Source organism: Falco peregrinus, chromosome 4 (genome assembly GCF_023634155.1).
Source record: "Falco peregrinus isolate bFalPer1 chromosome 4, bFalPer1.pri, whole genome shotgun sequence".
NCBI classification, from domain to species: domain Eukaryota; kingdom Metazoa; phylum Chordata; class Aves; order Falconiformes; family Falconidae; genus Falco; species Falco peregrinus.
The window spans coordinates 75195019-75339197 of NC_073724.1; the positions used below are offsets into that span (position 1 = coordinate 75195019).

At 38.1% G+C, this 144179-nt stretch overlaps 1 protein-coding gene across 10 annotated transcripts; it reads left to right on the plus strand.

Moving 5' to 3' along the window:
- The first annotated feature begins 13789 nt into the window (after positions 1-13789).
- Positions 13790-88294, plus strand: RBM26 (RNA binding motif protein 26). 10 transcript variants are annotated; one of them, XR_008747079.1, is made up of 24 exons: positions 13790-14284; positions 27212-27330; positions 27878-28014; positions 28901-28989; positions 30043-30281; positions 31895-32155; positions 34762-35001; positions 36478-36645; positions 36993-37133; positions 38142-38253; positions 39035-39194; positions 40514-40678; positions 44765-44896; positions 46470-46541; positions 49696-49824; positions 52014-52088; positions 52721-52891; positions 58927-59031; positions 61480-61689; positions 63704-63790; positions 67134-67247; positions 71784-74619; positions 74980-75075; positions 76438-88294. XR_008747079.1 is itself a non-coding variant. In XM_027781011.2 (22 exons), exons 1-22 carry the CDS (start codon positions 14214-14216, stop codon positions 71871-71873), a joined length of 3087 nt encoding a protein of 1028 aa, XP_027636812.1. In that variant the 5' UTR covers positions 13790-14213; the 3' UTR covers positions 71874-88294. The 10 variants fall into 10 exon arrangements, 7 of the variants coding, with proteins under 7 accessions (XP_027636812.1, XP_027636813.1, XP_013151428.1 ...); XR_008747078.1 differs by having other exon boundaries at positions 71784-75075; XR_008747077.1 differs by having other exon boundaries at positions 74980-88294.
- Positions 88295-144179: the final 55885 nt, after the last annotated feature.

Genomic DNA, 144179 nt, shown 5'->3' on the forward strand with positions numbered 1-144179 from the left:
CCCATGCTAAAACTGCAGTTTGCAGTCAAATACCTTTTCCAATTGCCTTTTTTTTTTTTTTTTTCCTCCTTCCCTCAACCATCTCAGGTGAAGCGTGAGCTTTTTCAGAAGTGCAATTTCTCAGTGTCTGCAGCTGCTTGGAACAACTCCTTGCTGCGTCTGGGATTCACCCAGCACCAGCGAGCGCTAGGGTTGCCAGCTGACGTGAACAGAAAAGTGGGACTTTGCCTCTTACAGAAAGAGTAGTGGGTCCAAAAGCTCAAAATTGTGAGTCTTGTGACCTTGCTGGGGTGTCTGCTCAGCCTTGCACAAACAAAGCTTCAACAAGTGCAAACTGCCAATGCTGGAGTGGTATGTTTCTCCAGAGAGAGATGTTCTCCCAAGGGCAAGTGCATGCTTCCTGCCTGGGGTCATCACGGTGCATCTCAGAAATATTTCCTATACTCAGAGCAGTGTTCAGAGCTTTGAAAGACGGACAGCAGAGTCTGCTACACACCTGGGCTCCTTGTTCTTCTTGCCTGCTTGGATTTCCACAGTTAGCTCTCTCTCCAACTTTACCTTCTTCCTGCCTGGCTGCCCATCGCTCCCCTCTTCACAACCAGGGTTTCTCTTTCTGGTTTCTCATGAAGACCTTAGCAACCTTTCTGTTCAATAGTATTGTTAGGCATGTAAAGCCACAATGAACTTGAACCAGTTCTGCTCTTTATAAAAGCTAGCTCATCTTATCCTGTCTCCCTGGACAAGCTCTTCAGGTGTTTGTTTTCTGGAGTGACTGGAGGCACCTGCGGTGGAAATGTAGAAGTTAACAGGTGGCAAGGACCTACCTGCCCAATGGCTACCTTAGGACAGGGAGAAAGGGGATGCACCCTGGTGACAGAGTCCAGAGATGGAGTAGTCACAGAACTCCTCCATCTTTGTCATTTTTCCTTAACTCCAACATTCCAACACCAACTTTGTTCTTCACGTAATGCCTGGGTGAAAGGTGGTAGTTGGCACTGTCTTTTAGACCGCAATGTCCAGAACATCATAGGGAAACTCCAAGAAGCAAAGCAGAGCAGGATAGTGCAACCCAGGAGGTTGCAGACACGTCCAGCTCACTTCCCACTCTTCCTGGGATGCTTAAGACAGTCGGCAGAGCAAAGAAAGCTGTCCTTCTTCCTGCTTGAGCCGGTCTTGTGGTCTCTTTGGCTCTGAATGTGTGAAGCTAAGTCAGGAGAAGGTAAAACCCAAAGCTGTTTTGTGATGTTTTATGGGAAGAAAGGAAGGAACGGAAGGAGGGAGAAAGGAAGGAAAAGGAAGGTGGGAGAGATAGAGGGAGAAAGAAAGAGTGAGCAGCACTCCCTGTAAGCTCTCTTGGAGTGGTGGTAGGAAAGCATTTCCAGGACTGCAATGCCTCCACCTCACACAATGTATATTTGCAAAGATGAGTGTCTGAAGAAGGATGTATTGGATGGCTAAAAAGTGAGATAGGGGAGGGAGGACACACAATTTTATCATTGCATCTGCCATTGGCATTTTGCAAGGGTTTCTGGGCACCATATAACCTGGCTTTTTCGATTCCGCCTTCGCAACTGTCCCTTGGCATGTATTGTGCTTCAAAGCAAAGCATCGCACCATTCTGCTGCAAGAGCAAGACAACATCACTGTCGGGACCCAGACACAAGTGTGGACATTCTTGTCACTCAACAGCTGAGCGCAGGGGCTAATGGGAAGGCAGAGGGGATCAAGGGATGATTGGGGCCTGCCACTGTACAGGATCTCTGTTCCCTAATAGCCTGTGTGTGCTGTCATTAACAGCTGCCCTTTTGAGGAAGACAAGGCCTTGAAAGGACTTGAAATGAACAGGTTCACAGATGCCATCTAGGAGGACGCAGATATTTTTGGTAACTCCTATCGTAACTTGATGTAGGTATATGTAGGGGAAAACATGGTTTAAGTATGACCACAGCTTTTGCAAGTGATTGAGGGTTGCCACTGACAGTGAAAAAGCAGCCGAGCCCTCTTGCGTGTGACACCAGTGAGAGTCAAGCTCTGCTCTTTGCATACAAGCTACTTTACAGGGTGGTGACTGACGGTCCAAGTGACTTTGGACTTCTGGAAGTTCTGCTGCTCTCTTGACAGTGTAGACAAACCAAAGTGCATGCCAAAAAGCAGTCACAGGCACCTGTAGCTTCTCAGGAGAAGCTTCTGGCTGAGGTGGGAAAAGCTGCTCTTTGCCCTCTGTCCTGGTTTCAGCTGGGGTAGAGTTAATTTTCTTCTTAGTAGCTGGTGCAGGGCTGTGGCTTGGATTTGGTGTGAGAATAATGTTGATAGGACACTGATGTTTTTAGTTATTGCTGGGTAATGTTTATACTAACAAGGACTTTTCAGTTCCTTGGGTCCTGCCAGCGAGAGGGCTGGGGGAGGATGGGGAGTTGGGAGGGGACAGCGCCAGGACAGCTGACCCCAACTAGCCAAAGGCATATCCCATACCATATGATGTCATGCTGTGTATATAAACCGGGGGAAGAAGAAGGAAGGTGGGAGCATTATGGTGTTTGTCTTCCCGAGTAACGGTTACACGTGATGGAGCCCTGCTCTCCTGGGGATGGCTGAACACCTGCCTGCTGATGGAAAACAGTGAATTAATTCCTTGTTTTGCTTTGCTTGCATGTGCAGCTTTTGCTTTACCTATTAAATTGTTCTTATCTCAACCCTTGAGTTTTACATTCCTTTCTGATCCTCCTCCCCATCCCTCTGGGTGAGGGGGAGTGAGTGAGCGGCTGCGTGGTGCTTGGTTGCCGGCCGGGGTTAAACCACAACACTCTTAAGAGCTTCACAAGCCCAAATGTACGCTGACATTTGTCCTGCCTCCTGCTACAGTAGCAACCAGGGTCCTGCAGCTTGAGGGGCTTCCCGTCACATTACTGGTGATAGTGGCCTGGGATGGAGAAGCGTTATTTAATGACAATTAAAGTGACCGTGTAAAAATTGTTTTGTGTGCTGCCTGGCAGTTTATTTTGAAGCCTTTTCAAAGGACAGCTAGAATGGATGCTGTGTTAGAATGGGACAGACTTGGTTCCTGTCACTGCTGTGCTTGCTCCTGCCACAAGTGGAGTGGCTGACCCAGCTGCAGTCAGTGGGGTCATCTCCTTTTCAGAGGGAACAAGTCACAAAACAGAAAATGGAGAAAATAATGTTAATGGCTGAGTATTTTGTTTATCAGAAGAACCTAGAGCTGAACTCCACCCCATGAACGCCTTAGCTATGTATCCTTGAAACCTGTAACTGAAAACATGTAAACTGTAAGCTGGTGAAATGTGGCTTTTTTATGTCAGGAAGAGATGGAGTGTAAATTAGTAATAGAAATTAGTGAAGCAAGCATAATTTAGTCTGCCCATCACCTAAAATTGTACCATTGGTTCTATATCACTAATATTTTATATTGTTCTATGGGTTGAAAGACTATAATTTCTGGGTTAGAGTATAATAGACTATAGACTATTTCAGTTTTAAGAGACCTGCAATAATCATCTAGTACAACTGCCTGACCACTTCAGGGCTGACCAAGAGTTAAAGCATGTTGTTAAGAGCATTGCCCAAATGCCTCTTAAACACTGACAGGCTTGTGGCATCGACCACCTCTCTAGGAAGCCTGTTTCAGTGTTTAACCACCCTGTTGGTAAAGAAATGCTTCCCAATGTCCAGTCTGAACCCCTTCTGGTGCAGCTTTAAACCATATCCTTTCACTAGAACGAACACATCCTTTCACTGGAATGAACACATCCTTTCACTGGATACCCAGGAGAAGAGCTCTGCACCTCCCTCCCCACTCCGCCTCCTCAGGGAAGCTGCAGAGAGCAATGAGGTCGCCCCTGGGCCTCCTTTTCTCCAAACTAGATGAGCCCAAAGTCCTTAGCCACTTGCCATGGGACATGTCTTCCAGCCCTTCACCAGCTTTGTTGCTCTCCTCTAGAAGCATCCAAGGACCTTCACATCCTTCTTATATTGTGGGGCCCAGAAATGCACATAGGACTCATGGTGAGGCCACACCAGCGCTGAACACAGCAGGATAATCACCTCTCTGACCGGCTGGTTGTGCTGTGTTTGATGCACCCCAGGATGCGGGTTGCCCCCTTGGCTGCCAGGGCACGCTGCTGACTCGCACTGAGCCTGCTGTCGACCAGCCCCCACAGACCCCTTTCTGCAGGGCTGCTCTCTAGCCACCTCCCCCCCAGTTTATACTTGTACCCAGCGGTACTCCATCCCAGGTGGAGAATCCAGTATTCGTTCTTGTTAAATTTCATTCCACTGATGATTGTTCAATGTTCCAATCTATCCAAATACCTCTACAAGGCCTCTTGTTCCTTGAAAGAGTCAACAGCACCTCCCACTTCAGTATCATCATCAGACTACTGGAGGTGCATTCAACTCCTGCATCTAGATCATTGATAAAAGTATTGAACATTACTGGCCCTAGAACTGAGCCCTAAGGAACAGCACTGGTGACTAGTCACCAGCCAGAGGTAAACCCATTCACTGCAACCCTTTGTAAGTAAGAAGTTGAATTGTTAATCATGGCCATCACTGTGAGACTCCATGATGCCTGGACTTGGGCCACTGACAATCTGTAGAGAAAAATGACTTCTGGAACAGGATCTGTTAATCTACAGATAACCATAGACTGGTGGAGTTAGCATCTGTAGTCTAGTGACACTGCATGATGCTATGCAAAGAGGGAAGGACCAGGGCTTGGTCTGTTGCAACCCATTGTGCTTCTGGGATGTTGTGTCTCCAACACATCTTCAATGACAATGACTTCTGTGCTGGCTGCTAGAATATGCACTGCCATGTTCCATTCTGTGTTGAATTTGATAATGTTTGTGGCTATCTCTCTGGCCTGTTTTCTCTCTAGTGACAAATTACAGAATTACTGCCTGGGAGCTCAGCACAGTATCCAGTACTTCTCAAATGGGGACTGCTACTGGTGGGTCCTCTATCAAAGGATTTTACTGTGAGCACTGTATTGTGGGCATCTCAAAATGCCCACTTCTGCCCACCAGAAAACTGTCCATCTTACTGAGATTTAACAACTTATTCTCCATCTAGTAGCTAACAAAAATGTTCTTTGGTTACAGGGCATACCTTCACCCTTACAGTTCTTAACAGGCATTTACAAATCCTTTTCCCTGCTGTGGGGTTCTATGTGCGTTGTGTCTGTTTGGTTCTCTTTCTTTTTTTCTTTCCTGTTTCTTCTTTTTCGGTAATTGTTTAATTTTAAAATTTGGGAATTCTCAACTAAACTCAAATCACTACGGCAGTAGGGCTATCCTAGGGATGAATATGCTAAATGAAAAGACTCCTGTGGGCTGCAGTTTCATTGGCTTCAACACAACTATGCTAAGGTATAAACTTTTGGATTTGTGAATGTGACCATTCTGCAGTATCAGCACAGGAATATGTGCTCAAAATACAATACATCCAGTAGGATATCCAGAATACAGTATAAGTAATATTCTCCTTATATTATTTCAATGCCAACCACAATAATTCTGTTTGTGGAGTTTTCCTGAGTTAATGCCTTTAGGACCTGAAGTTCAAACCTAGTCAATAGGATCTATAAGATTAATTTAAAATACAAATAAACATCATTAATGATCTGGCCACCCACAAGAATTCTTCGAAAAACACTGACTTGAGGAAAAGATTTGAAGGAACACGTATGGTACTATTCAAAAGACAGCTGTTGGCATGAACAAGAGATAAGAAAAAAGCTGGTTTCATTTAAATCTAACACAAAATCTACTTACATTTTTGTGAGGCCACAACTCGCTGGTTAAGCTTCCATTCATTTACTGGGGTATAATTTATCTCACAGGGAGTAGCAAAAAGACCAATTTGAAGAGTAAGTGCAGTATTTAACTATGCTTATACAAGAGGACGAGATCAAGATCATAATGCCATACATCCCTTGCAAATGTCCACTTTTGGAAAGAGTAATCCATACATGATCTTGGGTCCTGCTCTCACATATAAGCCAGTTTTGACAAAACAAAAGGCATAAAAGTGAAACCAAAACGTAAGAGTGGTTTTCAGTACTTGCAGAGCCATCACACAGATGATACATACTAATTTTATTCAGGGAATTCTTAAAAAAGCTTTACACAAGTCCTGCTACAGGAAAGCAGCGTGACCCTCCAATATCAACAGATTAAGTAGTAGAAATTATCAGGTGCAACAAGGCACTTTCTGATGACTTTCTCTACAAAGTCAGAACATCTAAGTTGTATGAAAAATTGTAACAACTGAGAAGTACAAGAAATTATGAGAGGTGAGATATGAGAGATTCTAACAATTTCTGTTAAAAAGTTGGAGAGAATTTATGTATCCTTTGTGTATATCTAAAAATTACTCAGTAAATACATAAGCTGAAGTTAGAATATAAATATAACAACATGCTTACAGACGCGTTCTAATATTAGACTGATGTGAATCAAGTTTTTCTACTGTATTTGGATTCTGATAAGCTTCACCTTCCTCAGTGGCTGCTGAAGAAAATTTATAAAAATACCCTGTAAAAGGTGTTAAAAATCTTTAAATACTATACCAGCCATTCATAAAATTACAAACAGATTTTTTTGCCTGATACAGATTGATGAAAGTACACCGTTCTTAATTTTCTCTTAATTAAATTTTATTTTAAAATCTTTTAAAAAATATGAGAAAAAAATCAATTACATCTCCTCTAAAAACAGATGAAGTGATTTTCCCCTGTGAAATAGTTTTCACTACAGAATGACCTGTAGTGAAAGCAAGAAGAAACAATGTCTGTGCTCCCTCTTCTGGCTCTGGAGCAACAGTGACCTAAGCAAATCCCAACCATACTGACATCAGGGCTGAGGCTTGTGAGCAACAAACAAAAACGTAAAGCACCATACTGATTCAGCTTCCTTAAAGAGAAAATTAGAAGTTGATTCAAATGGAAATTTGAATATAAAATATAAAAATATTTTATTTCCAAACTTCCTGAATATTTTTCCAAAATCTGACAGTTGAAAAATATAAAAACTCCTTGCACAATGGATGACAGCCCTCGTTCACTATTTGTAATACTGCAGTAATTTTTAATAATCCAATCAGTTATAGAAATCATGATCTCTGTGGCGGGCAATCTGAAAACTTCAAAATAATAGTTTACCTAATAAAATTTTCACAAAGAAAATTTAAATAACCTTTTCAATGCTAAAATTAGATCCTTTTTAATTATTTAATTGTAAACCCAGTAACTCCCCCAACACAAACAGTAACAGAAATAAAAAGAAGATAGCCTCATCCTCTTAGGAGCAATTTACTTGTGTATTTCTGTAGGAAGAACTTGTCCAACCAAGACTTCATAGCTTCACCTTATGTGATTCTGTATACAGTAGTCTATTGCAAAGAACAGGTAGTGTAAACAATTCAACTTTCACCTCAGATATGACAGACAGTATCCTTTAAAATTCTTTGACAGCATTTCTAATACATTTAACGCGAAGCTCTTACATCTGTAGTACGAAGCCATCCTTGCTGGATTAGTCATGTGTCTTGCCAGGGCAGCCTTTAATGAAGGCTGGGATTCAGTTTTAACTGGAAAGACTATTCATTTATAGTTAAAACTAAATTAATGGTTTCAAGACAAACAGATAAAGTACATTCTGCCACTTGTGATTATTATTTTCATTTACTACAAGTTTGATTAGATAGCTGAGCCATCTCAGAGGCAAAGGAGGTTCATACCATGGCTCAGGAATGCCTTACCTCCACAGCGTGGTGCATCCTGCACAATCACTGGTTCAGAAAAATAATTTTTCTCTACACTTGTTCAATTTAATGGGAAGATGGGATGGGCATAAGGGGTAGCAGGAAGGGCAAAATCAAGATTCTGCTCGTTTCTTCCTATGGTTTGTGTTTGACTGACATCTGAAATGGAAAGAATACTGTGTTTTCTATTTCTGCATAGGATTTGCATAGCAAAATACGCTAGACAGCACTGACTCAAAATTTGCTACTCCAGGAGTCAACAGTCCACGTGTTGTGCAATGTGGCCCAAAACTGCAGGAGACTGCCAAAAATGGGGCAGAGCATTAGCTGGTGTATGAGACGCACCACCAACAGGAGTTTGGAAATAACATTTGGGATGGACCTACTTAATTACTAGGAAGCCAGCCTCCCTTCCCTAGCAGTAAATCCCACACAGAGAGCACGTGCTTCTCAACACGAAAGCTGAGACCACAGTGCTGTCATCAACATCACAGCTGCCTCCAGCCTCGCCCAGGCTCATGGAGCTGCTGTGTTCCTGCAAGGCATGGTGGCCTCACAGCTGCCTCCATCACAGCAGTTTGCCTGAGGGAACTGGGGAACACGGGCGGATGCCTATCCCATGTGCAGGCACAAATCCAGGTGTGGCTCTGTCCCGTAATCATTTGCTCACACAGACCAGAATGACACAGTTGGTACTTGCTGACTGCACTAAGAAGATTTCTGGAAGATGAAGCTCTGCTGGTTGGTGTCGTAGGGGCAGAGTTATGAACTATGTCTTTCCTTTCCTGCTCCACCGCATTTTGGGAAGAAGAGGGGGTATTAATTACACCCTGGGCCCTTTCTCAGTCATCCTTCCCATAGACGCAAGCAGGGGTTAAGCTTAATTTTGCTGCCATTGTTAAAGTGAAGCAATCCTGTCCATGCATTAGTACATGCTAATGAGGTTCCACAACACGTACATCTTGTATTACAAAACTGACCCATTTAATCTTTTGAAACACAAGGCCATTTAGAGATAGATAATATAGACTTAGCATAGTGTGACTTCAGAAGCGTGATGTATGTTGTTACATATCGACTACTGGTAATGCCTCTATATTTAAACAATAATAAACCCCACAGAGTTTGTAGATAGGACTTTTGACTGCAACAACTTGTTCTGCCCTTGGCTTTCAAGAAAACCTGTTAAACAACTGTTATGTCAGTTCAGATAAGCAATGCTCAATTCTATGACTTGCAATCTCAGGCTAAATGCTACATGCACCAAATACAAATACTTCAAACACCTCTGGCTTTGGGACACTGCCAAAAGCCTTTCATAGAATCATGGGATAGAAAAGGTTGGAAGGGACCTCTGGAGGTCATCTGGCCCGATCCCCCTGCTCAAGTAGGGCCACACAGAGCACTTTTCTCCAGCTGTATCACATATCTTCTTCCTGCAGCAGCAGAAAACAGGAGAGATACACAATCCCATAGCTTAGGTCTGTTGTATAGAATGACAATGGTCATGGAAAGTGATCTAATGTCCATAGCTTATTTAATGAATAAGGTTTTGTGGTTTCAAGATTAGAGAAAGACATTGAGATCTCAAAGACCATCTGCTTTGAGAGGTTTTAGAGGTCCCAGTTTTTAAGTAGCAATGGCTTATTTTGATTCAATTCCTATGCAGGAGTCAACAGTAAAAAAGCAAAGGAGTAGATTTTCATATAAACATTGATCTTTTTGAAGCACAGTCATGTAAGAGTACTACAAAGCTGACCTGCTGCTCTGTTGAAGCACTAGTAGGTGTATTTATGAAGAAAGGTAGAAGTGCCTCAGCTCTCAGACGCTCAGGAATTGACAGACATTTGCTGTTTGTGAAGGGCAGAAAGGGAAGTCTTCAGGTGGGGATCCATTCTGTGACATTATCCTCAAAACTCATATTGATGCTGAGATGAAACTCACTATAGAGCAGACAAGGAGTATCAGGAGGAATATCATTTGACCCTTCTACACAGAGCAAAGACAGTACATATACAGATGTACAGATGTACATCTACACATATCTAAATAGGAACTAAAACCAAAACCCAAAACTCAATGAAAGTACAAAGGAAAAATCTGAACAACATACAAAAAAGGATTTTTTTTCCATCAAGCCATCCTGCTGCCATCCAGCTTCATCAGCCCTGCTGTTTTAGCCCATGTGTTGATGCTAGGGGGCGTGGTACGCTGCACGGATTGTGGAACCCCTGATCTCCAGACCACCCAGTCAGATACATCTGAGGACTGTACTGCTTAAATGCTTTTTCTGAGAGACACGAGGGGCCCCAAGTCTGGAACTGGTGGATTTCATCTCTATGCAAAACCAGAATCAAATTTAACACTAGCAGAAAACCCGCAATCAGAGATGAATGTTTAAATCCAATTGCAAATGCAGTTGTGTTTTCCTAAATATAAAGATAAAGCATTAGAAGGATTGGAAAAATTCATAATGCCATAGACCATTCTGCAGCTTCCAAAAAATTAATCTCACTTAAAACAAACAAAAAAACCCCAAAACCAGCCAAAAAAAAGAACCTCTTTTCTCTACGACATAAACATTGACTGATGAAAGTAGGATAGGTTTGGCAAAAAGATGGATGTGCCCCAAAGTTATCTTCTACAACTAGTTTTTGTATTAAAAAATTAAAGGGAGTTAAAAAGAGATCTATGGACATTTAACAAAATGTGAGTTTTCAAAGGAAAATATTTAACACTTAAAAATTGCAGCTTTACATATTAACAAAGATTGTTTATGAGCACAAGTCCAATGGCTTTAGAGAGGAGTCAGCAGAAATAAAATCTCAGAAATCTCAGGAAGGATTGGTATCTCTGTCTTGGCTGGCAACATTCAGCTCTCACGTGAACAGGTGAAACAATAAAAATGTGAATAAATACAAGCCATTATTTTTAGATGTCAAAGGTCACTAAATTGAGTTGATAAGACAACCATAAACCAAGCGCACACCAAACCTATGAACTTTGGGAGTTACTATATGAAAGCACCTGTACTACTCCGAAGAACTTAGCAAACTTTTTGTAAGCCAAAAGGGCTGTTAGGAATCTGTAAATCTGATGCATGAATAAATAAGGGAATTAGATTTTTATTTCTTTATTAACATAACAATTTATTTATATTTTAAGACTACTGATGCTAAAATGCACTTTTTATATTAATCCACAGAATATATATGTCTATTCTTGTATTTTTGAGATTTATATTATTTAGTTCCTATTAAATGTTTGGTGTTCATAGATCACATACACGATACAGAATATCACTATCATTTAGCAGCAGGAGCTGTTTTTTTAAATGAAGGTGTTAAATTGTTGAAATCTAAGAAGAGCATGCTCAATTCTTCTTTTGCTGCTATGCAATCTTTTAAAACATTTGGGTTTTTTCTTACTATCTTCTTCAAGGCTTTAATTGTACAGGTAAGGATAAAAATCAGCATGTATTTTATTTTCCCTTTCCCAGTTCATGAATTTTACACTGAACAGCTACAAGGGAAATAGGAATTTATTTGTCTCACAGAAATATGACATTGTAGAAGTTAATAATTACTTTGACCCTTTGCACAGATTCTCCATTATGTTGCATTAAATGAAATATGATCTTCAGGATTTTTTTCAGTTAAAGTACTGATTTCATGTGTGACTGAATTTTGATTTAAGTAAAGACTATTCCTTATTTTGTGTTTTTTAAATTGTTATTAAGAACCTAAAGATGTTGTGTCTTAAATAAAAATAATCTTCTGTATAACAGCACCTTTATATTTCAGAGGAAATGATTTCTTCAGAACTAATAAAAAAATTTACTTTCTACTCCTCTAATTCCTGCTGTGAAATTAAATGAAAATCTCCTGAAAGATGATACAGACCGCTTCAGTCACTACTGAAAATACAGAATCTAAATATTTATAAGGCCTTAAGATTTCAAGTCTGCAAACTCTAGAACTGGGTATGTCAGCATTTATTTATTTACTTTAGTTACTCTGAATATCAGCATAGAAGTGTGACAACAGCATACTTCTATCAACAGTAACGTTCAAATATTACTGCATATAGACAAGTGCATAAAATGTATTTGTGAAATCCTTTTCCTGATCACAGATTTCATTTACTTACAGTGCTGTGCTTCTGAATGGCTGGAAAGCATTGTAGAAAATGAAAAGTCAAACACAGAATTTGCTACCATTATTATATCCATGCATTTTAGGTGGGGAAAGCTTTAGAGGCTGTGTTGTCTTGCTGGCCATTGTATACTCAAGGATCAAAAGTAGTTAAAAAGATGAGAGTGAAGTGGACCAACACAGTGCTTGCCTGAATTGTTTCCACTTTTTTGCAAAGGATTAAGGGCTAGATCCAAAAACAAATTTAGATTCTTATCACAATGCCTAATTTCTATGTGTCTGTCCCTTCAAAGACCCATGAGAATCCCAAGCTTAGTGACCCTTTTTACATGTTCAGGGAGGGTTAAGTTACCAGTTGGTGACTGTGAGCCAAGGATGTTTTGGATGGCTATGGAACAGTCTCCAGAGAATTTCAGGCTCTGGTGATTTTGCTATTCACTCTCCACTATGCAAGGAAACTGAAGTATATCTTGTAATTGGGAAGTCCTCACTGAAGTACCTACTAAGCTAGGAATTTATTTGGTTGGCTTGCTACACCCTCCAGTTTTCAACAAACTTTCAGGGATGATAATCAAGCCACAGATAATTGCGTGCAGGCAGCCTTAGCCTCCTCCAGCTCTTATTTAGCTGTTTCAGATACTGTATTTCTTGACTGTCTCTCTGCTCAAGTCAAGTGCTTCTTGGTGGCACAGAAGATTGCAAATAACCCTTGCTCAAAATAACAATTGCCAATGACCCTTGCTCCATTACAGATGCAGCAAAGTAAAGCTGAGATTTTTCAAACAGCAGTAAGTACTAGTGGTGGGTTCCCATGGAAAAGATGAAGCTCGGACAGACCTTGAAGGCATTCCCATGCTGGGAAAAGAGGCAGACATCCTACCTCATACCCAAACACATCTTCTCACCTTCACCCCAGTTCTCTAAGCCTCCTTCTGCTGTATCCCGACTCTGCATGACAAACGTAGGAGCTCAGGACGCTCATGAATCAGGAGGTCAGCCAGGACCATGGTTGCTGGCTAATATAAATTAATCACCTGAAGTTCCTCTCTGAGAAAACCAGGCAGGCAGTTGGAGAGTCATCCACTCTTCCCCAAGAAAGGCAGGGTGAACCATTTCCTTGAAATACTCGCCTTTGTTGATCGACTGTGCAAAACCCCTCACTTGGGAGCTCAGGTAAGACACCGGTCTTTCACAAACCCACCAAACCAACTGAGGTACATCCACTGTGGACATTTTCCTTCAGCACTGAGTTAATCTAGAGTACTGGCAAAAGCAGTGGCATATGTTAACTTTTCATGGGAAGGCCCCGCACTGGTGGGCACCAGGTTTTTGGGGGCCAGCCCTGGCACCCCCACTGTCTCTGGGCTCCGCTCCTTGCTGGGCCTGATCCTGCCAGGGAACCACCGCGTGTGGGCTGGTGCCCACCGCAGCGCCCCATACCGCCCCTACTTCCAGAGTACACAGGCCAGCTCCCAAGTCTTCGGCGAAATTTTTTACTCCGATCTTTTTTTAAATAAACTATATTTATTTTTATTTTGGCAAACACTTGTGTGAGTTTGAGCCACGCGGGAGGGAGCACTCGCTGTGTCTCCCTTTACGCTTCTCCAGGGCGCGTTTCTTTATTATGACTGCCCGGGAGGCCGGGGGAACGCTGTTCCCTCTCGGGAGAACGGCGGGCGGGCGAGCACACCGGCAGGCGATATCCTCTGGCTGCCGGCCGGGCCCGAACGGCGGCCCCTACCGCCCGTGCCTCAGCACCGCCGCCCTCCCCTGCCGGCCCCGCCCGGCCCCGCCTCCCGGCAGCCCCCGCGCGCCTCCTGTCCTCGCGAGACTCCTAAATCTCGCGACAGCGGGGCGCCGCCATTTTACCTGCTTGCTAGCTTGCTCCGTCTGGCTCTGCGGCTGAGGGGAAGGGGGGTGGTGCGTTTCAGAGCTGCGCTCGGGGCCCGCCGCTTGTGGGGCCCGTCGCCCCCGCTGCCCTCCGCCCGCCGCTGAGGTGGGGGGGGGGGAACTGTGGAGCGGCCGGACCGCGCTCCTGGCCAAGGAGCGGCGAGAGCGGGGCCCGCAGGGAGCAGCCGTTGCTCGGCTGGGTCCGCCCCCTTCGTGGCGCTGGGCCTCCGGCCCTGCCAGGCGGTCTCTGCCGAACCGGGAGGCGGCCGCGGTCTCGGCGGGTGGGGGGAGGTGCGGCGGGAGCCGGGGTCCCGGCCGGCGGGGCGGCGCGGACCCCGCCGCCGTTGTTGCTGCTGCTGCCGGGGAGGCGGGGGGCCCGGGCCGCTCTGAATGGTGGTTAAAATGATCATAGAAAACTTCGAGGCGCTGAAATCCTGGCTCAGCAAAACCTTGGAGCCCATGTGAGTAGCCGCGACCCTTCCTCTTTCTCCCGCCCCCTACAAAATAAACCTTCCCCTGGAAAAGACGGGGATCCTCAGGGGAGGGACTGCGCTGCCGGAGAGGCCCGTGAGGGCATCCCGGGAGATGCCCTCCCGGCGCCCTTCTCCCCCGGCCCGCTGTGAGGGAGCTGCGTCGTTCCCCCGTTTTCCCGGCGGCGTCCTCGGCTGGGAGGTAGGACCGTCTTTCTCCGGAGAATGCAGCTTCCCCCCCTAGCGACCGCCTTCGTCCTTCCCTTTGTAGCCCAGGGTAAGCGGGAGATAATGTGCCTGCGTGTGCAGCTCAGTGGTCCCCCCGCGCAGGCCAAGTTAATAATCACTGCCTGCCGCCTGTCCAGTGATGTTCTCTGAGAGAGCTCTGGTGCCATTGGTATGTTTTCCAGGATCCTGGGATCTTCCCAGTAGCGCTTTCCATAGACTCATCACACGTATTCTCGGTTGTTTAGAATATTTGATGCACTCTTGTTTCCCTCTCCCCAAATAAAAATTGCATCAGCAGAGCGGTTGGGAGTAGGAGCCCCAGAGAATAATTTGCCTATTTGTGAATACCTGCTTGGCCTCTAAGTATAACATTCATGTGAGTAATTGGGAGTCTTCTGCAAATAGTCAGTGTCTTCCTTCTCTGAATAATGTTTTAGTGGAACTGAGACGTGAACTTGGTTTTCAAGGTTTCCATCTTCTGGAAGTATGGTGTCTACAGACGTTTTAGAGCAAAGCGTGCACTTGTCATTCTGAAACTCCATTTTAACATGTCTGAATTAAATTGCCCGAGCTTGATTTGAGTCAGTAGAACTAGAACTTAAAAATTAATTGTAGCATTAACTTTGCTTCTGAGGTGTTTGGCCACAGTCAATTTTACTCCGCTATCAAATGCGGGGGGGGAGTCTGCTTTATGGCTTTGGTAGCCATTAGTTATGTATATGTATGTATGTGTATAGTTTGTATCACTTATGCTGAAATGACTTGAAACAGTTATAAAAAACTGGGACATTTTTAAGCGAAACTTGTTTGAGGGGGGTGTGCACGCTTTTTTCCATAGGGCCTAATCCAAACCACCCTGAAATAGATGAGTCTTAAACTTAATTTCAGTGGATTTTGAATTAGGCCTACAGCAAATGACAGAGTGCCTTTATATAAAAGGTTTGACCCTTAAGACTGTGGTAGGATTATTTTATTTGCAACAAGAAATGCATCTTCTTCTAAAGGTGTAGTTTTGGGAAGGTGAATTAATCTTTCTCTTGGGTCAATGTAAGGTAATAGTAGTATAACAGAGCACATTGATAAGGTAATATTATCTTATTTTTTATTTGGTAATAGAATACCAAAGCGCTTTGTGTTCTGTGGTAATAGATCCAGCTAGTCCTCCTGTGCAGAATGCTCCCTGTTATTCTCTGGATAGTTTTTTGCATGAGTATTCTGTTAATGGCAATCAGGAGTTCACTACCAGTATTTAGTAGTATTTAGTGTGCTTGTCAGGAAGCTTGGAACAGACAATATTTAACTTTGGAAAATCATTTCCAGAATACATGTTGGTAATTTGAAGTAAGTCATGCACACTTAAGTCTCAGTTGGTTAGCAGCTGAAGATTGATATATTCGCTTCAAACAGCTTGCAAGGACCATTTTTAAGTTGTGTGGAATCTGAAACTGGAAATCCACTAGTGGCATTTACAGGAGGGCTTCAGCTGACTTCAAAATCCCTTTATTAAGTAAATAGGTTAGGTTCTTTGGATTTTGCAGATCTGTATCGAAAACTAATTTTTACAGTTTTCCTGCTCTTTCTAGAGTATTATGAATCAGGAGCTGAAGTTTTAACTTTCACCAGTGAATAATAAAAGTTTCTGTTCATAATGTAAGAAGTATCAAAAGTTTGCCAGATACAATTTAGCTGGAGGTCAGTATGGTTCATAAGTCTTTCCTTTCAAGCTGGGTTCGTTAGTGATCTGTAGTAGTAACATCTTACACTGGTAGCAAACTCAGGTTATTCCATGTTTCTCTATTTGTTTCAATATTGAACTATGTTATCTGCTAGTGATAGTCAGCAGTTCAAGGGTGAAATCGGGATTTTCAGCTTTTGTGGTAAGTGCAATTTTCTGCTTTTTAGCACTAAAAGGACCAACATGTTTCTGTTAAATGTGGTGTGTGAGCAGTTCAAATGTAGTGGTTGTGCTGGAAAAATGTGTCATTGGGTAGGGAATTGCTGACCTGGAGGATGTTGAGTTCTCTGAATTTTTACCTTTGGGAGGAAATAAGCCAGCAGAGACAGTTAAATTAAGTTGTCATTCAGTTTTGCACAGTGCCCTGTGTAACTGCATTATTCCATTAAATGTTGGAATTGGTGGAGAAGTATTGTCATTTCCTAGCAGTCAGATACTCTTGGAGCTGCTTCTGATCTCAGCTATCTGAAATGTGTGCCTACAGCCATAGCTTCAGGATGTATGAAAGTTTTAGTGTGCAGTTACTTCTAAAGAAATAACTGCTTTTGGTGCAGTACTAGTACAATGGGGCCATAGGTGCTGGTTATCTGGAGGTGTTACCATAGTTTGAAGATAATTTTTGACTTGTCTTTTCCTTTCAATGAAACAAAAATACTTGGCATTTTTTTTTTTTTTATCTCTTAGCTCTTTCAGAAACCTTTAGCTGCAAAATAGGCAGCTGAATTTCCTGACTAGACTGAGAAAGACACCACTGTATTAGATCATTATGGAGGAGTTGTCTTGGTAGTTTTAAGGGGAGAAGTGCATTTAAGAAGACAAATAAATTCTATAGACTTATATAGGTCTATATTTATGTGCTAGTTATCTAGAGCTCAGTAATTAAAGATACTTTATTTTCGAAGTTGCCCATTTCCAAGTAGTTAGCAGGTTTTAATCAGGATGTATAGCTTGTTCCAAAGGCCATAACGTGTACTTCTGAAACAATGTTTTAGAGCTTGAAGATGGCAATATCCATAAAGATTGTTTGATTTTATCATGAAGTTTTATCTTTAAACTAATTTACAGCATGCTGACTTGTTAGTGTAATGAAACAAGTGTGTTGTGTAATTGTATGAACCAACATTAAGTTGTTGGATTGCTTTCACATGGTGCCCCTGGGAAATACAGTTCATAGACAAGAATGTTTGGAGGAGAGGGATGCTGGAGGACTTAAGTTTTGGAATTTTTTGTTTGTGGTAGGTTGTTGGGGTTTTTTGTTTGTTTGATTTGGACTACTCTAAGGCCTTTGGCAAAGCTTTGGTGATCCTCCATACAAACAGTCCTTATCTGAGTTTGGAATTGTTGCAGTGAGGCAGAAACTGCAAATGCTACCATGCTGGAGCATTTACGCTGTCCAGCTTTGCTTAAGAGGTGGTAGTTCTCTAGTAACTTTCTACTGTCCTCCAAAGAGAAGCTGCTTTTACGGTTTTGGAAATAACTCTTTAAGCAGCTCAGTTTCGTGCGCGGAGAATTACTAAATATGCACACAGAACCGTTAACGGATACAGCTATGTTAATGTAGTGCCAGTGTAAACAAAGTGGCAAGAGTATTTTTTTGTGTGCTGTGGTTCCTCTGTATTTGAGTAGAACTACTGTGTATGTTCAACTCCAGTCGACTCTGTAAAGGACATCTTTGCCTTTGTCTAAAAGGACATTTATCAACAGTTGTCTTCGTTGCTTGCAAACAGCAGTATGCATGGCTAAAAGTGTTACACACTTTCTTGTCCATGGCATGGCTCCTGTAAAGTGTTAGGAAATAATATTAAACTTGGACTATAACCTTATGTCTGTCACTTACTAGTTAGTAAATTAGTACTAACAAGGTCCTCACTGAGCCATATCTGTTGTGATGGATTCTTTTCTGCAAGTCCATTCCAGGTCCTGTATAAACTGTGTATGTAACCCTTGCTGGAATATCAGGATCTGGCTTGGCAGAGTTCCAAGTAGGGATGTCTTTGTCACTTTTTTTTCTTGAGTTTCTTTGAATCTCTACCTGTGGAAAAAAAAATAGCTCTTTTGTACTAATGCTGCACTTAATCATTTTGCCTTGTAAGAGATTGTAATGTTCTCCCTCTTGCCCTAATTCTTTACAGTGGAAAATTTCTTGTTTTTAATTACTTTGTGTAAAATAAATTTAATTAAAATCTGCTGCTGGCCCACTGAATTTTATTTACAGCTTCATTAAATCTCCCATATCTAATTTTTTCCACTTTGCTGCATTTATGTTTTCATGAAGGTTAGTTCATGTACTAAATCAGACTTGCAAGGAAGATGAAAAAATAATCTAAACCAATGTTTATGCAGTATTTAGGCATACCTCGTTAGTATGGCAAGATTTTTTTGCATTGGTTAACCCTGTAAGTGATCATGATGTTGTAACTACTTAAATCAGAGGGAATAAAATCCAAAATGCTTAAAGAATATTTTGAGTATATTTATCATGTGGATATTTTATGGCAGTCAAGTCAGTATGCTCTGGTGTTCAGTTAAGTCTTCACTGTTCTATTTTTGTTTGTCATACTTATAAACCTTTCTTTGTTAAATCTCATCATATACTGTTTGGCTGTTTGCATCTTTGCTCAATTGTTAATACTGTACTGGTTAGTTGCTTTTAGCCAGTTACTTAAGAAAGGTAGTGAATAAAAAAGGGCTTAACAGTGGTGTAGGGAATATTTTAATAAGCCAAAATACTGAAAGAATAGAAATAAACTAAAATCTAAAACTTTGGCATTCCTTTCCACATACATGTGGCATACTAGCCTACGAATAACACTCATCGGTCCACTGGGTTTTACTCCTTTCCCATGAAACTTCCTAAGAAGTTCAGAACAATAGATGTTTCTCTTAAATTTACATACTCTGTTAACACTTTACATTAAGCTATTTATAACTAAGGTAAATAAAACACAAATACAGGCCATTGGTATGTCACTGTCTTAACACTAAATGAAGTTAGTCTTCTCTGTTATGAAACTTGATAGTTTGTTCACCTGACTCATGGAGAGCTGTTGTACTTGAGAAACTGAAGTTCCTAACTTAAGTGCTGATACTGCTAAGCTTCTGTGTAAAACATACTCTTATAGAATTAAAATGTTGGTATTTCAAGCTGTAGTTGAAAGCAGAAAATAAAGAGACAATTATTCCTGTCACAGGAAACCTTTCTTGTTCTTGTGCTGAACATCAGCAGCAAAACTGAACAAACCCCTTGACTGTATCACAAGTCATATAGACATTATGATTTTTTTTTGCTTTCTGCATTGAATGTGTATTGGACAACCAGCAAGCTGACAGCTGTTTTGCCTTATTGAGAGCTGTCTTGAATTTAGAGGTGGCATTTTAAGCTGCCAGTTACTGGCTGCAGCTGTATGAACGTGTCAGATCTGGGTATCTTGATAATTTGAACTGTTGTAATGACATCAGTAACTTATATAACAGCACTGGAAGCTGTTGCATTCCTCCATGTATTTCTATTACTTTCATTAACTCTTTAACAGTAGTAAAAGTGAGTATTATAAGGGTGGTCCTTCTCATGTACACTAGTATCTCAAAATAGAAGTTGGATCTTGCTGAGTGAGTCTCATTCATTTTACTTATTGAACACTGTAGCTTTTTATAGGTCTGTTGTAGTTGTTTTAAGTAGCAACACAACAGAATGGTACAACTGCTTAAATTAGACTAGCTGCTCTGCCCAATACACAACGTACATACAAAGTATTTCTCTCAGCCTTCAAACATAACTATGTCCACCTTGGTTAATGTCAAGAACTGAGGACTATTCTAGAGAAATAAAAATATTAATCTTTAGGCAACAAAACTATTGAAATTTAGGTTGTAAAGTCTCAGGATCAGAGTACAAGTAACATGCACCTACGTGTTATTTCTTTACTTGTATGTCCTTTCCTTTACAAAAACCATTCACTGCGTGGAGAACTTCAGATATGCTTTTGTGGTTTCAGTGTATTGTGGTATCTTAAATCTGTTGAACTAGATTCAGCACTTGCAACACCTTTCTGGTCTGTACATTCATTTAAAAAAATGAAGGACACCCCCCGCCCCATGTAGTTTCTTTTACCATCTTAAAGTAGTGTGTGCATGCTAGCTGTGTCCAAAGTGAAGTATAGATTTGGGGTCTTGGCATCAGTTTGAAATAAAGGTGATGAAATATATCTGAAATGAACAAGTAGTGTTTTTTTGCAAGGAAGCTTCATAGGTTTCTTTTCTGTCCTGCTCTCCCTCCCTGAAGAATACTTTTTTCCCCTCTGAGTAACTGTTCATTTTGTGAAAACTGTCAGATGGGAATTGTTTTTTTTCTCTCACGCCCCCCCCCCCCAAGGTAAAAAGGTTAGGTACCCTATAGTTGAACACTACTTATGCAGATATTCCCAAAGGGCAATACACATGTTTTCTAAACATTTTCACCAGAGGGTAGACTTTGGAATACTGGATTATTTTTTTTTGTAGAAAAGTGTAAATCAAGCTATATTGCCAAAAATTTTAAAAAAAGCAAGTTAATTTTCTATGTAATGTTTGCGTTTTTGTCTAATAACTGTGAATTTAAGCTACAGTTTGTTTTGCTGTGCCAGTGAGATTTTTACTAAAGGATTGTCCTCTTGTTAAACTGGTGTCTGTATTGTACAGCACCATTGTACCAGGTCTGCACCAAATACTGTAGATCCTACTTCTTTAAAAATTTACCAGAAATAATTACTATTTTAAGGCTCCAGATCACAGTGGCTACTTTGCTTGTTAAGAACAGATTAAATGTTGAATTGCTGCATGAGGAACTTGGCACTAGAGATGTGGACTTTTCTGTGATGAAAGCATTTGGGTTTAGGTATTTCAGACCTTTCCTTAAGCTAATGAGTTCATACTTTAAAAGGCTTCAGCTTGGTATATGTGTAGGAAACCTAATTCTGTGCTTTGTCATGTTGGAAAACATTACTTGAGGAAGTCAGGCTGGAGTGCAATAGGCAATGTTAACCAGCTATTTAAAAATGTGATTTCTTCAGATACATGATCACCTTCACAACAATCATTCTTGAGTCTGCTTGCCGTTTGTTATTTCCTTGCATTTCTTCCTCCTTGTCTTGGTTGAAGAATTCAGCAGGTTTGTGGGGTTTTTCTGCTGTCGATGTGAGTATTCAAACAGGACTCCTAGTGGCCTTATATTCGGTACTTGGTTGGTGGAGAGTTCAGGGCCCTGTTGAGGAGACATGCCCAAAGTTCTCAGTTGATAGTGGAGTATTTAGTCCAACAGAGACTTTCAGATCTGCCATCCCTTTTGATACCTTTCATATTAAAATACTCAGCATATTTTGTCTTTCATTTGAATATGTATTTTTGTACTGGTGCTTAAACACATCCTTAGGCACTACCCTGGCAAAATAGGTTCTCGGCATACTGTATTCAAAGTTTGTGTTTATTCTCTCTCAAGGTTTGAAAGATACCTATTGTATGCTTCTATTCAGTATGTTTTAAAATGGTTCTTCTGAAGTATTTGTGTACAGAGGTATTTTGCTTGTTTAGCTTATCTGCCTTTTTAAATTACTTTTAGCTATTTTGGCAAAGTCTTTCTAAATCAGTATAAGCTCTGTTGTTAACAAGGGGATTTTTATGTACAGCTACACCAGTTAAGATTTTTTTTGTGAAAAAACTTTAATAGGTGTTCCACATTGACTGCATTTGTAAGTTATGATCAACATCAGGCATCAACCTTAAAAGTCAAACTGGGTTCTCAGAACATGCTTAGTACTTTTTATTTTAGAATATTTAAATCCGAGTACTGGAAATGGATAGATTGAATGATATTTAATGAATTGCAAAGTATTCAAGTAATAATAATAAAAAAGACTACAGAGAAGTGAGTCTTCTTCAGCCAAATTACTTTCCCCTTTCCCAAACGTTCCTTAAAGCTTAAACTTACTCTAACAACTTCAGCTTTCCTCTTCTGCTTTATTTGCTTTATTTGAAATGGTAAATAATGACGCCAAAACCAGATGAGATCAGAAACAAGATTTTGAACTTTCCTGTGAGGCTTGTTGCAATTGTGAGTTCTTGCTCCTGCAGTTGAAAAAAATACATGATTGAGTGTTCCTTTCCTTTTTGAAGCTTTTCTCTGGTGGTTAGCAGTTGGAGGTATCCAGATCATTCTCTGAAGAACATACAGAGCTCTAGCAAGAGGATTCTTCCATCTGTGCCTGTATATTAAAGCAGGATTACAGGAGCAATCTCCCTTGTTTAATACAAAGCAGTAGACACTGCATATTCTCTGACTGATATCAGAGTACGGATTCTGCAGAAAAAGCCTGACTAGATGTAAAAAACATTTAGCTTTACTAGGTAGGATCATATATTCAGAAAATGGGTGTAAAAAAGCATGCTGTGGTGTTTAATTGTAGCAGGCACTTGGATGAACTTGCTGCAGTGGAAGTGAGTTAAAATTCCTTGTGCCAACTGTTTTTTGTTTGTTAAAGAAAACCTGAAAAAAGAAAATGGGGGGAAATTTATTACTGCCTGCAACACATGACTACAAAAAGTCGAGAGGATGTAAATGGTGGGATTCAGAGCTGAGAAACGTTTTCCATGTTTCAATGCATGTGAACATTAGTCCAGTTTTAGCATAAGAATGAAGTTTAGACATAAACTTCTGTCACACTTTTAATGCACAGATTCCATTTATGCACAGGTCTGTGGTGTACCACACTGTATTCAAGTTGAGCTGAGGATTCAAGCCTGCATCTAACAATTGAAATTATGTATTGTTCAGTCAACACTAGAATTTAAATATAGATTTATTTTTAATTTTGAATGCAACTTAGATTATTTGAAATGTGTAGGTGGTATTCTGATTTTTCTCACTTTTCTGAATTGCCAGTTCAGGACCTTTTTCTATTAATCTTACAATCTGGTAGAATATAGCATGATATGTAGTATCATAAATCCTTGTGCTTCACAGTCTGTTTGCTGCTATTAGCATGGGTGCCTTTCCTGTTTTCTTTGAAGTGGCATCACTAATAAAGTCATGCTGATTATAAAAGCATAGAACAGAAGACAGAGGTGTAGAAAAACTGATAAAGCTAGCCTTATGGGGGAAAAATCCATGTAAGCACAAAGATACAGCAAGCATATTGCATATTATTCACACACAAAGGCTGCTATTCTGTAAGAAAATACTGTGAAACTACAGAACATAAGAACTTGTTTTTCAGAAAAACTCAAGGCCCCTATAATCCAAACCAGCAGATTTTCACTAAACCAAAGAATGGAGAATTTATACACAGCAATTTGGAATTCAGTTTGAGTGAAAAAGTAGATAGAAACTGCTTTGAAAAAAGCAGCGCTCTCCCAAATCGTTAATGGTAATATCCAGAACTCTTAATAGCTATAAATAACAGAATTTTTCATTAAAACCTCCTGTATTCACAGTTCTGTAAAGTTTAAATTCACTTTTTTCTTCGTGAGACCAGTTACTCTCTTCCACAACTTCAGGTTGCTGGCAGTTTAATTTTAGCAGCATCTTAACAAACAAAAAAAATCCCACCCAAAAATCCCAAAGCATTTTGTAATTCTGAAATGCAGTAAAACATCAGGCTATGATGTTAAAGCTGTCTAAAGTACTAGCTGCAGAAACAAGCATGGTCTTCGTAGTAGTGCGGAGAAAACATCATTTGTTTGTGATCAAGCCTTGAACAGCAGATATAAAAGAGGAGAATTCTGTTTCAAGCAGTACATGAAAAAAGAAGTCAACTTTCAGCTGCGTGAAGATCATTTGCAGTTTAATTTCAAAAAGTGAAATCACATAAAATCATACTGTCAGTTTACAAAAACATTTTCTCCGTCTCACTTTTCCACAAAATGCGTTGTGTTCATTATAGCTTAGTTAGCATCAGTTTGAAGTAATTAGTCTCCTAGTATTCTCAAAATACAGTATTTGTCGAATAACCAAAGTAAATACAGTTTTAACTTGAAAGCATGTAAGTTCTACCTGTTGTGTACAGGGGAATTTCTACAGTTACATATTGAATAATAGTAAGAGAGTTCACTATGATTGTTTTGCATTGTTCATATGTGGTTGTATTGCATACAGAGTGATAAATGCGAAGATGGTGCCACAGGAGAAATTGATTCTGTGTTTTGGAAACTAGAAGTACATTTATGTACACTTTTATTGAGGGTAGTTTCTTGAGAGTATCTTGGAGTTAGGTGGATGGATTCAAATTCTGAAGACATTCTGGGATAGACTATATTGTTAAGATTTCCAAAATCACTATGACAGGGAGGTGTGAAAGCACTAATTCATTTGTTAATTTTTAAACGTTTTTATTTCTTTGGGTTTTGGGGTTTTGTATGTTTTGGGGTTTTTTTGTTTGTTACATCTTTTGGAGTCTAGGTGGCTTTCCAGACAAGATTTTTCCATTTTCTGCCCTGCTTATGACAGAGTAGTCAATTAAACTGAATATGAGGGTGTTGTATAGTTACTACTGTAGGAGCTGGAGAATTCAAGTATGTTGCAGTAGCTAACAGCAGTGGGGTTTTACCTTCTAGACTGACTCTTGGGGTTTTTTTATTTTCTTTTACTTGGTTTTCCCCCACTAAATATTGAGTCCATGTGTTGTCATTTAAATCAGTTGTAGCAGATTTTGAACAGTGACAGCTGACTGTTTGTATTATTAGATGAGAACCAAATTTGTGGAAATTGATTTAAAAAATTCAGCTAGTAACTTTATTTTATTTTTGTGGAGAATAGAAAGGAGAAGAAAATAATTGAGGATTATCATATGAAAATTGTTCTGTCCCTCCCAATTGTTTTCCTGTTATGACTGTAGATAGATAATATGAAAATAGCACAGTGACTTTGAGGCACGATTCTGCTTGAAACTGGAGAGGACTGAAAATATCCTTTAGTGACACTGAAGTTGCATTAAGTGACAGTAAAAGAAAAAAATATCTTTGCAAATTCAGACATTGAGAAAACCCTCATTGCAGCCTATGATGAACACTCTTCAACATGTGGCTTTCAGATAATCTGCTTGGATGATGTGCTCAGGTGCTAGCAGCATAGAACAGACTGCAGACCTACCAGTCTTGCAGTCGGAGATGTTATGTGCCTGCTTCCAAGATGACTTGGTGCTTGGACAGCATTTTCTTCTGGATAAAGGATTGTTAAATCTGAACGAGGGCAAACCAGATGTGATAGTTAAAGGAAAACATTTCTGAAGCATTTTCAATTGGTGTGCAGTCTGTTTTTCAATTAATGGCATATATTTGCATTTTGTCAGTGCAGTGTGAAGGTTCTTCTGTAATGTAGACTGATTGTGAACTCCCATCTCCTCTATCTATAAATAATGCAGACTAACGCAGAATACTGTGTTGTGTCCCCTAGCTGCTCAAGTTGCTTTTACAGCATGAAATTCTGCTATTGCTGGCTTTCTGGAGGATGCCATGTTTCGTTTGATGCTAAGTTATGTTTGAAGCTGTGACCTTTTAACTTCAGGGCAGTTTGTGCTGGGCCCAGGCTATTCAGAAGATCTCCTGAGGATGGCTGCCAACAGATCTGCTTCGTTTGCTTAGTGGATATGTTTGCATAGAGGATGTTGCTTGCTGTGCAGGAGATAGTTTCTTTGGGGAGAAGAATTAGGTAGTGTGATATGGTGATGGATTTGGTTTCTTCTGTCCAGTGACTGAAATACATGTCATTTAAATGATCAACATTCGGATTCATCATAAAGCTTCAGAACTGAAATTTCATTTGTTTTTAATGTGGAAGAGATTGGGAGCTGCTGTTTGATACTCAGATTCAGTGCAACCCCATGACCACAGTTTAATTTTACTTATTTCTCAGCTGCTTTTGTTAGAGAGAATGTACAGTGAATTTTGCTTTCTTCTTGTAGTTCTTTAAAACAGTAGTATTAACTTTGATCACCACCCGAACAAGCTAGCTGTCCAGTGTCTTAACACATGACCAGTGCCCATGTGTTAAATCTTGCCTAGTTTTGTGGGGTCTGAGGTCTTTCTTTTGTCTATGCGAAATAATGGGATTAAATGGTTTAAGAAAATCTTGTTCTGCCTGAAAAAACAGCATCTCACCATTTCATTAGTTACTGACTTTGAATTAAGAAGTATGACATGTTTTCCTGCAGTATTCTCATTTGCTTTTGCAGGTTTTACTCTATTACGCTACTACAAAGCTCATTTTAGATTACTGTTTGTGAAACATTGTAATAAAATTGTATCAGTTACGTTGAATAATGTTCCACTTTAGTGTGGACATAGAGTTTACACAGTTCTTTGTTGATGTGCATGAGACCATCGGCATCTATGCTGAAGTGCTCAGTACTTAATTGTGGATTGAATTTAGATACCTAAAATGGATAGTGATCTCCTACATTTCCTTTCATTCAAAATTAAGTTTGTTCAGTTAATCTTGCTTTTTATCATGTTCATATGTAGGTAGTAGTTAGATCAGTTCTGTGTCGCTGTATTCATTTGTAATTAGGTAGACTGACTTTTTCCATGTTAATAGTCACTTAGTGTTACACTCGGAATTACTGATTTCATCATGGGAAAATTATGGGACTATTTGTTGTGTTTGTAATTTTTTTAAGGCTATTAGGCAGTTGAGGCGGTTTCTTTTTGAATAGTTTGTTCTAGTTTGCTATGAGGCGCTCTGTGCAATATTGTTTGGAAATATCCTAGGCAATTCTTTTCTGGAGAAGAAAGGTTATACTCGGCAATCTTACGAATCTGAACTGTGTCTTAAAAAATACCCCTCAGTGTTTTTCAGTTACTTGGGTAGGAAATGTTTTGGTCCCCTGTATGTATTGGTCATACCAGTTTCAGACATTAACTTCTGTATTTTAATTGTTTGGTTTTGGTTTTTTTTGTTTGGTTTTGTTTTTTTATTAATCTATTTGTAGATGTGATGCAGATCCATCTGCCCTAGCTAAATATGTTCTGGCATTGGTAAAGAAGGATAAAAGTGAAAAGGAACTGAAGGCATTGTGTGTTGATCAGCTGGATGTATTTCTTCAGAAAGGTATGGTCTTTCTAAAACAGTTAAGCTTGAGTGAAAAGTCTATCTTAATTCATGTAAACAATCTTTTACCACAGAATCGCGCATTTATCCCTCTAGCTTTGTTACTTTGAAGTTTGTAATCCAATTTTGCTAAAGTAATTTGTTCTAAAAAATGGGTGTATAGCACAATATGCATATATCAGGTATATGTTTTGTGTCGGTTGGTATTCCTGGAAGAAAATTATGCATGTTGAAGAGTTTATTGCCAGGATTAGAAGTACTAGAGCTCTGTACAGATATATTCCAGTAATATTTTCTCAGCTGTTTTATTAAGAGACATTAAATAATTCAAGAATTTAAAACCTTTGTGAAATGTCATTATTGACATGTTTCTTGACTCTGTAAATGTTCTTTTTAAATACAAAATTAGCATCAGAGTATTTAAAAAATACTCTTGGTTGTTTTAACTATTTGGTGAATGTTGGGTAGGTTTTTTTTTAATTACTTGTTTTTAAATGGGATAACTGACATTTTGAATGACGGATATTTGTACACTCTTTACTTTTAGAAACTCAGATATTTGTGGAAAAACTGTTTGATGCTGTGAATACAAAAAGCTATCTACCTCCACCAGAGCAGCCATCATCAGGAAGTCTAAAAGTAGAATTTTTTCAGCACCAAGAAAAAGAGACAAAAAAGGAAGAGGTAAGCATTGATTTTATTTTAAATGTGTGTCTTTTTTCCTCATTCCTATAGTTTGCTTATGTGATTCAACTTCATCATGTTAATTTTTTTTACTATCAATAGTCCCCAAACTTACACTACAGCATTAAAATGTCAGAAGATTTTTGCCTGGTATGTTGAGTACTGCTGCACAATTTTTCTAAATGTAAGTGGGTGCTTCAAAGCTAAACCAAAGCAGTTCTGACTCAGCAAATGTAAATAAAGTTATTGAGTAGTGTAGGAGTTGCAGTATCACCTACATTGGTTCTTTACTCAGGATTGCTGTTGTAATTATGCTGCTGTTGAATTCAGCATAAATCCAGCCTGCCATTCCAAATGGCAGTCCTCATTCCTCCAATGGCTTTACCCAGATAACATCCTTATTCCAACAGAAGTGTTTATATTGTTCTTTGAGGCAGAAGAGTAGATTTGTCCTTTTCAACAGCAGCCTAGGTTTGGCTGTGTGAAAGTGTTTAACTGTGATCTGAACCAGCTAATCTGCTGATTGAAGAAAAGACCTTATGTGTCAGTTGTTGAATATTCATGTCTTCCCAGATGTGTCACTGCACCGTAGTATGGATTTTTGTCTACCTGTAGACATAACAGATGTGTTTTCAGTGCAGCACTATAAGGATTGCTTATTCTGCTTTATTGTCTCCCAACCCATGCTTTGAATATTCCTAGAAATAGAAATCTAATATGTTATGAAGATTTTCTAATTGCATTAGATGCAAAAATGTTGTTTCAGTTTTCAGTGTTACTGCTGACTTTTCTCAGCCTTTTGAGTTGTTTGGTTTTATTTGATTGTGCAGACGTCTCCATTATAGTGTAGATGTGTTTTGATCTAATGTACATACTTTAAATTCAGATAGTTAAAGAGGAAGAGCGAGAGAAAAAGTTTTCTAGAAGACTAAATCACAGCCCTCCTCAGTCAAGTTCTCGCTACAGAGATACCAGGTAATACCATTTGTTTAACCTCTCGTATTGTATCAGTAGATGGATTTGGATTTTTGTGTGTTACTAGATTATTTTCTTTCTGTATGGTCACCTAAAAAGCCTAAAAATAAGACTTTTATTGCTTTTATGCATATGTAGTTAAATGGCAGCTGTGTAAGTGACAGTGTAAACAGTTGTGCACAGCTATCACATTTGAATTTCATGATTAATTTTTATGTTAGATCTGTGGTTTATATTAAAACACTCACTGCTTGGTATTGAGGTTGGATTGTGATGAGAGAGACAGGGAACTACTGGAGAAGGTCCAGCAGAGGGCTGTGGAGATGGTTAGGGGACTTGGAGCATCTCTGTTATGAGGAAAGGCTGAGAGAGCTGGGCCTGTTTAGCCTGGAGAAGACTGAGAGGAGGGGATCTTATCAAAGTCTATAAATATCTTAAGGGGGAGTGTCAAGGGGATGGGGCCAGGCTCTTTTCAGTACTGCCCAGTGACAGGACAAGGGGCAGTGGGCACAAACTGAAACACAAGAAGTTTCTTCTGAATATGGGGAAAAACTTCTTTACTTTGAGGGTGACCAGAGCACTGGAACAGGCTGCCCAGAGAGGCTGTTGGAGTCTCCTCTGGAGACATCAGAATCTGCCTCAATGCAACTCTGCAACCTGATTGAGGTGAACCTGTTTTAGCAGGGGGTTGGACTAGGTGATCTCCAGAGGTCCTTTCCAGCCCTGACTCTTCTGTGATTCTGTGAATTTTAATTTAGAAGCCTTCAGTAACTGTCACCTTTTTGTTGTTTCCAGCTTGGGGAAGGTGTGGTATTAGGCAGAAGCAGAATTTTATGTATGTTTTAAAATCTTATGCATGGTAAAATTAAACTATGTAAACCAAATAAAATAATTTTTCAGATATTCTGAGAAGAAAGCAAGGGCCATAGTTAGATTCCATTTGTAGCTTTTCTCTAATTTTCATTGCCATTTCTTAAGGTTTTTAATGGTAGTTCAAGTTTTAAATTATGGCTTCATAATTCTTGTAATTAACTTACAAAATTACATGTTTAGAAGCCGTGATGAAAGGAAAAAAGATGAACGTTCTCGGAAGAGAGATTATGACCGAAATCCTCCCAGAAGAGATTCTTATAGGGATCGATACAACAGAAGAAGAGGGAGGAGTCGGAGCTACAGCAGGAGTCGAAGTAGAAGTTGGAGCAAAGAGAGGTTGCGGGACCGAGATAGAGACCGGAGCAGAAGCCGGAGCAGAACACGAAGCAGAGGTACCAACAGTTGGTCTCTAAAATACGGTGAATGTTTCCTACAAAATTTAGACACTAAACTTAAACACTATGTTCAACATGTACCAAGATTTCCTCTATTGTTCTTGTTTCTTTGTTCAAATATAGCTTGCTTTTCTGTGGAAATAAGGGTTATGTGATTATGTTTTCAGTGCTTGTTTTGCCCTCTTTCCCACCATTCTTCTCTAATGCCTTTGACTGTCTTGGCCACTTCTAAGCAGTATTACAAGAGAGGCAGAAAAGTCAAGAGTTAATTGCATTTCATTACATTTTAGGAACTCAGAATCTGGTTTGGGAAGATACAGAAATTAATACCCATCTACAGAGGTAGAACTGGCAGAAATTACCTGTTTGGCAGCAAATGACTTGTCAAACAGAACAGTATAGTTGTGTTCTTTTTGTCTTGTCCCCTACTTGGTGTCATAGGGAGAAGCTGAAATTACTACGGTAAATATTTGCATTTGCACACATATCTGTAAGCCTTAAAACTTCAGTACAGTAGTTTGTCAAACTTCTTTAAAAACAAAGCTGTTTATTCATCTGAAAGGAATGCTTTTCCCCCCAGTAGTTGTTACTGATAAATTGGACAAGAGCATTGAGAGTCACTTTATATCTTTAGCCTGTCTTAGACAATGTAGAGGTAAAAGTAGTCTGGTTTAAGTCTCCTGTGTATTATTTTTTTTCCTGTAGAATGGGCCTAGTTAACTCAGCCTTAAAAGTAGGAATAGAGTTCCTGAAATTATGTTAGCAGATACTTTACAAACGACTTATGAACAAGCAAGTTGAACAGCATGCAGCAGTTTAACTGAAAGATTATACTGTGATTAAATCTTAAATTAAGGATTATTTTACATAAATTGCAGTGGAAATATAGAAAATATAGTGAAATCTTTATTTTTCTAAGCACATTAAGAAAAACCTGTCTTACCTACACTTACCTGCCTTCTTTTAAGACATTTTTATTAGTATTGCTTTAATGCGAGGTTATTTGAGTCTACCAACTTACTTCATAAAACAACACTTTTGTCTTAATCTGGATACTTACTGTTTATTTGATGGTGTTATTAGAAAATTCAGAGAATAGTTTGCATGTATTCATAATAAAACGTCATGTTAGTGCTGAATAACTAATACAATAACTTAAAGAATTAACTTTCCATCTGAAGTTCTTAAAATATATGCATCACTACAGAAGATGTACTCTGCAGTTAGGTAGGGTTTCTGCTTTGCTGTGGGTATAGCTGTTACTGAAATACCCCAGTGGCTGATTATGTACTTGTAAGATTATTATTTTTCTGATTAAACCTTTGGAATGTAGAATCATGGAATAGTTGAGGTTGGAAGAGACCTCTGACAGTCATGTAGTCCAGCATCCCTTCTCAAAGAGATAAACTGGAGCAGGTTGCTCAGGACCCTGTCTAGTTGGGTTATTATACATAGCTCCAACAGTAGAGACTCTACAGGCACTCTGGGCAACCTGTAGACTTTCCAGTTATGATTTTCATGTTTTGAGTTGATGTGGAATAAAGATACTTAACACAGGTTAATGGCTGCTTGTGGTGAAAATGTGCAGAAAGAATCATCCAATATAACTTTTTTTTTTTCCCTCCCAATATTAACAGAAAGGGATTTGGGAAAGCCAAAATATGATATGGATAGAACAGATCCATTAGAGAACAATTATACTCCAGTTTCTTCTGTGACAAATATTTCGTCCAGCCACTACCCTGTCCCTACGCTGAGCAGCACTATTACTGTTATTGCTCCTGCTCATCATGGAAATAACACTACTGAAAGCTGGTCAGAGTTCCATGAAGAGCAGCTGGACCACAACTCCTATGGAAGACCTCCGCTGCCAAAGAAGCGCTGTAGAGATTATGATGGTAAGTCTGTATTTTTTTTAATTGCTTCCAGCAGCTATGATCAGCCACTTTCTGAAAAGGTTGAGGTAGTTTTCCTTTCTTCTCCTGATCTCCTCTCTTACTGTTTTTTTCTTTCCACTACACAATTCTTGAATGCAAATTTTATCCCGCTTTTTATTGACTTTAGTATATTTAATATATATAATGATATATTAATATTTAATTCATAAATAAAAAGGATATTTTAATTTATATTTGCAATACAATGCATATAATTATATAATGATTAATATGCATGATATATGATTAAATGTGTATAATAATTATATTTGTTTCAAATAATGAATAGTTGATTAAATGAAATATATTTTATAATTGTATTTAAAGTTATTAAAAAATCTAATTTTACCCAGATTTTCTGTCTTGTTCAAGCCGAATACTGTATTTGATGGTTTCAACCATGATTAGCACCTTACTGACCTCATCTTTTTTTTTTATTACATCCTATCTAAGATAATTTTTAACTAGAAAGTTCTAGAACTGCAATTTCCCATGCTTATGTTAACTGATTTTTTTCTGTGTAGCTGTTGCTTAAAATTGGGTGGGGTTTTGTGCTTATTTGTGTCTTAAGGTTTCATTTTGCATGTCTTGTGCCAAAGTCCACACAAGAGGCTGCTGCAGTTGGCAGCGTCTTAGCTAAGTTCAGCCAGTCAACCTGTTAGCTTGGAAGAGATTAAATTTCCCCTGTAGTTTTTTTTTTTTTAGTTTTTTTGTTGTTGTTGTATACCACAGGGACAAGTTCAGGATGTAGGCCAGTTTACGTTCAGAACTCTGATTAGAATTTTTTTTTTTAAAGTAACGAGCTCTCAAGTGTTGGCAGACTTGTACTTGTGAGGAACAGATTTGCCAGTATACATCACAGCAATATTGTGGAGCAGGTAGAGTTGTAAAAGTGTAGTTTTGTTGTGGAATTATCTTCTGATGCAAGCTGAGCAGCAGAATGTTGTGTCATGCTCCCAACTGTACAGATCTCTTAGAAAGGAATGAAACGTGCAGGCTAGTATACTTCTGAAATAACATCTCCAGGCATGACACTGGGACTTTGTGCCTATAACAGTCTGTCTTCAATAGCAGCCTTATTTCCAGTTTCTGAGTATGAAGCAAGTTGTAGGGTGTTTGAAAATTGTGATACAGTTGTCCTCAAATGTTTACTTTTTGTTTGGGTTTTTTTCCCCTATGTTTCTGTGTGTTACTAAAATCTCTCGGTAGGTGTCTCTTCCATTTGCTTTTCTCATGGCTTTTTCGTGTCTTCCAAATTTATTAAGCTCACCTCTTCAATGGCAAGCTGGTTCCCACATATGGCTCTTCCTATCTGTACTTTCATGTTTTCTATTTGACCCTCTGCAGAACTTCTGGTTTTCCTTAATGTTACAATTTATATGTTCTGTAACTCTTCCTGAAGATAAGGTAAAGCAGACTGCTTTTCTGCATCATGTTTTGAGGAAGTGGACACTTAGCTTTCTTCCTGTTTTACTAGAGGATGTTTTGAACTTTTCCCCCATATTAATTGAATTTTATTGGTGGTTTTGTGGGATCTGTTGCTAAACAGGAAATTGTAGAATGGTTTGCATTGGAAGGGACCTTAAAAGATTCATCTAGTCCACCCCCCCTGCACTGAGGAAAATCTTCAACTAGATGAGGTTGCTCAGAGCCCTGTCCAGCCTGACCTTGAATGTTTCCAGGAATGAGGCATCTGCAGCCTCTCTGGGCAACTTGTTCCAGTGTTTCACCATCCTCACAGTAAAGAATTTCTTCCTTAAATCTAATCTGAATCTACCCTCATTCAGTTTAAAACAGTTACCTTTTGTCGTATTGCAGCAGGCCCCATCTTTCTTATAAAAGCCCCCCTTTAAGTACTGCAAGGCTGCAATAAAGTCTTCTGAGAGCCTTCTCTTCTCCAGGCTGAACAACCTCAATTCTCTCAGCTTTCCCTCATAGGTAGGAGAGGTATTCCAGCCTTCTGATCATGTTTTTGTGGCCCTCCTCTGGACCTACTTCAATGTTTTGCTTGCATGTAAAAGAAAATAATTGGATGTGTGTTCATTTTTATTTATATGTGTGTATTTTATATTTACATACGTATATATATATATAAGTAACAGAATTTTTGATCTTACATGATTGCATTAAACTGGAAGAATATTCTAATTCTTCCTGAAATAATTGCAAGAGACAGAAAAGAACTGAATTTTCTCATGTTAGAAGTTAATCTTATACATTCCAACTTTAATAGGGGTTTCTCAATCCTGGTATCTACACTTTTTACTTAGAAACACTGGGTTTGTTACTGTGATGACATCTAAATTTTATTCTTTGCTTTCACAGTTTGTTACGATTCAGTGCAGAATTAATTCTTCAAGAAAAAAGTCTTAACTCCTGTATTTATTCTGCTGGACTGTTAAAAATAGAGTTAAATGGTCAATTTAATTTTCTAATGTAAATTTCTGCTGGTATGTGAAGCTCTTAATATACCAACCGCTGCATTACCTGTAGAATGTCTCATATCTACTCTGAATCAAACTACAGCTGTTGAATACTAACAATTCTTTTTGGATTTGATGTTTCAGAAAAGGGTTTCTGTATGAGAGGAGACATGTGCCCTTTTGATCATGGAAGCGACCCAGTAGTGGTAGAAGATGTGAATCTTCCTGGCATTCTGCCTTTTCCAGCACAACCCCCTGTTGTTGAAGGACCACCTCCTCCTGGACTTCCTCCCCCTCCACCAATTCTGAGCCCTCCTCCTGTTAATCTTAGACCTCCAGTACCACCACCAGGCCCCTTACCACCTAGCCTTCCACCTGTAACAGGTAATTAAAAAAATAAATCTCATTTTTTAGTAGAAAAGCCTCAATGTTACTTGGGTTGTATACAGCGCAAAAAGCTGTTTTAAGACTGCCAGCTATATTTTAGAAAGTTGTAGTGTGCTCTACAATGACATAGCTTACCCCAGAATTACTCTTTTTTTTAATAGTAATTGTTGCAGAGTTGGTGGTTGTAAAATTTTCATGTTAAATGTGAATCTTGAACATGCAATAATATTTTAATTGTGTTTAAGCAAAAGTATGGCATGGCAAAACTCAATTCCTTCAGTTTTATAGAAGTTGTGCAACACTGCTGTTAGAGAAGAGGGGAAGATACTGGAAACAACAGATATTTGGCATTTAATTTGTAATAATAAAGTTAGAAAATTCATGACTACATCAAATTTACACCTGAAAATGTCACTTGTGATTAATTTTGAAAGTAAGCTTGTAAAGTAGCCAAGAAAGAAAAATCTCCAGCTTGTTCACTCTTTCATTGGAAAGTACTTTGGCTGAGGCACTACAAATGATATGAAGACTTGTGTTCCTGGCTCTCGTTTATAAAATAGCAGTTTAGTATTCAGTTCCCTTGTGTGGTTTAAGAACTGTTACGTTAGCTTTATGTGTGTATTTCTTTCTCTTTTTTTATTAAATTAGATGTCCCACTTAGTAAAATTATTCAAGAATAATATATATTTGATATTGCTTGGAAGTTTCTTAAACTGTTTTCACTTCCAGTTGATAGTATATTTGAGTAAGATCTGAATGGATTTATGTCACTTAGTATAGAGAATAACTGTATTGCTGGGGTGATGAGTTCTGCCAGACATAGGATTTCCAGATCTGTGTGGAAAGTTCAAATATCTTACTTTGTATCTTTTTCCAAAACATGGTTTGGCCAGTGATTACATTCAGGGTCAGGCTTGACTGTCCCTTTTGAAAGTGACATGTTACCTGTTGTAAACAAAAAAACCCAACAAAACAAAAAAAATATCAAACCATCCAACCAAATCCCTCAGTTTTAAGAAGGATTCCTTTGATTTTTCCACCAGAGTTGTAGATTGTTTCTTGGACGTTTGGAAACGCAATTTTGGTCAAGTTAGTTATTATCACAGAATCTTTTTCTTACAGACTATTTAAAAATAATCTTGTTTCTTTGAGAGGCATTTATAAAGCATTAAAGATCTGTTAGTGAAGATAAATACTGGGTTAGCAATTAAGTTGTCCATATAGAAAGAAGGTGTTTGGAGAAGTGTTAAACTATTCAAATGCTTTTCTCTGTAGTGTTAAGTTTGGAGTCATTTGCTGGTAGGGGTGGTTTCATATGAATGAATAGTACATTATCTTGTCTGTATACATACCTCTCACCCCTTTTATTTTAAATAGCCTTAAAAACATTTCAGATCCATTTCCATACGAGTTGAGTGTAATGTAATCTAGTGGATAATACATTAATGCAGTGTTTTCCTTTGTTTTTGACAGGACCACCCCCTCCACTTCCTCCATTGCAGCCTGCTGGCATGGATGCCCCCCCAAACTCAGCAACTAGCTCAGTTCCTACTGTTGTTACAACGGGTATTCATCACCAGCCGCCTCCTGCTCCACCCTCTCTTTTTACAGCAGGTGTAGTACTGAGGCTTTGCCCACAAGGTTTGCTAAATAGAATAACATTGATTCATATTATACTGTACTTTTTAGAGATTATAATTTCATAGTTTGGGAGAATAAGTTGGCATAATTTAGCCTGTGACAGTAATTTAACACTTTTATTTCTGATTTAGTTTAGGACAGAAATAAAATGTGAATGTAAAGCATGAATCTTGACTGTGAACTAATATTCTCATTGTGTTTAAGCAGAAATCTTGGCATGGCATTTTTTTAGGATAGTTGTTATACAACTCTTCATTGTAACTGTATCTTGTAATTAAATATTATATTTGAAACCTTAGGAGTTTCAACTGCAATTTATTTTAATTAGACAATTTCTTTCTTACCAGAAACGTATGACACAGATGGCTATAATCCAGAAGCTCCAAGTATAACAAATACTTCAAGACCTATGTATAGACATAGAGTACATGCCCAAAGACCAAATTTGATAGGACTCACATCAGGTGATATGGATCTACCACCCAGAGGTATGCTCTCAAAGCTACACTTGCTTAGTTTAGCTGGGTTTCTTACGTAATTCAGGTTGAGGCAGTTTTCAGGTTGATGTAATGCTGGAAAACATTACAATTTGTAAAATCTTTCGAAATTAAGGAAACTTTTAATTTATGCTCATAGTTGCTTTGTGTGTGCATTTTCACAGGTAAAATGAAATCTCTTGATGGAGCATTGCACAGTTTACACTTAGGTGTAATAACTGGTCACTTAGTATATCTTTTATACAGAAAAAAGTTAATGTTGCTGTAACAGAATCTTAGGATGATTTTTGCTGCAGAAAGGAGGAAGCCATTTTTATCTGGTGGCAGACAGTTACATATGAGTAATCTTAACTTCATAATTCCTGTGGCCCTGAGAAGCAGTAGCAGCAGCATACAAAATGAGAAGAGGAATAAACCAATTTTTTTATGTGGTTTTGTTTACATTTGTATGTATTTGTATTTAATCTTAATATGTTTCTGTTGGTGTATTTTCAGTGAGGAGTCCCTCAATATGATTCCTGTTCTTCAGCAAGAGCCACTCCTCTCCCACCCTATCCCTAAATCTTGCTCCTAGGTGTTAGTGCTCTGGAGTACTGTAACTTTCCTATCATGAGCATTTTTATGTGTGTGATCTAATAGTAGAATAGAGATGTTAAATAGTGTGAGCCTCAGAGTATTGTACGGGACATTGTGAATCAGTGAGTGTAGTCATCTTGAGGCAGATGCCTTCTGTCACACCTCTTTTGTTTTCCTTGTGTGATGTTACTGTGACAAAATGAAAGCTATTAGCTATTTTGATCTGTCACTATTGATCAGCATCTATTGATAGTAAAGGAGAAAAGTCTGTGACCAAGATTTGATTCTGTTGAAACAAGGATCATAGTAATTTCAAAATGAAACAATTGTGCTTTTCAATGCAAATTCAGCGTGAGCAGAATACCTTTTTACTATACACAGAAAATACAAAAAATATTGTGAAATCTTTTCATCTGTTTACAGAAAAACCTCCTAATAAAAATAGTATGAGAATAGTGGTAGATGCTGAATCCAGGAAAAGAACAATTGGTGCAGGGGATGGTGGAGTTCCTACAAAGAAGACTTGGTTTGACAAGTGAGTGATCATTAACACAAGGTTGGCTTAATAGTTGGAATTCTATGAAGCTCTTTCCTGTAATTTGAAATACACAGAAATCTATATAAACTGTAAGCAAGTTAAACTGTGAGTTGTACTAAAATCACACTATAGAGTGATCTGTATTTGACTATCTTCTCTTAAAGGCAGTACAGAGGTAGCCGAAGTTGCTTTGGATGATACCACGATCTACTCTTTGAGAGCTGGAATGATCTCAGCGAAGCTGCAGTGGGTTGTTTGTTAGAGATGACTGATTTTAGTTTTGAAATGTGAATTGTATCATCGCTATTTTGGTTTGAGTTGCCAAGTATTTAACTGACAGAAAATAGAGGGTGAAGCGCTTAGTGTCCAGATATACCTGGGGTGATAAAAGGTCAGAAGGGATTTTAAGAGATTACTAGGACTGAGAAGAGCCTTGAAGTAATAGTTGTTTGAAATGTTGGTGGGGATATTCTGTGGAATAGCAGAGAAATAGTTTTTGAAGATGTTGGAAATCAGGACTCACTGATACATGCAAATAATCGTGAATTACGGATTTACGTGCTGCAGTATGCTGGGAGTATCTGTGGGGAAGACTGCAGGTGTATGAACTTGTGTGCCTTGTGCTCTTCTACATTTTTTTTAAATAGCTTTTTTTTTTTTAAGTCCACAGATCTTTCTCTCAGTATCTCATACACACATGCTTCTGTGAAACTATGTAATTTCACATTGTCTTTGCTAGCTTGCTATGGATTTCTGGCTTGATTTTTATTTGTTGCAGGCAAAATTTTAACAGAACAAATAGTCCAGGTTTCCAGAAGAAGGTGCAGTTTGGGAGTGAAAATACAAAACTTGAATTGAGAAAAGTTCCCCCGGAACTTAACAATATCAGCAAACTTAATGAGCACTTCAGTAAGTTTGGAAATTTGGTCAACTTGCAGGTAAGAGTCAACAAAGAGAAGGCAGTATGCTTTGACTTAATGATAGAGGTAGTTACTGAAAGGAGAATGCCAGTTGTTTTTTTTAACTGGTTCCCTGAAACTGTTACTATTTTCCTGATTTGTTTCTTAAGCATGATCTCATTGTTTTTAATGAAATTGTCATTGAAGAAGCAGAAATAGAATGTTCTAGTCTTTTAGGTTTTGAACAAGTGTTTTCATCACAGGTAAGACTTTTAAGATACATTGTTTAAAACATTGAAAATTGATTGTAAGTCTTTTCCCTTCACCCCTTTTCATAAACCCTTTGTCTCTGAGATAAATTGTAAATACAGAAAACCTGTATTTCTCATCCAGAAAGCAACCCTGTGATATAATTGCGTTCTGTTCCCACAGTAGTGGTGGTTTGTCCCTTATAATAAGTGGTGTATCTGAGTGACCCACATATATAAACAGAAATAAGCAAACAGTTAAAGATACGAAGTAAATACCAAGAACTAGGACCTAATTTAGGTTGATGTTACATATTGCAGACTGTATGTGTTATGTCAGTATTTTATATCCAGTCTCTAAGCTACTTAGTGTGATCTTTCATCAGGCATCATTATCAACAAGTCTCAGATGTTAGCTTGTGATTTTATGTATGCTTTCTTGTTTTTACTGAGAGGTTGAAGAGGTGTAATAGAATGGTTTTGTGCATACAGATACTGTACAGAATAAAGCTCCTGTGCCTGTCTGAACATGGAGATAATTTAAATCCTTCTTAATTGCTCTTAAATATTTCTTAAGCCTTTCCATAGTTTACCTAAGAATATGGGTGTATTAGCAGGCAGTACGATTCAGTAAGGCAAGTAAAATTGTGTGTGGATGTATATAGAGGCAGGCTGATGTGCAGATAGATATTGCAAGCTATGCTTTTCTTCCCAAAGTTGTAATTTTGTCCTTTGAAAGAGTCTAAAATAGTGTGTTAATGCTCAAAGGAGGAAAACAAAAATTAACTTTGTTGTCTAGCTCTGATACTAGATAGGACACTTATTAACTGACCCATGGTTTTTTTTGTAGCAATTTTCTTCAGTGATTCTTCCTCTTGTCTTTCAAAGTACTCCTATTTACAATTAGAAATACTGTTTGACTGTTTATGGATTTTACCTCAGTTTGGTTCGTTGTTTTTTTTAACTGTTGTTAAAGTTAGTTAGCTTATTCTCAAGGTTGCTTCTTGACACCAGGCACTTTTAACAGAATCATGAATGATTTTACAATAATTGAGAGACAAATGAAGATCTTACATGTAGTAAGTTTTGTTCTTCTGTTTTAAATCTTAGGTTGCATATCAAGGTGATCCAGAAGGTGCCCTTATTCAGTTTGCCACACATGAGGAAGCAAAGAAAGCTATATCAAGTACAGAAGCAGTATTAAATAATCGTTTTATTAAAGTTTATTGGCATCGAGAAGGCAGTGCACCACAAATCCAAACTACTACACAGAAGGTAGAGGGTCTAAGTCTATTTTATCTAAAATGTTGTCAGATACAATCTTTTAAACATTTTTTACAAATGTTTACAGAAAGTGAACTAGGTACTTCCGAAATAATGAACACTTCATGTGAGTCTTTTCCAAAAGTTACTCTTTTAATTGTAGATTCTTTGACCTCAGATACAAAGTTCAGGAGTTGATTAGCAAGATAAGACTGAAGGTATTTAAAGAAAGCCCTTCTGTGACTTACAGAAAATTCCACTCTGTTGTCATCTCATGTGAAGCAAGAATTGATGCTTCTGTCTGCTGAGTAATATCTATTCTGCTTTAAATGGTATAGGCTTTTTCTTTGAGGAGAAGAAAGACAGCAGAGTTATTTTTCTTGTAAGATAATCTCTATTTTCTTCCAAAAGGTGCTTGTTTTATCTAGTCCTTTCCTTTCTCTTTCTGTTGAGCATGCATACTGCTATAGAAAGTACCAGTAGAATTTGTTCTACATAAAGGTACCTGTATGTATATACAGATATACATGCATATATATGTAGAGAGAGAGGACATGCAAACAATGTAAGAGGAGAGCTGCATTAGAGAGACTGATTTGTGGGAGTGGTTCAGGGACATTTTACATTTTTAAGTGGAGAGGAAGGTGCTGATGTCCCTGTCATACAATGACAGGATGCCTGGGAATGGTTCAGAGCTGCCTCAGGGGAGGTTCTGACAACATTAGCATTTTTTTACAGAGAGGGTGGTCACACACTGCTTGCTAGAGGTGGCTGCTGCCCCAAGCCTCGGAGTGTCTAAAGAGGCATGTGGATAATACCCTTTATAATATGTTTTAACTTCTGGTTAGCCCTGAAGTGATCAGGCAACATTGGACTAGATGGTCATAGTTGGTCCCTTCCAACTAAGCTGTTGTATTCCACATTTTTGGAAGGAATTGCGTGGAGCACCTATTGGTAGTTGTCATGTGCATAGTAGCACTGGCAACTTTCTAAGAATATGAAACAGCAACTACTGTTGTGCAGCTTAGATTTGTAACCTGTGGCAAGCCAAATCAGATTTGTTAGCAGGAGTAGTGGCTCTGCTCAAACATAAGCAGAAGCTTCGATTCTCCGAGGTCATCTGGGTTATTGAGTAGAGAGTTTTGTCAGTTAGCTCATGGTGTGGCAAGTCTTTCTAAATACTTGTGTATCCTGCTTTATTGGATTTGCTGTTGCTGTGGAACAACACAGTCTATGCTTAGAAAATCTGAAGCAGGCTCTGTAGAAGAAACACTTATTTATATATGCTGATATAATGAGTAAATGAGTTGTTAGAGGATTCTTTCAATTGCTGCTCTGTTTCACATTCCTACTTTGGATGGTGTATGTCATCATCATTCAGAAATAATGACCCAGTTTTCCATAGCAATCCTGCTATAGGGCGTTTTAACAGTTCTCCCTCCTCTTTTTCTTTTGTAAGAAATGCCCTGCTTTTTATCTACAAAAATGCAGTTTTAACGAAACCCATTTCACCATCTCCTCAATTGTCATCCTTTAGATTTGAGGTTTGAATTAAAATTTATAAATTTCCTTGATGCTTCATCTGAATTAGTGCTACTCAAAATGTGTTGTGGTTTAACCCCAGCTGGCACCTTAAGCACCATGCAGCCACTTGTGCACTCCCCCCATAGCAGGATGGGGGAGAGAATCGCAAGGGTAAAAGTGAGAAAACTCACAGGTTGAGATAAACACAGTTTAATAAGTAAAGCAAAAGCCACCTATGTGAGCAAAGCAAAACAAGGAATTGATTCACCACTTCCCATGGGCAGGCAGGTGTTCAGCCATCCCCAGGAAAGCAGGGATCCAGCACACCTAATGGTGACTTGGAAAGACAAACACCAACCATCACTCTGAATGTTTCCCCCTTCCTCCTTCTTCCCCCAGCTTTATATTGCTGATCATGACATCATATGGTATGGAATATCCCTTTACTCAGTTGGGGTCAGCTGTCCCAGCTGTGTTCCCTCCCAGCTTCTTGTGCACCTGCAGCCTGCTGGCTGGTGGGGTGTGTGAGGAAGAGACAAGGCCTTCCTGCTGTGTAAGTGGTGCTCAGCAATAACGTAAACATTCACCTGTTATCAACGCTTTTTCCAGCACAAATCCAAAACACAGCCCCTTACTAGCTACTATGAAGAAAATTAACTCTACCCCAGCCAAAACCAGCACAAAATGGTATTTATTTTCTAAGCTCAATTTACATCTCATCAGCCAGAAGAGGGCAGTGGAGTATGTCATTGCATTCATAGGAACATTGCCTCTCTTGAGAAGGATAGCTTGAACAGTTTCGGAGTATTAACTGTGTGTTTCCAAACAAGTATCTGTATATTTGTGATTTTGCAAAATATCAATTTTAAATAGCGTTAAGTTTTTAGTGATGTTACTAGCTTCCCAGCATACCACCTTCGGCAAGTTAACCTTGATGGTTAGAGAATGAATTCCCCTTGCTACCAGGTGACAGTATTAAGGGTTCCCACTTCACAAAGAACAGCTTTTCAGCCTGTGTGAGGAGACTGCAGTTTGAAGTCTGTTACAGGCAAAAGAGGGCACACAGTGCTAAGAAAAATTTAAACAGGAAGTTAAACTTTTAAGTGCAGCGCTTTCATGTTCTTCTATCCCAGAATTTAACAGTTATCAAATTGTTCAGTCTGTAAACAGGTATTTGTAATTCATAATCCTTTCAGGAACCTGAATTTTTTCTTCCCTTTTCATTGAAATCAGTATTTGATATCATATCTACAAGTAGTAGGGAAGCTCTTTTCTTACAGTACTTCACATACTATATGTATTTGAATTTTTATCAAGATTTCTGGTGTATTAATTAATTGCAGCTGAATGAATTTTACCTGTATTTATAATGGTTTCTGGCCAGTTTTTTTTTCTGTCAGGCACTAAAGACAGGCTTTTGGATTTTTTTCAACAAGAAATGAGTTGGCTTTTAAGTTGCCCCTTCACTAGTATCTGGTCCTGCAGAATTTCTTGAGCGTTGATGTTTCCTCAGCAGGATTACTTTGGAAATTTCTTACTGTGGAAATCCTGAAAGAAGTGGAAGTACTTAGTAAAAGTGGTGGGAGTCAACCATAATTAATCCACAAATAAAAGGCTTCTGCCAAGAATCAGAAATAATGTGTTCTCTGCATCTGTCTGTAGTAGAAAAAGCAAGAAGTACTGGGCTTTAAAGGCAGCAGAAGAGATTTACATTAGATATTAAAATTTTCTAATGCTGGGGGATGCTGAAACACTTTTGCCTAGAGAAGCGATAGGACCTCTTTCATTAGAAATTTGTAAGAACTACATAGGTAGATACTGTAAATGGTTTACGTATAGCTGACTTTGTCCTGGAGTGAGGGAATGGATTAGGTGACCTCTTGAGGGTCATAAATATGACAGGAAGCTTGCTTGGAAGCATGGTTTTTTGGTCTTAAATGTGTTTAATGTTTTTGTCAAAGAAAAAAAAAGCAACGTGCTAGCTGTCAGGGCATATCCATGGTAGGTTCAAAGATTAGCTTGCTCTTTTCTTTTTCCTCAGCCCCATGAGTGCATGTCTCCATATCCTTCCTTCTGTTTTCTCCAAGTTAAATACGTAGGAGATGAAAAGTGACATATTGCTGTAAAAAACAAGAGTCTCTATGGTACAAGTTTGTATTCTGCCTTTCCATAATCAAATGCTTGATGATGAAAGACTTCTGAAGGGAGTCAGAAGACTGGTTATCACATTTTATTCAGTTCTAAAAGGTTGAAATTAAGGTAGTCAGAGTAGACATGATTAATAGAAATAGATCAGAGTTGTTTGATCACTTCTGTGAGCTACAAGTGCAAAATAGATATTATTGCTGTATGCACTACATAGCCAGTATAACATCCTAAATATCATGAATTGTGTATTTTTGCCATCAAGTGAAAAAGTGAAAAAGCTTTTGAATGATAGAAGGGAAGTAATGTAAATCTAAATGCCATTACAGCAATTTCGTTGGGTATTTATTGAACTACATATGTAGCAACCTTCTGTTGTTAATATAATGATGTGCTTTTTTTTTTGGCGGTGTGGGGGGGTTGTTACAGGTTATACAACCCTTAGTTCAGCAACCTAGTTTACCAGTAGTGAAACAATCAGTCAAGGAGAGATTAGGTCCCGTACCTGCAAGTAATATTGAGCCTGCAGAAGCACAGAGTGCCAACACAGAAGTCACTCAGGTATGTTACGACTGTCAAAAAATCAGTTGGCATGTTTTTCTTTCTTGCATGTAATAGGTTACATAGTGTATGAATGCTCATACATTACAGTTACTCATGTAGTGCAAGTACACATTTACTACTTATATGTACATCTCATTTGATTGTGAATGGTGTTTTGACATTAAAATTTTCCTCAGTGCAATGAAAATTGGCTTTCTTACTGTTGTGTTTTAACCCCCACCAGTAACTAAGTACCTGAAGCCACTTGATCACTCCCCCGTCACCCAGAGGGACAGGGAGGAGAATCAGAAAGTTATGTAAAACTCGAGGGCTGAGATAAGAACAATTTAATAACTGAAATAAAATTTTAAAAAAAAACACCACCAATAATAATAATAGCACTTACAGTGAAAAGGAGGGAGAAGGGGAGAAGGAGTGCAGTCCAAAGGGAAGGGAGAAAAGAGAACCAGTGATGCACAGTACCACTGCTCACCACGGTATGGAATACCTCTTAGGCTAGTTCAGAACCAGCTGTTCTAGCTGTATCCCCTCCCAAGTTCCTGTGTCTCTCCGGCCCTCTTGCTGGCAAGGCCTCAGAAACTAAATATTCCTTGACTTAGTGTAAACATTACATAGCAACAGCTAAAAACATCAGTGTGTAATCAACATTGTTCTCACACCAAATCCAAAACACAGGGATGCACCAGCTACTAATAAGAAAATTAACTACCCCAGCTGAAACCAGGATGCTTACCCAAGCATGGTACTTAATTTTTAGTATCATAGTTTTTACTTAGGTTAAAGAAAACCCAAAACCAGCAGGCTCTGAAACTATTTCAGTATTGTTGTCTTAAAGTGCAGTGTTCAGATTTCAAAATAAAGTTGGGTTTTATCCAAAGAACTAAGAGCTGTCCTTTTTTTAGTACTTTATCTGTTAAGCGGTTAAAATCATTAGAGGCCAATGGTCAGCATCTAAATCTAAGGGTGTTTTCAGTATTTGTATGTAACCCTTGGTACAAGGAACAATGCAATCACAGTACCAATATGACTAATGATAGGATCTGGCATGTTAATCCCATTAGAAATAACCTTTAGTTTTTTATCATGTTAAAAGTATTTCATTATTAGCATTGTGCCACTACTTTGGTTTTATTTCTGAAAAGGAAGACTACCACACTTCCGAAAACATTTGTATTTTAAATTCAAACAAAAACTTTCTGCAATTGACACCTGCAAATAGCAGATTTTAAAAAAAAGAAGGTTAAGTGTATTTAAAAGGGCCTGTGTAAATGATCCTATGCCAGCTAGCATGTCATGGACTTCTTGCAAAAAATATAAAGCATAATCTTTGATTCCAAATTAATCTTTGTCTTATCCAATCTATTTATAGATGTATGGTAACTGTAAAATCAAGTATCTAAAATTCACTTTATCAGCTGCTTTAATATTATTTTCTTGTATTGTTTCTCAAAAGTCCATGGTTTTATCAGTTAAATGTGTTTTTTCTAAATTCCTAACATCTGAAATTACACAGGAAACAGTAAAATAATCATAAAGTATATTTGAACTGTATTTTGTTTTGTTTTTTTAGAATGTGACTAAATTATCTGTGAAGGATAGACTGGGTTTTGTGTCAAAGCCAGTTACTCCAACAACTGAAAAGGTAAGAGAATGTCTCATATTCTCTTTCTCTCACATTTAATTTTGATAGAATTAATAATATTATAAACCCCCTTGTGTCAATATTTTGTTTCAGAACTACAAATAGTTACTTGTTAAAGGTTAGTTTTATCAAGTATAATATATTGAAACTTAGCTTAGCAGATGGCTAAATTATTATAAGAATACAACCACATAAGACAGAAGCTGCTATTCTGTGTTTTTCATTTTAATGTAATAGGATCCATTTATTCAGTCATGAAAATAACTAGTTATGTTCCAGGATCCTGAGTTGTTAGAAGAATGCAGAAATAAGTCTTAAAAATAAATGAGTTTTGACACTACATGTGAATCTATGAAAAGTCTTCCTATAAAAACCTTTTTGGGCTTTTATGTCCCTTAAAGAGGTGATGCTGTAAATGTTTACTCTCTTACCTGGTCTGAAATCTGCAGTACTTGTGGAAAGATAAAAGTGGAAATCAATCTGTGTAGGAAGGACAAAGAGAGATGAGGTGGGAAAGGTGTGTCTGAATTGTAGTTGTGAGTTATGTATTTTGTCCAGTGGTTGCAATTTTCATGGAGTTGTTGATGTGCTTGCTTTAGTAGCAGAGTTCATGAATCCACGTCTATTTAGCACCTTAGAGGACAGGCTTCCTCAGTGTTTATAACATTCATTTGAGAATACTTTTGGCAGAAAGGCAACAAGTTTTACCTGGTAACAAGATTCCTCTGCCTAGGTACATATCTCTTCTGTTGGAAAATTTACGTGACCTGAAATGAATGAAGCATTCACTGCATTTCCCCCCTGCCCCCTTACAGTATGGTAGTTAATGCATTTAGTGGAATCAGACAAGTAAAATTCACTCTAAAGATACTATGGTGTACTTGGCATACAAAGGTAACAATACTTCATGTGGAGTTGTAATTGTAGAGGATGTCTCTTCAACTCATTTCAAGCCAAGCAGTCCACGTAAATGCATTGATCTTGGCTTCTTGCTTGCATTTTGTTGTTCAGTTGATCAGTTGCATTCGTGTTGCCCTAAATTAGTTGCAGATAAATTTCTTAATGTGTATTCCTGAACTATGTTTTACATAAATACTGTATACTTTAGAAATAGGAAGTCTGGTTCAGCTTGAGTGGAAATACTTTTTTTTTTTTTCGCATTCCGTAAGAGTTGAGTTATCCTGAAGCACTTTTCTACAAAGAGTGTATTCATGCTAAAATAGTTTTCCGCTTTGTTGTATTATAGTAGAGTTTGATTTTAATGGGCTGCTCGGGCTGATCAACAGGCTGGCTGTGAAGCAGCAGTTTCCTTTGGCAATTTTAGCAAGACTCTGAAACTTGGTTTGACCTGTTTTTACCTACTGCAGTCCCTTTACAAGGAAATACCTTGCTTAGTTTGCAAGTGATAATGCTCTATAACCATTAGACATTAAATGACTGACAGCTGTCAAAACCATAGAAGTCATGTCCTAGATTTTTGTTTGCTTCTGAGTGCAGGATTTGACAGAAACTTTACAGTAAGAGAGTATGTAGCTATGCTTCCCAAAGAGCAGGAGGAAAAGTAGATGAAACAGTCATTGTGAGGCTTTTTAAGATCTGTATAGGGATTTGCAATTTATGAAATTGTGAAGATATTCACACTGGTCCTTCTCTTGAATAGTACTAAGAGGTTTAGAAGACATCAGTGTGTTGCTTCTTGCTCTTCTGTATTAGTTGATGCAGATACATCTGCTTTGGCACCTGTCCTTATATTAAGAGATGAGGAAGCATGGTTCACTCTGCCTTGAAGACAGTTCAGGGCAGAAGGAGTGTATCAATATTTCTGTCTTTACGTGATCCTCGGTTTGTGATGTAGCCTGTCCTAAAGCTACTTTGTAATAGGAACTATATGACTGGGATGTGCATATATTAATGTGCTTTAAGGAAACTTTTAAAAACTTATAATCTCCTTTATAATGGCCTGCTTAGAGCATTTTAGATCACCTTTTAATATACCCCATAACATGCTTTGCTTTTTTTTGTTTTCCTCTCCTCTCTGCACTGCCTACTCTAGAAAATACTTTACTATGGGAAGAAATAGTGTAAATAGCACAGCAAAGTGAAAAGCTTTTATATGAAGCGTTCCTGTTGTAAATTATTCTGATCTCTGGTTTTTTTCCTTCTTTCTAATGTTTCTTGGCTGTCTCTTTATTCTTCTGTTGGTGGGCATTGTATCTTATTTTATGGAGTGCATGGTGACCAATAGACTCTGCATGCATCTTTTAATTTTCCACATATATATATATATATATAAAGTATTTTTAAACTCCTGAAAATTATACCAATGGCATAATTGCTGTGACTTGCTAACAAGGTAGACAAGATCATGCTTCTATTATCTCCAGCACTTAGCCATGGATTTTTCAACATTAACATGGCCAAGAAGTCCTTTAAAGAATGTGATAAGAAAACAGAGTAGTCCCAATCCTCAGGTATTATGGAGATGTACACAGTATACTTTAGAGAGATTGTGAAGCAGGCGACTGTGTTTTCAGTAAGTCATGGAGAAATTTCATACCTCATTACAAATGTAGGAAAGAGAACAGAGAGACATAGGAGTCTCTTCCTTTGCTGTATGATGTTGAAGACTTCCCTGTACTTGAGTTGCTGCTTGTTGATTGTGCAAGCTCTACTTTGCACAAATGGCATATGAAAACTGTTGTATCTATTTTGGACCTTAATCTCTAAAATCATGTTGAATTTTTGCTCGGAAAATTCATGCCGTCATGAAAAATCAGATTTTAAACTTCAAAATAAAAAAAGAAAAACTTTGGTTACTCTTGGTAAAATCTTAGTCTTATGTTTCCTTAACATACTCAAATACATCAAATTTTATATATTTGAAACTTGGAAGTACATGTGAAATCTCTATGGAATTCCATAGGGAAATATGGAATAATCTGGTGTTTATAATTCTTATATATCTGATGTGGTGCTGCCTCTTCAAAAATGGTTTCACTTCAGCAACTCCAAATATAATTGTTACACCAAATTTTTATATTTCATATCATCAAAACAGACAAAAGAAAATACATATATTTTTAAGCACTTGTGTTTTTTTTTAAAAAAAAACTGAAATTCACTGGCAAAAAAATAAAATGATTTCCTCCTATAGGTTTTATCCACTTCTACTGGCTTGACAAAAACTGTGTACAACCCTGCTGCTTTGAAGGCAGCACAGAAATCTTTGCCTGTTGTTTCCACTTCCGTGCTAGACTCTAATGAAGCACAGAAGAAAAAACAGGTAAATTAAATATGCTTCTTTATAAAATAGACCTAGATCGGGAACTTGTGACCACTAGAGATAGTGCACTATGTATATTCATCTCCAGAGCATAGATGAAACTAGCTATAAGATTAAATTCACCATAATTTCTCTTCAAAGGACAAGAAAATTCAGCATTGTTTTATTATTTTTTCAGTGTATATTCAGGCAGTGTGAGCAGGTTTAAAACACTCTGGAAGTTAAAAATGTGAAACACTTCTTCCTGGAAGCAGAACCTCTGTGTTGAGGTAGTAATGGTTTATTGTGAGCGAGAAGGGAGTATAGTATAGTCACTATTCATCTCTCTTAAGCTTTTATGGAACTGGCATTTATTATCATCAGTAATATCAGTGTATTTTATACTTGTGACCAAAATTGTTTCTTTACTTGAGAGAACTGAGAACTGTATGACTATGCGTTTTATTGTTTTCAAACTATAGTTGTCCTGCATATAGCATTAGGTTATCTATCTCTCTCTCTTTTTTAATGTTAGAGAGGAAATACAACAAAAATGCATTTGGCCTTGAATAGGTTGCTCAATTGTAGTTTAGCTTGCTTAGAATTTTCAGAAGAGCCCAGTAAAGCTCCTTTTCCAGTGTTATTCTTATCCTTAAGAAAGCTAAATAATAGAACAGTGTTTATCTTTCTGGTTTCAAACCACAGATTGAGAGGTCAATACTAAGTTAGGTTCAAACCTAAGTATTGAAAGTGGTGTAACCATTAAAGTAGGATTTTTAGCCAATTTGGTAAACTTCTGTAACTGATGTCTAATATAATTTGAAATAACAGTTTGTAGCTGCATGTCAGTTGTGGCATTGGTCCAGACTTCAAAGAAATCACTTCTAATCTTGGAATTTCATTTCATATTTGTCCCCTAAAACATGTTTTTCAGAAATACAGCCTTTACCTTTCAAGTTAAGATGCTAAATGCCTGTGAAATGGCAAAAAGCTTGTAATAAAATTGACTCATCATAAACAGCTGTAGGTTGTTTTTTTTTGAGAGAAGGACACTGAAGATGTGTGAAGGGATTGGCTCTTTTTTCATGTGCTGTTGTGCTCCTTCCTGTCTTCAGAGATTTTTATTACAATATACTAGTACTTGTGGAAAAACATGATTTTGTGGGACTCACTCCCTTCTTTCTTCCTGTCTCCCTAGTTTTGCTTAGCATTCACCCTTTTGTCTTATCTTCCCTTTCCCTTCAGAAAAATGCACACTGTATTGCAAAACTAACATTTCATGCAGTAGAATTTGTCAGTATTTCAGAAGACACAGAAAAACCTTATTACTATTTCTTTTTTATGGCTGTTGTACATTTACACTCTTTATATAAGATAATTCACTTGCAGTCTGATCCCAGTTGTTTGGTGATCTAGAGCTGCAAAATCATCTTCTACCTCTCAGCTTTTATCCCATTAAATAGCTTGATATCAAAGCTCCTTAATTGTTTTCTGCAAGTGTCCCAATGTTCAAGACTTACACATTCTGTATCTGAGAGCAAGAACCAATTGCTTTCTCTCAAGCAGCATGAGTAGGAGCAAAGCACAGCAGCTGTGGCATTTCCTCCTGCTTCTCCTTCTGAGTTCAATATGTCAGATTTTATCAGTTTCAATTCATTTTGATTTTCCCATTACAATGTCAAGATTCTCTTTTTAGCAGATTGAGCAATGGTACTTCTCACAAGTTATAGCAGTCAGACACAAGAGAGATGTGTTTCTTTGTGTAATGCTTTAATTTTAGAAAACAATATGTATTCTTTTTGCTTTAACTGTACTGGGGAATATGTTTTAATTGAGGGACTTAATTTAGACTGAATTCAATATACTGTCCTTGCACATTTAAACTCTTATGTGTTGTACCTCTTGCAGTACTGTATTATATTGCTTTCAGTGGAGTTGTGTAAGGGGTTACTGTGTACGTAAGTAGTAATGACGTCTTCCCAGCACAGATCTAACTAAGAGTAGTCATTAGATCCCTTACTAATTTGGAGGTGCATTGCTTTCCAAAACATAATCTGAAATACTGCCTGTTAGTACCTTCAGTTTCTGTTACTGATTTTTTCCTTGTTATTGTTAAGTTGCTACTGTATAGTTGTCAACTATAATTTAGTATTCTTCTGTCATTTTTTTCAAAATCTAGAAACTTTCTGTCATTTTTTTTATGCTTCTAGGAAGCATTACGACTTCAACAAGATGTAAGAAAAAAGAAGCAAGAAATCTTAGAGAAGCACATTGAAACACAAAAGGTAAAACATTAGCATTAAAGAAAGCAATTCAGTTGTAAAATCCCATTTCACTTTAAGACATTTTAGTATTTGTAAGTATGAGCTACAAAACTGGCCTGTAAAATAAGTAGTCTCTTAGAATGGTATTATCACATTATTTTAAGTTTAGAGTTTTAATCTAACTTGTCTTTGTCAGTTCACTTAAAACTACAAGCTTATGCAATTTTAAGTGCAGTTGTAGTTGAAATTGCCTAATTTGGGTGCAACACGCATGTGTTTTGGGAGAAGTGAAAGCTTGAGAGTTCTACTTGACAAGAGCCGGGGAGATTGATATAGAAAATGTATGTACTTAGGCTTTGGAGGAGAAAAAGGCCAAAACGTCATTTAAGTTGAATAAAAGTTTTGTAATTATTTGAGTATCTTTAGCAAATCTGTCCAAATGAAATGGAGATATCAGATGCATTAGCAAATCAATTAGAGATTCAGACAAAGGTTTTATTGTAATGTAAACTAATAAAAGCTCCGTATGTTGAGTTTGAAGTTCACAACAAAAGAAATGCAGTATTTTGTTTTTCCCTTAGTTGTAATGACTACTGGAAAACAGATCTGTAATAGTAGTTGCTAAACAAAAATTGGTTTTTTACATTGAACAGATGCTGATTTCAAAGCTGGAGAAGAATAAAGCTATGAAGTCAGAAGACAAAGCAGAAATCATGAAAACACTGGAAATTTTGACAAATAGCATTACCAAGTTAAAGGATGAATTAAAAGGTGTATCACCAGGAGGAGGGGTTCCTTTAAAAAGCCTGAAAACTAAGACTCAGGTACTCAAGTTTTGGTCAGCTTTTTAATAAGATGAATTCACATGCTTATGTCAGCAGAATAAAAATACATAGCCACATCAGCAGTATTTAGAACCGTAGTGGTTTAATTTTGAAGTTGTCTTTGAAGTGAGGTTGGTTTTGCCTTCTTTTTAAAGGAACATATTTAATTGTAAAAAAAAATGCTTTTGTCTGAAAGGTTTACCCATTGTTACACGGATATTGCATCATCTGGAAAATCAAAAAGCAAAACAAAAATCATAGGATTTTTATGTATAGTCTATTGCTTTCTTAAATTTTTAATAGAAATCATGAAAATAGCATTTCTCATGCAAATGGATTGTCATTATGCAACGCAGATATCTTCTGGTCAGGTTTAATACACAAAGTGCTTCATGAAATTAGTTTACTACTGTACTGATACGTAATTTTCTGGGGCTTTTTATGTCACTGAAATTTTTCAATATTTTAATTTTATAGATTGAAGATTGTACTGGTCACTTTTCCTTTGATCTAGCTTCCCATGTTTGGGTTGTACTTGTGAGAGGTGTTTCTCTGTTACCATTCTTGTTAGTATCAAGCTGTAACCAGTTTGCCAACTGCTTAAAGATGTAATTTATATTACCTTTTCAAAATGCAGTATTTTGTTTTTTATATAAAGTATTTGTTCCTAAACAGGTCACACGGTGATTAAAAATTAGGTGAGACTTTGAGAAATAATGTTTTAAGAAATTAATAAGTGTTCTAGATATGACAAGCTTTTCTTGCTTTATATCAAGTGAGGCAGTACATAATAATAGAAGAGCAGATTTTTGTACTGTGGATTTTCCAGACAAAAAGTCTTGATCTTTTCTGGCTGTTTTCATTCAGTTTTTAAATCTTCAGAATGCGTAGTCTTCTCTTCTAATGTTTGGGATTCTGTTTTAAAAAGATGGTGTAATGTTGCAACCTAGGTTTAATCTAGGTTTAACCTAGTTTAAACTAGGATCAATAGTTTTCAGTTTGAAGCAGCATTTCTACTGCTTTATTTTACACAGGAATACAGGCATTAAAAGTAACTGCAGTGTAAATTACAGTGATGTACAATGTTGAAAAGGAATATCAAGAAAAAATACTGGAATGATGTGTATGTACTCACTGTAGCTTCTTACATCATTACAACAGTCTGGAAAAAGTTGAAGCAGTGTATTTTCATCCTGAAAATGGGCATAGACTATAATTTCTGGAAGTTAGTTCATACCTGTTAAAACAACTTCAGTTGCAGTGGAATATTCTACTGTGTTTTAGAGGGACTAAGGGTAATAATCCCAGAATTCAGGTTTTTAATCTTTTTGGAGATAAGAGATTATTTTTGATGTGATCATGTTTTTGAGAGAGAGTGGACATTCTCTGGTGAAAAAATTGTTAGAGGTCTGAAGGAAGATACTTCTGTAGGGTGAATTTGAACCATAGAAGTCCTAGAAATTGGACTAATATTTTTAAAGCTGCATTTGTTTGTTAAAGCCTTGTGTTTTTGACAAATAATCTTCTGCTGATGGTGTACAGTGCTTCATAAATTTGAACAGGAAAAAATAGTTTATATCAGTTTGATCCAAGAGTAACAGTGGGTTGTGGTTTTTGTCACATGCAAGGAAATTAATCCAGACCTATAGAAATGAGGAAGCAAGTTGCGTTATGAAAACTTGGTAAATTCTTGACTAGAAAACGTCAGTGCAGCATTTTAACCCATGACAACTTATCCTGAGAGCAGTCCAGTAAATTCTTGGAGCGGACAAGAAAATAGTCCAGTAACACAAAATTGCTCAAAATTTTTGAGATTGGAAGGGGTCTCTGGGCATTGTTTTATTCCATCACCAGGCACCAGTAAGAAGAGTCTCTATATCTTCTTTACTCATCCATATTGAGTATTTATATACATGGATAAGATCTACCCCCAGCCACCTTCCTGAAGTTTAAACAGTCCCAGCTCTGTCAGTCTCTGCTTCTATAGTAGATGCTTCAGTCATCTCCCTAGACCCTGATGGTGGTGCTCTTCCTAATGCAGTCCAGGAGGCTGTCAGCCACCTTTGCCAGAGGGACACATTGCTGGCTCATATTCAGCTTTTTTTCTGCTACCAGGACCCGTCAGGTCCTCTTCATCTGGACAGCCCCCAACCTGTCCTGGTGGCTTGGGGTTATTCCTTCCCAGATGCAGGACTTGTCATTTTCCATTGTTGAAATGCAGAAGGTTCCCCTTGCCCCATTTCTCCAGCATATCAAGAGCCTTCTGAATGGAAACACAACCAGCTGGTGTACCAGCCACTCCTCCAAATTTTGTATTGTCTGCAAACTTGCTGAGGGCACACTTTGTCTTACCATCCAGGTCACTAACGAAGGTGTTAAACAGCAGTAACTGCTGAGCTACACCACTAGTGATGGATCTCCAGCTGGACTTCCTGCCACCGATCAGAAGCCTTTGAACCCAGAAGTTCAGCCATTTCTCAGTTTATCTCACTGTCTACCTATCTAGTCAGCACTTCACCCTTTTGGCTGTGAGGATGTTGTGGGCAACAGTATCAGCAACCTTACTGAGGTCAAGATGAACAACTTCCACTACTCTGCTCTTGTCCGCCAAGCCAGTCATCTCATTTTAGACAGTTGTTAAGGTCAAGCATGATTTCTCCTTCCCTGTCCCCAATCACCTGGTTCTTAATATGCTTGTAAATGGTTTCCAAGGTCATTTACTCCTTCCTCCTCCCAGGGATTGTAGTGAGACTGATCAGCATGCAGTTCCCCAGATCTCCTTGCCCTTCTTGAGGATCAGAGTGATACTTGCTTTTCTCAGTCCCAAGGAACCTCCCCAGATGCCATGAGCTTTGCAGTGACTTCAGCAAGCTCCTTTAGTATTTAAGGGTTCCATCCTGTTGGGTCCCAGGTTTTTGTGTATGTCCAGTTTGTTTAAATGTTTCCAAACTTGATTCTCTTCCAACAAGAGTAAGTCTTCTTGCTTTTCCACTAGTCTCAGGATCTGGAGTTGCTGAAGGGTGAGTCTTTCCAGTAAAGTCTGAGGAGTGGGAGTTACAGAGTACCTCAGCTGTTCCCATGTCCTCTATTGCCAGGTCCCCTTTCACATTCAGCTGTCAGCCCACATTTTTCACAGCATAGTGTTCCTCTTGCTGCTGACACATGTGCTGAAGCCCTTCCTGTTTCTTGCCCCCTTTGCCAGATTCAACTCTAGGTGGGCTTCGGCTTTCCAAACTGGTGCCTGCATGCTCAGTTAGTTTACATTCCTTCTGTAATCTGACCCTACTGCCACCTCCTATACATCTTAGTTTTGGATTTAAGTTTTGTTAGGATCTCCTTGCTCATCCAGGCAGGCATCCTGCCACCTTTGCTTTATTTCCTACGTGCTCTGGAACTTGGAGGATGTGATTCTTGAAAATGATCCTGTCTTTCCAGCAGATACCCAGGCTCAAGGTTGTCAAACAGGAGGGTTCTTCCAGTTGTCTGAAGAAAGCCTCATCTATTTCTTTTACCTCATCAGTGTGTAGTACACACCCGCTGCAACGTCACCTGCATAGGTCTGCCATCTTAATCCTGATTCATAAACTTTGGTCTGGTTCGTTATCTGTCCCCAGACAGAGCTCTCTGCATTCATACTACGCTCTCACTTAAAGGGCAACTCCTGTTCCTTGCCACCCTGGCTTGTCCTTCTTTAAGAGACTGTATCCATCCTCTGCACCGCCCCAGTTGTGTGAGTTTTTCTGCGATACTTCTGTAGTCCCAGTGAGATTGTAGCCCTGTAACTGCACACAGATCTGATCTTCCTCATTCTTCACTTGTTGGATGTATTAGTGTGTACAGGCTGTTCCCAGAGGCACTGATTTCCCTGAAAAGAAGTGAGATCTTCACCCATGATGCTGTTCTGTAGGCCCTCCCTCATGTATGTGGATTGGTATGTGTGTGCTTGAGGTGGTCCCCCTTCAGCTTGGTTTTGTTGATGTTGAGGTCTCTTCTGCCCATGTCACCCTCTGCTTGGCAACCTGGTCCGCTGCTTCCTTGTGTGATTGTTGTTTTTACTTAGTAAAGCAAGATGGTATGCTAATTTGAATTACCGTTTTAATGAAGTTCTTCAACTGGTTTTCCATTGCCTTAGTAATCTGGAAAGTGAAGAAACATTCTAAGCAAACCCATTTTCTAACAAACAAATAATCTGAACTGTAGAAAAGCTGATGTTATTGATAGCTTTCCTCTCAGGGAGATTGTGCTTTATCTGTGAGCGTTGTTTTGTTAACATCTGAAAGAGAGAAAATCAGTCCCATCTGACCTTTGTGAAAGTGGGGAATTAATGGAGTCTTCTGTTAAAATTTACAATTTTGACAATTTTCTGAAAGGCTTTGCTCCAGGTTCTCTTGCATTTTCTTAGCGTTTAAAACCTGGACAGCTCAGAAGACCTTGCAAACTTGAGGCCCATGTAACTGTGCCATTATCTTTACCTATTTTTGTCATCTTCCAGTTCATGCAGTTTACAAAATACTCTTGCCTCCTGAGTGTAGGAACCTTTGCTGCCTCTTGCTGTATCTTGAAGGAGGTATTTTCTTTTTGAAACCCGGCACAACTCTATAAAAGAGAAATTTTCATTAAAAGCACTAGAAATAAACCTCAAAAGTCTTTACGCCACCAGTGTCACAGGCTGCTTTCTGAGTTCCAACTGGTGGTTATTATTGAACTTCAGAAATGGATGTTTTGCCTTGTCATTGCAACACAGTGGGATCTGAGAGAAACACTTTCCAATTTTGAAAACTTTGAAAACCATTATACAGGAGATAATGGATTTTTTTCTGTGGTCGCTGTAGGTAAGCGGAAAATGGGGCTGAAAGGGGTTCAGGGTGAGGTTGCCAGTTGAATAATCCAGTTTTTTTCTTTTAAAGCTTTCAGGAAAAAACAAAGAAACAAAAAAAACCCCTTTCTTTGTCATTCAGTGATGATACTTGGTTTCCAACTGTCACAACTGCAAAATCTTTATCTTTTGAGAGCCAGCCTTTGAATACATGCGGTGGTTTTGAATCAGTGGGTGTAAATGCAAAACTGTTTCACAATTATCTGTAATTTTATTCTTCATTTGTGATGTTACTGGAACATTTGGCTGCTGTTTTTCCCATTAAAAAAAAAGGGGGGAAAAAAAAAAGAAAGCTTTTAGTTTGGAACAGAACTTCAAATAAAATTTTCATGCTCGCATAAAGTCTTTCCTGCACCTGTACATGCACCTCAGTGGTTGCAATGAACATGTCTCAGTTTTGGTTCAGAGACACGTTTCAGTTTCATATATATTTTTGAACTGGCCAAAAATTTTTTTTAATGTACTGTGTGCTGGAAGACGACTCTGGGTGCATCAGTGACCAACCTTTTGTTAGCAGAGTCTTGTCACTGTGCTTTTTCTACTGTGGTCTGAACAGAACTTGGATAAACTTGGATGCTTTTACTTGATACTGATTAGAGAATGTGTATTCATTCGTAACTGCACTGCTTTTTTTTGTGTGTGTCCGTTTTAATCTCATCATCACTACCATATGCTTTTGCATTTTCTATTTTGTGTATCTGTAGTTCGGAAAAAGTTCCATTGGCCTTGGCTTTGTAGTCTAAAAGGTTTGACATCACCAAACTCAGATCATACTACTACACATTGAAGTTTTGTCTTGCCAAGAAGACTCCTAAACTTGTACTTGGTTTGGTTTTGAAGGTAAAAGCCTAGCACAGGAAGCAGTATGTATACCTGCAAAGTTATATCTGTGATCTGAATTCATAAACCACAACATGGTTAAGTTTAAAATTCTGCTACAGCTTCTAGGTTTCAAATTTGCTTTCCTTAGAGTTTCTAGGAATCTGTTTTCCAGATAGAGGTGCTGTGTCAGACTTTTACCTTACCTGGAGGCCAGCGCTGGCCAAAATAGCCTGCTGATGGGAGTAAAGCAATAGATTCTTGGGTTTTATCAGAAAAATGTTTCCTTGGTAGAGAACATGAACTGTGGAACTAATAATTTACCATAACAATTTCTTAGATGCAGAAAGAGTTACTAGATACTGAACTGGATTTATACAAGAAGATGCAAGCTGGGGAGGAAGTTACTGAATTAAGACGAAAATATACAGAGCTACAGCTGGAAGTATGTTTGTCTCTTCTTTTGTAGCAATTAACTTTTAATCAGAAATTGTCATATATGTTTATTAGCTCGTGTACTATATCAAACTTTTTTCCAGAGTGCAATATTAAGTTGCATGTAGATGGACACATTAAAAAAATCAGTTGCTGAATTCCACTGAAGTAGAGAAATAGTATTGTCTTTAATTTTGATTGCCAGTCTATTTAAATTCTGTAACTCTGATTTTTTTATAGATTTGTGGTAGTCGTACTTCCTTGAGAGTGTGGAGTGCTTTTAAATTGTTACCTGTAGGTGGTGTTGTGTTTGATACAGAAGGGGTAAAATACACTTCTTGATCTTTTATTCTTAAGTGTTAGCATCCTCCTGAGATTAACCAAAAAGGCTGAAGTGCCAAAAGTAATATTATTACAGCATTGGTTTGAAGATAAGGAAGACTTATCAAAACCAAATACAGTGTTCCAAGTAGTATTCAATGTATAGAAACATGCTTTTTCTTAAAGTACTTGTGCGTAAAGTAATTGAAAAGGCTGTGCAAGGTTCTTCATACCTCTGTCTTATTTTGAGAAACTGAATGCTGTGGGTGTCATTCTGTGTTACACTGCACTGTCTTGCCTATATGATTGTATAACATCTACTTAATTGTATGATAATCTTACCCCTTTTTACTGTTAAGCAGGCTGCTGTGTCGCTTAAAACCCTCTTGTCTTTAATGAAGTTTGGTCATGTCTTATGTGTAACTACCTATGAACACAGTGCACATACATATGGCTAAGTTGCATTAAAATATTACTTTAAAACTAAGTTGTTATGCAGCTTTGGTAATTGTGAAAATAGGTTTGTTAATAAGCCAAGCCAATTGAATAGAGATGATATAAAAGGTTATGTTAGCAATATATATTCTGATGTTGAGTAATATTTCCTAAGTGTACTGAAAGCTTATTTAGAAATTGTATGTTTTAGAAAATATGTGAATTGACTGATATGTAAAGTAGCAGTAGAAAAGTAAGTACTTGTTCAAGATAGTTACACTGTAGTTGAGTGTGCTAAACTTCTGCCATCTCATTGGGTCTGGAAAAAAAATGTTGCTCTTTCAGGAAGATATGTTTTGCTAGAAAAATGAATATTCTGAAGCCTTTAGCAAATACTGATCAAAGTAGATGCAGAAAAACAGGGTTATTAATAAAGCACACAAGTATGTTTCAAGAAACAGCATGAAATCTATCCCTTGTGTAATTTAAAGGAGAGATACAGATTTGTTTTTTCCCTTGGTGTTTGATTCTTCATTATTCTTAAAAATTCTTCACAAAAATTTTTATTTGCACATTGTCTTCGTGAGTTTAACTCTCACAATATTCATGTGTTGCTTCTGTGGCTCATAACCTGCTGTTCTGCTCTAGGTGACCCTGATTTTACTGTGAGAAAACCTGGACAGTATACAGCATAATCTTTAACTTTTAACCATTTACAAATGTTTTAAAAAAACAAATGCAAACCTGCAGGAATCTCATTACAAAAACTAAAAAGTGAACTATATGCTATTGTAAAATTTCATGAATAAAGCCGTAACAGATTGATCTCTTCATGAGTGATATCATTGGCAGGTATTTAAGTAGCACTGTCACTGAGTTGTAAACACTGTAGGGTATGTTAAAAACATTGTTACGGTGATTTCATTTACCATTCATTTCCTACATCAGATCTATTTGGGTTTGAAAAGATCATTATTTTTTTTCTTGTTCTAAATGCTGAAATTAAATCCTGGAAAGTGCTTTTTTAAAACATAAAATAACTTTGGCAAATTATTTTTTAAATGGCTGTCAGAGATACTGTCATAAGCCTTTTTTGACTTTTCTTGGAGAGTGCATGCCAGTTCTTTAGAAAGGATACACAGGTATTGTGGGAATGGAAATTAGTATGTAGAGCCAAATTTTTAGCAAATACTTTGTTATTGGTGGTGTTCATTAGAACCTCTTGTTTCATACCTCACAATTCTGTGGCCAACCGGTGTTATGCTGTATTAATTCTGGTCAGAATAAAAAGTCCTGGATGGACTTTCAGAGACTAATTAAGAGACAAGTATGAAGAGACAAATTAAGTAGTTAATCACATCAAGAAAATTTGTCAGTGAAATTTCAAATGTTGTACTGCAGTTTTTTTCTCCCCTGAGGAATTATCCTCCTAGATAAGGGCTCTTTTGATACCTGTTTTTAGTACCTGGTTCTCTTTTTCCTATTTCCATCCTATTTTTGATTTGTTAATAATTAACAGTATTAGCTTTTTAGTGTTACTAACATGTTCACCTTTTATTATTTTAAGACCTGTAAGCTGCTCTTTCTGAGGCTTGTGTGGGATTGTGTTTTTAGGAGACATTGGAATATGTGTTTGTTAATTTTGTCTGAATATTTAATTATGAATTTTAATACATCAATGTGTTATGTATAAACATCTTAGGCTGCCAAACGAGGGATTCTTTCTTCAGTTCGTGGTAGAGGGGTTCATGCAAGAGGTCGGGGTGCATCACGTAGCAGAGGTAGAGGAATACGAGGCCGGGGTAGAGGCAGAGGAGTTCCTGTGCATGCAGTTGTGGATCATCGACCTAGGGCATTAGAAATCTCTGCATTTACAGAAAGTGATAGAGAAGATCTTCTTCCTCATTTTGCGGTATGTGGCAATTTCACCTTTTCTGTTCTTTGGATGACGTTCTTCTATTGAATGACTTGTTTTCTATTGATTCAGTTAATCTGGAAATATTATTTAGGAATGAATCTTTAACATGATAACTGTTCATGGAAAAAGAGGATATATCCGAAAAAGGTAAAAACAAAGCAGTTAACACTGTTTATTTGACTAGTTGAATAAACCAGCAAGACTAATTGTTTTGGTCTTAAAATGAAAGGAAATTCGGAATATAAAGTAATGACTTAAAAGTTTTTGTTTGTTGAGGATATATGTGAAATTGTTACAAATATTTATGTAATATATAGGCAAATACAATAAAGTGAGAAATCAAGATAAATTTATAAAAAACTTTACCCTCCACTAAAGGTTAGAATAAAAGGAAATTTGTTTATTTTGTGGAATGAATACTAAAAATATCTAGTGGCATAAATTGTGTGAATCTTTTTCTGTGTGTCCCCCCACCCCATTGTTTTTTTTCTTCAATATTGAATTGAAGTGATTCTCTGAAAGTAGAGGTCCAAAAGCCAGTAAGTCCAGTAAATTCTACTCCAGTCAGTGAACTTAATTCCTGTCTGGCAGCCATGCAAGCAGCTTTTCAAAAGAACAAGAGCCAACAAGGACCTGTGGCTCCTTTTTAAAATTAAAAAAACTGACAACAAAAAACAACCGGAAAAAAACCCACAACAAAAATACCTCCACCATGATACTGGTTTTTTTAAGGTTTTGTGTTTTCAGGAGTGCTATAAATATATATATATACACACACATATATATGTATATGTTTTGTTCCCCTTAAATACACCACACCATACCTATATAGGGGAACAAAAAGGGAACCATCATACCAATAAGGGGAGCAAATGTACTTTCTGTAGAGATGTATGATGGACTGAACATTTGACCAATGACTTAACAAATTTTAGTTGTAAAACTAAGAACACAGAACTTCAAAATGAAACTGTACAATCCACTTGGTCAACCATTGAATGTTTCTGAGTCCAGTTTCAATGATGGAGTATAAGAAAAAACTTGGTTTTGATCTACAACGTTACATTGTGATGTAGCCTGCATTATGAACATTGCTAAAATAAATTTTGCTGGTCCCCTTTCATGTTTTTCATTTCATTATGTATCTCTTACTGCAAAGGATATAAAAATGAAGACAGAGAATCTGCCACTGTTAAGTTTGCTGTGTAGTGTCAGTTTGTTTCATAAACATAACTTAGTCTTGTTATTCTTTGGTTTTATTGCAGGTAGTATTAAACTTACTATCTTGAAGGAACAAAAATATTAACCGGAAACCTCCCTTAGTAGTGTCATTAAATAAGTTCTATTCACAGTGTTAGTAGTACAACACTGAGAAGAAATGTTATTTCATTTTACAGGTTGTGCATTTGCTGTTTTAAACTTGCTCCAAATGCCATTGAAGTGCACTGAGCTGTATTTCTGTTTCTGTGATATGATGTCACAACTCTCTGCACATCAGCAGTGCATTCCACCCGAGTACAAACGTTAGGCACTGCAGCTTACCCTGGTGGCAGCATGAAAGGTGGCAATACCATAGAGACCATTACAGGAATGGATGGGTCAGGTTCTTAAGATGGTGTAATCCAGTTGATTTTGAAACTTTTTCTACAGTCCCTACATCTAACAAATATTTTTGTTGGAAGAGTTTCGTAATAGACTAATGGAATCATCTCAAGATCCCTTCTTTGATCAAAAGAGAAATATTGAAGCAGAACAACTTTGTTTCTGTCATAATTTTACTTCATACTTGTATGTTTACAATCAGAAAATCCAGAGACTACAGCACTTTTTTGTTTTAGAAAAGCAAGTAAGAAGTAACAGTATTCATTGCAAAGACACATACGCTGATTGGCATTAAGGCTGTGAAAAGTATACTTCTAATGTTACATGACTTTTGAGAGCATTTGTTTTAAGACAGCGTTTTTACAGGTGAACTGTTTCTCTAAGCTTTTTCTTAATTTATTAAAAGCAATATGGTGAAATTGAAGATTGCCAGATAGATGACTCTTCTCTCCATGCGGTGATTACTTTTAAAACAAGAGCAGAAGCTGAAGCTGTGAGTATAGTCTTTGTTGAAAATACTTTGCAACATTTAACTACTTTCTAGCTATATGATAATTCTATATTTGATTAAATGTAGTATTACCAAGTATTTTAAAGCATTTTAAAAGAAATCTGACACAAAAGTTTAATTCTAGATAAAACAAATCTGGCAGTACTGAAATCCTTAGGAAATGAGGATGCTTCTAGCAAAAAGTACAGGATGTAAGAGAGAAATCAAGAGAAACACTTGGGAATTGTTGGCTGGGTGTCTTGTTTTATCTTTATTTAATTGCCAGTTTTTTTCACGTGAAGATTTGGTACCCTCACAGGCTTCCTGAAACTTCACTGACATCCTGCAGAGTGACCCTGTATATTTCATTTGGGATTAGTTGGATTTACCTTTGCCTGAAAACCTGTGATACTGTAAATGTGATTTGATGTGATGGGATTCTCTTTCCTGGGTTGTTTTTTTTTTTTTTTTTCTCTGCTCCCCTTCCTTCTTTTTCCACATATTTTTTTAGGAATCTTTGTTATTATAGAGGTAACTTTTAGAAACTAAAATCCAGAGTTGACTTGTGTTGTAATTCAGCAGTCTTACATATGGTTCATTAGGGCTTATTTGGTTCAGCAGGTCTCCTGCCTTACTCTGTCCATGGTATAGGCAGTGTGTGAAGCTGTGCAAAATAACGTATTTTCCTGCAAATTATTTTGTTTTCTTTATAATACTTGCATCACTGTTGAGAGTGGTATTCTGAAAATGATAGGGACTCCAGAAAGAATGGTTTCATATTTACAGTATAGTTATGCGGAAAGATTTCATTTTATGTTTACATTTTGCACAAAATTTCTATTTTTTGATAGTTAATCTTGTGGAGTTTACTTGAACACAGTTTTCATACCTGGCCAGGCACATCCCTTCTTGTACACTTTATCTTGAGATACCAATGACACAATTGACAGAAATACTGATGTTTACAAAGCAAATTGGGCCAATGGGTCCAATAGTTTTGAACACTTACAGTATCATTATGGTTATATATTTTGAGAAACAATTTGATGCATGTGCCAAAGATGCTTTGCGGAAACACAGAAATTTGGTTTGTGAAAGTCTTAGTTACAGCAATGATGAGCACTAACTATACAGATTGTAATTACTCTGTGAGAAAGGAAGTGTAGTTAATGGTACATAGTATGTACTGACTGGTAGGGAGAACCAGTAATTGACAGATGTATTGAAGGAACACAGTTCAGTGAACAGAATTTCTGAGAGAATAAGAAATACCTGCTTGCAGATAAAAGCTGTTGTGATTAGTATACTCACAAGTAGACGGAATTAAGGTTGTCATTTCAGTTTTGGTGCTTCCTGACACCAGGTACCTCCTTTTTCAACTTCATATTCTCTGACGTTGTAGTTTATGTAAGAAATACTCTTTAAGTATTGAGCAGAACTTCTACTTCCCTGAAAATAAAAAAGGTCACCTGGAATAGTAATCTTGTTTTTAGAAAACTTAATTGAAGTCTTTAATTCTGTCAGGTGGAGTATGATTCACAAGAAGGATCTTGACAGCGTTTTACTACAGATAACGGTTTATCAGCAAAATACAGTTTTACTGTTACAACTTACTTGTTTTGCCTAAAAATAGGTATGGAGAATCATTTCAGCCGTAGCTAAATTTCTGTACCCAAAAAGCAGGGAATGGAAGTATTTTGCAGTAACAAACATAGACGTGTAGTGATAGGAAGCACTTGAAAAAGAAAGTAGTGCAGAGAATGAAGAGAGATGTGGGCAGGGGGAAAAGGGAAATAGGTTTGATGGAAAGATTGAAGTCAACATTATCTGCGCGGCACACACCCCCCCCCCCCCCCCCCCATGTAACTGCAATTAAAAATCAATATGTTTTTCCTCAATCACTCTTAAATAGAATGGGTGGGGTTTTCAAGGTAAAGTTCAGAATATGTTCCAGAAAGTGGGGGTATATATTTTAGCTGGGTCAGAATTCGTGATCAATGTTTTAGATTTCTACATTCTAGATAGCACTGAAACTTTTGTCAGATGACTTTGTGTCTAATAGCACCTTCATTTTAAAATCAAAATTTTATGAAAACTGTTTGATCACATATAATAAAATCTGTATTTTCCTTTAAGATATTCTTATATATTAAATATATTTCCACTGGAATTTTGTGTTTACTACAAAAGCAGACTTTAAGACTGGCAGTTGGAGAAAGCTGAAGAAGGTAATCATTAAAAACCTCTGTTGAGGCCAATTGTGAAGTAAATGCAGATAATATTTTACCTTCTTAAATGAAAATAGGCCTAGGCTTTATGACTGTGTATGTTCTAGCCTGGAAGGAAGAGGAGGATTCCCTGTTGCAAAATGTTGCATTTTTATGTAGTGGTAATTTCATCCAAAGATTACAAGTTGTTTCTGGACCTAAATGTCACGTATAAGTACTTTTAAAAATTCTAGTTGTGTGACATTGTGATGAGACCATGGACAAAAAGCTCCTGAGCTGCATTTTAATAAGCAGGGAATCTTTTAAATTTATCATAAATTTATATGTACAGATTTAAAATTTATACCTGGGGACTTTAATATCACACAATTCATGTTCAGATGTCATTGAACATGTAATTGTTTCTACATTTCACATTATTCTGTGCTTTCAGATTGTACTATAAATCTTTTGTGACCATGACGGTTATTTCGAAATGTTGCTAACGCTGATTTATGCTCATTCATGTTACTTTAATTTGAACATACTATTTCCAAAGCAGCCACTTAATGCAGCTAGTACTTAGAAAGGCATGAATATCCCATAAGTTAAAAATTTTTACATTTCAATTACAACAGCTTTACAGGAAGTGGAACATTTTCCAGGAGGTTAAATTGTAATCACAGAGGGGCTTTTTTCAGTTGTTTGGTGTCTTTCTTTGTGTTTTTTTTTTAAATATATAAAATGATTTGTATTTGTGGGGTAACTTCTTCCAGTAAGTTATGCATTAACAGTTTTGTGTCCATCTTTGAAAGGTGAAGAATCCATCAAGATAACGTTAAAAACCAGGAAGATGTTGCTTGAGTATGTTACCCGCATCACCAAATGATTTATGGTTTTCCAAGCTTATTTTCTTCTGAATATATTTTGATTATTTTCCTGAAAGGATGTGTGAATTCCATGTGCAGTGAATCAAGTTGTTTTGTTTTAACCTGTTAACAGTAATTCAACATGATGCTACTTGGATTTTCTTTTGAAAAAAACAGGCGGTTGGTTTATTTCTGGCATTTAAGTATTACTTTAATTAATTTTTCCCCTCACAAAGAAATATATAACTAAAATATTCAAACTTGTTTTAGGCTGCAATTCATGGATCTCGCTTTAAAGGACAAGAGTTAAAGTTGGCATGGAACAAGCCTGTTGCTAGTATGTCAGCTGTTGAAACAGAAGAAGCTGAACCTGATGAAGAGGAAGTAAGCTCGCTTTTTCTTTTTCTTCTTTCATTTTTCTTTTCTAAGATGAAATAACGTAGTTTTTCCAAAAGAAAATGAACTATTGGTTCATACTTCTGTTTTAGAATCTCACTCATATTTTGACACCAGAAAGTGGATTTATCTATAAATACATTTCTTGTTTTCTAGGCTGTTGAAAGCCCAGGTGCTTTGTTTTTCCTTGCAGAAATACTTGATTTCCTGCACAACAAAAAGCTCTAGAGGATGTATCTAAAAAATGGAAGGAGTGGGTTTGAACTTGCATGAGAGAGCTTGATGATTTTGTCCAAAACATGGTTTTGTACCGTCTGATTTAGGCATTAATTTCTTAGATGATCAAATTTCAGAATCTGATTTTCCTTTATAGAGAGATATGACTTGGTACAGGTGAAGGAATAATTTTAGAGCCTTTTCTAACTTCATTCAGACATCTGAAGTACCTCTGCTGAGTGTTAGTCTTCATCATGGTACATGAAAGATCTTAAAGTCTTGTCCAAATAACCTTAATTGGTTAAGGTAGGAATAGCGGGGCCACATTTCTTGATGCATTTAACTCCTTATACTCAAAAAACTGATGTTGGTGAATTTTGAGAAGTAAATGCCACTTGTGGAAGAAGTCAAGTAATCTTTTTTTCTAATTCATTTACTGTCAGTTAACTGTGTATAAATAATTGTCACAGAATAACTGAAGTAGAAGTACACCTTGACTTACTTGGTCATAGTATTTTGTCGGTATCTTTTTCCTATGATGTTTTGGCAGACCTACCATAGAACCAGCTTCACAAGATTGTTTTGATATAACCAAATTTTATTAGTATTTTTTACATTACATAGTATTCACTTTCTAGTTCTTTTTTCTGAAGAAAGTCAGTTTGCGTATTTGTTTTCAGTCTCCAAAAATGCTGATTTCTTTTTAGCATGTCAGCTGAAGACAGGTAGACTACCTCCGCTACCATGTATTTATATTAGGCATTTGTGCATTCTGACTTATTAAATACTACTTCTCTTGGATACACAAACATCAAGCTTTGTCAGATAGTAATGAGCTGTGAGTGAACAAGAGGATACATTGGGGAATCTTGAGAGCATCTTAGGTATTTTGTCACTTCAGAGATGTGTTGCCTGTGAAGATCAACAGCAGTATTTGTTACTGCAAGGAGTCTACCTTATTGAGAGGTCTCATTGAGTAATGACTTCACTGAGACTTCTTCATTTTGCATAATGAAGGAAGGGTATGGAGGGATGTGCAAACACTTCAACAGAGTAAATTGGGAAGGAAAGTACAGATTCACTAGTAGGTGAACTACAGAGAGATTCATCTTAACTCCACCTAAAGACACTAAGTGTAGGAGGGAGCCTCTGGGGTATAGGTAGTGGGGAAAAGGGAATGAAGATTGTAACAAGTGACATGCGCTGGCTGCCCTGGCAGAGGGAAAGGACAGATTTACAAACTCTAAAAGACCTCAGGCCCAGATGTGTGATGACAGCTTGTCAGCTGAGAAGTTCCTGTGGTAGTGGGATACATCTGTTCTAGGTGATGGTTGTTCTCTTTAAAGGGAGTCATCAAGTATGGAAAGAAAACTCAGGGAAAAGACTGCATGGTGTTAGTTTTTTGTAGTTCATAAGTTGATGAACTCAACTAAAACTTCCCAGATTTTGAAAATCTAAGGGGGAAGTAATGTTTTTTTATAATATTTTATATTGGGTTTAGGTGTCTCTGAACTGTCTTAGCAGTCATTCCTTGGCTAATTATTCATGTGGAAAATGTGTAGGAGTTGATCTTGGATCAAAACCCCTAGCTGATCGTTGCTTTTGTATGCTTGCTGAAATCTTGGTGATAAGAAATGTGTAATACAAAAATACTGAGTTTACCTATACTTAAGTGTTGCTGGATTCTTACATGGCCCAGTGATTACAGGTTTTTTTGGTTTGGTTGTTTGTTTTTTTTTTTAATTTAGCATGATTGATGTACTTACCTGTGACCCTTGTCCATTTACAAAACAAGCTAAATACATGTAATTCTTTTGTCTTTTTCTGTGAGAGATTTGTTTTTATTTGAATTTTCTTCAACTGAATTAGTTCTCCTAACCTTCACCAAATTTCTTCACACGAGGGATTTTTATTCAATAATCCTTGGAAAATTTTGCATTTAAATGCCATTCTTTCTTTCTGTGCACTTTGTATTGCTTTTAGCATTTGGTTAAGGTAGTATTTGAAGTATATTATGATCCCCAGATCCCAGATGGATGAGTTCAAGAACTGCGTGTTCATGAACTGAAGTTCAACCAATTGCATAAAATAAATTTTACACAATTTTATTGTTTAAAGTTTGGGACTTTCTCAGGATTAGATTGGCAGGTGACGTAGGTTATAGTCAGTGGTCTGAGTTTCAGTCACACATTCTTTATATATGTAAAATGTCTTCTTGAGTTTCTGCATGCCTAAAATTCGAGCAATTTATTTAACTTCTTTTTATAGCAGCTGTTGGAAACACATGAAATAGGTTTCCTTCATTTTTCCATGTCTAAACGACCATTTTAGTTCAGCTGAGTATTACTGTGTTAAAGAGGGATAGCAGGCTTAAGACTTGAGTGAAACTAGATGTTTGAAAAAAGAAAAAAAGGAGCTAGGTCATTCAGCAGAATGACATTCTTAGTAATGAAACAGGGCTTCTAGACTATTTGTCAAAATATCAGGTAGATCTTTTGGACTTCAGTGCTTTAGAAAATCGCTGGTGAGCAGCCACTTAATTACAAAAGCACCTAAGCTTCCTAGATGCCTTGTGCTCTACGACTGGTTGCCTAACAAAAAAGTCGACTACTGAGTCTGGGAAGCCTGGGAAGGTGTAAGTAGAGATAAGCTTTTAATCATCAGTGGTTTGCATTTCAGGGACCTGCTGAGTCAGAGATGTGGTGTCTTTGTAGTTGAAAGCCCTTGATAGGTGTTTAGTTTATGAATTTGTCTGGTTTCTTTGGAATCTGAATAGCATCTATAATAACCCACAACAGGGAATGGTACTGTTCAACTATGTCTACCCAGAATAAGTGTCTTTATATTGGACCTGCCAGCTACATGTTTAATTTTGATGTTCCCTTGCTCTTGCATCAAAAATAAGACCATCGTTCTCTCTTGACTTTGAGACACTCAGTACCTATGGACTCCTGTCATACTTGCCCTCAGTTACTTTCCCTCCAGGCCAGAGAATCCAAGCCCCTCTAGTTGTTCCCCTATGTGGAAGTTGTTCCAGGCTTTTTGATCATCACTACTGCCACTCAGCCTTGTGCACCGTGGAGTTCTGCATTGTGCACTGCCCAGGATGCCTTCCTTTTTGACAGCACTGTTATATTTCAGCCTGCTGGACATCTAGATGCCAGGGGAAGAGGCTAAGTCCTCGGAAAGCTTCTGTGTTTTACTCTGGCTTAAAGTACCCAGGCATACATTGACAGACAGGTTGGATGTCAATAGAGCTGCTTTTTAAAATGCACTTCATATAGACAAAAGTAATGAAGACGATAGTTTCTCCCTTTTGTAGAAGAGTGTACTGGAAAGAGAGTAGGCTTAGTTCTAGGCTTTCTTCAGTCTAGAGCCTCACATCTCTCCAGAAGGCTCCCTAACTTCATAAATCAACCTTCATGCCTCCTGCTGAATTTTGAAATTCTGTAGAAAAACCTACAATTACTGGGACAAGAAGAATACGCAAGCAAGATCATAACTGTTATCTTAACACCTGGGAGGTTTTGCTAGGGGAAGACATCTTTGTGGTTTAGTCCATCCTTCAGGTAGTGCAGGAATTGCTGTGATAGGTGCAATCATCAGAAAAGTTCTGGTACAGGGAATAGCTTAGGTTTACACCCCCTGTGTCTATACGTAGGTGAAAATCAAATCAACTGTTTATCTTTTTTTAACTTTACCTCCCTGAAGCCTGTAACTGTCAACCTGAAATGTTCAGGGTTTTGTGGAGTCTTATCAAGTTATTAAGTTGTTACTGAAAGGAATTGGAAATAATATATTTTGTCAAAATTTCCGTGAACACCTGTCCTGGTGCCCTGATCTTTTAAATCTTTATATCAGTTTTACCTTTGATTAAGCTGTTAAAATATCTCAGATTCAGCCTTTTTGATACTGTGGCACAGATAGATGAAGCTCTTGGATGAATACAGGCATAGTTACTGTGAATGTGCAAAAACATTAATTTTCAGTATAGCACCTTAAGTTTCATGGGAACGTTGCAGCTTGGGCATAAATGCTATGCTGAAGAATCAGAAGAGCTTTTTAGGTATGAGGTGCATTTGTCCTGGTTATATTGAAGTCCAAAAGAAATAAAACATGTTTCATTTGCTATTTATCAGTATATGTACCCAATATTTATACATACAGTATGTTTCATGAAAGTGTTGCTGTTTATCAGTTAAAAAATAAGTTTTCTCTTTAATAAATTCCAGATATCAGAGATTTCTGTTTTGTCTTCTGATCTTTAAAATTTTCTGACCTTAACAGTATCACGTTTTTGTCTTGAAGTTTCAGGAAGAATCCTTGGTGGATGACTCGCTGCTTCAAGATGATGATGAAGAGGAGGAGGATAATGAATCTCGTTCATGGAGAAGATGATTCAACTCATCAATGACAATGCTAGAACTGCACCTGTGTTGCATTAGTATTACCTAATGTACTTCTGCATCTTTGTATTAAAAGGGGTTTTGTGATGAAGTTGGATTCGGATATAGACTAAAAAGCAGCTGGTCAGTTATACGTTTTGAGAGATTGATGTTTGAGTTACATTTCAGTAAATGATTGCTAAAGACATCATACTAGGAACATATGCAATGTTTTTATTACATAGTTCTACAGAAAGTTACAGAATTCTTTGGGTTCTTTGTAATTTACCGAATTGGTCAAACACAAATGACCAAAAGTTGTTATAACATAGATGATTTTTGTTCTATTCCAGATACGGAATGAAAATTTGCATTTAAAATCTTTGTGAATGTTTTCAGAAATGAATAGATAACAGTACTAAACCGAAGTCTCTGAAGTTATGTATTCATAATATTGCATAGTAGTATGCTTAGGCTTTACTATGTACTAGCCTTTTGTTGGATTTGTGTACGTATTTTACCTATGGGTTTTAATGATAAAGTGTATGACTGCTTTGCATATAAGTCCTTATGACTTTAAGATGTTAAAAAAATAAAGAAATGGAATGGTCTTAAAAAAAAAAAAGAGGAAAAAAAAAAGCAATAACCAAAAAAGCTAAGGCAATGGTCCTTCATAATGGAAAAAAAAAAAAAAGAAAAAAAAAAAAAAAAGAAAAAAGACCGTTCCAAATGGCAACCCCCACCCCCATATTCACAAAAGGAGCTCTAATCACTGTCACTTATACTAAAGTTGTATTGAATATAAAAAAATACATCAACATAATGATGTTTCATTTACATTAACACACAGGTATACTCTTGCATAAAAGCCTTTGGATGTTTTCTGAATTTTAAACTGATTTAAGTCAAAAAGTAAATATAATATTTCAACAATAAGGAATTTATTCTGTATCCTTGCAGTCTGCAACTGCAGAAGAAAATTTGACCCCACAAAAATATATGCAGTACTGAAATATAATTTAGAAAAACACATTAGGAGAAGTGGAATGTTTGGTAGGTATTATTCTAAAAAAATTGTGCACACTAATGCACCTTTTTTATTCCTGTGTGTCTATGATCATATTTTTCCTTTTCAAAAGTAACACTTAGCAGAGACTAAGTTGACACTATAGTGTATAATCACTATTTAAAGATGTACGTACATGAAATGTATACTTCACAGAAATACTTAATTTGCTCTTTCTAGTGGGGCATTCTGTTATGAGAGGTCTGAAGTTTCTCCTCTTAGGAAGGAGAACTGTGTATTCCTTGGCAGTAAGGGACCTCTCTTACCAGAAAGACTTGGTTTTATTACCATTTAGTGACGTTTTGCTGGTCTGTTTTCAAAGGAAAATGCATTTATTAAGTATTAGACTTACGGGGTTTATTTTTGTTTTGGTTTGCCACCCCAAACTCATTAATGGCTGCAGCATAAAACCACCATCTCATTCAGCAAATAGACGCAGGGGACAGTACTTTAGTTCACAGTATATTTTCTTTAGTCTGTGTTTTTGGTTTTTTTGGGGTTTTTTGTGGGTTTTTTTGAGGGGGAAGAGGGAAGTGGAGGAGAACTGTTGTGAATTGTGTCCCTGCCCCCCTTTTTTTTTTTTACATTCCAAAATCGGAATGGAGGAATGTAGAAGTAGTAGTATCCCAGAGAGAAGAGCTCTGGCTGTAGAATTTTTGTTCTGTGCTTTTCAGTTATTTGAGGTTTTTTTGAGACCTGGATCCTGCCTGGGTTTAGGTTTTTTGTTTGATGTTGGTTGGTTGGTTGGGTTGGGTTGTTTTGGTGAGGTAGGTTGGTTGGTTGGGTTTTGTTGGTGGCTTTTTTTCTCCCTAGGTCCCTGTATGTATGCATATCTTGTTGCAAAACTATGCACTTAAAATTTTCTGTATAGTCTTAGTTTCACATTGAAATTTAACAATTGACTGCCATGCTTGTTACAGTAAGTTCTAACTCTTCATAGGGAATTGTATTTGGGAAATCGATTTCCTTTTACGCAGAATTTCAGGCAAAATAAAATATTTTAAGAACCTTTTTATCCAGTGCTCTGAATGAGCTGCTCTAGTTCACTGAACTAAATACAAGCTTTCCTACTTTTCTTTTTTAGTAATATACTATATCTGAAGGGTGCCAGATTGACAGTCCGGGAGATGGAAATTTTTAGTGTCTTACAGAACAGGTACTTTTTTTGTTGTCTTACAGAAAAGGTACAGCACATGAAAGGACTGTGCATGCTGACTTAAGGTGGTTGCATGGCACGCTTTGGTGCTCAAACATGCCTTTTCACTGCAGTCAAATCAACACAAGTTAATGACAGCTATTAGTGTGTTCTTTACATGGATGCTTCTAAGGAATAATCTGAAATTGCTGTATCACATAATTTTAAAATCAGTATTCCAAGTTTGCCTGCTTGTTTCGAATTCAGCGTGGTAATACATCCATGCAAGATTAATTTGTTAATAACTGTTTGCACTCTGGCCTACCTGTAAGGGGCTGAAACATTCTTTTTATCACCTACCTCCTCCCAAACTTCCATCGTTGAAAGGCGACGGGGGAAGTCTTACTGGTGTGTATTTTGTCTCCTGCTATTATCTTGTGATGCTCTGAAGGATTGAAAGCCACCTGGATCAGAAGGGCTTGGTTTACTGTCACTGTAGAAACAACCCCAGATGTTTGTTTCAGTTGAAAACCAATCTGTGATCCTGTGCCATTCAGGGTAAGAAAATGGTGTGCTATTTGCAATCTAAATGGATTCTGTATGTGTTTCTGTCATTATCAAATTACTTTCTTGATTTGATTTCTTTTTGGCTTGCTCTGTTCTTCTCTAGCGCTGCTCTCCCCTCCCTTTTTGCTACTACCTTAGCCAAATCTTGTCATTTCATTTCAGTCGGATCCTTATTAGCATAGCCTTCAGTGAAATCTGTTGTCACCTCGAGCAGCATACTTCCTTGTTTGAATCAACAAACCAAACATCCTGCTGACTTTCATTCCCTTCTGTACTTGGTTGATCCTTGTGAATGCATTCCCAAGTATGCCTCCGCTGTGATTAGCTAAATCATTGTATTTTTTTTAACAGTTGTGCAAACGGAATTCCCTAGTGTGAAACACGGAGAGCGGGGTTACCTTGGTTTTCCCCAGACAGCTTTTCAGAATTTCAATGGAAAAAAAAAAGGTAAACATTTAAAAACTTATTTCATTTTCCAGTTAGATTGCTATAGGGCTTGAATAAGGTTTGATCTGACGTGCAGATCAATGACAGTATTGTAGTAAACCACATTTGGTTGAATACAAAAATTTTAAGTAATCGGAGTCAGTAATTCAGACTGTATTACAATCTGTCTGAAAAAACAGTAAAATAACAAGAATACCTTTTGTAAGCATTACTTACGGCCAGTAGTATTTGTATTTTTTTCTTCTCTTAAAACTCAGTTACTTCAAAGCAGGAAAACCACACCTTACTATTCTTGTCAGCCCTTGGATAACTTGTTTGAGGTTTCTGTAGGTGTAATGTATAATTTGTAATTGTCAGTTGTCACATGAGCATAAAAGAGCGCAAAAAGACGCGCAAGAATTTGGTTTTGACTCGGGGAAGTGATTTTGGATGTTCCCTGTATTTTTTTTTTTTAAACTAATCTGTGAACCAGTAGGTCCCACCAAAAACAGATGGGGGGGAATGGTGGGGTTTTTTTTCCTTCCACCAGTCATACACTACTGTTGTACTAATACACAACATAAAGGGATATAGACCTTCTATGAAGCACCTTATTTACTGTAAATCAACAGTGGATTTTTATGTCGCAGCTGAAGTCAGTTTTAATCCTATATTTTGTACCTTTATTACAATTAGCAAATTAAGTTACAGTTAACAAATTAAGATTAGAATAACTGGAACAAAAGCAGAAAATTGAGGGGTTTGTGGAAAAAAAATGTGTATGAAAATCAACAATTTTTACTGTGAGTGGAGCGATTTCTTAACTGTATTGATGTTATAGCATTTGATTTCTTCCAAATGAACCTGTTATGTCAGACAAAGTAGAAGTTCTTGACTGAGAGTAAAAAGAAAAAAAATAACCAATCGAGCCAATATAGCTGCAAACTGATACTTGGTGAAAATGAACCGTTAGTTTTTGTGGACTCATGTAGACCACTATGAACACACTAGTATGGGTGTCACACAGTTGCCTAAATACTGTAATTTCATAAACTAATTATTTTTTGGTTTTATTTTAATATGCCTTTGCATGTTTTATTCTGAACCGTGTTTTAAATCTGTAGACATCAAAAATATTTGCAACAAAACCAGACTTCTGTGATTTTTGGTCTTTTATTTGAATTCTCTTCAGATTTAATTGGAACACTAATGAGAGGGGTTTCAAGAACATACTGCACAAGAAATGTCTCTTATTTTTCCTAATGGATCTTTATTTCTAAAATCCTTCTGTATGTGTTAAAGCTAAAGCTTATCTGAATGACAATACTTTGATCTTTGTCCATGTGAGTGAAGATTTTTATCTATCTTTTTTTCTTGTTGCAGTAAGTTTGTAATCCTGAGACCAGTTGATGTCTTTGAAAATCACCTCATCTGACCCTGTGGTATTTTATAATTTTGATGTTACAGTTTGAATTCTTGAATTCCAAGATCCTTCCTGCTTTGTTAGCATGACAGACTAATTCAGTTTCTCACCTTTCTGTGGCAAAGACTGGAATACCACATTCAGCAAATCTGTCTCTGCTAGCTGTTGAGTATTTCTGTATCAGCAACTGGGAGAAAAAATTTTTGAGGCATGTACTCTTCAAAACTCATTTTTCTGAGAAACATCTGCAGTAGATGTATTTTTTTTTTATTTTGACCTTTTGTATGTAGAGAGGGTAAAATAGTTCTTTTAGTATTTTATGCTGTTTTACTGTTCTGTGTCAGTTTCACATAAGCTTTTTTGATAGTAATTTCATAGGTAAAAATTCTCTTAAAAAATCTGATGTTTTAATATCGTCTAGCATACACTTTTCTTTAAAAAGGGAGGGGGGGTAAAGCAAACTGCTATTTACAGTTCCTTCTGACAAACTATGAAGATTATTTGAAATCAGAGATGTTATTTATAGACCTCAAAACTCAGAACGGTGCAGATGAACACTAAGCCTAAAAAGCAGAAGTCATTCTTTAGCAACTGGGAAATGGTCTTTTAAATGCAATAGAAAAAAAGGAGCACTAACTTCTCCAAAATGTTTTCCTAATGATCTGCAGCTAGACGGAGTATTTCCCAGCTGTAAGGCACACTAACTTTTCTCTCAATACAATAATTTGCTCTCTAGGGAAATGAGAAAAGTTTCTTAGGTTTTAAAGGTGATAATTTATTCTTAATCTTGCACAGAATTTTGTGCAATAAAGATGTTGGAGCCAAAATGTTTCCTCCTTGTAGAGAAAACAAAGATTTCACAAAAATGTGTGTTGATCTATGCATGTATAAACCTACATCCTTTGGCCAAAATCGTGTGCGTGTTGCTAATGCGTGTATGGTGTAGGTGAGATCTACAGAAGCACAGAAATGCCTTTAGGGTACAAGAACTCTGATTTTACAGAGCTGCACAGCTCTGCAGAACTCTGCTGCATAAAAGCAGAGAGAAGTGTCCTTTCCATTAAAGTACCTTGTTTTAACGTGAAGAAACGTTCTTCATGTTTGCACACTGTCCTTTCTCAGCTTAAAGAAAAGACAGTTCTGATTTTGTGCAATTTTTTTTTCCTTGAGATAAAGCCCTGTATTTTCTCTTTCGACTGCTAGAGGGCACTATGGCTACACAAGTGAAACAATAACTGGCAGTCATTTGCTCCCATTTCAACATTTCTGTGCTATTTTTCCTGTTTCAGTTCTCATGCTAATATTTGCATTTCTTGCAGAAACCTGTATACATCTCTACCATGTCAGCAGAAATTCTATTTGTGTGAAGTGAAACAAAGTATCTCTCTTTGGATTTAGGTGCCAGTGATAAAACATGACTCCAGGTGTTTAAATCTGAATAAAACAGAAGAACATTTCTGTGTTGCAGGAGGCATATATCCATCTCCTTTTCTGCTCTGGGAGTTGAATTAGTTTTTGATAGATTACTGTTGAAGTGATAGAAAACTTAAGGTAGCTACGTCCAGTCTGTGAAAGCTTTTCATAAGAATTAATCTCTAAAGCATGTGTTTGTGCTTTAGAATAGGGCATATGCAGTGAAAAGCTAAAACTTACTGCTGGAAAGCAGGGGGGCAGAAATGGCAGGCAGTATTATGTTTTTCTACAAACTACATAAGAAATTGCCAGCCTAACCTGGTCTAAGAAATTTCACCACTGTAGCCAGTTATCTTTGCTTTATGGTATACTCATGTTAAATACATCAAGGAATTACTACTGTGGCTCCACCAACTGGTGCAATGTAAGTACACAGAACAATTTTTCAACTACGATATTGAATAATTCCTTATCCTCATATGTTTGATTCACCGCCTGTTGCTGTCTTGCCCAAGTGCATTGGGAAGCTACTGGTAGCCTGTGTGTCTCTGCACTTGGAACTCTGAATGTGCAATGTCCATGCACACAAATCACGTTTAGGCCAACAACATGCAGGACGTATTTGTGACTCATTCTCTGTCGTTTTCTTTTCCCTCTGTCAGTAGTGCAATATCAGAAAGTGCTGAGGCATCATAAATTTTGTTAATGCTCCTCCTAACTCACAAATTAAGCTCTGCGGATATTATTATTATGCTTGCTTTTTTTTTTTTTTTTGGCAAGATGACAGCTGTATCATCACCTGTGCATAGACATTTTAAAATGCCGGAAAACATCCCAGAAGTCAGTATCTTTGAGTTCACTTACAGGTGGAAACCTTGCTTACCAGAAGTGGCTGTGAGAAGATAAATTCTTGTTGAAAAAATTATTTGGTTTTCTTTATTACAATAGTCTCTTTCATTCAGATCTTATAGATGATTAACATTCACCTAGTGCTGCTCTCAGAGAGGTAACAGATAATGTTTAAAATCATATATCTATCCCCCATGTGCTGTTTCTACCAGTTTGGTAGCAAATGAGAGATATACTATCTTTATATGTATTTTGATACAATTTTTAATGATACTTTTCTATTTACATTCCCCGTGGTAATATTTTATCTTAAAAAACAGAGAAGAGTGGTTGCACAGTTCTACAATCTTAAAATTTCACATTGCTGCTGTTTTGAAAACTCCCCCATAGGCTGTACCATCCCTCATGTATAAGACAAAGTTCTGTAAGGTTAAGTTCTGTAGTTCTGCAGGTTTTATCAAAACACAAAAATAGAAATACCCAGTAAGCAGCAAGTGAGCAGGTTTAGAAAACTTTGCTGCAGTATAGAATTGTGCAGTACCAATCTTCACAAATGCGTACTATCCATACCTGAGTAATTGAAATCTTTTTCAAACAAATTCTTATAATGAAGGGAAATTTCACCTGCTCATATCTGATCAAGTTGCTTCCAAGAATTATTCCAGTGATTGAATGGGCCTGGATATGGAACTGTAACTGCTTGTCTACTGGAACACCTTTTGAATTGGTTAATCTTTCTACAGTGAGAATAGAAAACTTCTGCTGCTGCTAGAACCAGGAGTACTTATTCAGTATCTTCCAGGGAAAAAACCAGAATCTGTCTACTTGTTAAATACTAAGTCAATAATTGATGAATATTTGTTCTGAGGGTCCTGCAAGCTACTTCTGTTGGGGCTGGTTTTGCTGGTAAAATTTCATAAGTCACTTTGCAGAACTACCTTTTGGAACCTGAAAAAGGCATTTTCTTGGTTTAGAGTTTGGAATTCTTTGTTCCCAGAAGCAACATCTTGTGCATTGTGTATTTAGATGTATTATTGTGATGTAGTGAAATTTATCAGTGGGAGTATTCTGTTACTGAAAAATGTGAGATTGAAGAGCAAAAAGCAGTAGCAGTAGCTTTCGTGGTGGAAGAAGCTGAGAGATGGTTAATGTGCAAATTGCTGGTCAGCAGACTTAGTGCCTGACCTGAATTAGAAAATAAATTTTCTATTAGAAATTATGCAAGGATATTGGCAGTATAGTAGAATGAAATGGAGCACTTTTTTCTGTCAATATGTGGTGAAAAATTGAGGAACGTAAGTCACCATTAGACATGCTCACTTCTAACAGGTTAATGCTGTCTGTATTTGCAATTTTATATTGGTGAACTTCCCACTATTATTTGTATGTCTTCAATAAATCAGTTTTGTTAACTTGAATATTAAAATAATTTAAAATACATTAGTTTCTTCTGTTTCTGTGTTGAACTATCTGTAAACATCCTTTCAAGTGAGTTTAAAGTAAGTGCTATTTCTTTTCCATCCTCATTTACTGTAATGCTTTCTGTACTGAAAATACTGATGTGTTTGCTCTTGTACTGACTCCATTCTGCAAATTTACTATATATTGAATTTTTTGAGAACACCTTGCCGGGAAAACACTGGAGAAATAGCTTTGTTTTAGTAGAATAAGTTATAGAAACTGGAATCTGAAATAATAAAAAGATGAACCAGTAACATTTGCTACACTGCCATTTTTAAGATGGCTGTATATCATGCTACAATACTATCTGTAGATAAGCTTTTGTTAAACTTTTAAAATAATTTGAGTAGGTAATTACCAGTGTTTTAGTAGTCTAAAGCAGGATTGATGGCAGCTTGATTGGCTGTAGCAGTTACTAAAGTTCACATTTTATGACCTCCTTAAAAATATTAATTTAGAAGCTTATGAATTACTCTCTGGAGTCACCCTGAATTAACAAATACTGAGCTGTCTTTTAGCTTTTGATTTTTTTTTTTGTGAAGTAATTTCTGTTCAGTAGTGAACTTTATAGTGTTTTTCAAGAACTGATTTTCTAGATAAAGCAGTAGTAGTAACTCTTTGATGGCCAGGACTAAGCTGTGTAAAACAGGTTTGTTCCATCCCAGCATTAAAGACCGTGGCTGGTCGCTCCTGCCCATCTTTTATGCTTGACAGGGAGGTATTTGTGTGATAATGTAATTGAGGAGCTGGGCTATACTTTTAAAAATGTGGTGGTCCAATGGAATTACTTTCCTAATCTACTTCACCAGGTGGCTGCAAAGATGTCAGTGGTGGGGGATGCTGGGGTCAGTAGAGCTCTTCATCCCACAGTTGTGGTTCAACCCATGCTACTTCAATTGGAAACACAGAGGCACCATTGTGCTATTCTTAGTTAACATGTGTTTGGCTTCAGCACTTGGGTTTTCTGTTCCCCTGATTTACAGGAGCCAGGGCAAAATGTTTCACAAGTGTTGAGTGAGCAGAAGATTAGGACAATTGAGAACAGAAGCATCACACTTGCACAGGCTCCTCAGAAACGCCAGGCGTGCTGTGGTTACAACAGCGACCTGCTAAACTGAAAGCTCCATGGCCCTGCATTTCAGCTGACCCTCCGTACCCGTTTGGAAGTCCATGAAAAGGTGGTATGAATGGCCTTATAAACAGGGACTTTGCTGTGGGAGCTCTGGCTCCTTTTGGTGTATCTCAGTGGTTCTGATGGGTTGGCGGGGTGGGGGTGGTGTGGGGTGGGAAGGCAGTCGCGGATGAGTCAAGGATCACTTCCAAAGGAGGTGTGAGAAGCCTAGGAAGAATTTTGGCAGACCTTTTGGATCTTCGTTTAGCCTATTGTAAATATAGTAGGTTTATGTCAAAGGCTGTGTGGCTTGTGTGTGTCAGTGCAGTGCTGATGCAGTAGCAGCGAGCTGCTTGGGAGGCGCTTCCTCCCCATCACCGTTGTGGTGCAGCAGGGCCATGGTGCCTGCGCTTGTGCTTCCTAGGAGAAACTCTGGTCTGCCAGCTGGGTAAAGCAGTCCTTGGGCTAGGCTGGAGCAGGAAGAGATCATCGCCTCTAATGGATCTGTGTAGACCAGCTAAACCATTAGAAGGGAACACAGACAGTTCTTGATAGCATTTAGGGACCTTAGCCGGTCAGGGAACCAAGCAGGTGGTAAGAAAGCAGAATAAATACAGCAATGTACCATGCACTATAGGTTTTGCAATTAGGTTAGACATCATCAGAGCTGGTTTTGTTGAAGTTTGTTGGTGAAATCCAATACGAAATTGCTGGAGGCAGATAGAAGCTGGATTTTCAAGTTCTTGGCCAAACAATAGGGTATGTGCATGCTTCCTTTCCTGCAATCCATGCACTGTCTGCCACACCTGTGGGTTGGTCTAGTTTGTTGCAGAAGTCAAGCTTGTTTGCAAGAAGAGTTGCTATAAAAGATTTGGGACATACTACTAAATCCATGGAACTAGGGCTAGGAAATACTGCTGCTCTGCCTTGTGCGTTCACAGAAACTTCCATCTGAAACTTCAAAGTAGCATCCAAAATACCAAACAGTTTAGAGAAGCCTCACTTTAGTGATTCCTTCTGAATGCCTTAGGCATTGCGGAACTCGGTGTTCCTTATTATGAATCCCTGTGGAGCATGTTAGTATTGTCAGTCAGTTGCTGTTTTGAAATACTGCTTTTCCAGTCAAACGGGGTGTGGGTGTTCAAACCTGTTTGTCCATGTTGGGTTAGCATAAACAAATCAAGTAATGGATCTTTCCTGTGATTTAAACTGTTTAATCCTGTTGCCTGAAGGAACAAGTTAGGAAGAAGCAGTTGCATGAACAACTTAATGGGCAGATCATAATTTCAGGTGGGAAACTGAGTGATGATGAGCTGTTATGACAGAGGAGTAGGGGATCTTCTTTGGTCATCATGGCTGCAGAAAAAGCTGGAAGGTGCAGTTCTAAACTCTTAAGGGTACATTAACAGGAGCTTGTGTCAATTGAACCTTTAGAAGTGGAGACTTTTGCAGTGCAAAGCATTTTAGTGCCTAAGTCCTCTCAAATGTTTCTCCAGCTGTCCAAAGAATCAATGGTCCTACCGTGCCCTTCTTTCTCTGAACAGATTGTGAACTGATGCGAACATTTAAAGTATTAGGAGCCATATCTGAAAGAGGTTGTGTATGCTTCGATGACTGCTTTCTAAAATTAAGTAATCACAAACTTTCAAAATGAAAATATTCATATGAAAGGAAAGGTAGACTGTAATCTTACATCTTTGCTGGAGTCCAAACATCACAATGGAAAAGGCGTTTTCTACTTTCATCTCCGTGGATCCACTGGTCAATTTAAAGAGTTCTCAAAGCTGACAGTAGCACATACACAAATCTCTAAATTGTATCCAAATACTATATATACTGTTGCTTGCAAAAATCCATGTTGCATTTTGCAGAACTCAGCGGTCTGATTCCTTCTGAATGTTCGATCAAAAAATGAGTAGTCTTTTCTAGCCACTGTTAGTAGTTATGGGATTAATGTGTTAGGAACCCTCAGCAGGAATTCTGCAATTTTGTTTATGAAGATACTCCCATAATTTTAAATTGCTTTCAGTATCTCAGGTGCTTCTGAATTTTACACAAAACGTTTATGGGACAAATGATTACTTTCAACTTGCACTTCTACCCCAGCAGTCAAATGAAAGGTGAGGAAAACCCATCAATGTTCCTGCAACACAAACCACTCCTGCCTGAAGATTTTGCCGGGTGGTAGATTGTGGTGGCTTCCAAATGCCTTGATGTCATGCAGATGTGCTGTGGTTTAGTGTGGTGCTATCATGTTTCAGCATGGCTTTGTAGCTTCTGCTTTTAGCAGAACGCACTGGAAACATAGGTGGTTTCAGTGTCTTGTACCTCTCTGAACGTTGGTGCTCAGCCTCTCAGTCTACATCAATATTAGTAAATTAAACGTGGCTGGGACTTCTCTGATGCTGAGGCCAACTGGTGTGCAACAACTCTCATACATGCTGTTAGGCTTCAGAACGGGACAACCACATCCACATTCTCTGCTGGGAATGATTTCTGGCTTGGGGTAGCTGATCCAGGTCTCTGTGGTGCTATAAGACCTAACAGTAGTACCAACAATAAAGTTTTGGTGCCTATAATCTATGCTGGGCCTGTTTGTTTTACTAATTCAGATACTGTCTCTGAGTTGTGCGGTATCTTTAAATGCTGAGCTTTGTCCAGCTGCAGCAGGTAAGGGGATTTAGCTCCCCTGGTAGATGGAGCAGCCTCGAGGAGAGCGTGTTCTTTGGAAAGGCAGTGACAACTGACAGTGCAGTTCTGCAGGGACACTGTCCTCCCTAACGATAAATGTCACTAGGTAAAAGAGAGAAAGGGTACCTAAAAAAAGAACCCTAGTACTTTTGCTAACATACAAATAAATGGCAATTAGCAATCAAAAATTTATAGACTGTAGTACCTCTTGAATTTAATGAGAAGTGTAAAATACATGATAGTCTTGTGGCATACAGAGTTACAAGAAAATTAATTAATATGAAGGAGAAGGATGAAGAAGAAGAAAATGAGTAAGGATCTCAAAGCTGAAATACACATAAGCAGTTATATTCAAACTTTCCTATCGTTAGTAAGGTTTGGAGGTCTCTTGAACTATTCACTATTATCAACAATCTTGAAAACTAACCTTGCAATGGTGTAATCAAAGGGCCAAGATGTGCTACTGTTCTGGCAAGCCTACCTATAGAACTGCATTTTCCCGTCAACTGTCAAAGGGGGAGCCGTGCACAGATAACTCATCCTGTAGCCCTTCATGTGTAAGTATGCTTCCTAGTGCAGTACATCACCTTAATTATTATACCTTCTGCAGCAGAATAGAATTCTCTGACCTGATCATTTTTGTTGCTGAATTGCTTGCACATACGTGGTGAAAATATTTTGTGTCTGTAAATGTGTTTCATCAGGCACGCTCCCACCCGTCAAAGCGGAGTGAATGCTTTAATTGCCTAATCGGCTTTCTGGGTCTCCCATGCAGGCGTAAAAACACCACAGTGAGTGATATAGGTACATGGTGGTACATAAGCGATTATTAGTGGTAGTCTTCCCAACTTTTGTGTTCTAGTAGGCAAGAAGCATGTTGGATTTAGTGAGATTATAAGCATGATTATTTACTGGCAGAAGCTGATGTTTTTCTCCCCTCTATTTTTACATTTGAGGATAAAGTACAATTCATGTTCTGGGCATCATCTTGTGGAAGTTCTAAATCACTTCATGAGGCTTTCAGCCGGGCTCATGTCATTTATCCATCAGCACTCAGTCCATTTAATCCAGGCCCCTCAGCTGTACAGACCCAGCTCCTGTTGTGAGTGATCGGCCTGCTTGAGTGCTCCCAGCTTCTCCTGTCACATCACATTTGCATAAAAGAGGACGGATAACCAAATTTGAGCACACAAATGAAAATGCTAAGCGCTGAACCTGTCACAGTTGTTGTTCAACTAATTGTGAAAAATTTGATTTGCTGGCTTTTCACTGTTTATCATGTGGACCCCCTTCTCAAATTTGCCTTGGCTTCTGCTTCTGTACATGTAGCTTTTAAACTCCCTACACAAGCAGCCGACCCTGGGGATTACTTACCTCTCCTACCAGCTTTTAATGTTGGCTCATCTACTTGACTAAATTAGGCCACCATGGCAAACAAACACATAATTAAAAACCTGGGAAAGACAACTGCAGTTGCACTTCTGAAATTGATTTTGCAGTCTATTACTGGTATATGCCTTTGCATTTTGCCATTTTATCTTGTCCTCCTGTAAACTCTGAAAATGTCTTTGCTTTTGATTATATATAGGAGGAATATATATTATTTCAGATTGAGGACCAAGATTTTCTTCTCAAAAGGGAACAGTGAATAAAAACACTTTCTTATTTCTGGGTGCTTTGTGGCAGCCTATTCCAGAGGTGCTGTGTTCATTTGAAATTAAGACCCATTTTTAAACTGGCATTGAAAGCTCATAGATTAAGTATTGTTCAAATTATTGTGATTTTTCAAAATTCTGGGGCTTGACAGCTTTCCAAAAGTACTTACAGCTGCTGACATGTTTCTGTTTTCGATCACCTTCTCTTAACTTATCTGTATAATTTACACATCACTTCTTATAACGTATACCTAAAGGTCACCAATTAAAACGGTGGAATGTCATGTTGCTTTTTTGTGAGTAGAGAAGGTGCTTCAGCCAAACAATTACCTATACAAAAACACAAAAAAATTTCATCTGCATAGCCAAATCATCCATCTTTTTGGTATCTGCATTGGTTATACTCTGAATGCCTGTGACTATCATCATTTAAGAAGGTGGATGATAACACGGACATAGTGGATACAGATCTCTAAAGACTGTTGAAAGCTTCTGAAAACAACCTGGTAAGAGACACTGGTATTTAGGTGTTATAAGCAATTGATATTTCTCTAGCAGTTCTAAAATATCAACATAATTATTTTCAAAATAAGACAATAATTTGTCAGCAGATATAACTGAAATAATATTTAACAAATAAAATTGAAAACATGTTGCTTAAAATCCTTTTAAAGTCATTTCATTCTGTTGGTGAAAGGGGAAAAGTCCCTGTTCACATCTAGTAGAGTCCACTGATAACAGTGGTAGTAATACGGCATAATCCCTTTCATAAACTGTTGAAGATGGGTCTTAAAACTGTAAGGTATTTTCATATGTTTCTCTGATAAAGGCCTACAAAAAAAAGGGTTTTTTTGTTTTTCTGTTGGTTAAGAATGATGTAATTTGTAGCCTAAACTGATTTACATCCAGGTTGACTATGGTTAGTCATCCTTTGTTTTAAACAGCTTTTCTCCTTTCATGATGTTTATTTCCTTGATAAGTTCATGAACAGCTGTCATGTTGTCACAGCCTTCATTTTACTAGGCTAAGCGGGCTGAACTTTTAAAGGGCTTTGATAAAGTCTGATGTATTTAACTGCAGCAATTTAAGATATTAACATTTACAGCTCAATGTGTTGGAGATCACTGTCCTTCTCCATTAAATTTTGCTCTTTTCCTTATTTTTATGACTGAATTCTACTGTCATTAAAAATGTAGCTGGAAAAATAACTCGTGCTGTACTCAATGCTCACTACATTTTGCTTGTTTGATCACTAGAATACTATCAGTTTCCTTTTTTCACATCCTTCCTTCACACTATGTTATTTTATCTCCTTCCTCATTAACAGCTTTCCGAAGCTGACCTCCTTTCCTGCCCTCTTTCTCAAGTTTGCCAGCGAATTATACTAAAACCAAAAATCATATCTGCAAAATAAAGTATTTGGAAAAGAGGAATACAGACGTGTTTGGAAGAGACTATTCTTTAGCATGTCCGGCCTACAGCATCAAACTGAGGAGCAGCAGATATCCAAGAAATTAGTTAGCTAACAAAACACTTTGCTCTGTACTTGGCAAACTGGGACCGTATTGCCAACAGGTTTGATTCTAAAAATCAATGAAGTAGCAGCTTTTGGTCCAAAGCCAAAAAGATGGCTTGTAAATTTCCAGAATGTTGTTACATCTCTTATGTGCTCTGAGTAACCTTCAACAAGGTGTTCCATAGTGATTCTAATATTGCCTCCCAGCTTCACCCATTTGCGAAATACATCCTGATAGCTGGAATGTCCTGAGGTATCTCTTTGAAGGTTTATCTACTCAAGAACATAGGTACCATTTTCAAAACCAATTTTCTTCATATAAAGAGAACAATAAAAATTTCAGTTACCCTGTTCTTCAATAGTGGTGTTAATATCTATTGATAAACTGTTATCTCTTTTTAGCATGCACTGATTTGATCTGGAAATCTTATAGATATGTTAAGGATGGTAGAACTGAATTAAATATTTAGGCTCATGCACCATATTTGTCTTAGGAAGAGCTATGCTTACAGGTAAGATTGTCCTCTGCTTTTTCTCAGATTTTAACAAGAAAACAAGACATTATTTTCTTGCTTTATTTCTAATTTAATTTATTGGAACATGGAAAATTTATTGTTAAATCCTGGAATTATTTTGTTCCTTTAAAAAAATAATCCTCATCCCTTGTTTTTCCTCCTTTACCTCTCTCTGAACTTAGACTTAATAGTGCAAGAAAAGGAGAACAGAAAGGAACAACTACAGCTAGCACAAAAAATCAGCTCTCAAGAGTTAAGTTTTGCAGTAAAAATACTTGTGACAGTAGGACTTGAAAGCAGTTTTTTAAAAGGGAAATCAGATTCTAAACTTTCTTCATTAAGTTTATCAATCTCCAAAGTAAATGTGAACATGCAGTTTTCCAGATGGGGTTCTTGATATAAATGCATGATTTATAATTTCAGAAACTACATTGCAAAACTTCTTTGCGTTCTCTATCCTTCAATATTCTTATTTGTAAAATGTTTTGCTTAGGCTAGTCAGAGAAACAACAGAGTGAGAAATGTGTTTAAAATTTTGAACAAGTACTAATGGAAAATGTTTTGCCTTATTCCCTCAGCTCTAATAAAATGTATACTTTCCATTTATCCTTCAACTAGATATCTATTGATGTTTGATTAAAAACAGTCTCCCCTGCTTCTGTAAGTACCTTCGTGTAATTCATGGGGATTTTCTCATTTTCCCAGGTCTGCTTGGGTAAATAAAGGTTTCTCCTCAGTTCAGTCTCTTAGGTTGGATGTTAGAATAAACAAACTTCCATTAACTTGATTTTTGTTTTGCTTTAGATTGCAAGTAACTTCATCAGCATGTAAGAGGGACAACTGTTCCATCTCTCCCTATGTATTTTATTATACAAAGCTGACCCCCTTCCCATGAACTTAGCTCTTGACTATAGCTAGATGCAAAAGAATACAGAAAGGATTGGCACACAGAGAAAGGATTAGCAGGTTACACATACACATCTCCATGGTCTGTGGGTATATGCAAAGAGAGACATGTTAAATTGCCTGTTCTTTTTATATAAAAAAGAAAACTTATTTACCCTATGGGTAAAATGTGTGTTGACCTACTGCATTACAGTATAAGCATGAACAAGGTTACTTTTTCCCCCTTTCTGCTAAATAATAAGGCAACTCATGCTGAGGGTGCACTTAAACTATATCTATAACTCTTGGAAATTCATAGATTGTAAGGCCAAATGGGACCGTTATGATCATCTTGCCTGACCTCCTCTACAGCACGAGCCATAGGGTTTCGACAACATAACAGTATTTGTAATTTCATATGCATTAGAGTGCTATTTATAGGATATATATTGTATCGAAATGGCAGAATATTCATCGCTCTGAAATTCTGCTAGGTAATTTTACTACTGTAGTGGCATCTACAAGACTCTCGGTACGTACTAATAAAAAAAAAATCAGAATTTCAAGCAATTTGCTAAAAATGTGCCTACATCTAATAAGCAGATTGCCTGGGACAAATGCTGCAAAACCATATATTTAATGTAAAAATACAGTTAATACAAAATAATCCAAGTAATTCATTAATTACCAGGTACTGTGGAATCCAAAGTCTAATTAAGAAAAGAAAAATTATGACTGACTCTTCCATTGCACTAACAGAAGTATTTTAGCAAGAACAGAGAAAACTAAAACAAAATTTGTGTACCTTTCACAAGGCTCACTCTTGTCCTGTGCTAAAGCTCTTTTTCTTTGGACTGATATCAAGAACTATGGTGCTTGATTTTCATTTTTATGGAACCACTGCTATAAATGACTGCTACAACTGGAAACTGTTTTTAAAGGGTAACTAGGACAGAAACAGATGTCTGCACTGTTACACATGTAAAGCAAACTGAACTTCATCCCCCGCCTTGCTTGTTAAAACCACCACTCTTTATATGAAGTATATTTAAAATTAATATTTCCCTTTTTAAAAAAAAATATAATTAGTCCTCAAGTTACATTTCCTACCTCTCTGAATACCAGAAAACGTTCTCTGCCTTTTCTATGGGAGTCACTGGTGAAACGTACGACATTGAACAGTCCTAAATGTCCCAATCAAACCAAACCAGTTTCACTGCTCAAATCTTGGGAACAGATAACATGCCTGATTTTTAAAGATAAGAATTCAGATATCACCCATGTTTGTATTTGCTGCTGGAAAGGGAGCAATAAAAGGGCAATTAACATTTCTACTGATCATAGGTTAAAATGATTTAACCCACCTTTTAGCAAAGTAATAGTTCCTTGAAGTAATTACATCATTTTGTTAAACGCTAAGAATGATGACATAAAACGACATGGATATCATTGGTCTAAGATGTTTATCTGTGCATATTAAAAACTTTTAAACATGATTGTGTAGAAAAGACTAAGCCGTTCAGATCAGCTCCTTCTTCTGCCAGTCTTCTCTAAAATTATACCAATTTAAAGACATACATGAACAACTGTCCCTTAAAAAAAGCAGATAGATGAGTAAATATATCACGTAACAGAAGCTTTCAGGAATTAGTTATCAGTAAAATAATGTGCTTTTGTAAAATCTTAAATGCTTTGTTCAGAGGCTGTCCCTGCTATGCAGAAGCTTTGACGAACTTGTGACAAGCGCAGGAGGAGGGCTGTGTCTCGAGGTTTGCATTTTGATCCATTCGCTAGTAAGTTCTCTGAGAGCATAGGTAATGATAACATTTAGCTAAAAAAGGCTAGTTTAAAAGCAATTTTTAAAGGTATTTCAATGGAGGGAAAGAAAGCAGGGATGAAGAGACCAATTAACCAATTTTTCTTGGCCTTTCCCTCACACACAGACACATTCTGTACAAACCACTGTTTTGATGTATTATTTTAATTAATCCCAGTCTTTTGATTTCTGCAAAAAGAAGGTTAGCAAATGTAACAATGCTCGAGAGTTTCTTTATCGTAAAAGACACATAATTTCAAGCATTTAATAAGGTAGATTTATTCTGGGTAGTTTAGTTTGCACATTCACTCAAACAGCCCTCCCCAAAGACAACATTAAAAATGTGATTAGTTAGCTGCCATCAATAACACAAAATAGGAAAACACTCTCTGAAGGGACAGCTTTGTGGAGGGCACTGCACAGTGTGTAGTAAAAATATATGGCCTAATAAGTTTACATTTGCAGGCTCATTTGTTAAAACTCTTGAATTTCTAATTTGTGTCGGAAAGATAAATGCATGGGGCCTCAGTAAAGTGTGAGATTAATACTGATGGATGGGGATTCAGATTTTTGCTAGCCTCTTACTTCTGTACAGCCCAGTAGGCAGTTTATGGGGAAAACCAAATGTAAATAAAAAAAGAGGACATTATTTACCTTGGTCAAGGCCAATTACCAGTTATATTGTTCTTTTCAACTTTATTGTTTGGATATAAATTATCCTTATCTAATTATTGTTTAATGCATTTTGGTAATCAAGCCCTCACGAAGTGTAATTAGATGCTAAAAAGGACAGGCACCCGATGGTTACTTTGAAGCACTGCAAAGAGTCAAATGGCAGAAACGGAGGCCGCTGGGACCTTTGGGGCTGTAAGGTGGAAGAATAATAATAAAACATATTATAAAATAATATCTGCCTTATACCTGAATCAAAATACTCACATAAAATGAAAATGAGCTGAGGTTAATAAGAATAATAAAATAAGTGGGATCTGTATATGCCATACACAGTTGATTTCAACAGCTTTCCTTCCACACACAGTGCCAGGGCAACGCTACCGTTGTGCTCTAAAGTGACAGACAACAGGGGTGACACCAGCATTTCTTACCTGTCCCCCAGAACGTACCTCTGAACTTGGATGAACTTTACCAGTGTAAATAAAGAGGTCCTTATGTTCTAACACAGTAAGTTGTCAGATATCGTTTCAAACTAAAATACAAATGTGGATGTGGCAGAAAGGCAGGCATTTGTAAAGGAATATAAAAAAGGGACATTTCAACATGAGTGAACAAAACGAAGTTTGCTGCTGGTACGCTTCTGTATGTATAGTACCTTTAGATCAAAGGAAATCCAGAAGCCTTCAGTATTTGTAAAACAGCATACCTCAAAATGTCAGTACAGGTTCACAGGGGTTGCCAAATGTGGCAGCCCCACCAAGAAAAGGCTGCCCACAACTCCAGGCACCCAGGTTCAACCAGTGGCGAGGCTAGGGGTGTATTCCCAGTAGGCATGTGAACAAACGCATGTGTACAATACATGTATATAGATAAATGTACCTGTCCGGCCACACAGATCAACACAGGTTGTGAACACAAACAGCACTCACGGCTTCATCCCGTTCTCCTCTGTCTGATTGGGATGGAGGCCTGTTTATGGGAAAAATACAGATATATGTGCAATGTAGAGCTCTCCAGTAGCTGGGCTTAGACATGTAACCTGTCTAGCAAATTGCCCCCGGATCCTCTTGTCTCCAGGTGCCTCATGTACATTGACACATGAGTCTCTTGGCCAACCCCAAAGCCCCCAGATTTCTCCAGAAGTTAGACAGGTCTCTCCTGGTGCTTCTAGTAGCCAGCTTTTCCCATGGTCTTACCCTCAGACACCCTCCAGCTCCTGGGCCACTTTGCTTACTCACCAGATAGTTCTTCTGCTGCACGTCCTACAGTAAATCCTGTGCAATCCCCAAACATGCCTTGCATCCCATAACATGCCCCGTGCCCCTAGGCAGTCAGTGACTCCCCTCAAACCAAAAGAGAGCTGCTCCCCTTGACTCATGATGATGGTTTTCACTCCTGAAGCTGGCATCTCTCCTGTGATGGAACTGGAAGTCACTAGACAGGGTTATAGTTGGGTTACCCCACTTACCGTTGCTCATCTGTGCACCTTTGCGTCTGGGGAGGTGAGATTTTTATCACAACCTAACACAAATTTGTACCTTGATGAGCAATATGCTGAATGAATTTGGACAGACATCTTTAAAGAAGCAGGCAAAGATAGAGCGAGTATTTGTAGGGAAAATTGGTGTCCTGAAAAAAATGGAGACATTATCAAAATTGTCTGTTTAAGCAGCTGCAACTTAAAATGTGGTTGCGCTCAGAAAAGTTACTTATATTTGGTTTTCCTTCACAGATGTGTAGTGGAATAGATGTTTTCATATACTTCTTATACTTCATATATACTCTATGTATATATATACACACACACATATACAAGTATACTGAAGTATACTTCATATACTTCTTCCAATACTTGTGGCATTTCACTATTTTTTAATCTGTGTTGCAAAATAAATATAATTACAAAACTTGGAGGCAGGTGCTCTTCAGCTTCAGCATCATCCATTGCAATTTACATTGAATTATTATTGTAGGTACTTCAGCCTATAGCCTTATTCCACAGATACATGGTTCAGGGTATCTGTGCTCTGTGAACCACAAGAATCAAATCCCAGGTCTACCTTGCTTTCTTGCATTAAGGGAGGGAGTTAGTTTTCTTCATAGCAGTCCATGTAGTGCTGCTTTTTAGATTTGTGACCAAAAGAGTGTTGGAAACTCACCAATGTTTTAGCTGTTGCTGAACAGTGCTTGTACAGCTTCAAGGCTTTCTCTGTTTCTCACTATCTGCCCCCATCCCCACCAGCGAGCAGGCTGGGGGTGAGCAAGAGGTTGGGAGGGGACACAGACAGAACAGCTGACCTCAACTGACCAAAGAGGTATGTGATACACTGTGTGATGTGCTTAGCATTAAAACTGGGGGAGTAGTCTTTCCGAGGTTGCTCAGAGATTGGCTGGGCATCAGTCTGCTGGTGGAAGGTGATGTATGAATTAGTTACACTACTTGTTTTGATTTGGGTTTTTCTTTCACTTATTAAACTGTCTTGATCTCAACTCATGGGCTTTCTCTAGGTTTGGCTCTCCCAGTTCTCTCCCCCATCCCACTGCAGAGTGAGTGAGTGAGCAGCTGGTGGATGCTCAGTTGCACCATAACAGTTATGGCAATATATTGCCAAAACAACAACAAAACTGAAAAATATATCCTATACAGACAGATGTAAGTGGTTCTTAGTTTAGCTAAAAAAAAAAAAAAAAAAAAAAAAAAGAAGGTGGAATAGCGACTTGACACAGTCTATATAAAGAGAAAGCTCTTCAACCCTGTGGGTAAATTTAGAACAGTGAATCACTGTCTAAACTATCATTGTCTATTACATGCTTAAATTAGGATTTGATGTCTTCTTAAGAGTAATCCCCAGCCAATTCTCTGTTTAGTGAACTTTCATACATGTGCTCCACCCTTGCGCAGAAGCATTTTCAGCTCCTGAGCTTGGAGTTTTGGAATAACCTGCCTCTCTGCCTGTTTTGCACTGAGGACCTTGAAGGGCAGGATGCATCTTCTTCATGCAACCCTTCTCTAAAAGCTGTGCTGTAATTCAACTGTACATGATGCAGAAACTACTGACTGAAGTTCTACAGCCAGTATTACTGTAGAGGTCAGAACAGATGTGCTCATGCTGCTCTTTACTACCTTTGCAAACTGAATCTGTTAAAATGAATGCTTGTGTCTCGTATACTCCCATTGTAACTGGAGAGAACTGACAGCTGTTGTTACTACACAACTTTAGCTCTGGTTTCTGTATAACTCTTGTATTGGTATGAGTGCATTTTCACTGTATGTGCATGTGAAAAGGTCACAGAACAATCATGGCTCTAATGGCAGAACAGCCCTTTTGTTGTGAATCAAGCTAACGCCTTATTTTTAACTGCATGCAGCTCTACGTTCTGGCTAGATAAAGGATCCATTTGTATTACAGAAGCTCACGGCTTGAAATTTGAATTTTATCACTGGAAGCAATTACAGTATCAGTGCAGTCTCTGCACGTAATCCCTCATTTAGTAATTTAATTAAAAACAAGTAGTACCATGAGCACCAGAACTAATGAAGCTTAGTTTCCAATGGAACTGTGTCACATGGTTGATTGACTTTAAACTGAGCTACAAGGAAGCTTCAGTGTGAGTCCCTCCTCTGTTTCCATCATTTCAGAAAATATCTAACTTCTACTTCAAAACCATTCCACTTTTTGTATCTTCACTGCTCCTGACATGATTCAGAGTTGCAAGAAGGAAGCAGTTTGTTTCTGGCAAAAAAGAGGCTTCTCAGAAAAACTGGGTGCCCAAAAACCCGACCACCACTGCTTCAGCATGACTGTTTGCTTGTGATGGAGAACTTTAAATTTAGAGAGGAAACTGTTGATGCTTTTTTGTTTGATTTAAATCTAGTGCTAATTAATCTTTTATTCTAGACACTTGAGTTAATGGTTACTGATTACAGAATTTTATTTGGAGATGCCTCCAAGAATATTTTACTTTACCGTCTCTTGAGACAGTTGCTTCTGGTAAACTTTTTTATCGATCATAGCACATTGGAAACAAAACTACACATCCACCAAGTCTGTTGTTTTGTAACGTAATTACGACTCTTGAGAAAATAATTGAAATAATGTTCACATTGATGCCCATGTTCAGAAAGGCATGCATTTGAGTCCATATATATTCAACAAAGGATGTAGTACATCTGTAACATTATACATGGATTTTAGCCTCTATGGATTTCACCAAGATTTAAACAGATTGAATGCTTAAATATAAGCTTTCTATCTAGCGCTAACAGTATAACAAATGCTGCATTTTCAATCTATTAACCACATTTAATAACAAGTTTTAGTGATGGTAAATGCATGTTTTCAGATCTGGCAAGGCAGAAATCTGTATCCCTCATTCTGTATACATCATTCTAGTCTTGCTTGCATGGGTTTTAGCAATTGTTTATTAAAATTAATTCTCTACCTGTTCTCTGTGTGACCGATCAAAAATGTAGTTCTTTAGATTAGTTTGAAAGAAAAAAAATTGTATTTTGTATTACATAATTTTAAAATTCCCTAAACCATCTATAACAGCAAGCTGTTTAAATGGGATACCAGAGGTAAAAGGGATCTGGTTTTCCATGAAATAAAATAGTTGTCATTGCTATGAATTATTTCTACGTCACTTTGTTCAATGAAACCACAGTGCACCAAGACATTCAACCGCGGAAAAAAATTTGCACCTTATCCTTACAATTTAGATGAAGTCATATATATAACATTTACCACACAGCCGGCTATGTCAAGTGTGAGTTTATAATTAATTCTGTTGCCTAAGTCAACAGAAAACCATTTAAACAATCAAATTACTCACAACTAAAACCATTCTCTTCCTTGTTTTCTTCTCATTTTGTCAGCCACTATTTGCAGTGACAGAGTGAAATGTTTTTAGGACCTTTTCCAGATGTCATCCATACCGAAAGTTTCAGCTCTGATAGGACTTTTAAGTACTCTACTCTTGACTTTTATACTCCAGTGTAATTTTAGTTCTTTTTTCTTCCATGCACTGTTCAGCACTTACTTGGGGTCAAGAGTCTCAGCTGTTTAATACTGTACAGCATGAGTTTCTGCGATAAAACCAGTAACAACCAGTCTTTCAAGAAATTGCAAAGTCAGTGGAAGCTCCCATGTGATGCCATTGCAATATGCAAGATGTAATAGTTTCTACAAAGCCCATAAGCTAGGTTGTGTATTCCCCAAGTTCGTATGGTTCCAAGCTATCTCTGTACGCAGACTTGGTATGTATGCCCTATTTATAAAGACCTCTGGCTGCAGAAACCTGTTTGTGAGGCCTGAATATGGCTTGAGGAGACTTGCCTTAGGCTCCTTCTTGAAAAGTCTATCACTATACATTAACTTCAGACTTGCATCAGAAATGTGTGATGAAGGGCTGTAGGTTCCTGACTTTCAGCAACTAAAGGGACAGGAGAGGGCAGGTACAATGACCCTGGCTTTCCTGCATGCCTGAACGGCACGTTAGCTAGAAGATGGTATCCTTCTCGAAAGTTAAACCAACTAAGAGGCAGAACTGAGGCTGGCTGGTTACATTGTTCTTCATGAATTTTATGCAGAACAGGTATAAGTTCTGTACTGAATCCACGTGCAATTGCTTTCAACTCTTCTCCAAGCGGATGACATTCCTTGTATGTTCATCCATATTTGCTGCTCAGAGGGATCACTGTGTTTGACATTTCAAAGACTAAAAATGAACTAAAAAGTAAACATGCTGCAATAATTTTGAAGGCTGATCAGCCTTTTAATGTGGTGTCAGTTGACTGTTATTTTGTAAATTAGGCAGCGATTTGATTCTTTATCAATTTTTAGTGGTGTTTAACATCACCTAACTCATGAAGAAGGCAGCATCGGTAGCCTGAAATGTAATAAAGCTTTTATCTACTTGAGAAACAATGACAAGTCTTTTAAAAAATTTGGGATGACTTAAGTACTTTCTCATGAAAGAGATTCTGATGGCATTAGCTAACACAGATACCGTGCCAGCGTGCCTTGTGTGCTTCCAGGCACAGCTCTGACAAGTCCCCTCTATCTGCTGGCAGCAGTTGTCGTAAGGGGCATCTGTTCGATCAGTAAATCTTGTGAAAAAGTGGGAATTCAAACCAAAAATGTGATGCTGATACAGAGTTCCTCTGGATCTGGGACTTACTTCCTTTTCCTCATGTCTCTATTAATGGAAAGAGCACTGCCAACACACTGAACAGAGAACTAGTTTTGGTGGTTTCAGTAAAGGGGAACTCCTTAAGTCCCAGTTTTGAGGACCGAATACAGTTTTATGAGTGTGACTCAGCCATTAGTACCAGTAGTCAGAAGTAAAGCAGTTGGGTTTTTTCTTTTGAGGCTTTACACAACGTAATAGAATTTTAAAATTATTTTGGGGGTTTTGGAGGGGTTCCAGATCCCAATACAAAAACATGTAAGCCATCATGCAGTAGATGTATTTACAGAAAAGAACATTGCCTAGAGAGGGAGTCCAGATGTCATTAATAAAAGTGAGAAAACTTTGTAAAGACTTCTACAGAGGACCTTCACTCCCAGGGATATTGAATGCTTCCTTCAAAGCTACCCTGACAATTTTGTTGATCACTTTTAAGAAATTTTGTCAGTGGCAGAACCAACTTCACCCAGAGCTTTCAACAAAATACATTAGTAGTAAAATTGCTGTCAACATATTTTTCTTTCCAATCTTGCCTTCTTGGACTTAAAGAGTGTGTTTTGGATTAATTTAATTTACCATTAAATTTATCATTTCAATTACTTGACCAGAGAAGAACTGTTTTGTGGGAGGCAGCCATGTCCGTGGTGGAGCGGAAACTATCTGGGTTGCTTAAATTGATTATAATTTAAAACAGAAAAGGTGGTTTTGAGGTCTGTGGAATGGACAAGCAGGTACAATATGGATTTGATTAGAAATACAGTGCACAATCTATTCTGCATATAAGTTATAGGTGATTATATGGTTGATTATTCTACGGTAAAATGGTCAATGCCAGCTGTCACCAAATTAATTAACTGTTCTAAAAGATCAAGTTGATAATCCTCCTTATTTTTACAATATTATCCTGGAAATGGGAAGTTTAAACCCTTTATGCTTGTGCTGTCAAAATGGTTTTGTGGCCTCTCCTTCAGCCTTTGAGTTTTACTTTAAGACAGAAAAGTTGTATATGAGCTCTTACCATACTGAGTAGGAGTCATCTGGACGAAGCAACTGAACCAGAACAGGTTTTCTGAACCAAAAACTTCCATGTAATTGATGGAGACCTATAGATGCATTTAGGACACGATACAAAAAAGGCAGGTTCAGGCCTCTCTTACACCTGTAGGAACCCAGAGCAATTCTACTGAGATCCATCAGGGATGAGGAGGCAACTGAATGCAGGTCAGTAACTCCAGGACTCGTGGTCTGGATTGACAGTGAATCTGATGCTAGTCCAGCATGTGTAACAACATGGCTACTTTGAGTATGCAATGCTGGGGCGATGGTTTGCTCATTGTGTACAATTCTTAAAAGTGCTAGAAAATAATTTCAAATGTACTTTCTCTTTAAAACAGTGGAATAATTACCTGTGGGTAGTGAATACTGGGAAGTATATGAGTAGCAAATAATTTACTACTAGCATTATCTAATAATTATCTCTAGATGAAATTGCAAGACTGCAGTGTTTTTAGAGCCCATTTGTGACCCATAAAATATTGGTTAAAACCTCACATTCCACCACTTGGTTTTGCAGTTATTACTGGAAATGGTGGGAAAGTATGAAGCAATCACCAGGAGAAGAGTTCTTTTAACTACTGTCATTTCTAAAAACTAATCAAAGAGATAGAAGAACCTGCCCAAAAACTTGATACCTAATTCATTTTATTCACCAGCAAGACAACATAAAATGTAACTTGTAGTAGTAGCAATCTCTCTTTCCAAATCAATCTTCTGCCAAAGTGATAATATCACTTTTCTATCATAATATAAGAGACAAGAAGGTGGGTCTAAGGTCACATTTAGAAAGGAAATTAAGAGACCAAAGTAAGGACCAAAACAGGATGAAACTGCCTTCTAGAAGCATATCAGGGTAACTTCTGGGGAAAAAAGGAGCCAAGTTCCAGCCGTGTCATAAAATAAGTTTCGCTCATAATAACTACACAAGAGATGACAGTAGTTTCTTCTATTGATTACAGCAGCAAGAAGAAAGCTCTCCCACATGAAAGATGGGGCAACCCCACCACCCACCAAAGGAACAGTTTTAGTGTGGAGCTTCTCAAATTCATGGCAGACACTATGTGTGCTACCCAGTCACCCTTGGTAATATTGAACTGGATTGGAAGATCAGGAAAACCCTATTAGTACTAAACTGTTTATAATTAAAATAAAACCTACAGTCAGGGAATATTACATTTTTTGAGACTAAACCGAGATGCATCATTTTATCTCTTGCTCAGGACAATACAAGAAAGGGGAAATCTTACATCAGTTGCAGTGCCTCCTACAAGGGATATTTGATCTCTTGGAAAACTCATACAGGGGTAAAATCCAGAGAGTGTATCTTGGGAGTCAAGACACAAACAAGAAAAATTTAGGAGCTCAATTCTTCTGCCCCATTTCTGAGGTGAATTTTTACTGGATTCAGTAAGATACAGACAAGCTACATGTCAGGTCCAAAATCAACTTTAAATACAAGATGATCTGCAGACAAACCATGGAGACGTATGTCTGGAACAATGAAGAGAACGTGTAAATATACAGGTAAAAGTCTTTAACCCAAAAGGCATGTTGACCTCAACCAGTAATAGCCTTATAACCTCTGATGACTGGAAATAAAAAAAATATCACCAAACATTTGTGTAAAAATGAAACCAAATGCAGTCAAAACCAAACTCTCCCTCCCCAACACACCTAATAGAGTGAAAATAAACGAGCTGATTTATGACAGATGTCTACTCCTTCATGGAAGCCAAGGGCAGCTTCTCTTGCCATACTGCATTCCTATCACTAAGTGGCAGTATGTTAAAGTACATAGACAGCACCTATAGTAACAACTTGGGAAGCCCGTTCATGTTTCCCATAACCTGAAATGGCTGCATGCCAACGTCATTTCTTTCCCCAACTGCACAGAAAACTACTGACCTATTGATTCGAGACAAAGTTTCTCATGTCTCCACCTTTTGAGATCAAAAGTAATGAGAAGAAACTGGCTAAGTAGCATAGCAACTTTACAAATGGATCCATGCTTCTTTCTTTTCCCTCTAAGACCTTCCCTATAACTCAGTATAAATTTTAGTACAAAGACCCGTGTTTTTGATTAGTACCCTGATTCAATGTTCCTGCAACAGCTTGACCTCTCACAAGAAATTCTGGAAGAGGAGTTAACAGAAAGCATTGAGAGAGTAGAAGCATTGAAATTACTTCTTGGAAGTAATGATGACATGTATTGAACTTACTGGGAGTGTATTTTCTGATGGGATCCCAAATTAATCAGGTAGAATGAGCCAGGTAGACTCAGCAGGGCTTAATTTGTGTAGCAGTTGCTTCAGTGGAAGAGCCTTGTGCTAACCTGTGTTAGAAACCATGTCCTCTAGGCTCTCATGAAAACATATATCTTTGGCACAAACCCACCATTTTTATGATGAAGCGTATAGGAGTAGGTACAAGCAGATTGGCACACTAGGAATTTTGATATTTCACACCCACCTCCTCCCCCCCCCCCCCCCCCCCCCCCCTGAAATGCATGTGACTAGATCACTTAATGAAGGGGCCCAGTTATAACTGAAATATCCTTGGAGTTCTGCACAGTTTCTCATCTGATCCTATCTCTACCTCTTTTCTTGAAACCTCTCTGGTTTGAGCCATAGCTCAGAGGAAGGCGGCCCTTTTGTTATATAGCTCGGTATAACAAGCAAGCTTGGCAGAGTAACACCCGTCTGCAGCACTAGATAGCAGAAACAGTGGATACAGTGTCTTCAAGGAGGAATTTTGCCCCACAGTGATGAAGAGGGAAGCAGGAAGGAAAAGAAAAGAGGTGGCATCCCACAGTTGTGTCTGAGACATCGATGAAGCATGAACAGGGATCTCAGGCACGTCACCTGCAGCATCACGTATGCTTTATAAAGACCTCTGTTGAGGCAGACCTGCCCAAAACATTCACATTCAATAAACGCTATCTCTAGTGTCATCAGTTACTCCATTACTCTTAAAGACATAAAAGGAGTGATATTACCTGATTAAACTACATAGAAAGAAAGTGAGATGAGGCCAGGGATCCCTTGTCTCTGAACTGTTGTGATAACAAGTGCAACGAAAACACAACATCACTGTCCATTCACCATGGTCCTCAACTGCTGGTCCTATAAAGAATATTTGTGGTGCCTCATGTTTTAAAAATTACTTGCCAGCGGTAATTTGCTACCGGTTTTTATATTTTCCTATCCATAGCTTCAGTAGGATAGGAAAAACTCCCAATTAAGCTTTCTGAATAAAATATAAACATTTAAAAGCAACACTACTCAAGCACTGCTGAAACCTGAAACAGTACACACAAGAGAAAACTGCTGCTCTCTGTTTGCAAGCTAAAGTGCCAGTTGGCTGAACATGTTTGCATGGGGGAGAGAGGGAGGGAGGAAGCGAGCCTGAGATGGATAACAGGGGCTTAATAGTCACCCTTTTCCACCCTCCTCTCCTGCAATGCCTTTCTGTCTTTCCCTGTCTGATCTGGCTCTCACAGGAAGGATGATTTCTAGGATATCTATCAGTTTCAGCAACTCCCACAACTATCAGGCATAAATTCCCACAGATGCTATTTTTTTTCTCCACACACATTTGGAGGGAAGGTAAGGAAGGGAAATGGAGAAGACGCTTTTTCCAGAAATGATGGTGTCTTGTCCACCTGTGTAAGAGGACATAAGGAGCCTGCAGCATGCCCTTGTATGAAATCTCTATGGCAGGAAGGCATCCTAATCCCCCAGTCTCCAACTGCTATACCATGGCATGGGAGAGAGGAAAAACTGTCTATAAAACTGCATCCATTGTTGAGGTTCTTTTGTTCCTTTCTGAGGAAGATTTGAGGGGTGTTTTTTTCAGATTTAGATATAATTTTTCCACTGAGGTTTTGGAATGGCCTGAGAACCACAAAAGTTGGCAATGCTAAGGTAATCTTGCAAATACTTTAGGACAAAAAAAGCCTGAAAATACTAGAATACACAATTAATTTCCAAAATTCTTGATCTACTACAACCTAATTGATACTCAAACAACTTCAACTCTCAACCTTTCAGATCAACAAAAGACAAATGTAATTACTTAGTTCAGCCTGAAATGCTATAATTTATCTGGTTTCCCAAGGATATGTAACTCATGGGGACAGTGCTCTATAATCATCTAGGTATGTATATGTTGTCACACATGTATGCCTATGTCTGTCACCCCTACCATAATAATTTCAAATATGTTATGCAATTTTAACTGCATTTGATAAGTTACATTTTTACAAACGTTGTAGAATTGAGTGGTTATAGGAGTTCCTATTCCTGCCTCAGAGAAGGGCTACAATGCAAGCACTGGCACTACAGGCAGTTCACATGGGAGGTGAGCCTGAAGATGTAAATTCAGAACAAATGAGGTATCATCTACTCTGCTGATGGAAAATCTACCAGATTTTGGAACTGCCAGAAAACCAATAGGTCAGTCCTTTGAGAAACCAGTCTTGGCTGTAAGGTATCTTGATACCATTTCATCTTTCCTGGACATGGCTATCTTTCCCATCCAGACCACCTAGAATGTTACTTGGGTTTGGATTCCTTTTTGAATCAGTAAGATGTCCTTTTACACACACAAAAAAAATAAAATCCCATTAGCTATGCTGAAAGGCTCACTTCTTCCATATTCCCCCTACATCCCTGTCTTTTATTCCAGTTCTACTCCCAGATGAACTTCTCCCACAACAGGATTACTGATCTGCAAAATGGTAGCAGCAAAGAATAATAGTTCCAGGTGGAAGTCTTCCAGTTTGAAGCTCTGCCTCCTACTTCAGCTTTCCTGTTTTCTGTAGAATTGGTTTAAACATGCTTCCTAAATATAAAAGTTTCCAGGCTCTGTGTCTGCATGAGCACCACTACTAAAATGTTGACTACACTTCCCCATGGCCACACCTCAGCAGAGACCAGCTGATGCTTTACACCAGAAAATTCTTGAATGCAGAAAGAAGCCTCGTGGTACTAAACCAAATAATTTATCTGGGGGATGGAGGACATCCTCTGACTAAAACATTTCAGTACACTGTCTTGAGAGAGAAAATGTCTTCCCTTGTATTTCTCACATTTCTTCTAGTCCCTTTGCTTCACATGCTCTTCTTTGCTTTTAACAATTGACCTTTTCTCTTCCCATTCACATCTCTACTTAACAAGTCTCTGTCCCTCCCTTTCACCACCAAAGAATGTGCTGCCACTTGGCAAACTGCTCACCATCAAAGCTGTGCATGTGATTTAGGGAGGTCTGATTTCCAGCTCCATGAGGTCAGCACAGACTCATTCGATATTCTTCAGACACCAAGCTGGCTCACTGTTCTGCATGGAACTGGCAGAGAGATGTTCCCTCCCTCTCCTCTTCATTTTATGTGCACATTAGAAGTATCCATGACCAAATCAGAAATTGTGCAGCTGTTTCAATAGCTGCAAAACTGTTTAGAACGGAGAGCCCAGAGTATAGAGAAAGAGACCTTTGTGAATTGAACATTCTCTGAACTAACTTGTTTGTGAAAACCCATGTATAATTAAAACCTCTCTTGTTAGTGAATGGAGCCATACTTAAATACACACAATGTATATCTTTATTTCCAGCTCAAATCTTTTTTGGGATGTTTTCCAGCAATGTGTATTATGTGGCTTCAGCAACTGCAGTGCATCATCATAGTCATTCAAGCAGTGGAGCTCCCTGCTACATTATGAGCATGTTTCCCCTAAAATACTTTTTGATGGACTAGAGTATAGCCAGTCTAGACCTGAACTGCATAATAAATGGATGCTATGATTCCTTTAATGGCAAGGTCCTTTCCCCCACTGCAAATGGAAATGTAATTCAGATGCACACTATCTCACCCTTTGCATGCTGAGAGACAAAATAAACAGCAACATTCATTTGTCTTTTTCCATTTCCCTTACCAAAAAGTCAACTTCCAAAGAAAATGTTTACCAAAACATTTCCCTGAACAATCTGAGTAATATTTTAATGGACCACTTACTTAGTTAGTATCTAATTAAATTTTGCATCATGAAGAGCATGTTCAAGTCACTGTGGTATTGTGAATAAGGCTTCAATAAAAAATACAGGATAAAAGAAATCTGCAAAATAACCACCATTAAACTAATGAGTAAAAATTCAGCAGCTATAATAAAATCCACCAGAGAACAAATAAACTGCAAACAACTATATTACGAAACAATATTAGTCGGGTTACATCTTGTTCCCTCATGCATCCCTGCACAGAATAGGAAAAAAAAGAAATACTCAGAGGAGAACATTTTGACGGGAGGGCCAAACAGACATACACAGAGAGATGCAGTAAACACTAGCAGCTGCGTGGCTTAAGGTACCAAATACTATAAAATCTCTTAATTAAAAAATGAATTAATTGTTGTGAGCATATTTCTCATGACAGAGCACATTTACACTTCTGCAGAACACAGTTGTTAACACATTTAAAAAAAAAAAAAAAAAAAGCTCTCTGACAGTTGTACCTGTAACATAAGGGGATAATATGAAGAACAAGGAAGCAAGCAATTGGTCTCCCTCTTTCACTTGAACTTGGGCTTATCACACCCCACCTGGATGCTATAAATATTTTCCTAAAGGTTGCTTGGTTTCTGCACTGCTCCACAACCCAGTTCAGCAATACACATCCATAATACTAAGCTTGAGCTGCTCCACTGAAATCAATACTCACATGCCCAAGTGCTTCTCTGTAAAAGGGACTGGATGGCTCTAAGGCCACTGCCCTGTCAATCCATGTAGAGTGATTTCCCTGCTGTGCAGTATAACTCTGTAAGTGTAATCTGTTCAGTATAGCAAATAAATACCTCTATTGGAACATTCACCTAGGGCTTATTTGTGACGTGTGTGAATGTTATTTATTAGAAAATTTAAACATTATTGGAGCCAATTAGAAAAGCACTTTTTTATTACTTGCAGTGCCCCACATCCTCCCCCTTGACACCACCGTTACATACTAGCTCACTTAAAAGGCACAGTGAGCAAGTGTGCCCATCTCTGCAGACACGGTCTGTAACTGAACTCCAGGTGTGTTAGTCTGATTTCAGCTGCGCTGCTTGTGCTTCAAATCAAGCAGGCAGGAGCACAAGTATCTGCAGGATACAAGTTTGTATGGATTTATAAATTAGGAGTTCAATCGGCATAAGAGGGGATTTCACTCCTCTGAGCTTCTGCTTCAACTAAACTACATATTTCTGGAAGACCGACCTCCTGTCCTCCATGTTCCAAATTTTTGGGATGCTTTCCAGGTCACTTCCTCCTGGCCCGTGTTCAGGCAAAATGCAGAATACTGATATTGGAAACCTCTCCATGTATATTGATTTGCTGCAGGCAAACCAGCACTTCCTGAAGAATTTCACTTATGTTGCTGTTGGTCTGAGCTTTCTTTCAGTCGCTGCTCTTTGAAGAGATAGGGGAGGCTGTCAGTTTGTGAATACCTTGTTGTGAAATCCCATAAAGAACTGCAGACCAATCCTAAAATTTAAATACACAGAACCTATACTTTGTTTTGCATATCTAACTTTTAACCTCAGACATATGCATAAAAAGGGAATTTACATAGTCGTTTTTTGGAAAACTTTTCAAAATCAAGTAATTTGGATGAACCCTTGACCTAAAGAAAATATTTTCATACCATCTTCATGCATATTTATAAGCTCCTCTGAAAGGGTATTCTGGTAGCAGAAAAAGGTACACATATTTATATAACAGAAAAGAATGAAGGATGAATGCTCATCATTCCCCAATCCTGAATTCATACTGCCTTTAATTATTTTGTATATGTTTTCTTTAGTTGTTTTCTTTTTAAAGGAGAGTTATTTAACTTAAGTTTAGTTGAGTTTTTCAGTTGAATTTGATGATTTTCTGTAAAATGTACTATACTCATATGAATCACAGTGCGTGTTAGCTTTGTTATAATATGTCTACAATCCCCTAAAACCACTCCCCAGCAGTGCTGAGCAAGGGCAGAGGCAATATTATAAACCTCTGTGTACTAGTTCTCATTAATTGTTTTTCAGACATGTAGGTCTCGCTCTTCAAGCATTCTCCTGAGCATACTTTACTTTGAAGTAAACAAGGGTGAAGAAAAAGAGGAAAGCTGGTGAACTCTGGTAGGATATAATGGCAGAAAAGATGTTCCTCCTTTACTTAGCAAGCTGACATTTGGGACATGCCAGGATACGGGAGCCCTGGGTTCAACTCACTTTTCTGTGTGACGATATTTGACTATTGTCTCCCATCACCCCTGGGACTGGCCTGACAGCACAATGGTACCAGGTTCTTAGTTTCTCTTGAGATGCTGTTTTCTTTTGTATAACCATTAAACATTAATGTGAAAAGGGGCTGGCATCCAGATCTCTCACACTCTGGATGCATGCCTTAATCAATAAGGTACCATAGAAAAGGACTAAGACTCTTTCTCTGCAAATCTATCTTTTCACGTCCTTGCTTTTCTGCTAAGCTCCTGAAATCAAGGCATTTTATTCTATTCAGCATTTTCCTTTAATGGAAAACTTAAATTAAACTTCAAACTTAGTTTAATCTAAACATTTATTCCTGTCACCACAAAAAATCTCTCCTCCCCCTGTACCTCAAATCAGGGTCAACTCAAGACTAGAGAGTAGATGCAAACAGCATGGGAAATGAGGGGCAGCAGCCTAAATGAAAAGGCCGTGAACAGAGCTCCTGCCCAGGTTTATGGCTGTGTGTATGATATTTCTTAATAAAAAACCCCCACTTTCTATCATCTGTGCCACTCATAGGAAGGGAAAGGTTACACTGCCGTTGACTTAATAAGAACTGACATGAGAAGGGACTGCTATCACTGTCACAAGAGTGAGGCATCCTTTGATGAGCTCTACAAACAACCTCAGTTGAATGTTCTTCTCAAGTAAACTGTGTTCCCAGGTGAAGCAGGCTGGAATATATCCCTGCGTCAACATGACTGTTCCACTTCTGCTCCAACTTTGAAAAAAAATGTTTACTCTTTAGGCCAAAATCAGGCACAAATAGTACCTACCAAATATCAAACTGCTGGAAAGAGTTCTCAACTACAGTAGAAGAAAGGGCCAGAACTGCTCTTTTTTTAACCAACACTGTAATAAACACTCTCTATGTCTACAGTAAAACACTAGGAAATTACTATGTTTAAAAATTATATGTGTATGATATTTTCATGTGAAGACAACCTAAAAATTCAGGAACTTTAATTCTCTCTTTTTAGAACATTCTCTCTGTTAGGCTTTATGGTATGCTAGTACAAGATTGCACTTGTTACTGTACCAAAAAATGGCAGTTACTAAAAAATCAAGAAGTAAATAATTGTCCTTAAACACTTTTGCAGTGGTTGGATTTGGCTAATTTTGCCATTACCGTGTTAGATTTTGTATATGCATGTATAGTACAAGAAGAAAGCTCTTATGGTTTATGCATTCAGCTGAGAATTTGTCCACAAGGTATGCCCTTGGGCGTATCACCCATCTTCGATGAATATTAATCTCTGCAAATTACACACACACACGAGACTGCAAAGAGATAGTGATAAGTGCAATATGGACTGTGGAGTCCCAGTCTCATATGAAATCTGAAATTGTCCAAAGCAGGTGAAGGGCAACAAGATTTCTCTAATCAAAATCATTCTTATAGCCACCATTAAAGTAGAGACATTGAATTTTCTCAAATAATCTGTTTGAGATAAAAACTATTGAGAGGAGGATGTCAGATATTCCAATAGGGTCTCAAAGTTCTTTTTATGTCTTCATGAACTCAAAGAGTATATATCACTTTGTGGGCTATCTGAATGGACACGGGTTTTTTTAGGAGAAAAGGCGGCACAGAACAATAAAAAAAAACATGTGGAGGAAAAAACAGCTTTGGTGGAGAAGGTACTGAGCCTGCAGCACTCACTCGGGATGCCAAGGCTAACTGACCAGAAAGTAAAGGTGAAAACAAAGGTGTGGGAGGTGTTTCTGGGGAAGAAATTGGGTGGAATGGTACAACCAGCAGTGGGACAGGGCTGGCAAAAATAGGCAATTTGATGAAAGCAAGAAGCAAAAGTGGTAATGGGTAAGAGAAAGGTGGAAAAGAAATAGCAGAATAATATGAAAAAGGAAACAAACCAGGAAAAGCGGTACAATTTGGGCATCACAACAAGAGGGAGAGTCCTGGACATGTAATGACAGAAGTGTTGCAGGGGCAGGGGAGAGGAGGAACTGGAAGGATGTGAAGAGGGGAAAGTGTTTTGCGGGCACTGGTGTCTGTGTTGCACCAGCAGAGGAGCAGGGCTCTCTGAGACACCAGACTGGGAAGCAGTCTTGCAGCAATTTCTCTGGGACCATCTTTCAATACAAGTATGACACAGTCACCTCTAGTGTCATTCCTCCTCTTCTGGTCAGGCAGAGGTGAGAAAGCAGGATAATTAGAAGCAAGATGCACAGGACAAAATTTGAAGTTCCCACTGGAAGTATGTGACTGGATATCCATGTCAGTGGAGTTGTTTGACATGCTTTTTAAATGGGTGAGAACTGGCTCAACTAATTCTATTGCATGTCTTTTGGAGGGAGAGGAGGAATCAGGATTTTCAGACTTTTAGATTTAAATACTCAAGCCCTAAGTGAAATCTTTTCCACATTCTGGGAAAGCTGTGGCTGATGTCTTTAAGGACTGAGTGGCTTCTTCCTCAATGACTCCGCCTGCAAAATCTGCACAGTCCAATATAGTAGTAGAAATCCTGCATCACTCCAACATAGAAATCAGCAAAAAGGGTATATCTTTTTTTCTGCCCTAGCCCAGATTTTGAAGGTCTAAAATGTTTTCACCCCTGATTTAAGCGATTTTGGCTATTGGAGGACTTTTCCAAGTTATATAAAATTCGTAAGTTGCCATTATACATGAACAGCAACCAAACTGAAAAGTCAAAATCATTTTTGCTCAACACAATTCTTAGGTCACATGTATGGACTGCTTGCTCAGAAAGTCCTCACTGGGAGGACAGAAAATGCAGTAGGTGTGTACGAGCTCTTACAGATTCTTTCATGCCAAGAAAGAGGAAGAAACTCAGTTTTCACATGCACCAACACAAAAATGTGCTTTTTACTTCCACTTAGCAAGCATATTGTAATTACTATGATGTAAAATCCTAGTGAAGACAAGGAGAGCTTGCCATTTTTACAGACTAGCAGATAAAACTTTTTGAATATGACTGGTTTATCTCAATCTTCTAGAACAGGGGTCCTCACACTTTTTAAACAGGGGGCCGGCATGCGGATGCAGTGGCAGGCAGTCATCGGCGGCTGCTTGGTTTCCCCCCCCAACCCCCGGCGGGGGAGGGGGCGGGGGGTTCTGTAAATACGGGGGGCCGGATTGAGGACCCTGGGGGGCCGTATCCGGCCTGCAGGCCATAGTTTGAGGACCCCTGTTCTAGAAGACCAGAGAAGCTAAGACCTTATCCCAAACAAGTCATATTTTACGACAAAATAAAAATATTTATTTTCATAGAGTTGAAAAGAATTTCACACAATCATAGAATCGTTTAGGTTGGAAAAGACCTTTGAGATCAAGTTCAACCATTAACCCAGCACTGCCAAGCCCACCACTAGACCATGTTGTTAAGCACTGCATTATGCATTTTTTGCAGCACCTCCAGGAATGTTGATTCCACCACCTCCCTGAGCAGCCTGTTCCAATTCCTGACAACCCTTTCAGTGAAGAAATTTTCTTCATATCCAATCCAAACCTGCCCTAGAGTAATTTGAGGCCATTTTCCTCATTTTCCAAGCCAGGATGCTGCTGGCCTTCTTGGCCCCCTGGGCACACTGCTGGCTCATGTTCAGCTGGCTGTCAGCCAACATCCCCAGGTCCTTTTCCTCCAGGCAGCTTTCCAGCCACTCTACCCCAAGCCAGTTGTGACCCAAGTGCAGGAATTTAACTTGTGATAATATCATGGATTTGCACAGCTTCACACAGAAGAAAAAAGCACTAATAATTTGTTTCCCCACTTAGAACATTCTCTGTCCTAGTCACAGAAGAAAGCTAGTATCACTTAGCAAATTTGTATTACAAGCAATTGTTGGGAATGCTTACCCAACCTTTTTGAAAATGTATGATTTCCATCCACAATAAACCCCATTTTATGCTATATATGCCCACCCAATGTATTTTGGTAGCCCAGATGGTATGTACATGCTTTGCAGTATTTAATGTCAAATATTCTTTCTCTAATTGTGGGAAGACCTTAATTATGGAAGGACCTCCTTCAGTGCTAGAGTTCAGGTGATGCTTCATTGTTCATTTAAAGAAGGAATTAAACTATTGACTGCTATGGAAGGAACAACAAAATACTGAGCTACTTAGAAAAAAATTGAACCACCTACCAAGTGGTATTTATCTATTTAAAAAATAATTAAATTGGCAATTTACAAAGAAACATATTGATGAGTCAGAGCAAAATTTTATTTTAAAATGGCCCTCTAAAAGATTTAGTCCTCTGCACCACAATCTTTTTTCCTCTAAAATTATTTTAACATGAAATATCTCTCTCTTACTCTCTCACACACACATGAAAATCAGCCATCACATTAAACCGCTGAATTATTTTCTACTGAGTAAAGCTAATACTTGTTCCTTCCCAGCCGCTCCAGTGGCTAAAGATAGCTTTTCCACTGTTCTGTGTAAGTGATGACAGTATTGGAAAGTTGTTTTCCAATGAAGCTTTTTCAAGAACAACCATTATAATTGCCTGATGTTGGAGCTAGCCTTTTATGCCATTTTATAACAAGACAACTTGCACAAAGCCCCGTTTCCTCTTTTTAATATGTCCGCACAGAAGAGAGAGGGGTTTGGTGTATCCAGGTTATCATTGGTTTAATTAGCATGCACAGTGGTGTTATAGCACTGTACTACTGTCTTTAAGAATGATAACAACATGGTGATAGCAGAGACCTCAGTACAGAAGAAGAAACCCAGAGTCTCATGTGTGCTTCTATAGGTCATGCTAAGTGGAGTCAGCCATAGCTTCTCCCATTCTGCTATTCCTGCTGACAAGATTAAATCTAACATAAATAGCTACTGCTTATTCATGCTGCAATCACGCCTTCATTTATTGTACAGAGAGACCTAAAGGCTCTAGCTTAAAAAAATAATTACTTCTGCAATTCATAGTAACAAAAGTGATTAGCTCATGTGTCAAGGTGAATTATCCGCTAAGAAAAAAAAAGCCAACATCATATAATTAGCAATAATAGTAAGAAATTAGGAAATAATAATGTGAAGGACTTTTAAAACAAGGCTAGAACAGGCAGTAAAAATTGCTTAAACAAACTACCAACATCTGTTCTACTTCATGAATTGGCTAGGTTGGGACCCCCTGTGTCTATTACAACCCTAAAACTTATAAAATAATACTAATATACTCCAAACCAAATGAATATTTATAAACATTGAAGGGAGTCAAAGCTATTGAGACACAAATAACAGCTTAGAAGCTGAGAGCATGTTTGATTTTGCACAGAAATGGATCCCTTTTGGAACGGGTGAGAAGCTTATAGGCAAGATTATAACACAGTGTGCATACTTAGAGAAAAGAAAGAATTTTACAGGATTTCTATGATTTATTAGTTACTTTGTAAACACTGTAATGAAAATGTATCTAGTGAGATGTTTTGTGAATTTTATCAATCTTTGTTACAAATTATTAGATTTTTTAGAATATCCATGCCTCAGATATTCTATAATTAAATTAATTCCATTAGTTAAATTTTGTGCATAAATTGAATTTGAGAAATTATGAGTCAGTTGTCATGAAACAGTTTTTGATAACCACTGTATTAAGTGATTACAGTCACCAGATTCAGGTAACTCAGATGTGAACCTTTTGAGATGTGAGCAGTAGCTCCACAAAACACTGTCTTCTCTTGTAACTAGCTTGGATGGAAGTATTTTGCTAGACTGAATCAGCAGTATAAGACAGTCAGCTTGCTTGCCTAGCACTTTTATTTGCCCACCTGGCTTCACCCTTTAAATTATCTGCTTACAGGGCTGTTGCCACATTAAAGGTTCCCCTGTGGGGTCTAAGGTTGTTCTTTCCCAGAAAGCAGCACAGCTGGGTGGAAGTAGAAAGAGCCAAGAGGGGTCAGCGTGAAAAAATTGATGGTTTTCAGCCTTGTCCTTCCTACTGGTACCAGTTTTGCAACATTGTCTCCCAGAAGAAAAATGAAGCCTAGAGGCAGCCTTACACTTCAGGTGATTAGCCTGGATGCTGTGTCACAGCTACTTTTTAACTGGCCAACATACTCTAGGTGCTCAGTTGACAATATTTGAGATCCAAAATCATTAGAGGCACTGATTGTTTCCAAGACTGCTGGCTCAGAAACTAAGATGTGAGGTGTAATTTTTGTTGTGATCTCAAAGATAAATTCAGTTGCAGAAAAGGGTCTTGCAACCAGAAATGGGAAGATGCAACTAGACATGCAAGAATTGAAACCACAAGGAGATGATTTCAAAAACTGCTTTGTTATACTGTACAGCATTTCTCACTTGCACTGGCACCATCTTGCTGTGCTCCTTGGGTGTTCATCCCCACTGAACCTGTTTAACTGCATACTCATTCTCTGTCTTTGGGAAAGGTAAAAGTTTTCCTCCCATATATTTTTGGCTGTGTTTCCCACAGTTCCCATAGCCTTACATTCACCTATATAACCACAGTACACTTTATTGTCAAGAGTAAAAACAGTCTGTAGAGGGCTATCTGGTGAAAGGTTGGCATCTTCTCCATTTCCCTGCATCCCTAGGTTCAAAAGCATCAATAGTGTGGAAAGGAGGAACTGGTTTCACCTCTTGTTCACCAATTTTGATAAAGTCAGCAACAACCTTTTCTTCCTTCAGAAACAGAGTGACTTTAGGACAACCCTGAAAAGCCTTTGATTGCTGTGGAAACTCCTTGAGCAACTTTCAGCACCTAGTTATAATCCACTGACTGCAGCATGTAGGTTTGCAAGGAAAAGGAAACTCACTAGTTATTTATTTCCAGACTTAAAGGGGAACTTGTCTTTTTACTTTCTGGAAGAAGAGCGTCCCTGTTACAGCAGTGAGCTGTGCAGGCTTGCAAAACCTGTGTGTGCATTGAAAGCCTTTGCAGGGATTGGCAGTGGTACCCAAGCAGAGGGAACCTGCACATCTCTCTCTCCACCTCCTGTTGCTGCTGCAGCCAGGCACACACTGATTCATTCAAATTACAGCAGACTATCAGCAGCGAGCCACTAATGGGATAATTTACCTCCCCCTTCATTCACCTGATATTCATAGCAGAAGCAGACAGTGAGACAACGTGGTGAAAATAAGATGAAAAGAGAGAAGAAAAGCAAAGCAGAAACAGGTAAGCAAATGAAAAGTGAAATCATGACTGAGGAAAAGACTGACTCCTCTAGTATGTGTACCAAAACTTCTGATATATTTGCTGGGCTTCTGAGAGTATCAGAAGGGTATGTTGTTCCTAATTCAAACATCATTCTGAGGCTGTTCGTTTTCATATTTAGTCATATCACAGCAGAGCTAAAAGGGTGTCAATCACACTCGGTACATCTGACTGGGAGAGCGCTCTCTTCACAGCTGCATCTGGCAGAATACACTCATTTATTATATTTTTAGTAAGGCATGCTATCTTGTTCATGTGTGAGAAACTGTAATGCATCTTTCACATTTAAAGTGCCCTCTGAAGCTTTCTGCCTCTCAACCTCCTGCCTACTTTCACTGTTACTACTAAATTTTTTATATTGTCTTGAGCATCTCTGAAAGAATTGCAAATTCCAGATACAACATGATTAATTTAGCACTGACGTCTCCTACAATATAGTGTACAGCCGTCCATCCTGCTTCAGCACAACTATGTCTTATCTCAGCTCTTAGTGAAAAACTAAATTAAGGCAAAGGCTGAAGTCACTCATGTGTGCTACTTTTAAAATTAATTTTTACTGACAGCATCACAGAGTCAAAAGCACGTAGCCGCATTATGAAAGCCAGAACAGAGATTAAAATATATGTGTATTTTTGTTATTCCAGGAAAGAGTCTTTTGCTCTTTCTACATTAGTCATTTTCCCAAAGGACTCCACATTCCTCCTTATTTGGGGAGTAAAAGTCAAAATATCAGTCATCTTCCCATTTGCTAAGGATTTCTGCTTTTTATTGTGTCTAACTCCTTATACTCACTATCTTCTTCTCAAGATGCAAGTGAAGTTTTATGAAGGGCAGTTTGGGTGAGGGACATGAAGGACAGTTCTGAGAAACTAACTTTTTACAGTGTCTCATTTTCAATGTATTATTTGAGAGGACTCTTCCTTGATTTTTAAAAGCTTAAAAGTATTCAGTTCCATGTACTTAGAACAATTTTCCACCCTAAAACTTTAGAACTCTTAATGTTCAGAATTGAATTTTTTTAACCAAATTTTACATTTTTTTCATCTTTTTGACTATTGAGAATACAATACTTCTCTCATCTTGACCTATAGCAAGTTTTTTGTTGTATGGCAAATCCCAATTCTGTATTTGTCTGGCTTTATTTTCTTTTTCTCTCCCTGGTATTGTCAGGAGCTGCTTTTCACCTCGTGATGCAGGGGTGAAAACGGAAGGAAAGAACAGTGGGGAAAGCAATGTTTTCTGTGCTGGAGCTGCTTCCCCAAACCTACATATCACTGTTCAAGCTGGTATGAAGTGCAGCAGAGGCAGGCTCTGCTATTCTTTGTTTACTACTCTCTGAAGTGGGGTGAACTATGTTGACTATTTTCCAGATCACCAGCGAGGTTTAGTTGATGCTTCTGAATCAGATCAAAGATGAAGAGAACGGGGACAAGCTCAGCAGCAGCCTTGCTCATCCAGCATTCCCTTTTAACGCAACTAACATTAGGCAATAGCCTGACTTTTCTCACAGTGACCATACTTACAACAAGCCTTTGCAATAACTGAAGTGTGTCTCTTCCAGGATGCTACAGCAAGAACAGACCCTTTGAAAATATGTTTGAAAGCACAGAGTGATGTGCCATCAAGCTGAGCTCCTCACAATATGTGTATCAAAGGGAGCCGTTAGAACAGCAAGACTGTTGTGATGGCTTAACATAACTGCACAGACTCCCCACACTGCAATTGCACTTGTCGAGGGACATTAAAAATTGTAACTAAAGGTAGCCCAGCATAGGAGACTGTGTATGACTCTGCTGCAGGAAAGGACTTTTAGGAAAAACTTAAGGTGTCAGAATGGTTTTGATGAATAAGTATCATTCTATATAATATCTAGAAAACTAGTTATAAACAAGGATTTATAATGGATCAGAAACTAGACATGACTGAAAACACTTTTAGAAAGGCAAATTTCACAATTTAATAGGAGAATATCTTTCAAGACACATTAATTTCTTTCTGCTCTTGACAGCCTTGACAAGATCTCCACTGTAAACTTTGTCCTGTTTGGGGAAACTATATTTCAAGGCAGATGTGGGTTAAAGCAAGAAGTACAGCGATTTACAAGAATGATGAGAGATTTAGAAAGCTTTTTTAGCTCTTATAATTGGGATTGTTCAGTCTAAAAACAGTAGTTCAAGGGGGAATATGGTACAAATTCCCAGGCACATTAGAATTTACTCCCATAAATTTCTTTTCAAAGAGGGAAAAAACCCTACGTTTCACATTCATGTGACTAGGAAAAGGAATGCACTGAAATTAGGAAAAATAGAATCGTGTTGCATAACAGAAGAAACTTTTAATAGTAAGGGATTTTGAAGCACTGGGATAGTCTGTGCATCAATTAAGGATTATTTCTCATTGTAGAGTATGTCAGAGAAACAGTAATCAGAAGAGATGTGAACAGAACTGATACCATACTGCAACAGTACAATGGACAAGATAACTCTCTAGGACCTTTTTCTGTCTACTTTTTATTATCTTAACAACAGTCCATGAGACAGACTGTGAAAGTTAGGTGATAAGGTTTAATATCCTGTCATGCCTCTTCCAATAGGTGTATGGACAGGTGAAAAGTGACTGGAAAGTCTACTGACAGAAAGCTTATAATGGTATTTTGGATGAGATTCTTTTGCACTTTGTTCTGAAATGCACATCAGATTATCTCCCTGCCTCTAAGGGATAAAAAGATTATCCCAAGAACAGATGTTTTTGCCATGTATTTGAACCATAAGACATCAGGTAGCACATGCAGAGGAACACATATCAGTAACAAAGCCCTCCATTTTTTTTAGGAAGCTTTGAACAAGAAAACACAGGTAGTTTGAAGCAATCAAGAGCCTAAAAGCCCTGTTCTTGTAAAATGCTTTTCTAGTAGGTGCCCATCCTGGCACAGCACTTGAACTTCTGCTGCACTCCACGTATGGATGTCTTCCAGACCTAGACATTAAGGAAGGAAACAACTCGAGCCAGAGTTAATAGGGATAAAACCTTGTGTTATGTAGGCATGGGGCAAGAGGTGCAAAATTCACATGTTAATCTGACAACTGCAATATATCAGGAGTACAGAGAAATCAAAACATAAGACAGAAGAAGATTTGGAAAGAAGCATGAAATTTTTACTAATTAAACTTTGGGAATTCCCTGAATGACAGTACCTTTGAGAGCTGTCTCAGTGGAAGACTAAAAACATATATTACAGAGAAAACTCACCAAAACAGAACATCAGAGCTCTTATTGAAGTAGTTCTATTAAAATGATATCTGGAAAGTATAGCTTTATCTTGTGGAATTTCTTTCTTCTATTAGCAATTATCCACAAAAATGTATCAGATTGTTTTGTAATTTTGCCAAGATACCAACACTATTTAGGAGCCTAATTCATCTTCAAATGCAGTAAATTTAAAAAAATAGTCTGAGCTTCTTATTAGCTCATCAGGCCATATTTTACGCCTACTTGATTAAGACTCAGAGGCATGATCAAGTGTTTTGCCTATGGGAAGAAATTTGTTATTGTGGTTAGGATTTAGGAGACTGATGTGGTTTAACCCAGCTGGCAACTCAGCACTACACAGCCCCTCACTCACTCCCCACAGTGGAATGGGGGAGAAGATCAGAAGAGTATAAGTGAGAAAGCTCATGGGCTTAGATAAAGACAGTTTAATAGGTAAAGCAAAAGCCACACACGCAAGTAAAGCATTCATTCACCACTGCCCATGGGCAAGCAGGTGTTCGGCCATTCCCAGGAAAGCCAGGCTCCATCATGTGTAACAGTTACTTGGGAGGACAAATGCCATCACTCTGGACGTCCCATCCCCGCCCCGCCCCCCCCTTCCTTCTTCCCTAGCTTATATGCTGATCATGACATCATATGGTCCAGGACATCCCTTTGGTCAGTTGGGATCAGCTGTCCCAGCTGTGCCCCCTCCCAGCTTCTTGTGCACCCCCAGCCTGCTCCTGCTGGGGTGTGTGAGGAGCAGAAAAGGCCTTGGCTCTGTGTGAGCGCTGCTCAGCAATAACAAAGACATCCCTATGTTACCAACTCCGTTTCCAGCACAAATCCAAAACACAGCTCCTTAGTAGCTACTATGAAGAAATTTAACTGTATCCCAGCAAAGAGATCTGTTTCAGTTCTTAATTCTTACTGTCCATTTGGTGGTAAAATTAAGAAATGCATAATGAAACTCAAGGGCCCACACTTAACTTTTACATGCCTGAGGGGTCATTTTTCATGAGGAAACAGACATGCATAATTACTTTGGATAAGTGTGTTGCTGCAGCAATTATAGTTTCCATGTAGGATGTGTAACTACTGGGAAGAAGGGAAGGTATTTAAAAAAATGAAATCATAGCAAAATTAATAGGATAAGGGTGAATGACAGATTTTTTAGTCTGCCAAATAAGTGGGTAAAAAGAGACATTCAAGAAAATAAAAAACACTTTTAATTTTTCTTCAGGCTAAAACACAAAACCAAGAAATTTCCTTTCAGGTAGACTTGAAAGGATTTTTTGACTGAAAAGATTCAAATTAAGAAACCAAAATAATTCATCTTAAAAACACTGAAGCAAAAAATTTTCACTCCATAATTTATTTACTGTCTCATTTTTCTATATATTTGCATCACAACTATTTGCCAAATTCACAAGGAGCTATGCTGTATATTGAACTACATTTTTTGCTAGTGTTTTGCAAAGCCGCAAATTAAGGTAACTTATTCCTAGATTTCTGGCCATATATTTGTTAACACTAATGTGCACAGTTCTCATTACCTCATAAAAAAAAACTTTGTCAATCAATTTCCTTGTAAAGACTAGCTTTAAATATAGCTCCCCTGGAATTCAGTAAGGCTTAGAGTCTACGTCACTTCCTTATTTTAGCAATTTGTCCTCCAACCTCTTACTCCTACACACACCTGTATGTACAGATTTCTCTATACTTCATGCATTATAGATAAATTAATATTAAAGCAACATATGAAAAAGCAAAAATAAGAGGAAGTTCCGAGATTTAACTGCCATATTTGAGCTTTAAAAGTAATGAAATACACAAATGAGAGGAAACTGCTACCACAAGCACCTCTTAACTTCTAGGGTGCCAGATCATTTTTAACTAGCTCTCTACAACCCCCTGCCCCATGTTCTCATTCTTCTCCCCAGGTAAACAACTACATGAGAGAAGTAGCAGTGCTTTACCCAAGTCTGTGATTTCACAAACTCTAAAGAAAACATTATAGATGACAAATTGTCTAGAGTGAATTAAGAATAGTATTTGCACATTTTTCTGCTTGGCTGAGCTCATATTGTTTCCTTGGGAATAAGCCATCAGTTTTTAACATTTCCTTTGCCTTATTCCCCTAGCACAGCTTCACTCATCTTTTACATTTTCTGCTGTTTTTTCTCCATGAGAAAGAGGTGCAAGTTAATTTTGCTCTTGGGATAGATGTATGTGTAAGAAGCAAAATTTCCAAATTTCCAGTCAATGACTGGAGGCAAACAAAGGATCCTCTTTGTCCCCAGATTAAGGGACTGTTACATGCAGAGTGATGCTTTCTAGCTCTTTGTGTTTGCACCTGAAGCCTAACATGTAAAATATTGGCATCACATAGGTTGGTTGAAAGAGAAAGCTCTGCATCACTCCCCCAGCCTTCACTTGAATCCATGAAGAAATTCTGCAGTGCCCACAGAAATTGGGGTGCTGCTTCTTTCACAATGTTTATCTTCTCCTCCATAGTGCTATTACAACACATTGTACTGTAGCTCAGCAAAAACTGTTTGGTACCTCCTAAATTTCCAGAATCCTTTCACTTATGTTTTCCTTTCCCCTAATAATGGTTGTTTTGGAGGATAGAGGCACAGAGCAAAAGGTGGCAGAAACACACAGTTTGGAGGAGGGAGTGTCTTGTTACTGCAGCATGCAGTGATGTATTATTCTTTCTCAAGTGTAATATTCTGCAAAGAGCAAGGATCACATCACTCGGGAAGGCCATGACACCTTTTTGCTCTTCTGCTTCTCTCCTTATATACTTTACTAAGATTTCTCCTTTGTGGCTGATTCATACAACCAGTGCAGCAAGGTTGTTTCCCCAAGTTCCTCCTGTCTGTACATCTTTTTTCTGGGACTGGGGATGCAAGGGTCTGCAGTCTTTTGGCCTCTTTCCCCATTCAGTGAGTCTGTTCTCACACCAGCAAAAGTATCAGCATTTTCAGGCCCAGGATAGGCAGCAGAGATATCAAGGCAGGGCCACATCAGGTCTCAGCATACTTCTAGCACAGCAAAGTGTAGAGGATGACTTTTTCAGTTGAATTTCAACCACAGGGACTGTGACTCTCACGCAAGACACCATCCCTCCATCTGAGCAACTGGAAAATAGTACACGGAGATGATTTTGCTCAGCTCATATTTTAAAAATGAGCCTGTATGTAATAGCTTTCAACTTGCTGCTGGAGGAAATGCAGGGGCCCCGAGTGGATAGGAAGGAGAAATTAAAACCACAGACTGTAGGCACTGTGCCAGGAGAGGGTGGCCTTTCTCAGCACAGGTCCATTATCATGGCAGCAGGCTCTGAAAGCCCTCATTTCACTCCAAGCAGTAAAACATCAAGTATGGTTTGACTTTAAGAACTTCTTCACTCTGTCCTGTGCTGCAGGAATAGTCTGTGTCTTTTCACCATCTAGCAGACGCTGTGGTTTAAGGATTTTGGCCAACAGTCCTTGCGAGAAGCACATGCTAGGATAGCAACCACCTCATTTCCAAGTGACCTCCCCTTGTAGGTCACAAGCTACTCCACATTTCTTGCCCCAGAAATCTTCAACTCTGTAATAGGACCTGTGTGACACTAATAAAACCTCAAAAAAATCTAATAAAACCCCCTGTGCTCTAAGAAGTTTGCCATTCAGGCTAATGACAATGCAACAGATGGAGGAAAAAGTTACACATAAGAATGATGCCAAAGTGGAGCTTGCCCCATATCCACCGTAACAAACGGGCATTTCTCTGCAGGCAGCCCAGAAAGAAGCTCCAGGAGCTTGAGATGGTGTAACTGTAAATGCCAATGGAAAATTTTCCATGCCTTTCAATGGGAGATGCAAGAAAAGTATGGAAATATGAACGTGACATTCAGGTTAGTGAGGAGTATAGGATGGGCATTCAGTGCTGCTCCCTCTGAAGTTGTGGTGTTGGCCAAACAAAACTACACAGTGTTAAACCTGACAATTTGTATATTAACATACCCCAAAAAAACTTTTAAGGAAGAAATCAAGAGAAAAACAAGAATATTCCTATCACTTAAAACTGACACTACAAGGTACTTTCTGTAAGAATAACTGTTTGCTGAAGTACAATTATTAATTTTGCATAGTTATGTGTCTTTTTAAGACAAAAAGAAACCCATGTGTGTCTGATGAGCAAAGAAAGCCACTTCTGTAACTGCAGACATGGAATGGTACTTTCAGTACAGTTACTACCAGATGTAAAACCAGGTGTGGTGCACAGTGGGAGGGTTACAGCAGTTAGAGTAATATGTAGTGTTTAATTTTTTAAGAAAAGTTTGTGCAGTTCAAAGTGCTTTATAGTGGCTGATGTGATATATAAAGGAAATTATTTGTTTAAAATTGTCTGTGGCAAGATGATGGATTTATGTAGAGAATATGTGGAGGTGTCTATGAGCAGCCAGCTTTTCACAGCTCTCCCATGAAAAGATCTAGCAACCCAGAGTTTTCTATATATTCATTTAGCTTGGGCACCAAAGGTAGGTTCTCCTTGTGGAGCTTTCACCTACATTTTTTTTGTACAGACTAGACAGGGAAGCAGGACTTCAGGGGAATAGAAGTTCCCTGAGCATGGACAATTGAGATGCAAATCAGGCATCCCAGTTCAGCCAGAGAGATGGGGTCCTGTCCTTTGCCTCCTGCAGCATGCATACAACAGTTCTTGAGCTATCGCTGCCAGGTGCGGCAAGAAGCAGGGGACTAACACCTACTGACTGCCCCACCTCAGTCAACCCAAATGCCTGTGCTGGCAACCTGCCGATTCTCCTGATTTGAGGAAGTTTTCCAAAGCCTGTTTCTACAGTTCAGCAGAAATCCCAGTCTAGCACTATAGCTAAAATAAATTTCTTTCCCTTTCTTGCCCTTACAAGCCAATTACAACACTATTCAAACACCACTTAAGCATCACGTTATACTTCTGAGGCAGCTAGTCATCATTCCTTGTGTCAGGTGATTCGTGAAGGAACAGATGGATCAGCTGTCTAATATTTCTCACCAAGAGTGACAAAGTTATTAGACTCAACAGGTTCCAACCATGCTGCTGTCATTATTAGGCATCTTCATTCCTGTCCTCCCATCACTCATACCACTTGGCTGTGTCTCATGCACCAAGTAACTATTGACTTTATAGTCTTACTCCACAAGTACAAACACAGTTTTTCTTTGTGCATAACAAAAGTTTCCAAGACCAAAGTAGCCCTGATAGGGAGAGTCAGGCTTGGCCTTATGGCTTACTGGATACCCATGATCCCCCCACAGAAGAGGGTGTCCTGAACACCCAACAATGGGAAAACCTTCAAAGGTGGTTACATTTAGCAAACCATCTGAATTCAAACATACTATCCCCTTCTCTAGTAAACCAGTAAACCTGGCTATTTATTTTTAAGAAATCCTAATAGGTCAGATCAAGTTTTCCTTTGCAAGCATAATAATTTTTATTAAAAATTAATTACCTGAAGAGCTAAGATGGAAGGCTAACAAGCCATGAAGAAAAAAAAAAAAAACCCGCACCTTTTTTTGTAAGAAAAAACCCTCATGATCTATATGCCTGTGTTACAGTTTTATTTGCTTGCAATACTCAGACTTGCTAGCACAATTTCATGATCATTTCTCATGCTAATTCCTAATTAGATTAAATGGAGGACAAAGTAGCTTGCCTTGCTGCTGTTGCAGTCCTGGAGAGGATGTTGGTGTGACTTCATTCAGAAGAGGTACTGATCATCCTCAGTTCCTTTCCCAAGAGCTGAAGTTCAAACTTGCTAGCATGTTTCTAGACCCGGTCCTAATTTCTAGGAAAATTTGAAAATGTCTGGATATTACAGTAAATCTCCTGTATTTTTTTGTGTGCATTTTCATCTGTACAAGTCAATTGATTTCAGGCAACCCAAGTATGAGTAAGATTAAGGTGTGGCCTTTTGTATATGGCAATAATTGTAGAGTAGTAAAAAATATCTATCCTCAATTTACAATACAGGGATAGAAACAAAAAAAGCTAAGCAAATTATTTTAAATGTAAACTACTTTATAACAATATTATATGATATCAGACATTGCAGCTTAGCAAACAGTGTGAGTCCACTGTGACTTTTTACTTCAGAGTGATCCCCCACAGACTTTTTCCCTTTTTATCTTTAAATTGTTAAAGAGATTCTTCACAGAGTTTTACGTACTTTCCCTGCCGTTTTCTATCTGTGAAGCATGCCATGAGTGGTCATAATTTTACCCTAGAATACCAGGTCCTGCTGCAGCAACCAAAGCAGAATTATTTCAGAACATATTATTACTATATTCTAGAAATATTTTGATGACCAAGCATCTTTCAGAATACTGTTTTGCAGGGGGAGATAATCACAACACCTTAGGCTATTTTTGGAAATAAAACACCGCCAATGACCAGGTGGCTTTAGAAGATAATCTTTGGAAAGTCCTCCCAGAATTTAATGTTCCGGGTCAGAAATCAAATCAACAAATAAAATATACGCAAGTCTTAAACCTTATTCTTCTAGGGAATCTTAACATTGCAGCTGTTTTTAGTTCTGGCTCAGCAGAATTGATTTGAAACTAAATGTTTTGTTTGCTTTTGTCAGTATTGCTTTTGCAGTGGCAATAGGTATTTGATTTCAGCTGTGTTTTCCCTCGTTCTTTCATGAATACCTGTCACAAGTAACTCCCCAGGTCCTTTGTTTATCTGTCTTCTCCCGATTACTGTAATGCTACATTTAGATTTTAAATGATCACTTTCCAAGCAGAGGTCAGCAGCAAAACAGAGCTTTTAATTTTCTTCTAAGATCTTTATCTCTTCTTTACAAGTCAGAACTGGACATCTTCATAAGGAATGTGCTATCTCTCACAGAAGTCATGGACTGCACATAGAGTTAGTGAGTGAAGCACTTAAGCCTATTATCAAAATCAAGTAATGTGATCTGGATAATAGTCTCTTTCAGTTTTATTTTCTGTGACAAAGAAATATCTTTCAGTCTTCACTTTCAAGCTGGTTTTGCCCCAGTCTCACCAAAAGAACTCCATCCGTGCACTCTGCATCAGCAGGTGGGTCGAGTTTGCTACTAAACTAAACATTTTAAATTGAGACCCTATCTTTTCCTCCTTAGCTGTCTGCCCATCACTCAATCACAAATTAAAGTGGCCACAAAAGGTAGTCAAACATTTAACATATGGCTATATTTCCTCTATTTAATGCAAAAAAATCACAAGGCAACTGTCTTAAAAAGTCTGAATTTCTACATCTGGTTAGAGTCTCAATAGACAACAATAGAGTTCAATTGATAAAAGAGTATTTACCTGAGTGTTTGTTTAACTTCACAGGCTCATTAATCAAATAGGACAAACTTCATTCAACAAACAGGTGTTTAATTGAATAGGTTTTTTCATCCATCCAATTTATGTTAAAATACCCAGTGCTAATTAGTTCACAGTTACTCCCAAGCTGATTTACAGTCAATTCATGTTTTTATTTGACAAGTATGCAACAAAGAAACTACAGTATTTTAAACTGACTCAAGTTATTGCCAGGATACTGTAAATGTTGAAGCAAAATACTAATCACATAATGACCAAAGAGAGCAAGAACAAGTGGAGCAAACGACACTGCTCTGTTTGCAGGGCGGGGGGGGGGGAGGGAAACATCCTGCTGCATTGATCCCTCTCTGATACCATGTAAACTTTGTAGCAGGGGCCAAGAAAATGAGTTTAAGTGGTCTATGAGAAGAAAGGGAATCAAAAGGGATTTTGAGATCAAAGACAAACACAATAGTAGTCTTCAGTACATAAGTCTTGAACCAGCTTTGAAAGGACAGGCAGTATTGTGGAAGGCCCTGGAAAGACTGAACCTTAGCAATCAAAGGACAAGTAAAAAAACTTGGTAGGTATATAAGGAGCACATAAAGTGACTAGCTTGTAGACACTTACATTAGAGGCAGGAGTCCTCATGGACAGATTTCCTGGCACCTTCTCCAAACACCCAGCTTGCAAAGTCCATTCTTTCTTCTTGGTTGTGGGAAGGTGCTAGGTTCTCTGCTGTGAAAAGACTCTCAGTGATGGGATATCTCTCCTGTCTCAGTTTTTAAAGGAAAGTCAATCAGCTGCTAAGAGAAAGGCCAGGTGCTATTGTGTTCTGGTTTTGAGGGCTGCATGAGTGGGCATTGTTAACTTACTGAAAATTATTTCCTGCTGAACACTGAATGAAACTCCCAGTACTTTCTTTCAAATTGGTTTTGAGCACAAGCATGTGGGAAGCAACTATTAAGTTACATGGTGATAACCTGATTGTAGATTTCTTACCAGTACTGTATTTTTGGACCTTTATTCCTTTTGTTTTTTAAGATGTCAGCCAGTGATTTAAACATGGTAGAAAAATCTATAGACAGAGAATTAATCAATTTCCTAATTGTGGGAATGCCACCAGAATCCCAGAGACATAACAAGTACCCTTAGAGGTGAATGAGTATAACAACTACATACTGAAGCGTAGTGTGCAAAAAATAAGGAATTTGAAAGCTTTGTGTGGTGGGTGGGGAGGAGATAGAACACCAGAATGAGTGGGCTTTAACTCTTAGCTTGGTTTTAATTCAATTATTATGCTTTAAATATAGCACAAGCAATCACTTTGAGATGTCAGCTGTCTTAGGATGTTATGTGAGCAGAGAAGGGAAACCATGTTTCTAATAACAGCTTCACCTTAAGCTATTTGGGACCCTGATCTTCAAGAATGAACATACATGATGAGGACTTCTGAACAGTAAAATGGAGTATAAAACTGAGAGACATTGTTGTATGATACTAAAGTCCTCAGCTTAACACAGGCTTTTGGAGCTGCTTTTTCAGCTCTGTAAATAAGAAATCATCTATGCCAAGAGGCAAGGAGACAAGTCTTCTTTTCAAAGGAGCAGATGGCAGAAGCATCGGAGGCATCCTACTTCTTTCTTCTTCTATGCAAATAAATATATTTTAAAATGCTGAACCTGATATGAAGTTTACTTCAATAATTAATGTAAGTGGTATGCACTTGGAGTCTAGGAATTCCCATCACTTCTGGGCAGTGTCCACAGAGAGATCTTGAAACAGAAGAATCCTGTGCCCTTCGAACTGTCACTGATTTTTTTCATACAGAATACATTCATTTGTTCTATCAGCGTATTTGTGGAGATGCTAGAAAAATGTACAATGTAAAAACAACTAAAAAAGTGTAAAAGCAACCTGTTTGATTTTGAAACCTAAGAATCCCCTCATATCTTGGCTGCTGCTTTTTCCGCCTTCTAACCCAGCTGCTCTTTGATCTGTCTCTTCCTAAGTGGATAAATATATTTTAAATTATTGCTAGCCCCAGGGGAATTGAACTGGTGTTAGATAGCAAGGAGATGCTTTTAGGAAATGTCACTAACATAGGTGGTGAAAATGGCAAGAAACTGTTGATGACTGCAACAGCTCAGCTATCTCTGAGCTGAACTTAGGGCTGAAATAAATTAGTGCAACATTCAGTGTCTTCTCTGGGATATGCAGCCACTGAAGGTCTCTGAAATTTCCTAACTGTGCCTTCTTCTCATTAGGAATCACAGAAAAGGAACTTCCAGGGGGGCAGTTTCTCCCATATGCAACTTTTGGTTTGAAATACATAGGCTTACCAAAGCTAATGTCTATAGAAAAGTAGATTTGGAACTGTGTTCTCTACTGCCTTCTCATATCTGTAAAACAGTAACAAGCTACAACCATTCTAATCTGTTGACTAATCATGTCAATTGGGCCAGTTATACCTAATTAGTGTGAAAGTTTGAGTATGAAAGAAGTTGAACACCTCCTTGGGTTGGAGGTAGGGGGACATTTTCAGTGGCCTATGTTGGGACTTTATCCACCATGTTACAAACATTAAGAGTGGATTTCTGGTCTCTGTAGAGTGATGAAGATCTCCAGAATTGAAAGCCTAGGTAGCTTACATGGTTAAAAGGGGGACTAATGTTTCTGAAAACCAATTAAAGTACCACAAATTAGGAGATGATTCCTCTGCGTCAACCACAGAGGGACCTAAAGCATCTCTGTGGATGAAATTAGTGAATCATGACAACGTCTGGAACAGCCTAGAGGTAATTTTCAGGTATGGGCAAATTGAAGGATGTTCTGAACAAATCTCGCAGAGGCACCTTCACTTTCTGGGGTGCAGAAAGCTGTGGGTAGGTGCCTGTCAGTGTGGAGATAGGAGGTTCCTTCCTTCACACAAAATTTAGTAGTTAGTGAGGCTTCACAGAAAATAGCCTTGCGTGTCCTGCTTTGGTTGTTGATTATAGAAGTGACCAGCTCAGTACTTCTTGTAAAGGTCACTTGCTTATCAAGCTATAGTCTCTCTGGGTTTGGTCTCCTCATGTACCTTTGTAAATCCTATATGTCTTTCTGCACAAGAATCAGGGGAAACAGTAAAGGTGCATTCATGTAGGCTGACATCCTTCTTGTCCTGCAGTTGTATGTAACCTGATGAGTGAGGTATATTCCTGGTATGCAGAAACAAGGCTTAAAAATCAGTCAGTCTGAGAAAATCCCCGGTATAAGAATAAAAAGTGGACACTGCCCTTGATTATGCTCTTTGAGATCAACACAGTGCTATTTCAGTAATTTAGACAGAATCTGATTAGACTGAATAAATCAAACCCTGTAAGGTGAAGTTCACCTGTCCCCAGGTGCAGACATTACTGAGCAGGCATAATAAACTTTGATCCAGTGCCTAGGAAATATCATGGCCTGTGGCGTGAGCTCTGACTCATTTTCAGAGGTACTCAGAGGGCTGGATGTGTATGGGACAAGCCAGTCAACTCTTTTCTGAGACTCATAGGACATGATTCATCTAACTTAATTTTAGATACCTAAAATGTAAATGATAACATCTAAGCCAGACACTGTAGGCTCCCTTTATAGATAATCGAAAAAGAAATAGGCACCTGTACGAGTTCAGTAATTCCGGCGTAGTTTAGATATCCACTCTGTGATAAGCTGACTCACACAGTCACTCAGGCTGCTGCTCTGCGCTGGGGAGACTGACCTGATGCAGGCATCTGCACTGAGCAGCTGAAGGCACTTTAAATTTTCTGCCATGCCATGTAACCAACACAATTGAGAAAAAGTTTAGGCTGTGTTTAGATTTGCTTATGCTTCTCACTGTCCTCAAGTTTGTATGCATTTTAAAGTTTAGCAGCCAAGGCAACTCAAGGTAGGGAATAAGCCAAGACTGCAGCTGGCCTTGCTTTTTAGGGAGCCATTAGCAGGACAGCACCATGTTCTTATCTCCCATAGATGCCCATATTTTAGCGAGTTTTCCCAAATGCCATCCACTGCTATCTGTTTATTTCTGACTTGTTCAGATGCCAAAACACACAGCTCTCTCTTCTTTTGGTTATATTGAACAGTTATGCAAAATATGCATTAAAATTTCTGTGTCTTTTAGGGAAAAAGTTTGGTTAAATAAAAGACATTTGAGTTTAGAAACAACGTGGCTTTAATATCTTACTGAGCTTAGGTGACTAACAAAGTTAAATCATCTCACTTTCTGTAACTGAAAAACATTCAGTGACTAAAATCATACCCAGCCAGCTGGAAGCCACCTGAAACAGGTGTCCATCTATGGATTAGTTAGGTGTGGCTTTCAGCCTTAACTGTGAATCAAGCTTATGCCTTTGGATCAGTTGTATATTGACTTACAGATGCAATCCCTGCGCCTCAGAAATGCAATGGAATTTCTGAACTGGATGCAAAACACCTTCACTTGAAGGTCGTCACTTCCCATAAGCTCTCTGGGAAGACAAAACTCTTCCTTTGTGGTATGGCCTATACACCTATCCCAATGCTTACAGGGGAAAAATAATGCAAGGGAGAGAAAATGGAGTTTGGGGGTAGGAAATTTTTAACTTTCTTTCCAAAATTTCGATTTTTTTCAAATAAGCTCATTGGATCTTAGCATAAGGAAAAAAGGGAATAGATCCCAAATTTGAAATCTGTCAAAGCTGAAAGAGGGTTTTCATATTGAATTCAATGGATGGTTATGGTCAATCACAAATTACATCGGCTGTCCCAGTCCCAAAGGTCTGTCTCACAGCAGTTTGCACTGGAGCTTCCTCTCTGACTCTTTCTAACATTTCTAATAAACTAACACCTTTATTTTCTCATGGGAAACAGAAACCTTTGGTTAAAACACCCTTGATGATTCCTGTAAATTCATACAAAACCAGGCATTGTATGAATTACAGCATTTACTCCAATCTACAAACTGATAGAATTTTGGAGATGTGTGGTTTTGATCAAATCAACTCCATATGCTGAACAATGCTGCCACTTCAGCAAAAAAGTGATATTGAGAAAAAAAATAATGCTAATTAGTTCATAATCTCCTCTTGCCATTTATTGTTTGGATTTGTCTGACAAATTAGCAAACTTTTCTGATACACCTTCCAATCACTACATTTGTGGTTGGTTAAAGAACTACGTGCATATGAATAATGTATGATGATAAGGCAATACGTTTTCTTTCATTCTGCAATGCTTTAGCAGCACAAATCCTGCTAAACCTTGACAGGAATGTATTACCAGTTTGTTTTGCAGTATGTAGTTACTCAGTGAACAAATGAATACATATTGTAAATTAAGCATTTAAGCTTAATTGCACAAAAGGGGCTTTTATTTATGATATATGCTTGTAATATAAGTTACAGAGGTTATCTCTAACATATTTTATTAGCAGTTTGAAGTTGAAAGAGGAAATTATAATATTGCAGTGTTAACAGAAATGTATCTGCATAGGGTTAAAACCCCAAAAATTAAGCTCTTGAAGTTCTGACACAGGTAACAATAATTTTATAGATACAATCCCAAAATGTGCTTTTTATTGTCAATAAAATATAACAATCCTTTGATATATAGGATTTATTATAGAAAATCATGTGCGTTTTTTTCTGTTTCTTACAAGAATTGAGACACTAAGCTTTTATTTCCTTGTTTCTTTAATAACATTTTGCAATTTTTTCAACGATATGTAAAAAGTCTTAAAACTATCTTAAATATAAGGTGAAAAACAGTGTTCATTTTCATTCAGTTCTGCCATTAGTCATAACCCCCCCTATTTTCCCTGTAGGAAAAGATCACATAGATCAAGGCTGGCGGTGCGCAGGACTGTTCATTTGGTATGTGAAATGTTTTATGATATAGACAGCTATGCCTCCATTCTGGAGAACCGCTATATCTTTTTGTAGGTATCTTGTTCATGCATAAAAATGAATTATTTATTTCTCTTTTAAAGCTTATTTTGGCTATCTGAAGAGCTTTCTACTGATCCATCAAGTCCTTCACCAATTTTCTAGAAAATGGATGTGGCTGGTGGTGATTCATCTTGCACGGAATAATTAACTGACATTTTCAAATGATGATCAATCTAAAGTCACGTGATTGGGATTATTTGCTTAAAACATTATTTCACTTATTAGTGGCATGTGTGGTTTCTGTTATTATTTTGATATGTAGTGAAAGAATGCTTGAAATAAAGATAGCTGGAGCTGCCTCTTACAGAAAACAGGGAAAAGACCCGTATTCTGTTTGAAACCACAGGATGGTTTTCACTGAGTTCATGCAATGGACTCTTGGCCATAACTAAACAGCATGTGGAATTCATAAGCTCACAAAGCTCCCCTCACAAAGCCATTGCCCTAAAATATGTAGTCTTAAATATCTTTAACGAAATCCTCAGAGCAACAAGTAACTCCCACTCCCTACAAGTGGATTATTACAGTCTTCACAGCCTTGTGGAAGTTTTAATTGAAGGGCACTACTTAAAGGGATGGTGTGGGATGACTCTAAGGTAAGATTGATCAGTACAGGCAGAATTTTATTACAAGTGTCAATTAGATTGAAAAGTGTTATAAAAAAGATCATTTGCATAGCTTTAGGGGACAAGGAGACACATTATTCTGAAATCTCCTTTGCTGATTGTTTAGTGATTCTCTAAGGGTAACAGGGAGGAAATATTCCCTCCTGCAAGTGGAGACAGTAGCCACTTTCTGACTGGCTTTGATTTAAAGCTTGTTAATGAGATATGTGCAGCTAATTAAGAGCAGGGAGAATTTAGCTATCTACCACAGTGGAGAACAGCATTTATCAGAGAGGATTAGACTACTGCCCTATGGAAGTTCTGTGCTGTGCCACCAGGAACAATTCAATTCCAGTGCTGCGGAGAAGGGCAATATAGCAAATAGCTAAAGCTGGTTGAAGATACGTTTTCCCCCCTAGAAAAATAAGGTTGCACTGGCAATGCATTCTTTTCATGAAAAACCTTATTTTTGTTAATTCAACACAGTAAGGGCAAACTCTTCCTTTTCACTCTTCTTTCCTTTGGAGAGAAGGGACAAATTAGCAGACGGAAAGCCTTGGGTGTTGCAACTACATCTTTTTTGATGCTTGAGATAGATTGTGGGAGTGTCTACAATAGCACTTGGAAGCAGAGTCATCCTTCTGAAATAAACCGTCCTGCAGTACCACACTTCCCATACTTTTGTTTCCATCACAGAAATGGAAACGTGATCACAGAATGGAGTGTGCATGAATCAGATTTCAGATTGAAACATGTCTGAAAGATGTATTCCAGGCATGCAGCTAGTCTGCTCCAGTTGCTAGTGAGCATCCAGGCCCTGGACCAGTCTAGAAGTAATCCAAAATAAAAAGCTGTAATAATAATGTTGGGATCTCAACATCAACTGTTCCGCTCTAGCTCTCTCATCTTTTTGGGCTGCACTGCTTGCTAATGTAGATATAGTATACGTGTCTTTCCGCACAGCATTGTCGCTCCTGATGCGTTTCATAACCATGCAGCCAGTAGTGCACCATGACTTGCCCTGTGGCACTGAAGACACACCTGCACTGACCTCACACATTGGACCCAGGCCTTATAGAGGGTTTACTCTGTGTGGCACGGTGAAGGCCAAGTGAGATACACCACAGCACCTGCACAGATAGTAGATGCCTGTGTTTAGGCAATGCAATCCTGCTCACCAGCTGGGAATTCATCTCCAGGTTGTACACACTCAGCCTTCAGTATATAAACATAGGCGTGTGTACATAAGCTTGTTGGTTTTATTCCATTAAAGTCAATGGAAATAGATGACCTAAACATAGTGCCATTTTTAGATGTCCTGTGCCCTTACCTGGCCTCCAGGTCACCTGTCCCACCAGCTACTACAGTGTAGGTATCACACATACCATAGAATAACTTAAGATGCTGGATCTCACCTTGATACAACACAGTCAATGGAGCCTAGAGGGCCACCTAGTTCCCCTGAAAGTAGATGTAGAACACAGTTCAGTTGCCCAGACATGGGCAGTTGCTGTATAAGATACCTTAAGGTATAAAAACATCTGCACAGGGATGGTAGCTCTGACACAGGACTTATGGAAGACTCGCAGCCTTCTGCAGCAGTGCACCAAGGTGAGAGACCCTAAAGTGGCTGAGATGAGGCGAGATGCCTGTGTTTAGCAATGGCCTCAGACAGAGCAGCACACTGTGGAAATGAGGATAATGCATTTTGTCATTTGCTCTGTCACTTCCCTCCTCCATATCATCCAATATTTTTTTTATCTTTGGGAAAAGTAATGAATATGCATTGCCAGGTAGAAATAGTGTGAAAGTTAACTATTTTGCAAAAAAAATTTACAAGAAAATATCAGATTTCTGCCTTCAGGTCTTTCTCTTCCTGTGCCTTTTCCAACAGATAAGTTCACAGCAAGACTGAAAAGTATGGTAAGAAAAAGTATGTTGCTCAGTATTGTGTGACACTGGAACTTTGCTGTGCAAGGGAAATCTAGGCACATCTCATATTTCCTAGTCTGGAATATGCATATCATCTCCAGGTTGTATTTTGTCTGCAGATCAGTTACAGTGTTCTTCAGGGAGATGAGTTCACTTTCTTGAGAGAAATTACAACTAGAGATCTACCTTAGAACTTTTCCAATACCATGTATATTCACCTATTTACTTCATTTCAGATTTTATTTTATTAGTTTTTAAGTGGGCAGATTTCAGGTTTTGGTAAATACATTGTTTGTCACAAGAAACTTTTATTATTAATATCCGCAGGTTTTAAATTGCACTTTTGGTTACTTAGCTAAACTCATACAGTAATTTCTTTGTCAAGTGAACTGAAACTCTAAAACTACATAAAAAAAAATAAATTGAGAGAAATCAGAAATACTTCAGGTAGCAGAGGGACACAGTCATAAAGTGTGCTATTGCTACATACAGATCTCTCTTTTCTGCCGTTTCTAGCTAGTAAACTTACGGGTGTTAAAAATGTTCTTGGTATTCATCCCATAGTGCATCACTTTGCACTTTGTGCAATTAATTTTTAAACCATTTTCTTTACTGCAATCTCCAGAGTTGTTTACTTGTTTATATAAAATATTGCAACATTCCTTTTTACTGATGTGTAATGCAACTTCATGTCACCAGCAAATGTCATTTCAGCACAGCTATATTGCTTGCCTAACTCAGACATTAAAATGTTAAATAAGTTTGATCTCAGATTTTTAGGAAAGCCCACTAAGAGCTTCCTTCCAGTCCTATAAAACTCTTTGTAACACAATCCCTTGAGCTGGCTGTATTTTATCAAATATATAATTTTTTTTTTGTCTCTGTGAAAACTTACTCTTCCATCACATTTTCCCCTAGTAATGGACATATACAAAAATCAGTAGGTACTCAACAAAATTTCCCCCTCTTAAGAAGCAGGAATTTATTTTGCTCTTCTCTCAAGCACGGTAACTCTTTCACTTTGACAGATTGATGAAAAATATTGTTTTGATGGCATAGCTTGTTTAGGTATCTTGTCAGCTCAGCGTGACTTGCTAGTGGTCAGACTAAACGTGCAGTTCTGAGAAACTATAATTCAGTTACACAGATTCATTTGCTGTTGTTTTTGAACATTGGCTAGGATGTAACATAGAGATTAGTGTTCAGTTTTGAGGATGTGGAAATGTGTGCGTCCGTGCGTGGAAATAAGCTTTCGAATCACAGAATCGTGAAATCATAAAAATGTTGGTTGGAAGATCATCTCAGCCAACCTCCTGCTTGAAGCAGGACTATGGTCAATGCTGCGTTAGGTCAGATGTGCCTCTAGTTTGTGGTGGATACAATTTCTCATGCATTTGCTTGAGTGCTTTAACGTTCAAGGAAAGCAAAAACAAATGGGTCACGAGTAAGGGTGATGTAAAATTCAGATTTGCATTTGAATGAATATTCGCAGATCTCTTTCATATTATTCCCTCGGGCCATGAAAAGTACAGGCACAGATTACTGAGAACTCTCTAGACTGACTGATTGATATGGTTTGTATTTGCCATGTAAATGTATAATGTTTAATACTGTATCTATACAAATATAATGCTGATTGACAAACTTGCCCAGAAACAGTCATCTCCTAGGAGAAGGAAGTCATTAACATTTTAAAAAGCAAAATCCTAAAGGAAGACTGTTCAGACACTGCAAAGGAAGGTGGTACTTTGAAATGTGCAAAGGTATGAGCAGTCAATATTAAGGATTCCTTTGTTTTTATTGGAACAAAAATTCAAGGATTTTTTTTTCAATAAAAGAAACACTTGATATGCAAACTAGAAGAATTCAAAAAGGATTGAGGAATAATTAATTTTATGATATATATTGGAACATAAAAACAGAATTGTAAATTGCATATTTAAATTTTAAAAAATGAGAAAATGTACAATATGTTAACGAAGCCTTTAGCATTTGAGCTCCACAGAGAACTATAAAGGGGAAGGACACTAGCTCTGAATATAGCCTACTTGCTCACAAGTTTCCAGAGAGCAATCCTCTAAGTCAAACAATATGCTGCTCTTCAGGGGAAAAAAGCACCATTTGTTAGTTGCGTTTTGTTTTTTTTTTTTACTCGGGTAACTTATAGCACATGAGTAAGATATCAATTGAGATAGTTACCATTTATCGTGGTGCCCTGCCTTGAAGAGTGAGAAGGTGGTTTCTATTTTAATGAGCAATTGTAAAGGAGGATGTAAGTTCACACAGCATCAGGGAGAGAATTGCTGATGACATGAGCAAGAAGTATAATGAGTTTTCTTTTTATCAACAGAATTTGCTGTATCTTCCAGATTCCTTTTCAGTCCCTGTGCACCCTCTTGTCAGAAAGGGTCCCTACACATTTCTTGATATCCTCTATCTACTTTGCCTCTGTTGATCCCTTATATCACTCTCTTACTTCGACTTTTTGATTCCCTTCCACCTTCGTCTTTTCACTGTTTCTCTTTCCACTCATTGCTTCCTCTCCTGCCTGCTATAATGGGGAGACGTCTTCTCAAAGGACAGTCAAGACACCATAAATTTTAAAACAGTGGGGTCTGTGACCATCTTTTCTAGGTTCTTGTTGAAAAAACCTAAAACAAAACAAAAGGCCAGCCTGACTGTTTTGATCAACTATATAGAATATTTTCATCTTCTTCAAAATACTGAGAAAGGATGACCAAGAGCATATGAAAAGCCATGTTTGATTCTATCTTCTGGATGATCATGAAAACCTATAACTCACTGTCATGGTTTAACCCCAGCCAACAACTAAGTACAACACAGAGAACTGGAAAAAAACAGGTAAAACCGACAGGTTGAGGTAAAAACAGTTTAATAATTGAAATGAAGTAAAAATGATGATGATGATAACAACAACAACAACAGCAGCAATAGTAAGAATGAAGAGGAGAGGGAGAAAGGGGAATAAAACCTAAGAGAAAAAAACCAAGTGACACACACCACAACCGCTCACCACCTGCTGACCGGTGCCCAGCCGTTCCCCAAGCAGTGATCTGTGCCGTCCAGCCAACTCCCCTCAGTTCATATACTGAGCATGACATTCTATGGTAAGGAATATCCCTCTGGCTAGTTCAAGTCATCTGTTTTTGTTCTTCTCCCTCCCAGCTTCTTGTGCACCTCCTCACTGGCAAAGCATGGGAAAGTCCTTGACTGAGAGCAAGCACTACTTATCAACAACTAAAACATCAGTGTGTTATCAACATTATTCTTGTACTAAATTCAAAACACAGCCCTGCACCAGCTGCTAGGAAGAAAACTGACTCTATCCCAGCTGAAACCAGGAGTCTCAGCTATCGTTTACTGCAAGCCTTTAAAATTGCAACTTTGTGAGGCTGCAGAAGTTGGTTTCTCACTTTGCTGCGGCACATCTGAACCAGGACATGAACGCTGTGGGGCAGACCTGCAATGTATTAAACTGACTTGCTTCCTATTAACATTGTGAATGAAGAGCTCCCTGTGTGATTCCTGAGCCACGGGATGACTCACTGAAACTTGCTTTCTGCTGGAAGGGGACTTGATGATGCCTGCAAGATCCAATTCCTTTCCAGAAGCAGGAGGTGGTCCTGTGAGCCTCCCACACTAGCCCTCTGCAGGCTGGCATACAACAAGGTAACGTAGACTATATTTGAAGGCAAGCTGTCATCCTTGTAGTTCACTTGTGCCTAACCAAAAGTTGAAATGCACCAACCTGGGGAACTAGAAATGGAATTTCTAGAAGACAACTTCACCTCTTTTTCTCTCTAGACCCTATAGCACTAGGTTTTCTGCCTCATTTCCAGTGTAATCAGGGTGATGACTTACAAATAAGACTGATAATTTCGCTTCTCAGTCTTGCCTGAGAGTCAATAAGTTTCCTGAAATCACAGCTGTCTTATCAGGAGGTCAAGTCACTGAAGGTGCAATTCTGTGTCATGATTCCTCCAGTGACAGGGGAGGTTTCAGGGCCAGTCTATTTGCTCTTCTCCCCCACTTGCCACAAGTTATTGCATATGCAGCAGCACTTGTTCAACTGCTTGTGCAGTCATGACCTAAAACTAGTCACTGTAGTAATCCCATGTTTTACACACCTCCCAAAAACAAGGGGGAAGATTCCAGAGACAATTTCTCAGCAATGGTGATGAGCACATGCATTCGATATTATTTGATACAGTATTCTATGCCTAATGTACCAACAGATCTTGCCAGGTGCCTGCTCGTTCCAGGCTCTCACAGATACTTATTTTTTCTGCCCCATTCCTGCTTATTCCTTCAGCCTCCCCCATCCCATTTATTTGCCCTTTCTCCCCGTTATCCTTTCATCTGATTTTAACCCACATACAGCCTCTCCTTGAATCTCAGGTCCTCCACTTTCTTGGGGAAACTAGGAACTTTTTGTGCCCTGATCTTCTCTTCGGCCATACGTGCAAGGCTGGCACTAGGGAAAAAGCAGGCAAATTGTTTTCCTGTAGGCAAGGCTGAACTCACAAAGGCAAATGAAACTTCTTCTGCCACCTGGAGATTGGTCCTTGACAGCTGGAAGCACTCCTCATATCTTGCATATGGCACACTTTTTATAGTGGCATTTATTGTTATATGTAGAGCAGTTCATAAGGATGCAAATCAGTGAAATATCCCATTGGTTTAAGGAAGTCAGAGCTCCTCAAAGGTCTGTAGGCAGGAGCACAAAGTGTTTCCCAAGGCAATTTGAGCTTGGCTCCCCGTCCACTGAAGGCAGCTGGACTCTTTCCGTAGGTCTACGATCAGTTGTGGCTGAGGACAAACCTTTGTTTCTCTTGGTCCATCTGCTCTGTTTATAAATACAATTACACATGCAGTGGGGTAGTCCTGCAGTGTTTGATCACTCACTGCAAACACAGGTATTTTAAATGTGTGGCTGAAAGATATTAATCCCGTAGCAGGTCATCTTGTTTATTGTGATACACAATTATGAAAAGTTAAAAGAAATTAAAAAGTGAAGTTGCTGTTTATTCTGCAATAATGAATTGCTTAGAGAGAGAAGTATTCTTAGGAGCTATTTCCTACAAGAAGCTTAGTATAGCAGCTCTAATTTTGCTTGATGTGAATTACACACACAACCACAGATATATCCAGAATATTTTAAATACAAAGTGAATACTGATTAAAATATGAAATCCATTGCTTCTTCCTTGCAGTTTCAGTCACTCACATAATCAAATTCCAAGATCTGTGTTTTTAATAGTACTGTGGCTTTTATCTCAGTCCCTCCCTCAGTGTATTGGTATTATAAATGGTTTTTAACCAGAAGATCTTAGTAGATGCCATTGAATTTTGCAGAAAAAGAAATTAATTTTTACCTGATTTAAGTGAGCTTTTGGTGAGTTTTATCTGTTGTGTGCAGAATACACATTTGTTTGTATTCTAGAATCACCACATTTTATAAGGTTGAAAAATGCATAAAATTTAAATTAGTTTTTTAAAGGACAAGTTGATTTTGCGTTTTTGCTTGCTGCCTTAGAATATTGTGCTCATTTCTGTGAGGCAGATATTCAAACAGCTCTTCCCTAATAAGGTAAAAGTTGTAGAAAACATGCATTTGAGATTTTGTAATTAAGTACTCAATTTGAGCACACTTACAAATGCCAGAGGTAATGATTCGTTGAAGTTTATTGTTCATAGTAATCTTTTCATACTACAAAAAAGGCAAGTAATACTGTGACCAAACAAAATTAGAACCATAAATCAGATTAGCCCTTTGCTTAGTTTTTCACCAAACCACCAGTTCAATAAATCACTCTGCATGGCCTATACATTATGCTTACTGCTTTTCCTGTATCTACATCAGCACTACAGTGTGCCATAAAATGTTATTTGATATATGCAAAGCGAGTCAATGGATATTGTAAAAAGAAAAAAAAAAAAAAAAGAGAGAGAATTCCTCTTTAATTAAATGCAGTACTGTTTCCAGAGGATATCTGGTTGGAGAATACAAACTGGCTGTAGCAGTAAAGCAGGAGCATGTGGTAAACTTCTGCAGCATTGTGCTCCTACAGACATGGTCAGTGACTGGCTGCTATCCTGTTTTGAAATGTGAATGTTAAATTGTGTGATTCCTTTAGGTACACCTGAAATGACAGATCTACATTTTCTTTTGAAGTTTTGTATATGTGGTATGTTCCTATCTCTCGCTAGTGGAGCTGGTCCATGACTGTACTCCCTCTCTTCCATTCAGCAGTCTTTCACCAATGAGCAGCACACTTGCATTTCCCCCAGCCTTGCAACATAGTCTTGCACAAATTCCCACATGTTCCAGTTCACACCTTTTGCCAAAACGCAGTAAGTCTGAGCATGCATTTTCATGGTATGGTCTAGAGACAGCAGGAGTGTGAGTCAGACTGACTCACAACATTCAGAAAGCTTAAGTGGTACTGGAAGTAGTGTTATTGCATTCAAAAGCAAAGAAAATCTGCTTTCTATTCCCTGTGCTTCTAACAGTGAAAAAACTGCAAAGACCTCAAATTTGACTGGCGATAAGGAGAGTTGATAAATGAGTGCTGAGTGTCTTTTAACCATCCCAAGGTAATAGTAATGGATAAACAAATAAAAATTGGTCCTTGATGCATTGTTGATTAGATCCCTTGTCTTCTGACTCTGTTTCTATGCTTTTTATGTTATCTATTCAGTATCTGTCTCTAAACAGTTGGAAACAGTAGTAGACACAACCTAAGTACAAACTGGAACGGCGAGCACCTTGGTGTTTTCAATTAACATTCCTATCTTTTGAAGCTGAGACATTAAAACTGCTTAGCACAGAATATTTTTTTATATGTACTGGTTTTTATGTGAAAATACATTTCTGCTGAAATCAAAACTCTTCTTGGGAAGTGTTTCTGGCATAACTTTGGTTGGAAAGGTACCAAGGTAGAGCTTGAGACTATAAGATAGCTAAGTACTTGCAGGCTAGCTAATATTAGTGATATTAGCTATAGTTCACTATTAGCTATCAGTCACTATCCATAATAGTGGTAAATTGTTTATCTAGATCAAAGGAGATCCTTATTCTGCATTTGTCAAAACACAGACATACATGGTGATTTTGCATGTCTTAGCTTAAGGTTTTTGGATTACAGAGAACTTTGTCTCATGTGCTTTTCACAGACATTTGTGAATAGATCTAGTTTTCATTCTGTATACAATTTTTAATCAAATAATCCTAGAAATACCTGACAAAATGCAGCCTGTGTTTTCCTGTAAACTTTATCTGTAAAGTGCACCAAAAAAAGAGGCATAATAGATAGTAATGAAAAATGAAAAATATTTTCCTTCTTTCTAATAAGCCTTTTGATTACTGAAGATATATATAACTGGAGATTAGAGCATCAAACAGCTCGAATACCTTCTTTTTCACAAGATGTGTTTAACTACACCACTTTGTTAACCACACCAGTTTTATAACTAAGCTGCACAGCTTCTCCCTGAACCAGTCAGTAGTGTCCCCTTTCTCTTGCAGATGAGGTAGCCCAGAACCCATTCACTCTTGGCTCGTTTCTGGCTGGGAACAGAAGCCAAGCCTGTGAAACAGCTGACCTGCGTGTCATGGGGAGTCACGTTGCCTTCAGTCGGGCATGCTAAATCTTGGTACTATTGATAACTTTTTCTTTTTTAACCATTAGATTTCAGAGAGTCCAAAGTGAAGCCTGAACATATTTTTCTATCTTGCAGTAGCTTCCCATAAATCAATCACTTAAAGGCTACATAAGCAAAAAGGACAGCTGTCCTCTGGTATTCTTTGCTGAAGTGGAAAAGCTGAACCTATCAACAAGTCATCACTTGTATTACATTATTTCAACCTTTGTAATATAATACATAATATAAATGCTTATTTATAAGACACTTTGTTGGTGCTTACTTGGGCAACTTGTATTCATTGACAAATAGTGATTCATCCAAACTGATTTTTGTAGTCCCTTAGTACCTTTGTGACCAGAAGGTGACTCAGTCCATTTGAGATTTGAAATTAATCTTTTTTAAAGAGATATCACTTGGTCACTCTTCAGGACACAAATTTGCTGGCATAGGTTTTGTGTCCTAAAGTCACTGCCATGATTGAGATGTTTGCCACAATGCTGCTCTGTACACAGATTCACCAGGGATGTCAATCTCACTCCTTTCTCTAGTGCTAAACTTTTGCTTTAAAAATCAGGGGTTCATATGCAGGTTATTTCTTAATATAGTATTTAATAATATTATACACTGAGAGCCTCAAAGTATGTGAGCTATGAAAATGAACAAATCACAAAGGTACCATGTAACAGCACTCTCCAAACTAGCTAGCTGCAACAAGGTCTTTTTACCATCTCATACCAACATACTCTTCATGCCAGTCCCTCCGCTGCTTTCTCCTTGTCCCTCCTCACCCAAGACAGACAGACGGACAGACGGGCACACTCACTCTCTCTCACTCTCTCTTCTCTTGCTTCTCCCTCCTCTCTCTTCCTCGGCTGCTCTCTCTCCATTGGCTCTCAACCACTTAACAGAACCAGCCACAGCTGCACCTTATCTACATCGGCCAACCCGCCGCCCCTGAAGCCAACCCACAGCTGTATGTTATCAATGATAATTAACCCAGCTTCATTCCTCTGCAGTACCATATAGCAGATTTTTAGTAGCATTTTATATTCCTGCTAGTATTATAATGTACTAGGTGGGTTGAGCATAAAACTGTCTAAATAAGGAAAAGATTGTTTATCTTCTTGATTTTTTCATGTATTTATATAAGGCAAAAGACTATCAATTATATATTCCCAAGGAAAAAAATAACGTGAATATTGTTAGTGAAATAATTTTAAAAACATGAGAACTTGTTTTCTAATATTACCTAGATTCTCAGGTACTTGATTTTATCTCTCAGTCAGCCAACATGAGCCAAAAAGTGGCCTAAAGGCTTAGATGTTCCAGTGGTTACTCCAGCACAATCTAATCTGTGACCTCTATCACTTTGGGTTTTTTAATGTCCTTATAAAAACATAGTACATTTAAGTATGCTTAAAGTGCTACTGGCTATAATTAAAGTTCTGTCAGCCTTTCTATTATAAATCCCTCTTTTCAAGGTTTAATATCTCAGCGGTTTCAATTCCCACTGGGCTAAACTTGATACAGAAGCTGTCAGCAAGAATGCAAAACCCTCCTACCTTCAAAAATATTTTCAATTCATAATGTTGCTATTTTTTATTGAGTCCTACAGTCTCCAAAAGTATTTCTGATTAGCTCTCCTCCCAAAGTCTCTCACACTATCTTTCCTCATCTTACATAAATCAAGAAATAAATGTCTCCTAACTTCCAAATACAGAAATACACTGACGGAGTTTCCTTTTTCCTTATTCTCAGCTACAGGTTGAGTGCAGCTTCTACACATATTGAAAACTGCCGACCTTAGGTTAGATCGCCAGACTCTTCCGGACTGCATCTGCTAGGATGTGGAAAGCAAAAGTTAATTACCTTGGCCATAATGCAGTGTACCTTGTCTCTAACTTTCCCATCTTTATTTCTTAACACTGGACCACATTCACTAAATCTTTGATTAGAGAGAAGTAGGTGACACTTGGGGAAGTTAGCAGATACCCTGTTTAATGAATATCCTCAGTCTGGGGATGAGTCTAGAGCTGCTCAGTACCACTCTGCCTGACCATCTTCTACTTCAGTAATGCAAGTTTTATTTCTAGATAAGAAGGAGAATGACCATTCTGGGTCTCCAGTATTAGGAAAATAATATCTTTAAAGCTGAAGAGACTCATGTAGAGCACCTTGGAACTGGCCTAAACCAGAAAGAAAATAATTGTCAGTGCTTTGATGGTCTTTTAATTTTATTGACAGCCACATTTCAAGTTGTTATGGAATATTACAGAAAAAAGTATTGGTGTTTCCCCTATTTCTTTCCAAAGAAATGTGTTCATTCTCTTTTAGGTTCACCCACCTATACAGACTCTCAAACAAGTGACACCTTAATCAAAAAATATTTCATTAGGACTTCTTGATCTTTCTCATTCTGGGTCTATGATTATTATATATCTGAACAGCAACTCCACTTTACCCCTCTCTCCTCCTCCCCTCTAGGCTTGTGACTATGGCAAATTTCTGGAAGTAGAGGTTATTTATGGGACAAAAGACCTCAGAAGAAGGACTGTGGTCATCCCATTTTGGGTAACTGCTTAAACATTGGGCTGCTACAAGAAAGGACCATCTGGTGGTCAAAATGAAGGAGGTCATTTCAGGGTTTGGAGCTCAGTTTCACAATCAAAAAGAATAGCTTAATCCGCGACATAGGTATCACATATTCAGATTTTGAAACATATTATTTTTGTTGAGTGTTTACAATTGGCTGCCCTTGGCCTGCCTTGAGGCATGAGTCCTGCTGCTCTGAACCCCATTCTAAGCAGCATGTCCAGACACACACTGATGCACAAGAATTCATGGCTATCTGCATAAACTTAAGTTTTAACACTGAAGAAAAAAAAAAACCTCTTGGCACAAATCTATATATGCGCATACATATACTTGTGAATACTCCTTGATATACAGATACATATTTATATACATACACTTTGAAACATACTTTGCCTTTGAGTTTGTTTACACTGTGGCAGATTGGAAAAGGGAAAACTGAGATATTGTCAAAATAACTCAGATACTACCGTTTTATCAGCAAGAGCAGGAAAAAAAATGACAAGCTGTTCAACACTGAAGCTCTCTGTCAGGTCTGAAATAGATGCCAGTGCTAAATACCACCTGGGAACAAAGGAGATGGCTATTTTGGTTCCTTATTAGCATCCTCACTTCTCTACAGAAACCACCTGCTTTTTCTTTCATGTTTGTGGTGGGTTAATCCTGGATAACAGCCAAACTCCCACCCAGCTGCTCACTCACTCTGCCTCTTCTGTAGGACAGGGGAGAACACAGGATGAGAAACCTTGTGGGTTGAGTTGAAAAATGAGACATTGCTTCCCAGTTACTGTTGTGGGCAAAACGGACTCAACTTGGGGATATTTAAGTTACTGTAAAATACAGTGTTTGAGTAGTGGGAAACGAGACAAACATTAAAGTAAAACCCTTCCTTCCCCCTTTCCCAGGTTCAACTTCACTCCTTCACTCCTGACTCCTCTACCCACCTCCCTGTGCAGCACAGGGGGCTGGGGAGTACAGGGAGATTGCGGTCAGTATGTAGCAGCTTGTGTCTGCCAGTCCTTCCCTCCAACACTTTTCCTCTGCTCCAGCTTGGGCTTTCCACAGGCTGCAGTTAT

Coding starts and splice junctions, on each gene's coding strand:
- RBM26 (XM_027781011.2), top strand. CDS start 14,214: ATGGTGGTTAAAATGATCATAGAAAACTTCGAGGCGCTGAAATCCTGG. Junction 28,015..28,900: donor AAGAGACAAAAAAGGAAGAG/GTAAGCATTGAT, acceptor CTTTAAATTCAG/ATAGTTAAAGAGGAAGAGCG. Junction 61,690..63,703: donor ATCTTCTTCCTCATTTTGCG/GTATGTGGCAAT, acceptor ATTTATTAAAAG/CAATATGGTGAAATTGAAGA.